At 40.8% G+C, this 103,499-nt stretch overlaps 3 protein-coding genes and 1 long non-coding RNA gene across 4 annotated transcripts in view; 2 read left to right on the plus strand and 2 right to left on the minus strand.

The window, feature by feature from the left end:
* LOC113010828 (uncharacterized) overlaps window positions 1-4,330 on the plus strand; it is a 4,758-nt gene extending 428 nt beyond the window's left edge. Inside the window, exons 1-6 of the mRNA XM_026150052.1 lie at window positions 1-525; window positions 631-836; window positions 1,080-1,250; window positions 1,690-1,842; window positions 2,521-2,587; window positions 2,706-4,330. The exon at window positions 1-525 is cut by the window's left edge and continues 428 nt beyond it. Coding sequence (XP_026005837.1) covers window positions 1-525; window positions 631-836; window positions 1,080-1,250; window positions 1,690-1,842; window positions 2,521-2,587; window positions 2,706-4,261 — 2,678 coding nt within the window. The 3' untranslated portion in view covers window positions 4,262-4,330. The remainder of the gene's footprint in view (window positions 526-630; window positions 837-1,079; window positions 1,251-1,689; window positions 1,843-2,520; window positions 2,588-2,705) is intronic.
* Window positions 4,331-10,991: 6,661 nt separating this feature from the next.
* Window positions 10,992-18,274, minus strand: LOC113011213 (annexin A13-like). The gene is made up of 11 exons (XM_026150654.1): window positions 18,104-18,274; window positions 17,373-17,448; window positions 15,388-15,482; window positions 15,137-15,307; window positions 14,882-14,915; window positions 14,585-14,664; window positions 14,099-14,167; window positions 12,562-12,663; window positions 12,357-12,432; window positions 12,164-12,276; window positions 10,992-12,044 (listed from the first exon to the last, which is right to left on the minus strand). The coding sequence occupies exons 1-11, from the start codon at window positions 18,116-18,118 to the stop codon at window positions 11,925-11,927; spliced, it is 951 nt and encodes a 316-aa protein (XP_026006439.1). The 5' UTR covers window positions 18,119-18,274; the 3' UTR covers window positions 10,992-11,924.
* A 1,671-nt stretch (window positions 18,275-19,945) lies between these two features.
* On the minus strand, window positions 19,946-102,381 carry LOC113009917 (probable G-protein coupled receptor 158). Its single transcript, XM_026148573.1, has 13 exons — window positions 100,924-102,381; window positions 94,240-94,345; window positions 63,047-63,149; window positions 53,990-54,201; window positions 51,455-51,523; window positions 44,189-44,298; window positions 40,641-40,879; window positions 36,299-36,437; window positions 31,942-32,047; window positions 28,143-28,289; window positions 26,872-27,115; window positions 25,839-26,395; window positions 19,946-22,720 (listed from the first exon to the last, which is right to left on the minus strand). Exons 1-13 carry the CDS (start codon window positions 101,778-101,780, stop codon window positions 21,761-21,763), a joined length of 3,849 nt encoding a protein of 1,282 aa, XP_026004358.1. The 5' UTR covers window positions 101,781-102,381; the 3' UTR covers window positions 19,946-21,760.
* On the plus strand, window positions 65,935-68,081 carry LOC113009918 (uncharacterized). The gene is made up of 2 exons (XR_003270263.1): window positions 65,935-66,685; window positions 67,479-68,081. It is a non-coding gene; the product is annotated as an uncharacterized LOC113009918 (long non-coding RNA).
* Window positions 102,382-103,499: the final 1,118 nt, after the last annotated feature.

Genomic DNA, 103,499 nt, shown 5'->3' on the forward strand with positions numbered 1-103,499 from the left:
GGCGCACGGACACATCCGCGTCCCGACGGCAGTTTGACCACTCTGCACAATCCAGGCAAGGACAAACCTATCCGACTTACCAACACGACGCTCATTTCCGTCAGCACAAAGCACAGAGCGCGCCCTTAGCACCGTACACCGTCATCCAGCCTCAGCACGGAGGTTTTACGCAGGCGGCAGGTACGGATGGCACCAGGAGGACGAACCCGAGGACCATCACGGCGGAGGTGTTCCACCCTGGCTGCGCCGGGGGCACCTGTCCGACGACTGTCTCTCATCGCCCCACGAGTGATGACAGCGCAACGCGGGAGTGCAAAGGCATTGGATGTAAACTGCCCTCCCGGATGCGCCAGAGGAACGGTAAGCTTTGCGTTGGAGACGGCTGCAGCACGCAAGGAGACGACGGGAGAGGAAGCGCGTCACCTGTTCATGTGACGGACAGAGCGGCACAATTTCTGGACGAGCTCCCAGACCTTGGGTCGCAACGTGGAGCATGGATTCAGCTGACATGTGACATGAAACCAGGTGGGTATCAGTTTGCAAGCGATTGGTCAGAAAATTCAAAGAGAAATAAACTAAAAATGATAATCACTTCAGTTGCTATGTAACAGGTTTCTTTGTTTACTACAGGGAACAATGACGTTCCCTCAGAGGATGCTCTAGTCCTGCAGTTGCAGCTGTCTAAGAGTCAGGAAAGGTTCGTCGAGGCCCTCAAAGGCCAACAAAACGAGGTCAAGGAGCTACAGAGGCTGCTCAGTGAGCAGCAAGGAACATTGGTCAACCAGCAGAGAGAAATACTTGACCAGCAGAGGAGGATGTATGAGCAGATGGAGCAAGTAAGGCTGCTGTGACTGATAATGAGGGAGATATCAGTAGTCCCATAGTCTTGGGGCAGTATTTAAGTTTGGTTTTTTTTAAAGTGCATAGAAAGCACCTAATCCACTGAAATTATATTCTTTTTCTCAACTCCCTGAAACAGATCAGTTTCATTATGAATCAGATAAGGACAATATTTCCTAGCAAAGTGAAGAAATAAGACAATTTCAAAGTGTTATACAAGTAGTGCTCTCTTCCTCCAGGTAAAGGCTCAGTACAACATACTGATGGACAGCATCAAACAAACATCTTTCCAGAACCTCCAGGGGGAGCTGGACAGTCGCATGGAAACCTTAAGTGGGCAGGTTAGAGCTCACCAAGCACAGCAGGCTCTCTCTTTGCACAAAGTGGACATGGAGGCCACTGTGATGGAGGTGAGCCTTAAGCTAAATTATAAACGTGTTTACAGTAGTGATGAGATGTAAGAGATCTAACTGTCATATAAAGCATAAATTGCACTATAGGAGAATCTTAAATAAGCAAATCTGAGTGTACTTCTATTCATACTTGACAATTTTGGGCTTGTTAAGCTGCTGTAGCCTGCATAGACTTGTGGCTGCCTTTGCAAGCCACTTTGCAACCCATATCAATCTCACCTTCCTGTTTTTATGCTTAAAATATCCCTTGTTATCACTGAATATAAAAAAATAAAATAAAATATTTAAAAAAAATTTTTTGTCAATTTTTAACTTTAGCATCAACATATTTCTTTAACTGGAGTGCATTATGTGAACATTATGTCAAGCATTCTAATATCAAAATATTATATTTGACTACCATGGTTCTAAGTATCATTGTGTTTAATGCCATTAGGTGGGTCGGCCCCTTTTGACCTGTGGCAGTTGTGGGCCTGATGAGTACTGTGGCTACAGCAGTGGCCGTCCTCGCTGTGAGAAGTGCACCGTCTGTCCTGCTGGATTCTTCCTGGTCGCCCAGTGTTCAGTACACGCAGACAGGATCTGCCAGGTTAGCATGTGTTAGCATGTCTTTTAACCACATACAGGAAAGCGGTGACAAATCAGCTTGACAAAAATGTAACATAAGATCAGATCAGTTAGGCCACCAAGTGAAGCTTAGTCTGGAATCCCTGTGCAACAGCTGCTGAAAGTTTATCTAAATCAGACAAAATCAACTGATGGCTATGCTGATGTGTTTTTGTGCATCCACATTGGCAAATTTCATACAGAGTGGGCTAGTTAAGCTGCTTTAGCTTGGCTAAAGTTGCTGCTGCCACTAAAAGCCACTTTGCAAACCATATCAACCCCAGGTCCTTTTTATACTTAAAATGTCCTATCTTATCATACCATATCTGTTGTCACTTGTATCTGAATATAAATGATGGCAGCTGGAAATGGCAGTCTTCTTTTGACTGAAGTTTAGTTTATTCATTTAGAACTTTATGCACTTGCGGAAAAAAGTGTTTTATTGTAGGGTTTATGAGCCTTACAATAAAAGGTTTATCACAAGGTTTGTCAAAGCAAAGGAAAACATTTTTAACCAGTGGACCATATTAGAAGCAGTAGGCCTTTTGGTTCAGTACTTTTTCAGTGCTTGCCTGGAGTTGTTGCAGTATCTGCATGCTACTTTGCAACCCATCTCTTGATCCTACCTTCCAAACTGAAAGTTTCCATTTGTTTGTTACAGGACAGAGATGAATGTCTTGAAATAGCTCATCTGTGCGGAGGTCAACAGAAGTGTCTCAACACTCCAGGTGCTTTGAATTGCTTTAAAAATTTGAATATTTTTGTTATGTCAGTGCTTCTTGATTTGCTAGACATATCCATGTCTGAGAAGAATTGTTTGTTCTTTTCTTAATTTGTGCTTACCAGGTGGATTCAGATGCCAGGACATGAGAGAGGGAGAAGCACACTCAGGAATGTGTGGCCGCGGCTACTTCTTCAACTCAGAGATGGATGAGTGTCAAGCCTGCAATGAGTGTGATGGAGACACGGTGGTCTCTCCTTGCACTTTTACCACAGACACTGTCTGCTCTGGCCATACTGCTGGCCACAGTGCCCTCTCTCAGTCCTGGTCTGGAGATGTGACTCTGCAGGGGGAAAAAGGACACATGCTGGCTCAAGCCTTCCTCGGTGTGCAGCTTCACATACAGGGAAGAGGCGATGATGTGGTGTCCACTGAGAGTGGGCAGCTGGTTCTGAGACAGCATGGTCTCATATGGCTGGATGAGAATCTCTCAGTGACCCATGGTTGCCGCAGCTTCATCCAAGTGTGTCTGCGCATGAACAACACAGCCGGCTCTGAAGGTCGTGACCTCAGTGGGGTTCGTGTGGAGCAGCAGGAGGGTAGATCGCTCCAAGGTGTTAGCATCAGTGGGGTAGCACAGGTCGCCCCAGGTCACATCATATCCCTCTTCCTCCGGAGTGCCACCCACCACTGTAACCAAAGCACTGAAGGTCTGCAGCTGTTCGACCCCTCCGTTGCCCCACTCAGCCTCCTCTGGCTCTCTCATGACACCGGTGCGGTTGCCATGACAGCACAGGCAATGGTCTCTGCACATTACCACACAAACTATCGCCCAGTCTTCCGTACCACCTCCACCTCTGACCCTTATGTAGTAGGACTTACTCACGATGGTCGTGGGATCCGGTTTGCAGAGAGTGGGACTGTGCGCTTTGTATTCCAACAGGCATTGTACTCGATGGGCCAGGCATGCGTGAGTGAGGGCTTCCAAATTTTGGCATACCTCAACCATAATGGAACCAGCATGGAGCTGCTCCGTGCCTTTAAAACAGGTGTCCATTACCGAGACACATCAATAGCACTGTCTGGAGCAGCCCAAGTTGGCCCGGGAGACACACTGGGTTTTGAGATTCTCTCTCCTGCGCAGTGCAACGTTCGCTTCTTTGGTGACGAAACGGGTATCAGTATTCTCAGTTTGGTTTGGGTTCCCGCTGCCATTTCTTCATCTCTTTCTGCCTCTGTGGCTAACACCGGCCTTCTCTCTGGAGCAGTTCGTAACAAGCCATTGTTCTTCCACCAGACCAGTCCTCAAGTGACCCAAATGGAGTTGCTGGCGAAGGGATCCGCAGATCAGAGACGAGATTTTGTATTCAGAGAGAGCGGTACAGTCAGTGTTGCTCTGGATCTCAAACTCATTCACTCCTGCAGTTTGGTCAAGGTGACTCTGCTCAGACGAAGTGATTTAGAGGGTTCAGGAGAGGGATCGAGGCCTATCCCTGTTGCCCAGCAGGTATCTGGCCAGATGTCTGAGGGCAGCCAGTGGGCCAGTGTGAGTCTGCGAGCGTCTTTCCAGGTTCACAACGGCACTGCGGTTTTCTTTTTACTAGACTGTGTGCGTGGACGAGTAAACCAGATCAGCCATCAAACAGGAAGTGGGGTATCTGCACTCTGGGTGGCATCATAATAAAAGCCAGATACTATGACGTTTCTTCTTATGGTCAAAAATCAAAAGAACGATTTGACTTTTTGGAGACTAAGGCTACGTTCACACTGCAGGCGAAAGCGCATCAAATCCGATTTTTTGACCCTATGCGACCCATATCCGATCATGCTATGACAGTGTGAACGGCGCAAATCCGATATTTTCAAATCCGATCTGGGTCACTTTCGTATGTGGTACTGAATCCGATACATATCCGATGTTTTAGAAAGCGACTGCTGTTTGAACGGTCAAGTCGCATTAAATCCGCCTTTTACGTCACCGACACAAGACTGAAGCCAATTATCAGCGCCCGAGAAGACATCGCGAACGCTTCCTAGCCATCCAGTGTAGATGTCAGTGAAACTGTTGGGAAGACAACGTAAACATTTTATTTGTACTGTATAATCTGGAGATTCTGACAGAAATCTGCAGCTATCCTTTGAAGCACCGCTCCTCTCTTAAACAGCAATAAGGATCATTATTAGGTTATTTACATTATTATGTAAATAACAAAATAACTTAAAGCAAAAATTGGGAAACGTAAAGTCCGAAGTCTTTATATTAACGGCCATCAGTCAAACAATACTGTTTGTTCTTGGTCTAAACAGAGCGCGTTGTGTGTGACATCTTCTTTTGCGCATGCGGGCCGCTTTGAGCGTTCACACTAGAGCGCGTTTGCTGTCGCATTTTATTTGTAGTGTGAACGAGGAGACAAAAAAATCGGATTTGATCAAAAAATCGGAATTGAGCATTAAGACCTGCAGTGTGAACGTAGCCTTATTCACTTTCCAGAGAGTTACAAAGAAAGATTGACACCACTTTCATCTGTTTTAACAGAGAAGCATTAACCAGTAGCTTGTTAGCTTAGCCTGACATTGTGAACTAGTGGAAATAGCTTCTAAGATTGTCCACAAGTAATCTGTGAGCACCTTTAAACCTAATACATTTGTTTAATGTAAAAAAATAACCAATTAAAAAAATCAACACTTTGTGATTCTTATGCAGTGTTGTGTAGCTAGACTCCCAGTCTTTGTGCTAAGCTAAGCTAACTGACTTTTACTTAACTCGCAGATGTCAGAGCAGTGCCAGTCTTTTTGTTCATTATTATTTTAGGTCAGAGTTAACCGTGCTTTCTAAACCTGAATTTATCCCTTGATTTTTGTTTGAGTTTAAAAGAAAATGTCTTTTAAAAAATACTAAATGTAGACTGTAGTGTATTTAAATGTAACATTATTCATTAGCTATATTTATATAATATAACTATTAATATGTGTCAATATTTTCTACATATGATAGCACAAAACAACTGTATTCACGTGATCATTTCTCATTCTCCAGTTCTTCTTTTTTTAGTTCCAGTTTTTCACATTTCACATTTGTCTGTTTTTTATTTATATAATTCAGTTTACTCTGTTGACGCCAAAGGAGTTTTAGATCCTGCCAGTGACTACAGCATTTTCTGCTGGCACTGATTCTCATTCAGGAGTTTTTCTCAAGAGCATGTGTTTCATGTTAGCCGCCATTTTCTAAATGTCTGAATATCTACTGCATGCTTTGTTTAATGACCACTTTGTGCATATTATGGACTTAAAGTCACTAAGCCTTGTTGAAACTAAATATTTTAAATAATGTAGTGGCTTTTAATCTTAACTGAACTGTAATGAAGTGTATATTTGATGTTTTCTTGTTAATCCAATAAAATCACCTTTGTTGTACTGGATTTTTCTTTATTGCAAACTTTGTTTGGCATGAAGTAAAGTCATTTAAAGTAAGATAAAGTTTGAAAGAAGAACGTTTTGTTCCTTTAAATTTAAAATTTTTTATTCTTAATAACAAAGGGTTTTTTTTTTTAGCACACTTTGGGATTTACTTTTACAACATCACATGCTAATAGCAATAGCTAATGGTAGCTAATTTTAGCCAGCAAAAAGTTACACAACACAAACACTGGGATATCGGATTGTTACCTAATTGTTACCTAATCAGCCACTCACATGGCACTAACTCATACATTTAGGCCCCTAGACATCCAAGAGATCACAGGAGTGGACCATCAGCTCACAGCATGGATACTGGACTACCTCACCGACCGACCACAGTATGTGAGAACTCAGGGCTGTGTCGGACAGGGTCGTCTGCAGTATGGGGGCCCCACAGGGAACGGTTCTGGCTCCGTTCCTCTTCACCATCTACACTGCAGACTTCTCCCACAACTCCACCCAGTGCTTCCTGCAGAAGTTCTCTGATGACTCTGCAATAATAGGCCTTATCACTGATGGGAACAACAGGGAGCACTGACTGGTGGAGCTGGAGCTGGTGGTAGACGTCCGCAGGCACAAACATCCTCCACTTCAACCACTAAACATCCAATGCATTTACATTGATAGCGGATAGCTACAGGTATCTGTAGCTGATTGTGTCTTATTTTAAGTGTGATGAGATATTTTTGACTAGAAATTAGACAAATATACTTGGTAAAAATTTGAGATTTGCAGTGTATGACTCTGTGGTGGCCTCAGCCATCTTTTACGGTGTGGTCTGCTGGGGTGACAGCATCTCTGCTGGGGACAGGAAGAGACTGAACAGGCTGATCTGGAGGGCCAGCTCTGTTCTAGGATCTCCTCTGGACCCGGTGGAGGTGGTGAGTGACAGGAGAAAGATGGCTAAGCTGTCATCCCTGTTGGACCACATCTCCCACTTCATGCAGGAGACTCTGACAGCACTGAGCAGCTCCTTCAGTGGCAGCCTGCGGCACCCACGATGTGGGACGGAGAGATTTTGCAGGTCTTTCCTTCCAACTGCTGTCAGACTCCATGACATGGTCACTGCAGATGACCACACATGTGCAGACAGACACACACACATCCCATACACAATTGTAACTGTCTCCCTGATGTGCAATACTACCAAGTGCAATTTTTCCTACTATAACAAAGTATTTTATTCTATTTTGTATAGTATTTTATTCTATTGTATATAGTATTTTATTCTTGTTGTATAGTATGTTATTCTATTTGATCTTATCCTGTTCTATTGTGTTTATCTTAACGTTTACTGCGCTTAAACTTTCTGCTGTGACAAAAAATTTCCCACATATGGGACTAATAAGGGCTTATCTTATCTTATCTTATCTTATCTTATCTTATCTTACTTTATCCTCAGGGTGTCCTGCATTAGAGTAAGAATGGTTGGTGGTGAGGGGTAACCCCTAACCCTAACCACAAACTCACGTTTTTTTTGTTTTTCTGTGTGCTTCTCGCCTGAGGAAGGCCAGATCTTGGCCGAAACGTCGCGGCATAAGCACACGCTTCATTGATTTTTTTATTTGAGGAGTTTCATTTTATTTTTTTGTTTTTTCTTGATTTAAATTTTTTCCATTAATAAATAACTAAATACTTGTTTCATTTTATACATACACACAAAAAAAATACACTTATAAATAACATATCTGATAACAAATTCATTTTATTTACCTATAATAACAAAGCCCACAGGGACACAAATTCTACACAAATAAATAGTAACACAAGACAACTATTAACGAATAACCGGGACTCATCGGGAGGAGATGAGTGCCTCACAGTGGACTACGGTCCGCAGGGGGAAGAGCACTTCCCAGAACCTTTTCCGGGGTCGGACGGGGCGACCCGTTGGGGGGATGGACAGTGCCATTCCTGTTTCCGGCTGGAGACAGGCTCAGTCCTCACTTCCTAATAATAATAATAATAATAATGGATTGGATTTATATTGCGCTTTTCAAGGCACCCAAAGCGCTTTACAATGCCACTATTCATTCACTCTCACATTCACACACTGGTGGAGGCAGCTACAGTTGTAGCCACAGCTGCCCTGGGGCAGACTGACAGAAGCAAGGCTGCCATATCGCGCCATCGGCCCCTCTGGCCAACACCAGTAGGTGGTAGGGTAAAGTGTCTTGCCCAAGGACACAACGACCAGCACAGAGAGCCCAGGGATCGAACCGGCGACCTTCCGGTTAGTTTCAATCCCCCCCCCCCAACAAAACATGTCCAGGGTTTACAGAAATAGTTTCAATACAGAGAAAATATCAAGGAAGTTGTAAATCACTGGTGGATATATATATTGAACCTTGAAGGAGGTGAGCTAAAGCAGCAAAGGGCCACGCTGGATGACAGTCCTATCAGGTCAAAACAGAAAACTGAGGCAACAGTTTTCCACAGGTCACCAACATTGGACAATGGAAAACTGGAAAACCATTGCCTGGTCTGATGAGTTTCAATTTCTGCTGAATTATTCAGATGGCAGGGTCAGAATTTTGCATACACAACATGATAGCAGAGATCCATCCTGCCTTGTATCTATGATGTCTGTGAGTCAGGCTGGTGGTGGTGGAATAGTGTGGGGGATACCACAGTGACCACAGTGTAACTATAGTCAGATGTTTACAGCATGATAACACATCATGGCACAAAACTCCAAAAAATCTCAAAGTTGTTGTCAGTGACAATGATTTAAAATCACCTCGACATTTCCCAGAACTCAATGCAAGTGAGCACCTTTGGAATACGGTGGAATCATCAGTGTGCAGTTGACAGTGTGCAGCAACTGTGTGACGCTATCACGCGAATATGGACAAAACTTTTCAGGAATCTTTCCAGCAACTTGTGGAAATTATGTCACAAAGAAATTCGAGGCACTTCTGCAGGGAAAAAACAGTCCAACCGTTGAACAAAGTGTAACTAATAAACTGTCTTGTGAGTGCATATATGGCTCTTTATATTCTTGCATGCACTAGTCTTATCAAGAGCTTTACATGCTTCAGTCTGAGATGTGGAGACTGAATGCAAAACATGTTTGCTCTGAGTGGAAGTTGCCAGGTGTTTTCTATTACACATCTAAGAACAGAGGATCTTTATCATGAATTTAAACAGCTGAAATTATATTAGCCAGGTAGTTAACCTCCTAATGGATTTCCTATTCACTTCCACCAATGACCCTCAGTCCCAGAGTGCTGCACTTCTTTGGCACAACATCAAAAAAGTGCATAACGATCCTGGGCATATGCTCTATAAAATCCGATAGACCGCTTGATGTTATTATTTCGCTCTTTGAAGTCATGACCCTCAGGTTATGTGTGCTATAGATTATTCATTAAATCAAGACTCACAGGGGATCGGTGTTTTCTTCACCAGAAACGAATAAACCTGAAAAATGAAAAGTTTGTGCACAGCTTCTCTCAGAATCCTAGCTGGGAGGCCAAAGAGAAGACGCAGGCAGACATAGGCTAACATAACAGAAGGAGAGTATGTCTTGGGACAAATTGAAACCACCCGCAGGCCAATGGGTGACTGACTGGATGAGTTACGGTGGGCTGAAGAAGATAAAGGTCAGGGCACTGCAGTAGACACTGGAGCTGCGTCTAGCTTGGCTAAGAACATTAGCACTGTGGATAATAGATTACAGATGGATGATCGAGCAAGCAGGAGTGTGGCAGCTAGGTATGGATGTGTCATTGGGCAGTACATGATTTTGCACGGAGACTTTATTATATAACCATAATTTGTTTTGATATTATCAATTTTCTGGGCTTTCAGAATATGAAAGGACAGGAAATAAATGCCATAACACTAACTGACTACACATTTATTTAGGGACTGCACAAATATGAGCAGAGACAGAAGAGAGTGAGAAATTAAAGAGAAAATAAAAACTATAAAGGTTTAATTTTATGGCTAAACTATCAGAAACTTTTAATGTTTCAGTCTACATCCACCCACCATCACACTTCCCCTACCACAACAACCAGCACCAGTAATTTCCCAACAGTCCCTCATTGAAAAATGTTGCAATAGGATCGCTTTCCCTAAAAAAAATACAGTATTTCAAAATGTTTTGCACATCAAGCTTGTGTCTATACATGCATGCATGGAAAACAAACCTTTGTGCTTTTCTGTGGCGAGTACACAAACCTCAGGCAGACAGATAAATGGCCTGCCAGACGCCGAGCGTAGCACGAGGTGGAAGGAAAGTGGTCGACATATGGTGCGCAGACTGCAGACGAAGAGGTAGCAAAAATGTGCACAAAGCAGGTGCACTCTAAACTTTACCCTGATACTATAACAAACTTCACATCAAGACAGGAAAAAGGAGAGCGATACAGAAAGAAAGAAAGTAAAGTTAGGGGAAGACAAGTGAATAATCGTCCCCTCGTTGTGTCCCTGCATCTGGAAGCACTTCTCACTTGTTTTGAAGTTTTTATCCCCACAATCCACTCGCAGTTTCTGTGCTCGGAAGAAGGTCCCGCTGTTTAAAAGGTGTATGCTTTTGTGTGATTTTTTACACACCACACACACATAAACTCTTAAATGATCTCCAAATCAGGATAAACGTTAAAGCCCAAATATGGAAAGTGGATCATTAAAGAACTATTTATTAGATTTGTTATACAAAGCACATTATAATCGGGGGCTAAACATTACCATTAATTTCACTATGATTTCCTCTGATGCCAGTTTCCTGAAAGGAGGCGAATACAAGTGATGCAACACTGCTCTCTGCAGGAAATGAAGAAAATGTCAAATATTTTTGGTGTTACAGTTAAAATTTATTATCACTTCATATTCTGTGTACGCATACCACGTTTAAACTTACATTGCAATAAAATAATGATTACTTACTCCATGTAATGAACTGTTTGCTAGTTAATTTGCTATATGACAACACAACAACAGTATATTCTGTCACTATTTAATCAGTCAGGTTAAATTATATATCTCAATACAGACACTGTGACTATCAAGGGGACTGCACTTCAGGGCTTACAAAACAACATCTCGTTCAATATTTTGACGATCAACTGTCCTTCTGTGTGGTGAGTTTAGTTTACTGAATGAAAACAGAAAGAAGTCCAATGTGTATAAATGTGAGACCAAGGCAACTTGTGAGCTGTGACTGAAAAGAAAAACTGTGAGAGGTTAAAAATCCCATTTAACATTTAGGGATGTGACTACAAAAAACTAGTACTGTATACTTTGAAACATTCAGGCCTTTGGCAATACTGTAACACATGATTAACAGTGCATTCAGATACAAGAGTTCAGATGTGAAGAATCGGCACTTAAGTGGAGGGTGTTGCAGCAGAAAGTAAATTGCATTGCTTTAATATTAAGAAAGGCATCTTTTAGTCAAATAAATAAAGTGACATATCACAGGAAGCCGTATGCTATACATAGCAGCAACAGCAGCAGCTCCTTAAAGTTTGCAGCTTTCAAATATGCTTGAAATTAAGATGCTGCTTGATGATATTATGATATGGATAAAGACATGAGCGTCACTATGTTCCAGTGCACTTGTTGTATGTAAGTTCTATAATGCTGCTATAATTCAGTCAAATAAATATTCAATGCATCTTAACTATATTGGGCTATAATGGTAAGGAAATTCTACGGTTTTAATGATCTTTGCAACAAAGTGTGTATTTAGAGACTATAATATTGTAATGATTGAGTTGTTTTTGGTCCATGCTGTAAAGAGAACTGACAGAGTGAGAAAGAGAGGAAACGGGATGGATTTAGTGAGTGGATGAGAGACACTGGTAAAGAAGGGAAAGTGTGAGTGTGTTATGTTTCACTGTGGTTAACTAAGGAAGGAGCAGGAGGAAAGTGTTTTAGTGCAGGATCTCAATGAGGAGGCGCTTGAAGTCTCCACCGCACTCAGAATCCAGTGCATCTTTCAGGGTTACGTCGTACTTCTCCAGGTACATGTCCTTCACCGTGTCCAGATCAATCTGTGGGTTGGCGAAATAAAGAGGATGTCACACACTTTTAGACTCTCAGACCTTATCGAGGGTATACTTACACTTGCACACTAGGCCATACACTCACACACAGAGAGACACACACTTGCCTCAGAGCGGCCTACGATGATACGAATCAGTGTGTCCTCATCGGTGCCCAGTCCCTTCATGGCAGCGTTAAGACGCCGAGCAAAGTACAGCTGTGGGTTCTTAGCGCACCTTACTAAAAATAACACACAAACACAGAGTTACTGAAAATCAAAGATATTTCACTGACTTCTGAATGCTTGTGGTCTTACGTACCGAGAGTAATGTAGCAGTCCTTAAGTGTCCCCGTGGCCTCCGAGTCAATGGTGTCCAAAATGTCTGTTCCTGAAAGCTGCAAGACAGCTGGTTAACATGAGACCTGATAACAGCAGTAAGGAGTGAGTGAAATGACAAACGAATGAATAAATGAGTTAGAACAGCAAAAAAAAGAAAACGTGCAACGATTGAATGTAGTACATACCGCCTCATAGGCTTTGAACATGGCCTGAAGCTGCAGGTAGTTCCTGTGTGTCAGGATGTAGGTGAAGGTGGACTCGTCTGTGCCAAACCTGCCTTCTCCTGCCTGATGAGAACAAAGAGAAGAAAAAATACAACATTTCAAAGAATATGGATCATCCCTCAGTGTTTTTAAGCAACATAAATTGATCTATTTTCTTCTGCTTATCCAATTCTAGATGTAGGGTATCCCGGCTGTCACAGGGCGAGAGGCGTGGTGCACCCTGGACAGGTCGCCAGTCTGTCGCAGGGCTAACACATAGAGACAGACAACAATTCACATTCACACTTATGGGTAATTTAGAATCACCAGTTAACCTAACCCCACTAACTGCATGTCTTTGGTTCATGTGAGGAAGCGCTGGATTCAAACACAGGGCTGTCTTGCTGTGAGGAAACAGTGCTAGCCACCATGCTAGCATCAACATAAATCCTTGACACTTTCAGTCGTCAGTTACGTAAAAGAAATGATGAGAACATGTGTTAATTTGCTCAGATGGGGGACAAGAGTAAGTTGACAGTGTGTATATTAGAATGACTATAAAAGCTATTTATGTTATTAGACTCTGTAGAGCCACGTTAGTAGCTCTGTGTAACCCAGTATCACGGCAACGCTTGCGTGTAATAAACGCGCCGGTCCACCGTGCGTATGTACGAGGAGAAGGAGAAATTTTATTTCAAGCCAACAAGAAAACAATCGAGGAAAAGTGTTTAAAGAGACATTATTAACACATTTACATGTAAATATATATTAGCCATATAGCTTCATCATTTCTGGTATAGAAGGAGGCTGGAATGTCTTCATACTTTCCTGTTATTATGACTTTTTGGCTTTAAATATATTACCTGCTCGTACTGCAACTTAAGCGTGTAGCTTAACTTATGCTTGTCCATTTCGCGCTTTGGAGAGGCAAAGCAAGACATGCACTGTATTCCTATTGGGCAGATAATTCTAAATATCAATACTATCTAAACCAACGCTGGTATTGGTATTGGATCAATACTAGCGCGATAGGATTGACATTTGTTTCCATAGCCTATAAAACATTTAACCACATTTCCAAGCCTCAAATCATAAAGGGAGGGTGAAAAAGGTCAAGTCTTGATAATGTGACTAACCACTGGTTTTATACTGTCCGTGGCTAAATCCTGCAGCCTAATGCATTAGCATTGTATATTTACTAAGGACATTAAGTTTCCTATTTAATAAGTTATTTAGTCACATTTTTGAGGCATTCCTCTAGAATCTTTACTAAAAAAAAGATGCTTCCGTCTGGGGTGGTGGACTGCTCAACGACAGCTGTAGTCAGCGTCTATTCTTTAAAACACTGCATAAACTTTAACTGAATAATATGTGGGATTCTGTGATGTACATGTGATTCCAGGATTACATGCTTATGCATCTAAATCAGGCATCCGCTTACCGACATCAAACTACATCGGTGTGATTAAAAGGGCAACCTGTGTTATGGGCTTTGAAATGAAAAAAATTCAACACGCACCTCAAACAGAGATGCAGCATCTTGTTCAGCTAAATCCTCGTCCACCTCGTAGCCCTCGTCTCTGCTTGCCTGTAGACAAAGAGATTGGAGGATAGGACAAGAAATTAGGAGGGGTTTAAAATGAAAGATGAGGGACAAGAACTTAATGAGATAACAATGATGTGCTCCAGATTAAGTGGATAAATTGAAAGCCACCGAGCTCTTTGGATTGGCATTGCTGTAGAACTTGAGTCACTTCATGTTTGTCATTTTTTCTGGGGGAAAAGGAAAAGAGAGGGGAAGCAGGAGAGGGTGGGGGCCCTGAAAAAGCTGGAGAGGGAAGCATGCCTAACAATCTAGTGAATGTCTCAGTGGGTGAGTCACAGCATAGAGAACAATTCTTCGAGCTATAACCAAGGACAAAAGCTTCCATTTGTCTGCGAAGCTCAGAGATTCAAGAAACAGTGCAAAAGACAATGCATTTCCTGGTTGGAACCTTTTTTGTACCTGCAGCAGTGAAATTAGGAGGTTCCTCACATCTCCACTGGTATCATCCTCGATATCTGCCTCCAGGTCACGCTCGTTCACTGTAAGGGAAGTGTGCAATGTGAACTTCTATGTCAACAACAGATTTTGTAATGTGATCTAAATGTGGATAAAGTCAGACAGCAGAAAACGTGGAAAACACAAGTCACTACACCCAGATGAAATTATAACATTGGTATTCTGTGCGTTAGTTAACCAGCCACACTTTTCAGTATGAAAGGAAAGGAACACCCTGAGATGACTCAGAGGAAACGTTACCCTGGGCATATGCCTCCCTGTAGCTCAAGATGTCCTGTTGGGTGAAAAAAGACAGCATTAAGATGATGTTTCTGTTTTTCTCACATCTTACAGCATCTGTTTTATCTTCCCCGTGTCACATCTTCTTATGTATTCTGAAGACAAAACGCAGCACTGTTGCCTTTACTTTGTCACCATTGTGATTTAACTGTCAGCTCTAATAAAAACACACTGCGCCAGAACACCGTTTATCCACAGCACCGTCGATCCACAGACCTGATTCGTCGCCGTGCACAAGATCTCGACGAGCACGGCTTCATCCGTGCCCGCCCCCTTCATGGCCTTCCTCAGCTCCTTGGCGAAGTAAAGGTGAGGAGGGTCACACATAGCCATGACGGCTTTCTCAAAACTACCTGTTAGTTCCTTCTTCAGGACCTCCTCTAACTCCTGAGGAAATACATAGGTCACATGATTTGCAGTTATTCTGTGTGTGTGTGTGTAACATCCAGAAAGAGACAGGTACGTACATCATCATATTTTTCAAAGTAGGCCTGTTTGATCTCCACACGCTGAGCTGCAGAGCGATTGGCCAGAATCTGGATAATGGCCTCTTCATCTGTGCCTGGAGAAAATACAGCAGAACAGACCTGAAGGATTGATTCAAATGACTTTATTATCACAGCAACGTTAGACTATTACTGGGCTGATAACGTCACACTGACGGAAGTCACCAGGACAGACCTTTTTGTTTCTGTTAAAGGACTTTCAGATGAATATCCTTCTCTTAAACATTGGGATAAAGAGCAGTGATAAAAGTGCAGATATACACACACAGCAAAGACGCTGTTCTAAGCACTTGCATCAACTCCTGGGGTGGCTGTAGCTCAGGAGGTCAAGCAGGTCATCTACTGATTAGTGGTTCGATCCCTGGCTCCTCCAGTCGGCATGCCAAGTATCCTTGGACAAGATACTAACCCCAAGTTGCTCTCTGATGCATCCATTGGAGTATGAATGTTAGTTAGGAAGCCATAAAAAGCTTAGAAGAAAGTGAATGTGGCATGTTGTATAGAGTGCTTTGTGTACTTTGGGAGAGTAGAAAAGTGCTAAATAAGATTCAGACCATTTAACTCCCAACCAGGAAGTCTGGTTTGCTGCGAGACAACAGTGCTAAGCATCGCGTCACTGTGCTGGCTGCTAACACTATAGAGGACGTAACATGTTGATTAGTACTGAACTCTCCAAGTAGATATTTTATTATCCCTAAATCCGCTTCTGCCACACTTATTAAAATCTGTATTTTCTAGAGAGGGTTTGCTTATTTCAGTTTTAATTAGTTTATCTAGTGTTTTACACATTTGCCTCACACGTAAAGGTTTCCCTGTTTAATCCCAGCAAGAGGCATCTGCTGTTAATATCCAACATGCAGAGCGACCTGCTGGGATGAGCACTTGTGAATAACGGAGCCGCTGAAAACAGCTTTCAGTTTCTTTATTTTCTGTCATATAAATCCTAGTGTTAATGTCATAACAAGTATGGCCAATGTTTCCAATAATGACATGAGAAAATGTCTGCTTTACAAGAGCAAGCCAATCATTAGAGTTGGATAAGGAGGGTGGTCATAAAGGATGAGGCTGCACCAATGCCCAATACGAATAGTAATCAATAAAAATTGAATTGTGAATCATCTGAAGCTACTCTACTAGAGTCCTAGAAAAAAGAATTAAAAAAAAATAGGGATCTGGAAATGACCAAAAGAGGTCGAGTTAAAAAAAGACAACAGTTTGAAGATGTACTCAATCAATGTACCTGAGATATGGATTCTGATATAATTTACCTCAAATACCACATAATCCCTGTAAATGCTGTTTCATGACAGAACCAAACATACACATCAACAGGGGAGGTTATTAGCTGTGCAAATACTCTGATGCATTGTGTAACGTCACTTTGTTCACAACAACAGTTGTAAGCTGTGGGGAACACTGCAGGCTTGGTGAGAAGAACAACAACTCCAGTGAGCAGGTAGCAGATAATGCCAGTGAGGATTTAGTAACACAACCGACTGAAGCTTATGTCCACGCTGTGTGAGAGGCAGGCTTTGAAACCTACACCCACCTATCTTGTGAAAGTACCACTGCATAAAGATCTTTGCAGACTATGACATTTGCCTCTCTGTACCAACACCAGTTCTCAGTGGAGTACGCCTCGTACTGTAGTTACATCAAACTTAGCAAGTGTTGAAATTAACTCTCTGCAACACATAAAATGTAATATTGATTTTTCTGAGTGTTTCTCTGTTATTAGTCTGAAAACTTTTAGGCATAAAAAGACAAATCCCCACTTTTTACAAATGCTTTACTATCAGTTAAATTAGAGGCTCTATTACGACCTTACTAAACTGCAATTATCATAATCATGATCAAACACACAAAGAGAGTCTTCACATGACTACAGCATAACCTAATATATTTCCTGAGAGAGGAGTTAAAACAATAAACTTGTATGTACTTACCTAAACCTTTACAGGCTTTTCGAATAGCTTTTATATCTGCTGTAACATCAAAGTCCTCACATGGGACTATAGTGGGCTGGAGAACACACAATCGCAGAAAATATTGAATATTCTTAGTAATAAATTCAAACAGTTCATTCAAAGCAGCCACAACAGGTAAAGCAAATCAATCAATCAATAAGACTGACTCATAATGTTACATTAGAAAAGTGCCGGCATTTAACTACAACTGTAACCTTGTCCACGCAGATGAAAGGGTGAGGTCGTTGAAAGGAGTTAATATGGTGTTACATTCAGGCTCCTGCGGAGAAAAGGGTGCTGCCTGTGTGTGATCGCTGAGTCATGGGGCAGCAGCAGCAGCAGCCTCCTCTTCTCGCCCACCCTTGGTCTAATACAATGCGGCCTTATTGATCTGATCTTACAGAAATGCCTTTTTCCCTGGGCCTGGCATGGCACACTCCCTTGCTCAAGTTAACTGCGCCAGCTCTGTCTGTCTTTACACACCGCAGGCCACACAAACACAACAAAACTGAAGAAAATAATAAAAGTGACGCTCTCGCGGAGGCTGTCTGCGGTACTCAGTGAGGCTGTAGCTCAGCGTCTCTGCTGTCAGAGTTTGGATCTTCAATATTCATCCTAACACCAAACTTTTAGGCACTTTTATAATACATTTAAATAACTGCGTTTCAACTCAGCTGAGCTTTTGTCATTAGTTATAGATGACCTCTTACCTGCACGTTGCCCATGTCCTCCACACGCACGTCTTCTGGCTATGATCGAGCTGAAGCTGGATGTGGAGCGTCCTGATGTTGTGCTGCTGTGGAGCTGATGTATCGCGTGTCAAAGAGGACTTGCTGTTCCTGCAGGGACTCAACCCTGTCCGGTGCTGCAGCGATGACGTCACCGCGGCTCATTGCATTAGCAGGATGAAACAGGGTGCTGCTGCTGGAGGTAACCTCCCGGTTAACCTTCAACTTACCGCAACGGTTCTTTTCCTTTAATTCTTATCATGTATTTAATCTGTAACCTGTAACTCTTTCAGAGTCTAAAATTGCACTACAACACCACTGCATTTAACAGTAGGCTACATCAAGATATTTTAAAAACTTACTAGCTTATAAAGTGTGATACAATATTAAATACTGTCCCGGTACCAAAGAGCATTAACATGCTCACACCTCAATGGAAATACAGCTCTTATGATACCAAGTTTGTTCTTCTACTCAGATAAATTTGTTAAATCTTAGATTTTTATGTTTTGTACTTTGATGCCACCTTGTGCGAGTTAATCCATAGAATATAACCCCAGTCCATTTAATAAGCGGACACTGGATTAAATTAAATTCTGTTTTATTTACATAGCACCAAATCACAACAATCGACTCGTGGAGCTTTATTTTGTGAGACCCTACAGTTTTAACATTCCTTAAACTGTTTTTTTTAAGAAGAAGAAACTTCCTGCAGAACCAGGCTCAGGGAGGGGCAGCCATCTGCTGCGACCGGCTGAGAGTGATGGAAAGAAGAGAGGACATCGAAACTCTGTAGAAGAGAGTCAGAGATTAATAATAACTAATTATTAAATGTAGAGTGGTGTGTAAACTCATAGTGAGTAAAAAGAGGTGAGAGAAGGAGAAACATTTATGGGAAGCCACCAGCAGTCAAGGAATATTGCTGCATAACTAAGGGAGGATTCAGGGTCCCCTGATCCGGTTCTGACTATAAGCTTTGTCAAAAAGCAAAGTTTTAAGCCTGATCTTAAAAGTAGAGTGAGTGTCTGTCTCCTGAATCCAAACTGGAAGCTGGTTCCACAGAAGAGGGGCCTGAAAGCTGAAGGCTCTCCCTCCCATTCTACTTTTAAATACTCTAGGAACAACAAGTAAACCTGCAGTTTAGAAAACTGCTCTATTGGGGTGGTCTAAGAGGTGTTTAAGATAAGATAGGACCTGATTATTACAGACCTTTTATTTCAGGAGAAAGATTTAAAATTAGATTCTGGATTTAACAGCGAGCCAATGAAAAAAGCTAATATGTGAGAAACATGCTCTCTCTTTCTAGTCCCTGTCAGGACTCTCACTCCAGCATTTTGGATCAACTGAAGGCTTTTCAGGGAACTTTCACAGGGAGCAGGGATTGTCACAGCATAACAGAAAGTCACATAAATCAGAGAGAACAAGGAGAGCTCAGCGGTCTGTGGCCACTGCCTGCTAAGCCATTCTCTCTTTGTGTGTTAAACTTTGTGTCTTTTTTGGCAGTTTTATACATGATTGCTACATGCATTCTTATTTCAACTGATGGGCAAAATAAGTATTATATCTCTCCACAGGGTGGCAGTGTTGAGTGGGATTAGGATAGGATTTACAGGAGGCTAAATTTAGAACTAAAAAGTGGCAAACACAAGGTGTTTTGAAAAGAAAGGAATGCTGATTCTTTTTTAAATTTAAATTGAAAACACTACTTTTAATGAGTAAAGATGAGCAATTATGTGTGATTTTGTTTGGTTTTTGTTTACATTTTGAATAGTAAAAAATCTTCAAACATTCAAATCAGAGTAAAAAACAATAGTCAGGGAGAGCCTGGATTTCATAGAAACATTTAATTCAGAGCTGATAACAGAATATTTACTGTATGTACATGCAACACAATATGGAATGTACAATATAAATAATCCCAGGTGGATGCTACGACAGCTTGCAACTTTGGAGCAACACTAGACAGTATAACGAGCATTAAATACACGTAGGTAACGTTCCGTTTCAAGCTCCCTCAAAACATCTGACAGAAATGTGAAAGTCGGAGTTGTGGGTCATGTTTGTTTATCAAGCTTCTTTTTTTAAAAATATTTTTATTTTATAGAGCCAGACCTCACACAGGGAATTCTTCCCTACGATGCTAGATAAATACAGATTTGAAACAAACCCCACATGCTTTCATAAGAAATGCAAAGGTGAATTCTGGTGCATCACGTTCCCTAAATTTTCACAGTCATGCACACACAACCCTCATGAAGCTGAACTGACTATTTTGTGTGACCGTACTGCTTCTAGGTGCCAATGGTGGGTGGCTGATTACAGGACAGAAAGGCTGGCTGTTGTTGTTGTTGTTATTGTCATTTCTGGACACGATGCTGTGATGGTAAATGACTCATATTCTGTCAGTGAGAAAGTGGCAAAGAAAAAAAACGTTCTGGTCATGCATCGTTGTAGCTTTAGAAATAGAAAATGTGCAAAGATTTAAGGGAAGGTGCATTCAAGCAGATGGTAAATGGGCAACTAAGTGATGGGGTGGTGAGGGGAATGCATTATTCACATCATCCACTCTAGTCTTGGTCCTGGTTCTTGGAGGATCTCGTCACAGTTTCAGTGGATGTGTAGATACTACAGCCTCTGATCCAAGAGTCTTTTTTTTATTGGTTTTAAAAAAAGGGGGCGGGGCATCCTGGGAAAGAATACAACAGTAAACAAATATCAGCAGACAGGAGAGCCTGATGGATATTTTAGTACTCCTCAACTGTAACTGCGACCATTTGAAACACAGTGCACGTCACTTCGAAAGCATCATGTAAGGAGACGAATACCATAGGCACGACATCGAAGGCTCCACTGTCTTATTTGAGAACACGCTGACCCATAAACATTTAGCTACTGGATGCTCGACAGTATGCCACATGCGACGGCTTTTTTTTAGAAAAAAACATATACTGTATATGGAAAGCTTTTACTAAAACACACAGCTTGTCTCATTTGGCTGCGGTACAATCCTCTGTTATTCCCACGTTTCTCTAATCTAACAGATCATCTTGGCGACATGAATTATGCATTTGGCCTAAAGATAAGGCATCGCAGCTGTGTCTGGGGCTTTGGTCTTGCTTCTCAGATCTCATTTTCTGTTTATTTTTTCCTTAGGTCTTTTCTCCCTGCTGCTGATCTGATATAAGTAAGTCTCCACTGGCTCGGTGCGTAACGTAGAACATCGTCGGCATAACACGTGAGACCGACGGCGAGCCCAGGTTAAGAGTCGACGGTGCTTTGTGGTGAACGATTGTCTGCTCTGCTCGTAAATACGGGTATTCTTTTTTTTTTCAAAATGGACTCAGTGTGAAAAAACATACAGAATATGTAACTTTGACAAATGTGCAAGCAAAAGTGTAAAAAACAAACCAAAAAAATCATTTAAAGTGTTTTTAAGGTTGCATTACTGCATATAAGAACAAGATGGTTGCTGTGTAGCAATTAATTATGTCTGGATTGCATCAATAGGCAGCAGAGTAGATGTTCCTTTCCTCACAACATACTTCTCATTAAGGTGACCCACAGGAAACCCTTCTCATGAAATGCAATATCTGTCATCTGGATATGAAAAAAGTACGTTCATTCGTCCCCCGGCAGTCATCACGCCCTCTCCCCAGAGTCCTGAAAGTCCCAGGGGCAAACGTCAATCATTTTCGCCCCGGGTTTATAACTAGTGCTCAAAGAGCCGTCTTTCTTCTTCTCTGATGATTTTCTAGTCTGAGCCAAGCTGCCGTGCGTGAGCTCGGTCTCCCGGGAGAAAACCTCCGCCCTCCTGACCTCCATCACCTCTGGGTCTCTTGTTGAGCTCCTCCGCCGCTCAGAAACCGGCCCGCCGCATTCTGAAGACTGGCTGACCCTTCTCTTCTCCGACGGAGGCTTGCTGGAGGAGCTCCGCCTTTCTCTACTCTTCTCCCTCCCTTTCTCCTTCTCAGCTTTGTGGTTGGATGAGCTGGAGCCTTTCCGTTTCTTCTTGTGTGAAGTGGGGCTGTTGCAGGTCTTCTCCTGCTTAGGTGAAGGTGGGCCGGTGTAGTCCCATGGGCAGATTTCGACCATCAGAGACGGGGGCTGTAAAAGGCTGCCTGTGGACTTGGAGTGGTCTGAGTGAAGCCCTTTGGGTTTCCCATCAGTAGGCGTGACACTCTTCTTACGCCTGATTCTGTCTGGAGAAATGGAATCCGAATCTCCTTTCAGCATGGGTTGCTCATCGAATTCCCAGGGACACACATCCGGCTTGAGAGGAAGAGGTGACCTGGGTGCCCGAGATTTCCGTGTTTCCCTTCCTTCCTCCTTTTCTCCTCCTTTATCTTTGGCGCGGCGTCTGTTGGAAGGAGACTGGCCCGTCTTCTGCCTCTGCTGGGACCGACCACCTTTGGTGACTCCAGAGCTGCTGCTGCTGCCTCTCCGGCCCGAGGTGGTTTCTCCAGGAGCGATGGAAACGTGCTTCTGGGTTTTTGCTTCTGAGGGAGTCTGTGGTTCTTCCATTTCCCAGGAACAAACCTCGGACACATCGTAAAGGTTCCTCCCCGTCTCAGAGCAAATTGATGGCTGGCTCCCACTCACCTGTTGGAGAAAGGAGTAAAAATCAAAATGAATGCCAAATCAGTTAATACTACAAGGGGCTCGAGCAAACACTTTCTTAATGTAAGAATTTTGGGGTTAACTGGTTGATTGTCCCTACCAATGATCAGAGAAATCGCTTTATGTCTGTCTGGCTGTTCTGTACCATCATCATCTCATCTACTTTAAACCTGGTGGGTGTATTGCCTGGCCCTCCAGTGAGTGCAGGGCTGAGTTCAAGACTGTTTTGTTGAGTGGTCCTCATATTTTGGTCAAAAGCTGCTCTCTGTTACCAGTGTTTCCTCTTGAGCGACTTCTGCCTGCTCCACTCTGTGTGGGTGGAGGTGCACACATACACATACATGCATGTTTGTTTGGATATCTGTCAGGACATTCATTCAGATTAATGCATTTTCAAACCTCCCACTGCAAACCTAATTTGAACTTCAACCATAAAAAACAAGTTTTAAACGAAGATAGGTGGACATTTATATTTGGTTCCTATATCACATGACTGCAGTACCTTATTTTTGTTGTTTGGGCATAAGTAAAAATGTAGACTTTTTTTTTTTCCAGTCCTGCTTTGAAGCCTCAAGGTGGGTGTTTTCAGTGTTGCCCACTGGTGTTTTACATTGGATCAGACAGGTTAGAGGTGTGTCTGCACCCACATATGCTTGTTACTTGTCAAAGGCTGAATTAATACATTTGAAAGAGAACATCAAGCAGTAACTGTACCTTGACACTGAATTTAAAAATGTAAGTCACAGTGAAAGAGAGATGAAGGCCATTTTCCCTTAGACTTCCTGTCTGCTTGTTAACTCAGAAATCATTAGCTATTTCCAGGTCCAAAGAGCCTTCTGTTCCCAAATTTAAACAAACACTGAGACACAACTGAGAGTTAAAAACTGTCCAAATTCTTTTGTTTGTGTATGTCTAGGCATCCATGAAAAAGAGGATTTAGAAGATTTAGCAGCATTAGAAGTTAGCAGAAAGCTAGCTAGCTAGTTTCCATTAAAAAGCTGATATATTAGCTATTTCTAAAAAACTAAAATGTTCAAATTTGCTAAAACTTTGGAAGCAAACTATGACAGAAAAATAAATATCTGCAACATTTGAGCGTTGCCATAAAGATATGCTACCTGTTGGCCTGCTACAGAGCTATTGTTAGGCTAAAACAGGGGTAGGGAACGTTAGAGCCGGTGTCCTGCAGGTTTTAGATCTCACCCTGGGTCGCCACACCTGAATCAAATGATTAGTTCATTACCAGGCCTCTGGAGAACTTCAAGACATGTTGAGGAGCTAATTTAGCCATTTAAATCAGCTGTTGGTAAGGTTGATATGTCATCACTTAACAAGCTTTTACAACAAGATGTCTTCTTGCAAACAGATGAGTTTTTGCCTCTTGGCCATTAGAAAGAATGCAGTTTATGGCATTTTTGCACTGGCTTCACTTTTCAGACCCAGCAGCTATATCCACCCTTTATATCCACTCTATGGCAGCAACCTGCAACGTGCCTGTTCTACACAGCCAGGTTCTGAGCAGGTACAATCATTGATTGTCAATCAATGACTGTTACCTCATAGCCATCCTCAGGGATACAATCTTTCAGAATGGAAACTGCACTGCTCTATTAAATGCAACAAAATGATAATAATAACGATAAATGCTCAAATGTCCAAGGTGCTTCATTTGCTTGTCCAGCCAAAAGCAATATAGGAAAAATGTAATGCAAGTTCTAATCACTTTATGGGGAGCATGGAAGCTGTTTCATAATGCTCATGTGCTCCCCACATGTCGTATTTGTAATATTATACACCACTCCAGCTTCCCTCTTGGGGGGCAGGGTGGGCGGGGGGGCTTCCTGTGTTCAGCGTGGACCACCAGACATCCTAATTTGTTAAATGCTTTGTGGTAAGTGCTGGCTTCCTGTAACTTGGTGCTGATATAATCAATATTTTATAGGATCGAGTTCCTAACACTTACATAACAGACTCTGCAGATATACGTACCACCTGAGTCTGTAGTGTTTCTCAACCCGGTAGAAGTTCTTTAGGAGAAGTCTTTTGGTTTTGTGATGTGGGGTGGCAGCCCTGTGGTGCCTGTACAACAGGGACAGACACTTCCCTTCACGCACTTCTTACTGGCGTCCCTGACGTTTGAATTTGACGCAATTTAAAAGATGTAAAAAGAAAAATACACTTGTGACACACACTATAAGAATGTCCTGAATGTGTTGACAGCTCTCTGCCCTGAATGTGGAAGTGTGCAAAACAACCAGCAGTCTCTGACCTACTTCTTTCCCTACCTTGCCATTCATCTATGTGTGCCATCTGTGCCGTCTGATTGACCCAAGAGGCGGTTTTTTAAGGGGGGGACTGTACAAAAGGAAACCCCATGACCAGCAAACATTTTTATAAACTCTGACCCTGCACTTGGCCCAGCACTACTGGACTTGATCTTGCAAGGAAAATTGTTTTTAGGTATCGTTTGAGATCATTTTAAGCCCTGGACTATTTTACAGGAATCCTCAAAACATGACTTCAAATGACTGCTAGTGTAGTCCGTGTCTGCTGCGTGCCATTCACTCCTCTCTGTCCTCCTGTCTTTGCTTATCTCTACTGCTACTGCACAATAAAAAAGTACATCTGGCCAGATGCTTAAAGAATCCAGCAGTGTCAGTCTTTTAGCAGTCAATTTACCAAAGTCCTGGTCTCCAGGCACAGTCCAATTCCAGTAATCCACTCTTTGCATCTCGTGCCCCGAGTAGCCTGCTTGATAAATGTCCCACCTCATTAACAATCATGAGGAAAACCACTGAGATATACTGTAGCTTTAGTCTTAGCAAAGGGTCCCCCAGGCAGACATGGTATTTTCATTCATGTATGCAACTGATAATAATGTTATTCTTATTGTTATTATTAAAAAACATAAAACCTTTATATTCAAGGACGCATAGAAATATTAGGTACTTTTCTTGATAAATGACTTAAACAATTAATCAGTTAATAAAATTAAACCTGAATAAGTTTCTGTCAGTGAGCTAATCGACATTTAAGCACAAGAGCTACACATTAAAGCTGAATCAGTTTCTATTAAGAATGTAATTATGTAAAAAAGAACCTGTTGCTTCATTATGCCCATCTTCAAAGGTGTCTTGGAGTACTCCACCGATTGGCTGACTGGCATCTTGGGGTAATGCTCAGGTGTCTCATCCACCTCTGATAGCGTCCTCCCTTCCAGTCCCTTCACGCACTTCTTACTGGCATCCTCGACGCTCTGAGTCTTGTTAGTGAGTCCCGGCACCTTCTCCTTGGCACTCGCAATCACGCTCAGGGATTTCTGCATAATGGAAGTGCGCAGGTGCACAGGCTTCTTCTCGTGTGTCAGGTTGTGAGCGCTGGCTGATTTCCAGAAGAGCGGCACGGATTCGGTGGACACGGCTGGTTCCAGCCTCGGTGGAGTCGAAGCTGGTTCCAGCTGCTTCTTGGCATGTTTACGGCCAATGAGAGAGCCCAAAAGAGATCCTTCCCCTACAGTCCCAACAGGAGTCGTTTTGTCTCCCGCAGCTGAGCCACTCTGGCTTGCGCCTTCTTCATCCTGGTCGCAGACGTGGTCATAGCTGAGTGACTTTTTCAAGCCCATGACTTTGTTCTTCAGGGAGTCGTCTCGAGGTTTTCCTGATGGGGGACATATCAATAGACCATTGTTTTGTAATGTAACTTCTCATCTTTTGACCTGTAAACTCTGGTCACAGCAGAAGATGAGGTTTGATATTTTTTAATTAAGCCTTCAAAGAGATTAAAGATTATAAAAATAGACCATTTATATTTAAATAAAATATAAGCAAATCTGATCTTTTGCCAGTTTAAGAATTCATATTTAATTTACATTGAGGACGTGAACATGACTTTTTAATCCAGTGTTATCAAACCTTTCTGAAACAATCTTTTATATCAACTATAAAGTGCCATTTAAGCCCCATTTATAGAGCTTCTTAAGCAGGACCCAACCGGCTTTGTAATATTATATATAATACACGTTACATTAAGTTTAGGAAAGCATAGTTGGAAAAAAAGCATGCAGGCTCTCACAATATTTTCCTTTGAAATGACTAATTGGCTCTCTTCATTTCCATGCTACAGCCGGGGCTTACCGTGGTGGCTCGGCTCAAAGGGATTTCTCCTCAAGGTGCTGCGGTTGCTGCCGTGTTCGCTGCCATCATCACGACTGCACTGCCGGTGCAGGTGCATAGTCTCTGGGATCTCTGTTATCCGTTTCATCAGCGAGCGACCCAGACCCTTTTTGGAGTTGCGCTTCTTTTGAAGGTGAGGGTTGTTGGCAAGCATCTTCTTACATTTGTAGACTTCCAGCTGGGCGTACAACTTCTTCAACTCGTCCTAAAATTAAAAAAAAAAAAAGTCTTAAATCATAATTTATTACAACACTCACTTACTTCTGACTTTAGGTAATAGTTGTGTGGTTGCCAAAAATGAACTTGTGGGCCTGAGCAGGTGTACAATGACAGAAAACTCCTTCTTTTTAAACAAAAACATTGAAACGTTGCTGAAAGAGAAACCAGGGCCACCTGGTAATGGCTTTCAACCATATGTTGCCTGTTTCACTCTTCACTGGCAATATCTTAAGGGAATCGCTTAAGGGAAAGTGTACATATTTGGAAGAAACCGTGCTTATGAAAGATGGACAAAGTGTTCAGACCTAAACAAAATGAAGCCATTTCTGAAGTTCTTTAAACCCACATTATTTCAAATGGGGAGACAACTGTGGTCCGACTGTTTTGATGTTGAGAAATATTTTGTTAAGTTAATCAGTTGAACATCACTAAACATTTTATTGATACACTTACAGTCTCAGCAGCTCATTTTAAGTCTTCTTCAATACATCATAGTGCTCATTTTGTAAGTTATGGACCCATTTAATGTCACTCTGATCCAATTACAGTATGTTTAGGCAGCCCCTACCCTTTAACTGACAGCTCCAGTATGTGTATACAGTTTCCTCAAATGTGTGTTTAGTCGTACTCAAAGGGGTACAAGTAGGCTGTTTAGGTTTTCTGCTAAGTACCCTTTAGTATGTTTTTCTTCCAAGTTTCTCAGTTATTGTTGCAGAGAATGATGGTTGCAGTTGTTAACCAGTTTAATCAGGTTGGACTTATGTTAGCTCAACTTGACCTTTTTGTCCAAATGTGGTCTCACCCAGTTTCACAGGCCATGCACCAGGCTTAAGATTGGACATTTACAAACCAAAAGGTAATGTGAGCGTGGTCTAACACATGTGCTGTGATTTCTGACTAAACCGTGGAACACCAGACATGAAGAGTAAGACAGAAGGTGCCCCATTAAAAATATATGTTGCATTCTGACTTAATGGGGAGATATCTGACAATGATCAACAAGGCCGCTTTACCCGTATATCCTCTGGGTCCAAACTGTGCTCGCTCCAGGCCGAGGTGATGCTGTTGTTGAGGTAGGAGCCAGATCTTCCTATGTCTAGCTCCTCCTCGTAAGCTTCGGTGGCTATATCGTCTCTCGCCTGCGTCCCTTTGTACAGGAACTGAAACAGATCAAGAACAAGGTTATAAAACGAAATCAGTGAAACAAAAAGTTATCATGTGACATGCTGGCTATAGAGGTTGTCCACAATATAATGCTCACTAAAGACATTTAGTGAGCATTATATTGCACTAATTTAGTAGATCTTTTACTCGAATTTTAACTTTAATTTTGTTACTGAAGTCAGTTATTTTATAATTGAAATTTCTATCTGTCGACAGCAAAACTATCAAAAGTTTAGATTAAAAACCCCAATAAAGAAAACAACTATAAAAAAAGATAAATAGCTCCAAAAGTACTGCAGTATATTTTATCTTGCTATTGATTATTATTTTAATCTAATGCAACTGTGCAAATTGTGCCTAACCAGTTCAAATGTATACGGTTCAGTGTATGCAGGCAGTAATCTCCTCCTCATATGTGATTCCTTCCTGCAGAAAGCACGTTAGGGCTGCAATATTCCAATGATTCAGTAAATAAATGATAGATTGCACCTTGATTTTCATGCTCAAATTGTTTAACTTTGTTTGAATAACAAATTTAGGGATGGCGAAAGGCCAAATATTTAGCCCAGTTTGAAGAACAGATGCAGTTTGAGATTAACGTCCTCCCATTGTGCTTAATTATCCCGGTGTACTCGACTCACTTGCACTTCTGAGGTGCCTAATTAAGAAAGAACAGAGAGTGTTGATGGTGTATTTCATTTCTCACACTGCAGGAGAATTAAATGTTTTCCATCAGACTTGAGAGATCGCACATAAAGACACCCGTGAGAGCGCTGAGCCAAATTACAATAACCGCTAACGCAGTTTGATTGAGTTTAAGGTAATGGTAGCAAACGTGCCTGTGTACATCTGTGTGTTTGCCCATTGCTAATAACAAAGGAACTTAAGATGATTAATGAAGTGTTTTGTGTACAAGCTACAATGCAGCAGTGGCCACAGTGGAAATCACTCTGTAACGCTGGAATGCTTTCCCAGTAAATAAGTCGCACTTACACCCAAGCTAAGAAACGACACATTCAGCGCACGGCTAATGTTTCAGCTGTACACTGCACAAGTTCATTTGGGTGCCTCAAAATCTATTCTGCGCTCACTGAATATATTAGAGTCTTTACACTTACCCATTTAAGTGCACTAGCTCTCAGCATAATGAGAAAAATGTACAGACCACTGAAGAGATTTTTGTTTTCCCAATTGAAGCTACTCTTGTGTGTCCCACAATACATGCGGTATACAAAACAAAAGTTGGACTTTACTGGATGAATGGTCTGGCTTTGTCCAAAAAATGTTCTGAAATGAGGATCGTTAAAAGTCTATTCATCTGCTGTACAATTTCTTGATCTCTTTGGTTTGCAGAACAACAAACAAGGAAGATAAATCTCCAAAATGCCCTTTACACATTTACTGTTACAGCTGAGGAGCTCAGACCTAAAATCAGTCAAGCAGTCTGTAGTTTTTAGTATTACCAGTGCTAGCATCATGTCATGTATGTGAACACTGCGTTAATTGGAAAATTTCATGTGCATGACAGTGAGCATGGACGGGAGAAAGAAAAGACATTTCTAAAGAGATAAGGAAGGAATTTACTGCCAGGCGTTCATGACTGAGGTAAAGGTTACAGAACTATCTAAAAGCAGCCTGATATTGTTGTGACCCCAACTGCTAATATTATTAAGAAGTTTAAGTGTTGCTGGTGGAGGAAAAAAAGAGAGGAATAAAAAATGTCAAAGCATAAAGCAGCTGACCTCTGGGGTAGAGCCCCGCCAGAGCAGGCATGATAGAAGCTTGATAAAAAAATATGATGGGACGTAACATCCACAGCCTGTATCCACAGGCTGTGAGGCTCCTGAACGCTCTGCCCCCCTCTCACGGACAATAACCATATCCAACTTCTTAATAGCAATGAACTGGTCTGCATTGGTGCATCATATCTTTATTCTCTTCCCCCTCCTGCCCCCCCCCCTCTTTCTTAAAAAGATAACTATCATATCTGATATCATATCTCACAGTACAATAATATTGAATGGGTTGCATTGTTGTATTTTGTCATGTTTCTCAGGTCTTTGTCTGAATTTCTACGAACATTATTGCTAAAGATTGTCTTATTGCATTGGAGTCACACTGGCTTAAATATGTACACTTGGGTTTTAAGGGGTATTTATTATTTTCTTCTTTTTTTTGGGATTGCGCAATTTCATTGTTCTTGACAATGACAATAAATAAATAAATACTAAATACTAAAATACTAACACTGCTTCACATCACACAAAATCTAGTGTGGAAACGCCACAAAGAAACTAGGGGTCATCTGTTGCCATGTCGACAGGCTTATGGCTCGGCTCACAACCACCATAACCTGCCACTAAGGATGTTGTTACACTGTAATTAAATAGAATTTTTATGTGTCTTTTATTTGAAATTACAATGTAATAATTAGGGATGGGTATCGTTTTGGTTCTATCCGATACCAGTACCAAACTGGTACTTTTGAAACGGTGCCGGTGCATAAACGGTGCTCGAACCGGTGCTCGAACCGGTGCTTAAAGAATGGAGAACACACACTTTGTCCAAAAACCTCTCATGTTCAGCTGTTTTTTTGTAAAAAGATAACAATGTTAGCCTTTTCTGCAGCTATAGGGGATTTATGGCATCGCTCTTGGCTGGAAGCAGTGCTTAATCAATGGAAAAAACACAAACTTTGTCCAAAAACCTCTCATTTTTAGCTGTTTTCCACTTTTTCTTTGGTCATTTTAGCCTTTTTGGCCAGGGTGAAGGGAGTATCAAGTACCCATCCCTACATCCCCATCCCTAGTAATAATGTTCACCTACACATATGTAAAGGTAGACTTGCTAGAATAAGAAGGGTCCACTTAATTAGAGGGGAACTACTCCCTTAGTCAAGCTCCATATTACAAAAGTGTTAGTCCATCTTCAGACTCACCCTGTGTTTCTATTTCAGGTACACCTTCATTAAGTTTCTTGACTGCATATTGCACATTTTGGACATTTGCAAACGGACATCTGCCCGACTGCCTTAAATCACCTCTGTGGTAGGTTCTCCTGCAGTAGGGGTCTCCAAGACCATGTTTCACCATGACCAGGGTTTGTGGTTTATCAAGGGAAGCAATAGGAGCTGTGCTGTCAAATTAAGCTTGGAGATAAAACAACATCCGCCCCATTTTAAAACATCGAGGAGGCTCAGCTGTGTTATGGGGCTGTCTTGAATCTGTGCTGGGCCCAGTGAAATGACAAGATTATGAAAGCTCCTGAGGCCAAACATACTGTCCAGCGTCAGGCAGCTCTTTCTCTCTCACGCTGTCATAGAATCATTTGGATAATAGATTTAACTGAAAATAGTCGTGGAAAATGTACCTCGAATTAATCCTGTGATCAGCACATAAGTTAAAAAAGTGCTAATTTTAACTTATGTGCTGACTCCTTCTTCTGTCAGTAAAAATCCCACTGCATATTTAATATGTGAAATACACTTTTTATATGTTTTTAATGAGGAGCTTGGTGCTAAAGCCCTAGATTATTATTAATATTTTTAAAATTTGTATTTATTTGCTGAATGTTTTGTTGATCATTAACACAAAGCCCATGAAACTCATAACTGGTGAGATCTGCAAGTAACAACAATGAAGTATTCACCTTAGGTATCAGCAGCAGGGCCAGAGTCACAGACACAGTCAGGTGAGTGTGAGCAAAGAACAACATGAGCATCCAGTCTGGGTGCAGTCCCGGCACCAGAGAGAACCTGCAGAATAGAAAAAACATCAACGGGAGAAATTCTGCAGACTCACCAGCAGCCAGAGTGCTCGGCGCATCTGTAAAATACGCTCAGACACACGTAAAAAAGCAGCATTTAGTCACTCACTGGACAGCGAGAACAGAATTGAATGTACCACAACCCGAGGCATTCCCCGCACTGTAAACACAGGGATAAACGCACAACTGAGGGAAAATTATAAAAGCGTCTGTTTGCTGGAAAGAAGCTGGCTCTTTTTAAAAGGCGACTTGTGCAGATATGAAAGATCTCTGCAGCCAATACTGCTTTTGAAGGCTTTGGATGCTTCATGCTGGAGATCCACAGGCGACAGGCAATTATAGCCAGCGGGAAAAATTGTCAACTTTGTCTTGGTTGTTAATTAGCATTAATGAGTTAACATAAACCAGTGTAACATAACGGTGACGCTTGTGTGCGTGCATGTTTTTTAATCATTCATTACTGTTTCCAAGTTTTCCCACGCTGCTTTGAGAAGTTTCTCTAAAAGTTCACAGCACAGAGGAGAAACATTGTTTTCTGTCGCCGTCAACAGAACACCAAATCATTTCATTTTACATGAAAGTGCCAAGTCCCATTTTTGTCACCAGTGACAGCACACAGAAACTATGTCAAAGCACACAGAAGCAATTCTGGTAGCTTGTGGTCCCTTTTAAAAGCTTCATGTCATCATTCCCGTTTATTAAGGCCGTTTTAAATCATAGTCAGTATCGTATTCACAAGAACCAGCATGGCTGATTGCTCCCATTATTGTTGGAGAACGTGAATAGTGCACAAAAGCCTAACAAGAGGATCTAAGTAGCAGCATTTTGGCACCAATTTTCCGCAAGCAATCAAAGCTAGACACCATGACAGATAAATCAATGAAATTATTTAAGCGGTATCAAGCTGAGTGCATTGTGAGTAAAAAAAAAGTGTGAAAGGCATTAAATACTTGAACGTGTGTGTTTGACATTGTTTAGAAATCCACCAAGGTGGTTCACAATTCATTGGCTCATTATCTTTTGTCATAATAATCCCAATCATGATTCACATTAGAATTAGTCCAAAAGAATAGCACGTGTCTGTTTTCTGTGTCCCAACTCACACACACACACACACACACACACACACACACACACACACACACACACACACACACACACACACACACACACACACACACTATATCGAACAACTCCAGCCTTATCTCTGGACTGCAGCAGCATATAGACTCAAAAAAAGGAAAAGAAAAAGGGGAAAAAACACTCACAAAAGCTCACAATGTTTTATTCTCCAGCAAATGAGAACAGCTTGATTCATAAGTTTCCCAGAGCTGATGAAGGTGTACCCAGTGGACTTTTCAGTTTCTCAACAGATTAAGAGGATGTGATCTTTTCCTCCTTGTACCACGGAGCACAATAGACTGCCGCCCAAATGAAAGAATATTCAATCAGAAACAGTTTTATCGGAGAATGTGTGACAAATGGAATGTTTTGCCCGAGGCTCCTGCGGGCTCTCTGTAAAAGCAGTTTTATTTCTGCTGCAGCAGGACTGACGAAAATGTTCTTCGCTTTGGAGCCTTGTGAGGTCAAAGCTCCAGCAGCACCTACAGTGTACACAACAGCTTTATTCCTTGACCAACACATTTTGGCCTTCACCGGGTGTCGATGTGATGACCCTGATGGAGGCCACAAGCCAAAACTGGTTGTTAAAGCAACAAAGTGTTAGCTAAATGCTCCAGAAGTAACACAGGAACATGTTCACCGGTGCTTTTTCTGCTGCTTTACAGTGCATCACTTATATTTGAGAAACCAATGAAAAAAGTCAATATTTGATATGAGCACCTTTATTCTATAACACAGCCTGAACTCTCTTAGTCAAGTGTTCCTGTCATTTCTTTCAGTAGACTTAGGTTTAGAGCTTTTTATTGTTCCTTGCACAGTGAAATTGGGTAGCTGGACCACAAAGGTGCAAAAGTAAAGAAGGGAAAACAATATACAACGAGGTGAAAAAAACAAACAGTATATATGTGTACATATATGTGAATGAACTATATACATGGTGTAGGCGTAAGAAACATTGAAAAAGAAACCTTGTGGGGCTGTATACAAGGGCAGTTATATAATAAATAAATAAATAAATAAATAAGGCTGGAGGGGCTATGGTCATTTAGGGTAGGGATGGTAATTCCACTGAGACCAAAATATTGCACAAGACCAAAAATATTGCACAGACATGGAAAGAGTGAGATATTGCACATAGTTGATCAATAGCAGCGTCAGAGTGGATGTGTTGGAGAAGTCTGTTCACACTTTTATTTTGCATTAAAAGTTCTGACAGCCCACGGGAAGAAGCTGTTCTTTAGTCTGTTGGTTTTGCACCTGATGGATCTGAACCTTTTTCCAGAGGGCAGGATGTTGAAGAGGTGGTGGTTAGGATGGAGGTGGTCCTTTATGATTGCCCTGGCTCTGGGGAGACTTCTTGAGCAGGCAATTAAGTCCAGGAAGGAGAGTGGACAGCCGATCACCTTCTCTGCAGTTCTTTGGATGTTCAAGATCGTCCCACACTGCTTCAGTAATGTTGAGCTCTGGACTCTATTGAGGCCACTCCTGCTCCAGTCTGTCTTCCTCCATCCAGTTGTGCTTTTACTGCATTGCAGTGAAAAATGAAGCTCTTGCTATTTTTCTGTGTTCATAATTCTATCAATTTTGATTAAGTGGAGATATCATCTGAATGTCAGGAGCGGTACCACACCTCATTCATGCCCCTTCCGGTTTCAGTCCATAAATGCCTCCTTCGCCAATACCTGCTGTCCTCATTTTCATGCCCCCCATTTCCTCCTTTCCATTCTTCTTCCTTTCATTCACTTCTGGTTAGTACATGGGGATCTGCCCGGCCCGGGAGCCGCTGCCAGTCCCCTTCAAGGCCTTCCCCAAACCGCAGCACCAGTACATGGTCCCTCATCCATCATCGCTCATCGTAACTTAGGATATGGTCCCAGCTAGTGAAATTATTGACAAGAAGCCCAACACCACTGGCTGAAATGCAGTCAAAAACCATGACAGAGCCTCCATCGTGTTTCACAGATGGCTGTAGACACTCACTGCTCTACCTGTCTGTTGTGCCTGGCCCTGTCTGTATGTACTGACAACAATTTGAACCAAAAATTAAACATTCGAATTCATCACTCCCTGAGATCTGTTGCCACTGATTTTAAGCCCAGTTCTTGCCAAATTTGGCATATCTCCATCTTTACTCCCCGTTTCCCTTCTTTAGGAATGGCTTCTTGACAGCCACCCTTCCACTGAGACTATTTCTGATGAGGCTTCAGTGCCTCTCTCGGGTCCTGTGTCAGGTTTTGCTGTATCGTTTCTGAAGGCCATGACCTTAAGAAAGTTTTTTAGGCCTGCTGCTTCTTCTGACCTAGCTGCCTGGTAAATCTGTCATATGAAAGTGGTGAAAATGACACCAATGAATCTGGAACGCCAAAACAATAAATGCTGTAAAACATGCTAAAAGGCTCCATGGAGAGATGGAAAACTTCCACCAGGACAGCCTATTGTAGAATGCATTAAACCTTAGGCTGAGTAACTTCAAGGTATTTTTAAGAAATTATAAGACAACTGCTAAATGAAAGGGAAGATCTAAAATATTCAGAAAATTGAGCCACATCCCACCTCTGTAAGACACAGAAAGAGCGGCAGGCACAGTCAGTGGCGGGGCACAGAGTTTATTTTAGGCACTGGAACAGTACATGTAGGCTGTGTCTCTGCTTGGGGAAGACATTTTTTATTCACCTCCTTTCAACTAGCTTACCCTGCCGTAACACTGTTCATTTCCCTGATGAAGGGGGGCGGCTGAACTCTCATCTGACATGCTCTGCAGTTGTGAAAGGCGCTCTAACAGACAAATATCTCTGTGATTATGATTAAACAGGTTGTGCTGTACAAAGGGGTAAAGTCATTAAGCTCTGTGCCACTGTTTGTGCCATCTCCTTATTACTCTCAGCGAGATTTTCATCAAGTCAGGGTAAGATGCTCGATTGTTCCGCATTCTTAGCTCTGTTTCATGTGTCTCTTGTACCTTCTGTTCCCACATTTTCCTCTTTTCTTTTCTCTCTTTCATTCAGTATACAAGAGAGCATAATTGAGGCATTCACATCAGCATATCTCTTTCTCTCACCCCCCCCCCCCCCTTGATCATGCCCACCCATGCTGGTTCCATCAAATTTTCTCCACCCACCTGATAATGTGGAAGATGGCCGATATGAGGAGCTCATTGTAGATGGCTACGGCCATGTAACGTGGCTCGTGAAAAGCCGAGGGTACGGTGCGGACAGCGTAGCACAGGTACACGCCCCACAGCAGGAACAGGAACTCAGCTGAGCAACAAAAGACACAAAAATGTTTGAATTTTAGTTTCTATTTGCCACCTAAAACAGGAGAGGTCATATATTGTATGAAATTCATCCGCTGTAGCTGACAGTTGTCTTTTGACAGCACAATATACTAAACTTACCCTAAAACCTTTAAGCAATCGTCCAATATTTTGGGAAATGATCTAATTTGCTTTCTTTCTATGAGTGAGGTTAGAGGGTCGATACCTTCCTCACGAAGCTGGAACCAGGAGGCAATTAGCCAACCCAAGCATAAAGACAAAAAGTAGGAAAAGAAAACAACTAAAGTGCCTTCCAGCCCACCCTAAGCTCACCAATCAAACATGAATATTTCAGTTGTGAAATTTATACAAACCCCCCCCCCCAAAAAACTGAAATTTGTGTTGTTTACGTGTGGGTGGGTTATTTTTTTTGATTTGCTCGGCTACACTGAAAAAGTAAGCCCTGATGTTAGACTGTGACAAAAAGGCAGAACACCCACTGAAACCAAAATCGATTGTTATTTTTGCGTCTGTGCATGGTTTAAGCGAAATAAGAAACAACACGTTAAACAAACACCGAGCTCTAAAGGTTGGTTGGACACCACCAGGCTAACCTTTCTACACTTACAGAATTGTACAAGATTTAACTTCCAAAACCTTAATCTTTTTGTCACAGACTCTAAAGTATTAGTGAAAAAAAAGAGAGAGAGAATTTAAAGCTCCCTTCAAACTCCTTTCCATTAATCTGACACCATCTGAATGTGTCAGCTTAATGTCTGAATGAGAACCCTGTGGAGGCTTTGGGCTGACATGCAGAGACTGTAATAAAAGATAAGAGGGCCGTATGAGGGAATGTGAAAAGGCCACGCAGAAGGGAAAGGTGCACAGGAATGCATGGGAGCTTTTTAAGAGTTTTGACCCAGACGTCTCTTTTTACTTCACCACCTCCAACGGCAGCATCTCCCACCATGGGCGACAGCAACACAGAGAGCAGCTAATGAAAAAGAGTAAGTCAGCCCTGAAAAGCTTGCATATATGAGTTTTCACTTTGTTTATTATGCTTTTTTTTGGTCTCACTTCTTCCTCAAGAAGAGAATGAACCACATCATTAGGTCCTCCTTGCTAGTACCAGTGTTGGATCCCATCTTGCCTTAATTTGTTCTGGTATAGATTCAGAAATGCATTGGAAACGTTACTGTTACTCAGAAATTTTAATGCATGATAGCATCACATGGTAGCTGCAGAATTCTCAGCTGCAATTCCATCACATCCCAAAGATGTTGGGATGCTCTGCTGGAGTGGATCTGTTGACTTAGCAACATGTTCCAGTCTACCACTGTCCTATTTCACTCTTACCTGAGATGAGGGATGCCTGGTGTGGTCTTCTGCTGCTGTACTGTGAGATGCTCTTCTGCATACCTTGGTTGTAATAAGTGCTTATTTGAATTACTGTTATCTGATTTACCTTTGCCATCTAATCAGCATAAAGCAGCCATTCTCCTCTCACCCCCTTCATCAGAAAGGCATTTTCACCCAGAGAACTCTGTTTTTTATCATTCTCTGTAAAACCTGCAGATTGTTGAGTGGGAAAATCCCAGCAGATCGGCAGCCATACCACATTCAAAGTCATTTAAATCACCTTTCTTCCCCATTGAACTTTAGCAAGTCATCTTAGTCATATTCTCATGCCTAAATGCACTGTTGCTATGTGATTGGCTGATTGAGTATTCGTATTAGTGAAAAGCTGAACAGGTGTCCCTGATAAAGTTTGAACTATTCTTCTGGGTGTTGATTTAGTTACTATTTTACAGCATTTGTATTGCAAAAACAGAAATCATTTCTCTAGAAAGGTAAATTAGCAGAAGATGATTCTGAACCGTGGTTGGCTCTTGTGTTACTATGGCAATAATGACATTTAAGATGTACAAGTTTTAAATTTTGCACGACTTCCTCATGTTTGCGCTGATTTCCCCCCTCTGTAAAGGAGCTGCTTCTCCGACATCACGGTGACACATTCCTGCTATCACTGAATCTCATCTCATCTCTGATCTCGGGTCGACAGCAGTTTATTGGAAAGATGTATTTAAAACGCCAGCGGTCTCCACCGTCACAGTATCAACACTTTACAGAATATACAGTGCAGTACCTGTGCACGGCTACAGTAGCTCGTTATCATCGAAAGTGTCAGTGTAATTATATTTTAAAGAACATCAGTTACAAAATCAATAGTAATTATTTTGAAATGTGAAGGACGAGATTTCTACAGGGTTGCTGCATTATGAAGGTATGGAATTATGACTGGGAGCAATCTAATATATCTCTGTCTGCAGTAGAACAAAACATTATGCATCTTTTATTGCCAGTAAAAAAAAACAAAAAAACAAAAAACAAGCCAATTTTTCCAAATAAAAAATACTTTTAGTTTTTTATGAGAACTCTAACTGAAAGTCTGTCACAGGTCGTCCTGCTTGTTTGAAAGAGCACCGACACCCATGCCAAAGATCACACTGGGATATGACTCCCTAAAGTCTTTACAGTGATTACAGATCATTAATATTTATGAATAGGTCGCTCTATAAACTGCGTAGTGCTTAGCCTCTGAATCAGGATGCATGGAGATCTGCTTCCAAGACGGAAACGATAACAACTCCAACTATAATACAGATTAATTGAGGATTTACAATAAGCGCGTCTCGGTGACATAATCGATAATGTTTCGCATCAGCTCTGCTTTGCTTCACAATTTAGCGCAAAATATTATGTTATGTTCATTTTTGCGCTGACATGCGTTCTCATGTCGAAATTATGACAGGACAAGGGGAAAAAACACAGAAAAGCAATTAGGCTCATTTTCACGAGCGTGAACCGCACTGTTGTTAAAATCCTCCAAAGCAGCTTTGCAGGATGCGTCCTGTCCTTCAGTGGAGCCTCAGCACACCGCAGCATGTTTATGCCTGCTGTCAGAGCAGACAGCGGGGCTCCCTCATTTCCCTTCTCATCAAGAACGCTCCCCCTAAATACACACCGACACACGCGTGGATGCAAATCATTCCCGCGGTCGGTGCCTGTTCAGAGCAGGGTGTTTGTTAGAGGCTGTCACCGCTAACATACAAACACAGCAGTTCCGCCGTCCTGTCTCTGGAGTATCCTTAACTGTCCTTCCTTTACAGGCTCCCTCCTGTTTCCTTCTCTCAAATTCTCCACTCCTGTGATGGTGCAAAACTCTCTGTGCATCGATGCCCACATCCCTACAAGTTTCATACTTCAGAGGCTCCTTTCTTCTTCTTTCCTGCCACTTCCACTCTCCCTGCCTGCCTGTCTATCAGTCTTCACACACAGGCCGAGCATCTCTCAGGGATCCATCCATTCCCTTCTTTCCAAACAAGATTAGTCTCCCCTGCTGTCAGGCCGGCTTCAGTGAGGTGCACATCACTGCCTCCCGCTTTAAGAATCTGTCTTTAAGAGATTTACTGTAACATACATTCAAGGGCATGTGGGCCTTCACTAACCACGGCTTCCTTCCAATTCATTTACTCAAATATTTTTTATTATAACAAAGGTATACAATCTGGTCATTAACAGACATTTTGACACTATGAGTAAGGCAGAAGATGGGGTCAGAAAAGTTGGGAGACATACCTTTTCTTTACACCACTCCTTTTTGGGTACACGGGCAAGAGGACTGTCTAAATTCAACTAATGAAGATGTGGAAATGCACTGTTGCATATTTAAAAAATAAACTCATCATTTAAATGTATATTTCTTCATGAATTTAGGTTGTGTACAATGTTACAGTGAATCATTAGGATGAACTTTATGTTGCATTGAATACCAAAAAACAGATTTCAGAAACATGCTTGAGTTGAAAATGTTTGAGATCTTTTGCTTTAAGTTACTCTTTAATGTCTAAAAGTCAAACTTAAATTTAGCAAAACATCAGTTCTCCCCTGGACTACTGTTGCCGGGCAAGTTTTATCATCAACATACATGCTGCTTTTTTTTCTTTCTAAAAATAAAGTTTCTAAACTGAACTTAATCTTAAGGCTTATCCAAGCAGCCTGAACTTAAACTGTAAGCTCTAAAGCCCCTTCCAGTTAAGTGGTAAGTAGCACTTTCTTTCTATCTGGAAAACGATGCTGTTTCTTATTTGGGTTTACTTAAAGTCAGACGTGTGTAATTACAGGAAAGCCGTACAAACTTACTCACCGACTGCCATCATGTAGTCCCATCGGTCCAGCAGACACATGCTGAACTGCAGCCCCTCGGGAGTGAGACCCGCAGCGATGAGAGCCTGACTCAGCTCCGGATTCTGGCACACGGAGGACGTCCAGGCCACAAGGAACCACAGCACCACCAACAGAATGACTAGCAGCAGCCGCAGGACCCGCCAGCTGGTCATGTAAGGTGTCCTCTGGGCCGTGCGGGACAGGAACACCTTTAACACCCTGTGTGGAGCAGGGAGAGAGCGTGAGGCACAAGCCTGAATATCAGAAACGACTGAGAGAAATCGTATGTAAGTGCTGCTCACGCCCCTGGCTGCTGATCACGTTAGCATGCTCATTTGAAATAAAATGAGCAGGGAGAAACTGCTAAATCAGTTCAATTCATTCATGCTTGGTAAATATGTTTGGTTTTGATTCATGCTGTAATTTCCTTTGAGTTTCAGGGGGAAGAGCGGACAGCACAGGAAGTGGGGAGGAAGGATCTGTTAAAGGAGGCCCCTGTCATTTTTGAGTTGTGCTTACATGTCCAACAGAAATCATGCATACATAGTTTATTGTGAATTACTTCCTGATGTTACTGCATCTGTAAAAGGAGCTAAAAATGCAGCATATTAGGCTCATCAGTTGCAGCAGTGTAGGGAACAATATACAACAGCATGTTCTTATATCACCATCTGGACATAGAAAAAAGTCTGTTTCAATTTTTTACCCTGCTCATGTGCTATCTTTGGACCAGACTGTGACAAATCTATCTCATCTCTAATATATTCTGTGGGCCTGGACTGGAAGATCTTGCCCCCGGGGCACACTTCCCACTCAGCGAGCTCGGAAAAAAATCAAATTGGTAATTTTGCCAAGGGAACACTCTGGCCGGCCTTTGACCTCCTTCTCCCATCTCGGTAACACAGCCCGGAGCCGAAGAGCAGGAAGCTAAAGCACATGCGTGCCAAGATGGCACACGTGTGTGCATACTAAGAGATGGCTGAATTATTGAAATTAAGACTAACTCATGAGCAAGTTAATAGAAGGAGAGGAGACAGGATGTAAGGGAGAGGAGGGGACCAGGAGAGGCTCGAAGAAAAGAAGGGACAGGAGAAGAAAACGTATGAGGTGAGTTAACAACACAGGCAGAGGCTTTTTAACTTTTATTTTTTGCTTTCAGTTTAGTGTTTTAAAGTAAAATCATATTATAATGATCCAAGAGTATTTGTATGTTCCCTATCTCCTCCTACATAAGAACCAATCATAATAAAACTTTGCATAAACATTGCATAGAGCACTGTGAGTTCCAGCATCTATAAGGCACGTGCAAATATTTTATACAAATCTCACAATTTTATATATTTGCTTCTTTGACAGTTCAACTGAGCACTGAATTGAATTTGAGATTAGAATTGTGTGTCATAATATAATGTATCATAGTGTGATTGTAGCAAAAGTGTGTGTATTTGTATGTTCCATATCGCCCATGTGTTGCGCAGGGGTTTGCTATTTAATCATAATCCTTCATAGAACAGTCACAAAGCAAACAGCAAATGTCATCTCAAATGGTGATTTTGGTTTTAGTTTACTGGAAGCAGGATTGAAATATTAAGCCAACACAGAAGTGCTAAAAACAGCATTTCCTTCAAATGGGCGGATGGCTCCAAAAATGAGTCATTTCCCACAGACGTCCATGTTAAACTTCCCAAATTCAATCATAAAAATAATACTTTTTCTGCCTGGTACAAAAAATGGATTTGGTCTCTCTAGATAATCCGCCCTTCAGAAAAACTGCTACATGTCCAGCCTACAGTATTTTTTCCTCTGTGATTTTAGTCCATCATCAGGTGGTTGCTAGACAACATAATGATGTCATTATATATGTGGTGTAATTCGTTTTTTGTGGATGTAAATTTGATGTAAAATTAAATTAAAATTTAAAGGACACAGTTAAGTGCCTTGTAAAGCGACTGTTGTTGTGATTTGGCACTGTATAAATAAAACTGAATTGAATTGAACAATGCTGTTATTAAATGTGCGATGTTTATAAAATGACGTGGAAAATGTCAGGGACATATGGACACAGTTCCCATTTCATGTCAATAAAAATAAGATGTTTCGTAAATCATTTCGTGATAACATGACAAACGTTTATGTTTTAACCTCATGATGCTTGGAAATTCAGAGCCTTTATCAGGACGTCACGGTCCTGAATCTGTTGACTCAGTGGTTTTTATTCTTATTACTATTATTTTATGTTTCAGGTTGATTCTTAAGATTTTCTGGTTCTTAGGGTTTGGTTTCTGTTCTGTGTCTCTGTTTCGCCCTGGTACCTCGCCTATGTTTCCTCCCTGTTGCCATGTCTGATGTCTGTGTTAAGCTTACGTGTCTTGAGTTTAGTCTGTGTTGCTTCCTGTTCCTGTTGTGTTATCATCTGTTCCCCATCCTTTCGTTGTCAGTTTGTGTATTTAAGCCTTGTGGTGTTTTTGTGTGTTTCCCACCGTGCTCCTCGTCCCTAGTCTCTTGTCTCCAGGTTTCCTAGTGTTTTGTATTCGTTTCTATTTTCGGTTTATTGTTTATTGTTAAGTTTATTGTTTGTGGAGTTTTTTCTGCAGCCTCTTTGAGTTTATTCCTTTGAGTGTCCTGCATTTGTGTCCTGCGTCCTGCCTGCCACAGACTTATCATGACAAGGACATTTAATGACCACTTTCTGAGACGCTAACAATTAGCCACATCACAGGAACCTGTTTCCAACATAACATTCAGACGGGCATAACATTGTTAAGAGCACATTAACACTAACACTCTCCAACAGTTTACACTACAGTTAACTGAATTAACCTTAGCTTTGGTCTATGACAATTATTATGATATTTAGTCAACTAAAACTAAAAGAACTTAGATAGCTATATTATGGCCAAAGCTAAAAAAAAAAAAAACTAAAGCAAAATTTGCTGTCAAAATTAACACTGATTGTGGGACAATCACTAATTGTGGTTAAGCACTAGCGGGGTGGACAGCCTATCCATCCGGTGAGGCTTAAAAGACATAAGGCGATCGTGGTTCAGGGGGTTGGGAAGCTCATCTGGTAACCAGAAGGTTGCCTGTTCGATCCCCAGCTTTGTCTGTCTTGGTCGTTGTGTCCTTGGGCAAGACACCCTAGCAACCAGAGCCGATGGCGCGATATGGCAGCCTCGCTTCTGTCAGTCTGCCCCAGGGCAGCTGTGGCTACAGCTGTAGCTTGCCTCCACCAGTGTATGAACGTGAGAGTGAATGAATAGTGGAATTGTAATGTAAAGCGCTTTGAGGGTCTCGAAAAGCGCTATATAAATGCAATCCATTATTATTATGTACAACTGAATGTCATCGGCATAGAAATGCCAGAAAGGGTTGACTATACTTGTGTTATTTCGTGCTCTTTGGACTGATAAGTGGTGTCTGTGGTTGTGCTTTACATGTGCACCTTATTGAAAAAGCAGCTTCAAATTGTGGAGTCTAGAAACTAATGGGCTGCTATGTCCACCGTTTATGGCCTGTTATTTACGGTACCTGTAGAGTTTCAGGATGACGGTCCCGTACATGATGGCAAAGCCCAGCAAGCGAACCCACCTCAGGAGGATACATCGAAACACACTGGGATTGAAGTACAGGATCATCACCTACAAAAATGCAGAGCAGAGTTAACTTTCACACATCTCATAAACACATCTTAGGACTCTGATTGTTTTTGGTATTTACAGGAAGGAAGTCAGAGACACAAATGTGGTAAGCACACGAGAAGCAGAGTTGGAGGTGGATTTGACCTCACGAATATCTAACGCCTCCACAGTTCCCTCATCTGTTAGCTTTATGCGGCTCATATGTCAACTTCCAGAGCACGTTTGATGTGAGGAATTTGAGAGCTTATTCCTTTATAGGTCTAGGAGCGCGTTTAGTGATGTTTATCTGCACATTGATTTGCATGTATAAACACACTTGTGTTTCTAAATGTGTGCGGTCCAACCTGTCACGATTTGTCTCTCTGAGCGGTTTCAACAAAGCAATAAAGAATTTGCCGATGGCTGATAAAATGTCAGCCTATCATTTTCTGCGTGATGTGAAGTTAATTCACACCTATTACCGCTGCAGAAGAGATTGTAACAGCAGAAGCTGCAGAGACAAGGCTCATGCTGTAAGGATCCAAGCTTTCATTTGCACTTCTCTTTCTACGGTTGCATTTCATTTCATTAGTGTGCAACACAGCGGGAAGCCACATGTTACATTTTCGGTGACCCGAATCCCAGCTTCTGCTCTGAAGATTCAGTGCTGTGACTCTGGCAACGTTCCCACTGAAGCAAGGAAAATACTATCGAAGCGTGACACCTTTCCAACTTGGGGTAATCTCTCCATTCAGTGTGATCTGAATGAATACACAAACTTTTTTTGTAAGGGAAGGAAGTTTGTGTGATCTTTTGTGAGATCGTGCTACGATTGCCAAACTGTTTTGTGACTTTGTGTTGAGGTAAACGCTGACCTTAACTCCACCTATCCGCTAAAACTATATAGATACATGAACAGTAATTAATCAGTAACTACCACTTCCCACAGAGCATCTTTTTGATTACAGGTTTCTTTTCAGTCTAGCATACGGACTAAAAATGTTAAATGTGGTTTGAAAAGCAAACACAAGTGAGAGTGAAAGACCTGCATCACACTTAGTATCTGTTTCAACAAAATTTCAGTGTCTTTTTTTATGTTTTGCATCTGTTGCATATGTTAACATTGCACATGTGGTGTTATATGTTATAGCTTAAAACTGGCTAATATGTAGATTTATATACATATTGTGCTGTATATAGTAACCATTTATACATAGTATAGTATTTGGAAATATAGTAATATAATATAACATATTATATTGTAATATAGTATTTGGACAAGTGAATTACATCATTGAGGGATTAAATAAATTGTACGTCTGTGTCTTTATCATAGCCATGCCATGTTTCTATCTACCCAGCTGTGTCACACTGAGTAATCTATCCTCTGTTTATATCCAATCCTAGTTCATCCCCTTTATTCCTTTGTCAGATCTTCCTGTTGAACTCGCCCCCTCGTTCTGTTTTCTTTCCCTTTTCTGAATTTGGTATTTGCTGAACTTTTGCTTTAGCCAACAAACGCTCATCCTACTTTTATTTTCAACCTGCATGCGTGTTTTGCAGTTGGATTCTCTCCACTACACACCTTGACAATAACTGCTCGAGCAGAAAGAAGACTATACAATTACTCCTTTTTATAAGATGATGCTTTTTTAAAAACATATATGTGAGCCCTATGCTAGACCAGGTCTTTAGGTACTTTGTATGCTGTGGCTGGATTGAACTCAGTGTAATCAGAACAGGATAGGGAGCTGAAGTGACAGTTTTTCAGTCTGTGATATAGCACAGCAGAGTAAACAGTGTACAGGTCGGGGAGCTTGTTTGGGGATAACAATGTTATAGCACAAAAATACTTTCTGAATTATATGCTTGGGTTTTTTATATGTAAGTTGTTTTACAATAACCAAAAACAGAAGGTTATAGCTTTCCAGCTTTTTGTAATCACCACATAATCTCAGACTTATTGTGGTACAACATAATAAGCAGCATAAATGCATCTCTGAGGCGTAAGGCGAGTGATTTATTCCAGCTCTTACAATGCTTTGGCATTCAAAAGACACCAGCCATTTGCTTTAATTAAGCTTAAGTAACAACAACACCTGTAACCTCTTTTCCTTTTTAGAAAAGAAACAGAACATCTGTGGCAAACCCAGCTGAGCAACAAGCCAACCCCGAGGCTGTAACCATCTGGCTGTGAGATGCGTTAACAGAGAAGAGAAGCTAAAGTGTAGTGGGGAATATGAATCACAGTGTACATCATTTTACCCACGGAAATGAAGAACAAAGACTATGGTGCAAAGACAGAAAGATGAAAGGACAGAAATATTCAATCTCACAGCATCTTATGCAGGTATTCAGGAAGTTGAAAGCAGAGCCAAGTCTCAACGTGACTCATAACAAATGTCACAGGAACTAATCTGCAGCTTATTACCTCCTCATCACTGATAATGTTGCTGTGATTGTTTCATAATCAAATACAGTCTTAAAGGAGGCAAGATGAATTTCAGAAATGTGGTTCAGCGAGCGGTTAAACTCCCTATTTTCAGCCTTCGCTCTGTTCACACTCACTTCAGCTCCGGTATATAGACATTTCTCTCACCTCTTGATTAAAAATGTGACACACTGAGTCAAAGCATGGAGCATGGCACTCACAGGCTTTTCCTTCCATCCGCAATCATCACAACCTCGCGGAGTCTGTTATTGGTATGCCCGTCATGAGACACTGGGGAGCAGAGTCCATCTCAGACCCAAGAAAAGGAATTATTGCTCTTCCTCTTTAATACTGCAGCTGATAAATTAATTGATATTGGAAGGCAGGCAGGTGTGTGTCAGAATTGGGTCAATTTAATGAACAGCCTGAACATGACTCACTTATCGATAAGAGGCTTGAAGGAAATTTGTTATTTAATAGCTAAAAGTTGCGAACTACATGTGCTAAAGTAAATTTTAATTTTAATTGAAATTAATAACAAGTAACATAACAGCATAGGCACAATACATGTATAAATAATCCATATATTAAATAAATACACTTGAATAGTACTATTGCTGAAAATAAACATTAATTAATCCCCAGAGAGGAATCCAAAGCAGTACATGCGATGTTGATGTTAATGTATTATTAAATAGAAAAATTAGAAAATTTTCTAACAATGTATCAAGTGAATAATGATTGCTTTTTGTCAGCATTCTGTTAAAATAGGAATCTGACGTCTATCAGTTGCCAGATTTATATATTTGTTTAAATACAGACTTGGTGTCCATGGTTACATTTGCAGAAACGGTCCTGCATGGGTTTGCATTAACCTAATCCTAATGCAAACCCATCAGTTTCAACTGCAGCTCCACCGTGGAAGCATTTAGCTGGCGAACCACAAGTTCCCAGTGAGCTTAGCACTAACCAGCCACTGCTCATTAAAATGTTCCTGAAAAAGAAGACATTGGTCATTTTTTCTTTCTTTTTTTGACAGTTTGAAATATTGTATGGAGCAATTTATTTTGAAGACACAGCTACAGTGAGCTGTTATGAAGAACAGCAGCTTCCCCAGCTTCTCAGCAAGGTAACCAACTCCTTTTGCTCCTTTTACTGCACCCTACTGTTAGCAGACTAATGCCACATGGAGCATCAACTCAAATCACTCACAGCTGCTCAATGATGGAAAAAGGCCAGTTGCCTGACTTCCTATAGCAGTGTGTTTTTGCCATCCCAAGATTTCTGACACATAAAGTATGAAACTACAGTTACAGTTACCAGCGCTAACTAAAATTAACTGGGAATCTTCAGTTCCACTTTAAGTATACTGTATGCAGTCCTGTAAAAACTAAGTATACCCATAAGAATGGACGTAACAGCCAGAATCTGCTAATCAAAGGCACTCGCTTAACTGATCATCAGCAAGTGTGAACACCTAAAAGCAGAAATCTTGGCAGTTTTCTGGTCTGACACATTCAGATGTGTGTTAACAAAATGACACGATCTTCCCAGCAAATTCTCGGGAGACGAAAGTGCAGATGTCTGACGATGAAGTGCACGTCGCATTTAGAGAGAACCAAACAGCATATCACCACAAACACCTCATTCCAACAGTTAAGCACGGTGGTGGAGGGATTATGATCTGGATCATCTTGCAGTGATATCCTCTGTATACCAAAGTGTTATTCACTCAAATGCGAGGCCATCTTTGTGACAACAAAAGCTTGGCTAAAATTGATGTACGAAAGCAAATCTGCAACCGAATGGCTGAAAAAGACAAGAATCATCGTGTCAAAGTTCAGACCTCAGTCTAATTGAAATTCTGTGGTGGGATCTTGGAAGAGCTGGATAAACAAATGCCTGCAAACCTCAACAAACTGAAACAACGTTGTAAAGAAGAGGAGATGAGACGAAGATGATTACTTTAAGTTAATACTGCTAAAGGTGGTTCGATAGGTTACACAATAATGGGGTGCACTTAGTTTTTCATGAGTGTACCGTGAAAATGTTCCTTTTCGTGCTTCACAGTATTTTGATGGTGATATTAACAATTTGAAAGCATGACTTTTAAATGTAGCATAACATATAAAATCTGAGCACGTTCTCCAGCGCCGACGTTAGTAAAATGGTTTTGAGCGCTTGAGAATCAAAGTTTAAGAGTATAAGAATGCTGGAGCCAGTAACACAGCAGAAAAATACACAAAGAAAAACTAGTTTTTGGAACGGATTGAAACAGACAGAAGTAAAGACGGAGCAAACGTGAACAACATCTTAACTACTCAACAGGTTGTTATTTTTCCCTCCTGTTTCAGTGTCTCTCCTCCTTATGTCCATCTGTCTCTCCTGCCTCAGTCTCAGTATAGTCTGTTTTCAGGATTTGCATCCTACTTGGCATCTTCACCTCATCACTTCTTCCAGCTTTCTGCTTCACATGACAGCAAAACAATAAATCTGAACGGCACATAAGAGCTAAAAGTAGCTCTTATGTGCTGCTCCTTCCACCTACATACTGTGCAAAACAAAAACATGCAAATGGCAAATCCATGCACATGACCACAGGAAAATATGAGGCTTTGAAGCTACCTAAACACACTCATGATCCATCCATCACTCTGCCTACACACACACACACACACAATACAGGCAGACAGACAGCGTCACAACCTTCTGCAGTACCACTCATGTGGATTACAAAATCACTGGGGACTGCGATAAAAAGCCATATTTTTATATTGCCTAGAAGAGAAGGTGGCCCTCCTGGTTTGCGTCCAACCTCCCAAGCGTCCTCCATCAATTAATCAGTAGAAGTATTTTTAAAACAAGTTGTGCTAGAACTTGATGGACTGTTTAAAAATGCATTGAGCACCAGAGCAGAGCAGCTGCAGCTGAAGAGGTCTGTGGTGGCAGCAAAAAAAAATAGGCAACAGCAACAAACGTTAAGGCTGGGAGAGGGAGGCAGACACAGAGGTGAGAGAGAACATGCAGAGGAGGTAATCAAAGGAAAACATGAAGGGAGGAGGGGGGTGGGGGACAAGGAGGTAAGGTGGAGGAAAGGAGACCTTCATGTGTGTGAGGATGACAGAACGGCAGAGTGTTTTGCGGGTGGGGGATATTTTTGGAACTGGATTATCCTTGGGGTAAACTGGAGTGGATGGATGAATGCAAAAGCAAGAAAGGTGTGGTCACATAAGGATGCAATACCTGCAGCTCTTTGTCTGCTGCAACAAAAAACAGCTTCAGGTTTTTGTTTTTTTTCATTCTGGGGGAAATGTCGTGCATACGGTTACACTCCAGTAACTTTAGAATAAGAACAAAATCTTTATCCCCGGACTTAGCCGAGCGATTGGAACTTCTTTCTTTCTGGCTGATTTTTTTCGGCCATCAGGCTTTGTGTTTGAGAAGAGCAGTGGCTCCACTGTTGGCAGTCTGTGCGAGGATTTGAAAGGAGTGAATTCCCTGGCTACATCAGATCTCTGTGTTATACGGCGCGCAGGTTTCTTCCATCTGCCTCCCTTCTAAAGATGGGCTCCTGACGCAGCACTCCAGGTGCAATGTGGGCTGAGTCCAAAAGTGTAAATACACACATATAGAACGCACGCTGTCACCCGAGCACACGTACTGGCTGGCACATACAGCCGACGCAGACAGGCAAAGGCACACGTGGAAGAGAACGCACTTATTCTATAAGTACGCACCAACTGTGATGTCCAGCTCTCTGTTGTTGTAATGATCCTAACTATAGTACTACAACATCTAGCTACAACTGAGGAAATGGGCTTTTTTTTAATGGGATATTTTCACATTACTCCAGTATTCCAGTCCTGGGTTGTTGACCCCCCGCCTTGTTTATGAACTTTCCAGTTTTGTTCTGTTTTTGATATTTTCTGGTGATTCTTAGTTTCCCTTGCTATTTGCCTCGTCACATCTTCCCTGTACCTTTTTGCACTCACCTTCTTTTGAATTATTTCCATGGACTATCAATAAAACCGAGCTTTGACTGCCTAAACCTGCGTGTGGGATCCACATCCACACACTACATGACAAATATTGGACACTGAAAAATGATTTTCTTTCTTGAAAAGGTTTTTTTTTCTCAGCCAAAGCAGACCTTGACCACTCCTTCCCTCTTTTTAAACCTGTAATGCTTAGGATTTGACCATCACACCTCTCTTTTGATATCTACTTTATGGCCAATAACTGCATTAGAAGAGCTTCATAGATGGTGAAATCACATCTCAAACCTATTTCCATCTGTTTGGATATATGTGCGGTTTGTGTTTGTTCTCTAGTTTTCTTTTATAACACCATGAATGTCAGGAGAGACTTTTACCAATGCCCATCACTATTTCTTCTCCATCTCAGTGACAAGAGGCTGTTTGTGGTGCTCTAAAGAGTGGCCTTTAAGCTCAGGTGCAAAATTGTGCCTGCAATGTGCAGACAAAAGCATGCATGCCTCATGGTAATTCATGCAAGCCCACTGGTCCATCAGTTATTTATCAAATAAAACCTTAAAACTAGTCATTATAATGAACACATGCTTTTGTTTGCAAGTTTGTTTGAGCGCACTCTGTCTCTCTCCTGACAAAGCATATCCAGACGTACCCAGCTGCTTGTTTCCCTGAGACTTCTGAGAACTTTTATATTTAAAAAAATGAAGTAGCAGTAAACTGGTGGGTGGCATGCAAGATCAATATGGACACTTACTGGGAAGTAGAGTAGTAGCGCACCAAACAAGATGGCTTCCAGCAGAATGAGACCAGATGTACGAATGCTCTGTTAACAAGGAGAGAGAAAGACAAAATCTCATGAATCAATGACAGCGAGAGCTTGGTTATTTATGGATTGCTGAAGGATACTGAAAAAGAATGATTGGCCTGATGGTATCAGACGCTGAGGCTGCTGACGGGCATGCAAAAGTACCTATAATGTTGCTGCTGCTTGTATTGATATTTGTTCTGGATTTGCAGTGAGCCTTTCTTCACATTCATTTTCTCTCTTGTATCTGCTTTGTCCTTTGGGGCCACCATAGTTTACCTTTCAGATTCTGCTGCTGCAAGTCAGACATAACAGCCACGACTTGCATGCAACTGCACGAAAATGCAAATGATACATCGCACAAATATATAAAATATATGTCTCTTAGTGACGACAGAACTTTTCTGGGTTGTATTTAATTACCACATTACCACATATAAGATTTTTTTATGTTCATCCAAAGGCCTCCAGGGACATCTCTTGTGAAGTGAAGAAATATGGGAAGTTCTGAGGCAACAACACGATTGTCTATAAATAGATCACCAGGAAAGATTTAAATGCCAGAGGAGTGATTGTAAATATTAATTATTATCCTAGACTGCAAGAATGTCACACTGAAATGAAGGAGGGCTGGGTACGGTTGATGGTAATGATGTCAGTGTAATAAGACAATAAAAATTACATAAAAATTTAAATAAAATAAGATAAAATCAACTGGTCTGTCTTTATTTGGCTTTATTCTTGATAGAATACGATGGAAATTTGTGTGAATTCGCAATGCTTTAAGAAGCAGCTGTATGTCGTAAATAAAGCAATATTTTTTTTTCCAGTTTCTACGTTGCATACTGAAATTATTTGAGGACAAAATCTCAAATGTCCTCTTTTAATCTGGGCATGTAATTCGTTGAACTGCATGCGGCCAGGGAGGCCAGGGAGGATCTTTTGCTACTCTGATGGCTTAGTACTGTGAAGGCATGATCAGCTGTAACACAGCGGTTCCTATTTTCAAAACATTCGTGAGTTTGTCATAATCACTCAGTTTGAATTTAATCCCTGAAACCTTCGTCTTTATTTAATTTAAAATAATTTTCCATGACATTTCACTGACATTTCCAGTTAATCTTCGCTATGGAGGTTGTTTCAAATTAGGCAAAAAATACCAAAATTGAAGAGTAGGGGAGACTGTCAGTGTGTAGTTTGGGATAAGCTCTAAAACTGTTAGGCCGTACAATTTCAGCATCCATCCACTTATTACCATATGCAGCATAGCGTCATTGTGGACCAAATATCCAGGTACACTCCGGACAGGTCGCCATTCCATGGCGGGGACAGTTTAATGACACAGTTTAGTATTATCTTCCTTGTGCGAGTGTGGTCCCTTTAGTCTTTAGGTGAAAAAAAAAGTATAATGTAATCTTGCAATCTTCAGGTATTCTTTGGGTATTCTTCGCCAAGGAGGTTATGCTTTTAGTAGTGTTTGCGTATGTGCGTAGTGTCATTTTTAATGTTTGTACCACAGCTTGAAAGTTTTTGAATGAATTCTGATGAAACTTATACGGGTGTAGAGTCAGGTCATGAAAATGTGCCTTAGTTTCAAAAGCTGACAAAAATTTTATAGCTTCCACATTATGATTCTTATAAGTGTGGTGTGTATTGTTAACATAAAGAAAGTACCTTATAGAGTAAAATAGCCTGTCACATGTGACCTCTGACCTCTCCTTCAAGGTCAATAGACTGATCTATAGGTCAAAGTGATTTACAGAGCTATTTTTAAAAAAAGTAAAAACTATGTGTATTACTGCCGTTGTTTTTATTGACAACACATAGGATTATAGGGAATATATATGTGGATTCTAATATGTTACTTTAACCTCTTCTTTAAGATCAAATAAGCTCAAACCTTCATAAAATGTATCTTATCTTTAAATCGTTGCTTGAAATTCTGCTGCCTTTCTTTGTATTTTCAGCATTTAGGAAATGATTCTGGTATATGGGGATTCTAAATATCACTTTTTTTAGTTTGCATCCAAATAGCATGTCTTATTTGACCTCTAACCTCACTTTTACACTTAAAATCTGCCAATTATGTCAAGTATATATTAAAATGGGTTTCAACAAAGCCTTTGCACTTGTTTTTATTGTGCTACAAATGTCTTAAACTACATTTAAAAAGAACAAAGAAAGCAAAATGAATGTATACAAAACACAAAATGATTCCCTCAAATGTAAATCCTGCCCACAGAGCTGCCTTGGTGGAGGTTTCCTCTCTCAGAGTGCTTCTAGGTTTTTGACTATTTCAAATTCTCTCTAAACTTTGCACTGAAAAAAAATGAGGTTATGAGTGCAGGCCGGCGTAAGCTCTACTGACATCACCACACATGCCAAACTCCCTCCAAAGTCTAAACTAAGTAGTAGAATAAGCTGTTAAGCATGTCCCTATCCACATTAGAAAAGCATGCAACCGATAATTTGCATTCTCCTTACCTTGTTTCTCCTGAAGTGGTAGACCACCACCATACTGGCCAAGTCCAGCATCATGCAGAGACCCTGGAAGGAGGCCACAGAGAGCCTCAGAGCACCGTCCTCCTGCACCAGGCAGGGCGTGTCATCCCGGCAGTAGGGACAGCCCTCGCGGCACGGCAGGCACTTGCTGGACACGTCGGAGGATTCGTCTCTGTGAGAGCCCTGCTCCTTACCTGAAGATGTGAATACACTTTAGATTTGTTTCATTATCACTTATCTTATGTTGTTCAAGTTCAAAGAAAGAAAGCCTTTGCAAATTCAAATCTAATCACATCTCGGGACACAGGTCTGATTAGCACTGCAATTAATTTGCATTTAGCTGTCACAGGCTGACTCCTTATTAAATGCTCAGTTAATCAATTTCAAGGCAAAGAAAGCATCAAGCCAATGAATCAAAAAGCCTTGGGGAGATAATTACAAGAATGCAGCCTGTAATTAAGCAAATGATGGATAATGAAGGCGAGGAAGATACAATATTGTGTCACTGCTCTCTTCCTCAGTCTTGCGTAATTGTAGTAATATCAGCATGTGACACACATGGATTTGGATGGGGTTTATCAATTCTATCCATGATTTTTTTTTTTTTTTTTCCCGTTGAGAACGTTCATTTTTAGCATGAACTGGTTCCTTTGAAACCTAAATTTTATCAATTACGTGTAAAGACACGACAGATGATGCAAGAAATATAATTCTTAATTCCAGGATGTCAGCTGCAATGGGATTTGCAGTCAATCTGTAGCTGAAATCCTTCATTTTTTTTCAAACACACAGACATGCAGCTCCTCGAGCAAATGATGTTTGATAAGCATGTAATTCCTCTGTAGGTCCCAGAGCTCATACGGTATGCAAATGCGGCGCAGTTGCACAATGCTTCAGCAGAGCGTGATTGTAAGAGAATGTGCTGAAATTTCTTTGATAGTGGTTAAAAACAATTTTAAGCAAGAAGTGAATTTAAGTAGCCACTGAAGTCGTTTCATTCGGCTGAGAAAAGAATGCATGGTGGTAACTGTGATCTGAGACTCTGTATTTTTGCTGTGAATCACAGAGAAGCTGAATTTCAGCTAATATGTGTTTAGATACGCACAATAAGTGTTCACCATGACAGGATGTTATTTTCTGTGTTTGCATCCTTATGCAAATTCATAATGAATGTGAGCGTGATTCATGCTGCAACTGGCACAGACTGTCTCATCAATGTCTGCCCTTTAAACTCCTCATACATAGATACGCTCTATTATGTACATTTGTTAAACTGGCCATTAATGCAGATACCTAATCAGCCACTCACATGGCAAAAACTCAACAACAATTTATGCCTGCAGATATGGTCAAAATGAGCTACATCAAACTGAAGCAGAATGGGGAAGAAAGGTGATTTAAATGACTTTGAATGTGGTTGTAGGGCTGGACTGAGGATCCCAGAAGCTGCTGATTTACTGGGATTTTTCCACACAACAATCTCTAGAGTTTACAGAGCCACCAAGATATGCAGAAGAGCATCTCTGCACAACACTTGGAACCTTGAAGCAGATGGGCTAAAGCAGCAGAAGACCACACATGCTGTCAGCTGAGAACAGGAAACTGAGGTTCACCAAAACTGGACAATTAAAGACTGGAAAAACATTGCCTGGTCTGAGAAGTCCCCAATTCTGCTGCAGCATTCAGATGGAAGGATCAGAGTAAAGAATGGATCCATTCTGCCCTTTCTCAGTATTTCAGGCTGGCATTGGTGTAGTAATGATGCAGGGGATTTATTTCTTTGCATACTTTGTGTTATTTGAATACCAGCACCTACCTGACAATTGTTGATGACCATGTCCAGCCCTTTATGAACACAGTGTACCCCTGTTCTGATGGCTGCTTCCAGCAGAATAGCGCACCATGGCTCAAAGCGCAAACGACCTCAAACTGGTTTCTTGAACATGACAATGAGTTCATTGTACACAAATGGCCTCCACAGTCAGCAGATCTCAGTCCAATAGAGCGTGACTGTTAATAAAGGTCTGGGTGGAAATCAATAGTGTCAAAAAAACAAGCAAGAAATGTCTAAAAGTGTTGAAATAGAGTATTGTGTTTACAAAGAGACTAAGTCCAGATAGGAAAAATGTTTTAATATTTAAAAAAAGATGAGAAGATGTCTAAAAAACACTCCGGAGGCCCATGCTGCGTGTACTTTTGACAGTCCCTAACCTCAGCTTGTCAATTTCCATCTACTTTCAAATGCCAGATGTCAATAAATAAGCACCAACTGTGGCGCATGAGTCAAGCTGAGTCAAACCGGACCTTGTTTTAGCCCACAGCCCATTTGTTGAGTTGTTGTTGTCAAACTACTGAGCTTACTCCATTACTGAAGAAAAATGTCCTCGACCGACTTGCTGTAAAGACTGAATTTCTCCGAGTGTTATAAGGTGTGTGTGGCAGGTTTACATTCGACAACCAGAGCACGTTGGGGATTTTTGGCAGTGTTGGTTTAAACAAATAGCAAATAACTTCTGGCCCAGCTGTGGCTCACACCGCACACATTATTCTGGTCTACATACTGAACCAAATGGCACAACTGTGACATCTCAACCTGAGGATCACATGCACAGTCAATTTAGTCTAAAGTATTCACATTACTTTATTACTGCTTTATTTGAAAGATGAGAATATAAACAGCTCAAAGATGAAGTATGTAGTTAGATCCTTCAACAAAGCCCTAATAACCAAAATCAGATGAATGCTGAAATTAATACAATACAGCCACCAGCCTCTCTCCTCTGTATCCCAGGGGCTATACAGAAAAACAGCATATTACCTTGTGCTGGCACAAGTGCAGTCTTTGTTCCATTTCTGTAATACCCATTCTGCCTCAATTGTAATAATAGACAAAATACAAATTAGTTTTGAAAAATCCAATTAAAAATAATACATAAGTACATCAAATGCAAAGGTTTTAAAGTGGGTACTTATTGCAAGCTATTACTCAGATTATGGTGAACTATTTTTTCTTCTTTCAGATGCTCAAGTTAGAGGTTAGCCAAGTAGATCATGTGTTTTCATCTCCTTCCGTCCCGTGCATCCTTCTCTGCCACACCACATTTTGTGTGCATGTCCTCCTTCACCACATCCTATTTCCTCTCTCCCAGCAGCATCATTTTCCCGACACACCGGGCATCTTTCCGCCGCACAGCTCAGTCTCAGTCTTTTCCCTTGAACCCTCCAATCTAAGCTGTTCTTACACTCATTCCTGAGTAACAACGGAAATTAGCATCATCTACATCTGTGTTTGTGTGTGTGTTACGGCTGCCATGATTACACTATCAAAATCATCAACGACTAATTTAATAGTCAAACTCGTTGTTTGAAGCTGTGTAAGGTCCTGAAAGACGCAGGAATAAGTAGCAGAATTTAAGAGTGTAATAATGGACTGAAACAGAAGATGGCAGCAATGCATCTACAAGGATGCCAGCTGCCGTTAAATGCTGAAGAAGAAGAAGCAGTCTCTGCTATAGTAGCTGTGTCCAAATTCGGAGGCTGCATTTGTAGGCTGATTACGTTACAGCGACACGACGAAGGCTGTCCAAATTTGAAGGCTCCTCCAAATGCGGCCGACAAATGTGTCCTCCTTTTCCCCAGATTTAAAGGATGGGTCGGGTGTATCCTTCGTGGCCCAATCTATCGCAGAATTCAGAGCGCGGCTCAGCCAATTCCAGTTTCCAACAATTGCGGCAGCTACTTAGTTTTAATATTACTCTTTCTGGGTCACAATATAAACTTTTAATTTTAAGGCGAGAATACAGCTGTGTAAACTTTAAATATCTGCTCGGTTTATCAAGACATCACATATTCGCAAAAATGCTCTGACGTTTTCAGAGACGTCTGTTACCCCGCTAGCTCGATAGCTGACCAAGAGGTCAAGGCTCACTGGAGCCGGCGAGAACAGCGAACTCCCGGCACATCGTTGTCAAACCTCCCGCATTCTTTCGCTACTCAGGTTAAACATGATATATAAGTCACTTGTATAACTTATATAGTTATAGTTTTTACACAGCTGAATAAACGTCAAACAGAAAACTGATTAAACACAAGTGTGATGGTAGAGAATTTACTCCAGTGTCCTGTTATATTTTAGGAGCAAAGAGCAGACGGCTAATTTTATTAAACTCCACCGAGACAATCTGCAATCAGCTAGCACATACCTTAAACACTTCAAGCTGTAAGCTAATGATTGTTATATGAAAGCAAATGCATGCTGGTGCAATAAGCTGTAGGTTTTACGTCCAATGGGTGCATGATCTGATTAGTCGACTAATTGCAAAAATAATCGGTGACTAGTCGACTATCAAAATAATGGTTTGTGGCAGCACTAGTGTGTGCGTGTTATCTAAAATTTTTGTATCATAAATTTGTGTTTGCATTGTCTTTTGTTTGATTTGAAGATCGAATCATTCTCACAGTGGCTTGAAGGCAGACAGAAGAAAGCTTGGTTCATTTTTCACACATCTGTCACAGGGGCCAGATGTTCACAGTGATACCACGGCTCTCAGTTTGAGCACAGGCGGTCCTTCCAAACCACTTAAACTACTGCAAGTAAAAAGTGCTTTTCAGTTTGTACATTCTTCACAACTGTTGGTTTTTCTCCCTAACGTTGTTTGTTTTTTGTAATTTTATTTATTTATTTATTAATTTTGCAAAACTGTACTTGCACAGCTTCTTCAGTTCATTGAGGCTGCTGCAAAGCTCACTGCACGCTTTAGGCATTTGCATTTGTAGTGCATAAATTGTATACTCAAATTTCTTGCTTTGGGTCTCTTTGTGTGTAGCTGCACAAAGACTAAGACTGATGTTCCACGAGTGGAAATCAGGGTTGCAACTGCAATGCAATCTGAGTCACAGCGATTTTTAAAGAGGTGATCTGCATGGGGTTTGGAAGATGAGTCTCTTCACAGACTGAGCATTTTGACTACATCCTTCATCACACTGCATTATAATAAAGCTCCAGCTTAGCATATCAACCCCCCTGGGGTGCTGCATTGTTGGAGTCGGGGATGAGAACCACCGCAGTTGAATGATTATATTGCTCATCAGGGCCAGGCTTTCTGTCCGAGGACACTGCAGCGCTTTCAGTCAAGAAAACCGACATTCAAACCCAAAGCACGATCGGGGGGGCTAAAGTTAACGATATAGTTGAAAAGTGCAAGTCTGAAAAGCAGAACATCAGCAGAGAAATGATCCAAGGCCAAGAGGGTGTGCAAATTTAGTTTTTCTTTTCTTGTTTCTCGCACCTGAATGAAAAATAAGGAATATTGGGAAAATAAGATCGATTGCCAGAGCTGTAGGACAGGCAATAACAGCTTACTGTTCTCTAAACTGCTCTCCTGAACGTCAATTGTCCATATGCAGCGTAGCAAACGCCCCATAAAGCTTAAGATTTCCTCATATATCTCAGAAATGTGCATAGTGTTCTGTTAGGAGATATACTTTAGTGTGCAAGGAATGCAGAAGGTTGTGTCCTGTGTCCTGATTAGTTGGAAAACCAGACACTAGACTTAAAAGGAATGAAGTAAATGAAACAGTGTGTTTATGTGCTCTGAGGCTGGAAACTTACCTGGCTAACTAGTGCTTCTTGCTGTCTTTCGCTGTGTAATGCTTCCATTACGAGTTGAGCTTTATGATGACATTTTTGGTGCTCCTTATTTTTGTTCTTATTGCATGCACATTGTTACAGTCCTAATATGTATATATGTGTTAATCTTTGTGATTGCATTAGAATAAAATAAAATAATTCATCTATCAAATCTTCCCCTTCTCTTTCCCCCTTTTTCTGTGTTTTTATTCACTTGTTTTGTCTTTTACTTTGAGAAACTCGTCTCTCTTGTTTTTCAGTCTTCCTGCCTTTGTGTGTTTTACCTACAATATGTTGTTCCCTGAACTGTGTTACCTGGACCTTGTTTTCACCTTTTCGTATTTGCTCCATATGTTACTTTTCCTCTATGCCAGTTTTCCTTTGTAGATTGTTGCAGGGAATTCATTCTCTGCCTTTTGCTCATTCTCTCTGTAAAACCTAAAATTTGCTGGTTTTCTAGGCTGACCCTTGCTTGCCTGCTCCTAACATACTCTGACGTCTGATTGCTTGGACTGGGAATTTGTGCAGTGAAACTTGTAAAGACTGATTTTTGCTCATAAGTTGTGCTTTTGAGGTCTCATTTGCCTTCATCGGGTGTTACATAATCTTTTGTTAATCTCAGATTTTGGGGGTTATTGAATTATCGCAGCTCTCTCCTCCTATTTATTGAACCCAGCACATTACAAATTCCACCCAAAGCAGAGCTGGACAGTGTTACATTAACAAAACTCCTTTCTCATTATATCTCAACTCTTATTTGCAAGCATCCTTTTAAATGCATCTTTAGTTTGTTAAATGTTGAATGTTTTCAACAAGAAGCAACAAGAGCACACTAAAAAAGAAGAAATATTGGCATCGCTATCAGGTAAAAGACAAATGTGTTTTTAGCAAACTTTTTATTTTAAGCATCTTTATTGAAATTTACAAGACAGTTTTTTATAATTTTACTGTCTCTGAATCTCTATTATTAGAAGTCTGGATGTGCTGAGTGACTGCATGAGCAACTGGTGAGACCCTTTTTTCCTGGTCCACAAGCACCGGTCATAATCTTTCAGCATCATATCAGGTAGGTAACTGTTAGCTATGTCCTTTCAGCTACATAAAACAGACGTCATGCTTTTCCTTATTTTCTGTCATTCTGTAACAATGATGGATGCACATATTAAACATGACCAAAATGCCAAATAATGTGATCACAGCCAGAAGCTCAGACTTCAGACTGTTCTAAGCGCTCTAATCTTGGCTCTGTATCATGTCAGTGAGATTGGATATCTTTAAAGTGATCATCTCAGGCACACAACACAGTAGCCCACCCCTCCTGCTGTTCAAACCTTTTGTTTTAAAAAGGGCAGCTGATTCAAAGAAAGCGTGATTGAAGCGAGCTGAAACAAATAGTTTCAGACACAGGATAAACTAAGGCTCAGTATATGATATATGATTATTTTGAGCTTAGAATCAATAGAAAACAAAATAAATATGTTCCCTGTAATATGCTTATACAGCTTTCTTATTTCATTTACGGCCATCTGAGGTCAAAGATGCTGTTTCAGAGGAGCTAAACTGTCAAACTGCCAGGGTTTGCTCTGAATTTGAGTTTCTGTCTCAAGCTTGGGTTTCTGTTTTGCTGTTAGAGTTTAAAGTTTGATTTGTGTTTTCGTTGGATTTCCCTTCTCTGTTTCTGCCTTGGTTCCTGTTTGTTCCCTAGTTTGACGTCTCATTAAGAGTTAGTATTTACATCTGTATTAGTTCTCTTATTTGCTGTTTTACTATGAAGGTTTTTTTTCCCATGTCTAGGTTAGATGTTTCCTGTCTGTCTGATTGCCTTGATTACGTTCACCTGTGGTGATTATGCACACCTGTGGCTTTCCCATTTTATGTCTATTGCCTAATCAGACCTCTGTGTATACTCACTTGTCACTTTATTAGGTCAAACCTGCTAGCACCTGATTGGATCCCTTTTGACTTCAGAACTTTCCTAATTCTTTGTGGCACAGATTCAACAAGGAGCTGAAAACATCACTCAAAGATCTGGGTCCATATTGACATGATAGCGTCACACAGTTGCTGCAGATTTACGTCAGATTGACACCACACCCCAGAGGTGCTCTACTAGATTAAGATCTGTCATTTGAGTGCAGTGAACTCACTGCCCTGTTCAAAAAGTCAGTTTAAGATCATCGGAGCTTTGCGATTTGTGCAGATGGGGACACTGTGTTCATAAAGGGATCTATGTGGTCAGCAACAATGCTCAGGTGGTGTTTAAATAATGCTCAGTTGCTATTAAGGGGCCAAAAGCGTGCTGATAAACATCCCTGCACACAATTACACCACCAGCAGCAGCTTGAACCATGGATAGATACAGGGCAAAATGAATCACTGGTTTCACGTCGTTTACTCAAAATTCCAACCAAGTTGCATCAGTAACTGAGAATCATGAAGCCAGACAATAATTTTCCAGTCTCCCATTTTGGCGATCCTGTTTGAATTCGTATTTGTGGCATCTGGTGTGGTCTTCTTCTGCATGTGCTTCAAGGTTTGAATGTGCTGTGCATTTAGAGATGCTCTTCTGCATGCACTGTTGTAAGAGGTGGTTATTTATGATACTTTTCCTAGAGACAACTATGCAGGAAAATCCCAGTAGATCAGCAGTTTGTGAAATGCTACTTTAACCAGCTCGTCTTGATTGTGTCTACATGCCTAAATGCATTGAGTTGCTCTGGTCAGTTGATTAAATATTTGTGAAGGAGCAGTTGAACAGTTGTACTTAATAAAGTTTTGTTCTTTGTGAAAACATCTGTTAGGTTTCCTCCTATTTTTGCACCTTGGTTTCTGGTTTTGGTTGCATGTTCATGTTTCATATGGCACTTTTCATCGGCCACAAAGGCTTGCCTCAGTGTGCAGAGTCTTGCATTAGGTCCTCTCTACTCCACACTGTGACACTGCCACCGTACGCCCTTTAAGAACAAAAAAACCTGACAGGCATAGCAACAGTAACCGTCTGGCAAATGGTCAAATAAAATGTAACTAAACATTTATTCTAATTTATTCCACCTTGTGTTCTACATCTACGCAGCCGTCACACAATCCAACAGGTCTGTGATTCGAATGCCACCTGTGGCTCCCACTGGAGCTCAGAATAGAAACGTAGTAGACATTTCAACATAAGAGCAGTCAAACTCCCTTGACTGGAGCTTGAGGTTTCATAACCTCACAAACCCCAGGATACCCCTTCAAAGCTGTAACAAGAATTTCAAACAAAATGTGTGACTGTCAGCTCAAAAAAGGTGGTTGTTTTCCTCTTTTTTCCATAATTCCCAGAAGCTTGCTTTTGCAAGACTCAAAGTTTTGATCTGACAGCTCACTGCAATATGCATTTTTTTATTATTATTACAGAGAGCTTTGTAACCTACTTTTAAAGCCATTGAGCGCCACTCGGCTCGGATGGTAAAATCCTCTCCTGCACTGGCACTTGTACTTGTCCAACACAAATCCATGGCCAACAATGGGAGTGCACTGGAGGAAAAAGAACAGACAGAGACAGGTGGAGATTAGTTTAGAACAAAAAAGAAAAATCACTTTCCTCTGGTTGTAATCAACAGGATTATCACAGGAAGGAGTTGCATGACTAAGAGCGAGGAGCTGGTGGAGGAAATTACGTGAACATAAAACAATAGGATGGAGGAGGATGAAGATGATCGCTCAGCCAACTCAGCTCTGTTTGCTTCTTGAATCCAAAAGCAAGTGGGCGTAAAATCATAAATTCTCTCTGGTATTTTCGATGTCAGAACCATAACAAAACACACACACACTGCAATAATAAAAACAGATGCAAGTATGAATCTATTTTTCCCCTGAAGCTGAAATGATTAGTTAGAGAATAGATTATCTGATCAGCAAACATCAGCAACGCTTTTAGGCAATAAAAGATCCAAATTCACTAGTTCCAGCTAAAGTTATACAATAAGATTGTTTATTAACTTCTAGAAAAATTATCTGCAAAGTTATCAAGTCAGTGGTGCAGCAAGGAGGTCCTGGGTTCAGATGTGCCAGCTGGGGCCTTTCTGTGTGGAGCTGACACGTTCTTCCTGTGCCTGCATCCGGCCTTTAAGTCTGATGTCCCTAAGTCACACAATCACTGCGGCATCACTGAGAGTTAAAAACTGTCTAAATTCTTTCATCTGTAATAAAATGATCAGTGTGGCTGCTTTACCAGGTGTAACAATTAGGTTTAACATCCAGGCATCCATGAAAACTGAATTTATGAAATTTAACAGCGTTAGAAGTTAGCAGGGAGTTAGCTCGCTAGCTTCATCTATATATAATATTGTATGTTGTATACGGTTGCCAACGGTCCCTTAAAAAACGGAATTGTCCCATATTTAGAAACAAAAGTACACGTCCCGTACTGAGCTAATAAGGGACGCACTTTGTCCCGTAATACAGTGAGAATCAAAAGTAGTCTATAAATGTTAATGGAATTAACGCTTTGTTTGAAAACATAATTCCCAGCCCCTCTCCTGCTTTGTGACCAATGAGCTGACAGCACACTTATGACAATTCGAGTATGACAATTCAGATTACCGCTTATCTCATTGGTCGAGGAAAAGTCACTTGCGGAGAAAATACCGGAAGACAACAGATGACCACAAAAAGAAGCATGGCCAACAGGGAAACAAACGCCGACACTGCGGTGCAAGTCTCGGATGACAGTCACCTAAAGCTGGGCAGACACTGTGCGATTTTTTCAGTCACGTTATTCAGCTCCTGCTCAAACTGCACGATTGACTCACAGGGGTTAGAAGTTGGTAGGTCACGATGCAGGGTCTCACACTATACGGCCCGATGCTCTGATGCGACCTGAGTGCGCACACTGTGCCTCCATAAAATGAAGGTTATAACCAGTGTTGGGTAAGTTACTTTAAAATAGTAACTTAGTTAGATTACTAGTTACTTCTCTCAAAAGTAACTCAGTTACTTCAAGTTACTCGTTACTTTCAAAGTAACTAGTTACTAGGGAAAGTAACTTTGGTTTTACTCAGAATTCTCTTGTTAATGTGTTTCTTCCATAACTTTGCCAGTCTTCTAGCTTGCTTACTTGCCACAAGTGCACTGTGCCACCTACCAATAGAAAGGAAAATATAATGTATAATGTATAATGCATATTTCCACGAGAGAAATCCCACGCCTTTCCCACGTCATGTGCGCCTTTTACATCCAACACAAAAACTGCAGTCGTGGTGCTTTCGATTGTACTCAGAACTCAGAAATTCTGTCTTCTGAATAGGAAGATGTAGGTAACACCAGACTGCAGATGAGCTGCATACAGGGCTGGACTGGGACAGAAAATTGGCCCGGGCATTTTGACTAGAGACTGGCCCACCATTATAGGAAAAATCATAAAGCCTTTGAATGAAAACAAACACTGTTGTGACAGTGATGTTCACTGTTCTGATGGTATATATGCATCAATCTATCAATCGTTTGTCGTAAGATTCAGATAATTATTTTTTAAAAGCGAGACACTTTAAATGAGAATAAGAAAGAAAAGTATTTCTTTGTGCCCCCCTTTCCCTTTTAATGCCCTACATGGACCCCTGGCAACACTTTGCTAGACCCGCCCCTGCACAGTTACCAGCTGTCAGCTACCTAAAAAAGGATCCTGGTGTTATTTGTCTCTCAGAAACAGTTCATAACTTCCCTTCAACTCATTCATGTCACCTAAAAGGTAAACCTGTTTCTCCATCACCTGCTCAGCTCTGATGATTCAGTAAGGACATCTCCTGGTTTCATCTTCATGTTTCCCTCTCACCAGATAACCAAACCATATCATGACCAGCAGCTTTTTTGCAGCTGTGGCTCCAGCAAACATCAGCTGATACTAGAAATTAATATTAAATAAATTCTAACAACAGCTGATCAAGCTTAAACGTGCTGCTGTTGTTTAGCGCCACATCCGCTGGTTTCCTCTTTCTGGCACAAAGTGAGCGATAAACAAACAAGAGAGAAAAGCTGATCATTGATCAGTTTTCATGATTGAAGTAGAAACGGGAGAGGGTATGGAACTCCAAAGTGTTCAAAATTAAATAAATAAATAGGTCAAGATGAAATAAATAACTATGTGAATAAATAAGACACAGATATGTAATGTGAGAATGATATTGTGAAATAATGGAACACATTTTGAAAAAAATGCTCATTATTGTGAAATATATTGCATACTGCTATATAAATTTACTTATTATTGTGAAATATTATTTCATGGTCATTATTTTTCACAATAACAGAGATTATTCCTGAGGCATTTTATTTATTTCCAGCCGTTTTTAGTCCAAAATGACCTTTTTTCAAAGTCAGTCTTTATTTCAAAATCCCGTTTTTCCCGATGGTCTATTTATTTCATAATGCGACTTTTCAGCAGAATGACTTTGTCTGTCAATCAAGAAAGACAGGGCGGAGCCAGTTGTGTGATTGGTTGCTCCTTTACTCAGACATATAGCACATTGTCGATTTAGGTTTAATGGTGCAATGCATCTCCTATGCAGCTGTCTGTCAATCAATGTAAGTGGGCTGGACCTTTGCACCTATTGGCTTATCGTTTACCATCGACTAGTTTTCCTGGATAGCGGCTCCGCGGACGGCTACTGCAGCTAGCAACAGCGTGCTAGGTCAAAAGTCACGGAGGATGGCGGACTGGTGTGAACTTCAGCCAGTTCTGCTCATTTAAGCAAATCAGATAGAGAGGGATCATTTACCTGTAGATACTGTTTTGAGTCGTTTAGATGTTTCTGAAATGCTTGGGATGATAATTGCTCTTCAAGATGTTCGCATCGATGACAGCATTGTCAAAGGTTTAAGATCAAATCAGCACCGTGTTCGTTTGGAATACGCCGAGGAAGAACAGTCTTCAAATGTTGGCCGTCCACGTCTAGAAATCCCGGTGCAGCACTCAGGACTTTAGTGCTGTCCGGGATAACCGTCGGGGTAATTGCCGATACGTTTTCTGTGTCTCCGAGCACAATTAGGAGGAAAATGACGGAGGATGGTCTAAGGTAAGTTTATGCTGTAATTGAGCACCTGTGTGATTCTGTACACAGCATTGTTTAGGTGTTGACCTTAATTATGACGTTTGACAATGAATTATTATCGCTTACTTTTTTTTGTTACTGTCTAAACTAAGTGGGGCAGCTACGGCTAAAGCTATCGGCGCCATCTCGGCGTTGAGACACGTTTAGCAGTGTTAGCTGTTAGTGTGTTAACTCGGAGACTGGGGTCAGTGGAGCCTGTAGGAACCTTTTACACAGAGAGTAGACCCACCAGCTTTCCACAGTCTACTTACTTATCACATCTTGTTAGACAACAGGGTCATTAGTGCTTTAAATAGTACATAGTTGAATGTTTCATTGCTGTTTGCAGTTGATTGTTCTCTGATAACGCATAACAAGGTTGATGTTAAATAGCGAGTTTATTGAAATGGTTTTGTCTATTTCAGCAGCATTATAGATATACTTTCTCTGGTGTCTTCGGTAAAGCTAAAACAAGAATACATTTACATCCTTGGTTCTTTCAGCATTAATTGGAAAACTTTGAGATTTGCTGTGCGCCTCCCAAGCCATTCTCTTTTATCCCACCTGTCAGGTATAGATGGCAATACTTTAAACAAAGTTAAATTTGTTATACCTGAAGAGAACCAATCCTGACCTAGAATGGGTGAATGAATAATTAGTTGGTAGCCAATGCCTAAGCAACTCACATAGGCCCTGGCAGACTCAATAAGTCCATCTAGGAACAGCTGCAGGAAACACCTCTTCAGTTTAGATTTAAAACATGTGCATGCTCTTTCAGGTTGATGAGGATTATGGTGTGGACTGGACAGGACAACATAATCGCTGCCCATCAAATGAGATCACCATTCCTGAGATTCAGCTCCCAGATGCACTGAATGAACAAGACCCTGCTGTGCTACCAATACTTCAAAATCACTTGTAGAAAGACATTATTACATTTAATCAGTTTCTATGTCAGGAGGATTTTTATTTTTTTTTTTAATTTCTACAGCTTTGTAGCTAATACTGACTCAAAACAGCATAACCAATTTCATTTTCAACAAAACAGTGAGTGGCTATAAAACAGGATTTGTTTTATACAGCTGTCACTTTAATGATATTCATTTCTTGGTTGGATATACAGTACATGTCAACTCTGAGCAGATTTAATACAATGAACACAGTAGAGTAGTGTAACATCTTAATTCAAATAATTTTTTCTAGAAATTTTTTTTGTATCAGTAGCGAGTATAAACAAAACATATTGTGTAATTTATAATGTACAGTGAACAACTGATTTTGATATCTGAACTCTTCATCAGTTTATATTAAAAAAGCCATAAATGCACACCTGTACTCTGTATTTTTCACTGTCAAGTGTATTAAAAAGAACTAGAACTCACTAGATTGTCCGTTTCTTTGAACACCGAGTACAGTAATGTGATGCAAGAAAGAAGAAATGGTCTAATTTTACCATGTGGTTATGGAATCAATCGTAAACCAGACCAAAACCTGAGTCAGTAGAGTTGAGACACACCTGAATGTCCATTAGAAATGACTCATAGGTACAGTAGTGTGCAGGAAGACGTAGTACTTCAAAACCGGTGGAAGACTTTGGAAGATTGCTGTTGACCACTTCCACAGTCATTTCTCAGCAAGACTTCCCATCCTGTCCAAAACTTGATGAGGGCTTTTTGTTGTGCACAAGATGCTGCAACAGAAGATTGTTTTAAACTATAATGACATCCTATATTCATTATTTTGAATCTTTTATGGAGAAATACCATAAAAGATGACCACTTACATACAGGGCACCAGACATTTTTGCCCCACTCAAATTGCTGTTGTAGCTTTTATAGATATTTTTATGTTAACAAAGCTAAAAGTAGTCTACATACAATTCTAGTGCAACTGATAATGCCACCACTCTTATGTATTGCATGGAGCAAATAACAAAACAAAATTATACTATAGCGTAGAGCTGGGCGATAGAACGATAACGATATGTATTGCGAAATAACTTTTTCTCAATAGAAAAATTAAACTATTGCGATAGACCTCACCGCTCTTGTCCTTTTTATAAAAAAATAAATAAAAATAAATATCGTGATATGAAAAAATCTCATATCGCCCAGCTCTACTATAGTGTACTTTGTTAATGACCCAAGATCACTGGACTGTATGTAATTTACCAAAGTATAATCAGAGAAAACCAATGGCAAAATACCTATCGCAGCAGACTTACCATTTTCAATGAAGGACCGAAGGTAACCTGCCACTCTGCATTTATCCTCGGGAGCATTCCTCTTCTTCCTCATCTTCATCTTCTGTGGCAGGCCACAGTCATTTTATAGCTTTACTTATCTTGTAGTCTTAAGAGCATCAGCAACATTAGGTGTATTTTTATTAAATGTAACCCAGCTGTTCAACTAACCCACGCATACAAAACAGTATATTGGTGTTTTGTGTCAACAATTAATGTTCATCCTTCATAAATTAACCAAATAGCTTTACTATTCAGATGTTAAAAGATGTGACCTGACCTTACCTCACAACAGGGAGCAGTCTCTGACTCCCTTGGTAAGAAAGGAGGAATGATGTCTGATCTTTCTGTCAGAAGCGGCCATACCATGGTTTCCTTAAGCCCTTTCCTCAGCTGCTTGACTTGACGACTTGTTTGTGTTATGACCTACAACGGTGAGACCAAACCAAAACTGAAGTTGGAGTCTGTAAAGTGACACACACTTTAAATGTTAAATATTTAAAGAACATCCACTATATTAGTAAAAGCATTTTCAAATTATACCCACTTACAAAATCACTACGTTGAACTAAAATTGCTTTCTTTTCTTTCACATAGATTACTTGTCTTCCATATTAGCACAGAAGATAAGCCACTTTAAAACAGTCATGAATAACTATTACCTACAACAATGTAAATAGTAATACAGACATTAACCCAGAAGACAATTATTTTCTCTTACCTAATTTATAGAATTCTTTGCTATGATAAAAAACAGTATTAAAAAAAATCTGTGACTAAACTGATTAAAAAGCTCATTTTTGCCAGACAGACTAACCAAGCAATAATAACATATCGTTACTTACCCTAAACAGCGTTTCGTGGAGTGGAGCTAGCTGTGATAGCGTTAGCATTTGCTAACGTTAACACTGTGCGGTTGTGATGAGAACTTGGACCAGGGACCACTTCATCTCCAGTACACTGCTGCAATACGCAGACTTAGGTGAAGACGTTCAATCTAAGCGGTTAGCAAGTTCTCTGAGTAACTCAGAAACGGACTTGTTTCCTGCAGCCATGCCCTTCACAAGAATTGATACACCTGTAACGTTATTCGCGCCCAGTGTTTTGCATTTGTCGGTGCCTTAAGTTTATTTTGAGCTGCATACTGCCGCCAGCTGCATAGGAGATGCATTGCACCATTAAACCTAAATCGACAATTCATGTGCTATTACTTATGTCTGAGTAAAGGAGCAACCAATCATACAACTGGCTCCGCCCTGTCTTTCTTGATTGACAGACAAAGTCATTCTGCTGAAAAGTCGCATTATGAAATAAATAGACCATCGGGAAAAACGGGATTTTGAAATAAAGACTGACTTTGAAAAAAGGTCATTTTGGAATATAAACGGCTGGAAATAAATAAAATGCCTCAGGAATAATCTCTGTTATTGTGAAAAATAATGACCATGAAATAATATTTCACAATAATAAGAAAATATATATAGCAGAATGTAATATGTTTCACAATAATGAGCATTGTTTTCAAAATGTGTTCCATTATTTCACAATATCATTCTCACATTACATATCTGTGTCTTATTTATTCACATAGTTATTTATTTCATCTTGACCTATTTATTTATTTAATTTTGAACACTTTGGAGTTCCATAAGAGGGAGGGGGAGAGGATGAGAGAAGAAGAGGCAGCTGTGCAGCGTAAACACAGAATAACTCCAGCTTTGTGCCTTTTTCATTGTAGCTGAATTACGGGACAAACTGTTCCTTTTCACCTCAATAAGAAACGCGTAATATTTTCTCTGAATACCAGAAGGGACGGTTGGCAACTCTAATAACTTATGAACAAAATAAAGTTCAACATCATTAGCTTCATAGCACCCACCCAGCTGTATAGAAACTCCGTCATGCTAGCTAGCACGCAGTACGGAAAAAGTCAGAATAACGAAAATAAACTCCACCTAAACTTGGTTCATATCTGACCCAGAGAGACTGCAGGTCATAACTTCTTACCTGAAGTTCAGTTCACACTTGGACCGGCGGCCGCCTCGGGTCTCTTTTCCTTCTGCCTCCCCTTTCCTTCATCCACCTGCGGGCCTCCACCACTTGCTAATGTTACTGAATCTGTGGAAGCTCCGCGATAGCCACCACACGAAGTAACGAGTAACGACCCTATCTAAATCACAGTAACGAGTAACGCGTTCCTGATTTTAGCATAATAACTAGTTACCGTGCTCGTTACCACAATAATAACGTAGTTACTGTAACGCGTTACTTAATAACGCGTTAGTCCCAACACTGGTTATAACAGAAAATCTGTCGCTTGCTCGCTCTCTCTCTCCGTCTTTCACTCACACAGACACACCACCACCATCAACTTTGCTAAATTGCTAATGAAAAACATTGATCAGGCAGCTGTGATTGAGCAGCAGTGTAAATTCAACTATTTTCACGGTTGTTGTGGTCGTGATAATTTTGTGATGCCACATCGAAAAGGCTCGGATGAGCTTTCCAAAGTTCTACAAGTTGTGCCTCCATCGCTTGTGTCCAGATCACACGCTGCACAGCCGTGCTGCTCCATCTTTTTCACAGACGTTTACGTGTTTGCGCGTGAGCAGTGTGAGCAGCTGCGGTGACACCCTCACGAGCGATTGATGATCGGGAGCTGGTCGTGAGGTGTTAATCGCTTCTCGTTACCCCACGTATACTACACGATGCACGATGAAGGCCAAAATCGGGCCGATCGCCAAATCGGTCGCACGACTCAAAAATCGGCTCAAAATGGGCCAAAAATCGCACAGTGTAAGCCCAGCATTAGAGCAGCAATGTTTGATCACTCAGAGAAAGAAAAAAAAAAGGCTGCAAAAGTACAGGGAGGAATGGGAAAAGGAAAACACCTGGCTGGAAAAGTGCACGATAACACCTATAAAGCGTACTGCACTGTGTGCCGGCGCACTTTTTCCATAGGCATGCTTCTAATGGTGGGCACATGAAGAACATGAGGGGCGTGAAAGCTCGGGGAACCCTTAACCAATTTTTTGTCCACCAGGCCACGGCAGAAGCAGATATGGTATGTAAACACTGGTTTGTTTTTTTTTAAACCCTCTGGTTAAGGTTAATATGGGCATGTGCAGTGAATATCAGCGCTATGTGGCCAGAACTGTGATAATATAATTTATTTTGTGTAATAAACAACTGCAAGGATAGATGATTACAACAAATAGATGACTAATACATAAAAGTAATACATAGATGAATAATGATGATGAGTTAAGATGCGTAATCATGGGAACAAGCGGGTTTACAAACAGGAGCAGCTGATTAGCGTTAGAAAAGCTGAAATAATACCTCAACTGAAGCCAATTGTACTAAATGCACTACATGTGCACTGTTACAAGAATGTTTTTCGTTCTATTGCATTCTATTAATTTATATAATTTTAAGTTAAGCGGGACAGAGTTCTTTTAAAGAAAGATTTACTTATATTCTCAAAAGCTAAGCATGACAGGCTTCTGTTTAAGAGAGAGTCCTGTTTTATTGTATTAATGTTGTCATTTTGAGCTAAAAATAAATGGCTAAATGATCATTTGTTTCCCATATGGTCATATCACAAAGAACATGCATCTGCTTAAATCAAATTCAAGTCAAATGATTAAAAAATAATTTCACACACAAAAAAAGAGCTACCACACTGGGAAGGGTGAAGACAACTGGGTTGCCCGGCCCTGGCCACGAGGTGTCCCTTATTTATTTTTCAGGGAGTAGGCAACCCTAATGTTGTATGTTCTGTATGTATGTTCTGACTGTGGGATTTACAAAACAAATTAAGACATACAGCTCTGTTATCACTTCTGACATAAATGAAGACAGGAAAATAAACAGCAGTGACGTTTGTAGGGTAACTGAAGTTTGGCTAGCTGGTATATAACGATGTGCTACGTGATCACTAGCGACACAGCTATGTTAGCATAACATAAACACAGTGAAATTGGAGGATGAACGCTAACTTTTTTTCCACTCGATAAAAGTTAATGTGAGGGTTCCCGATGGTTAGGGACAAATGCAATCGCATGGCAGGATGCTGTAAACGGACCGATCTTCAGTCAGGAGAACAACTGAGATAATCCATCCACAATACAAGGTTAGTCATTAATAAAGTGCTGCATGGGCTGAGCTGTACTTATATTTTAAGGTTTTAAAAACTGAGCTTTAAAATGAATAGAGGTAATAAAACCTGAGAGAGGCCGACAGTGATCACTGACTGTTTGTAGGGGCTTGTTGGATTAAATAGAAGAAGATACAACGCATCAAAACATGTTAAGCACACAACAGCCTTATTAAATGCTGAGTACTTTGGGCCCGAAAGCAGGATTCATCACGTCATCACTTAAAGACGGGATTGGTTCTCTCCTGGTACTCGAGCTTCCTCCCACAATCCAAAGACATGCACATTAAATTAACTAGTGATTCTAAATTGGCCATAGGTGGTTGTCCTGTCCATCACAGGCTTGGATTGGTGTATCCACCTTTTACGCTAAAACAGGTGGGATAGGCTCCACTTGCCCTGCCAACCTGAACTGGACCAGCGGAAGAACTGAATGGGGGATAGTTAGTAATTACATGCCATCTCTTTCTGATAATAAAGCACTTAACTTTGATAACTAATCGAAAATCATGTATCTGTTGCCATCTACATGGACAGAAAATTTAATTATTACATTTATACTTGGGAACCTTACTGTTGTATAGGAATATAATCAGAATACAACTGGCAGCCAGCTGTGTTCAGTGACAAAGACTCATTCAGACTGAAGGCAAAATGTTGGCAGTCATCTGCATTTATAAGTTAGACAGCAATTATTTGCAAGCTGTCAACAAGCAAGTCAAATTGTAACTATTTTGGTTGCCTCTCATTAGGCGACCTGTGCACTTGCCTTGCGATTAAAAGTGGTTGTGAGCATGCAACATCCTCGAGCTCTGGGCAACTATTAAATCACCACAAGTTGCAATCAGTCGCAGAATGTGAAATAAATTCAGTGCAATCACCAACCAGTTAAGCCGATGTTATCTAAAAATGGCGATGCATGAAATCGGCCCTCTTCTTCATGTATTCCCAGACTGTTTTAGTTTATTTAATAAAAAGTTATTTGGTGTCCCTGTATCAACACGACATCGTACAACATTGTCACATAAAATATATGTGACCCAACCCCATTATTTACATAGTCGGTCTTATGATGCATTAAACACAAGAATTTACACTAAGTAACAAACACCCCCAGGGGACAATTGTAACAGTGGCACTAAAAATATTAGAATAAAAACATGCTTTAAAGTAAACATGTAATCATGTGTTTTCTCTTAATGTATATACTGTTAGTTTAAATTCTTTTAGATATCTGGCATCAAGTTGTGTGCTTTTTTTAAATTTTGTTTTTATAGAAGCTTTTTAGTTCAGATGAGTCTTATGCAATCACCTACAGGTATATATGTCATCAGACTTTCTATCAAAGTTGTTTCAACTCAAATAGATTTTATACTATAAAGTATTCAGTGATCAGCTGCTTTATTTTAATGGACGCATTTGAGATAACACAGCTTTCTTTCTAAAATGTTAGTAGAGTACAAGGTGCTTACATTGTGCCCATGTGGCTCAGGGGTAATTGCAGCCCTGTGTTACCACAGCAGATCTACCATCCCAGATCAAATCTTGTATGTTACCTAGCAACAGACTATATTTGGATAAGTTGCTCAAGTTATTGTTTAACCAAGAACCTAAAGATTAACTTGCTGCAGTCACCTTTAACTTTCGACAGCAGAAGAAAAATACTGTGTATTCAAAAATTAGATTTTATACCTCAGTGTAGTTTTTTTGTCTTTCTTTCTTTTTTGTTCAAAACTTCTGCCATAGTAAAATGAGCCTGCGGCAGAGACACACAGACTGAGAATCCTGCCGAGCATGTGCAGGTATAATTTCATCTTGTTTCTGCTTGGAGAGGGAATTGCTCCAGGTCTTTCCTAATATGAAATCAAAATTAGAGGCACTTTTATTGTGTTGAAAGTATTCTTCAAACATTAAGGCTTTTAGCAATTCTGGCTTCAAAATAAGCATTAGCTTCCCATTGTAGTAAAGCTATGTAGAGCTTCCGAAATATTTGCACTTATAGCAAAATATATTTAAGCTCTGGCTCAGTTCTAGCATGAGAAAAGGGTGCACAATTTATAATGCTGAAGACTGCGCATGGGTTTCAGTGCTTCACTGAGTTTTCATCCATCACTGAAACGAAAAATCAAAGAATCTGAATCATATAATGGGTCCCAGGAGTTATCACAGATGGCACTATCTGAATAAAGTAGTTTACAGTTCCTACTGTATGTGTTTCTTCTCATGGCCGCTGCGTTTGGTCTCATCCCCCCGTGGGACTGCTGCTGTGGAGAACAGTCAGATTGTATTCACAGCCCATGAATCAGCCACTGACAAATTCATTTTATATTCATATTATTCAAAACTCAACTCCTGCTTGAAGTGTGTTTTTGAGAACAATACTTATTTGTCTTTTGGTTGTAAGTTGCTGTTTTCACTTTATTTAGTGGAACCAGGAGAAAAAAACTAGCATAGCTATCTAAAGTTCACTTTTTTAACATCACTGGTTAACTATGCAAGTTAAAGGTAAAATAAAACACGATGTGTCTTTGATATTATCTGTTTTAAATGATGATTGTAGGTATATCTTTTAAAAACAAGGACACAGTAGCTCTTTTTAGCCCTCTTTTACTATTTATGCTAAGCTAAGCTAAGCTAAGCTAACTGCCCCCTGAATGTAGCCATACACGTATTAGAAAGGTTTCAGCTTTCTAATACGTGCTTAACAATTCAAAAATAATTATATTTTTTTAAACTAATTTTGACTACAAAATGCATCATTAGATTTGCAACCTTGCAACTTCAACATTTAACCTGATCAAGGTAACGGCGATTTGGTAATTTGTTTGCACAAAGCCACGCTTCAGAGAAATGCATTTCTGATTAAAGGTTATATAAATCTAGTATAAAAATATTAAAATGTGGCAGTTTAGCTGAACTCTACTTTAACAACATGTCATTTTGGATAATGTTTTGTTTATTTTTTTCTAAAGTAAGGATAGTAACTATATGCCAAGGCTTTCTTCTCAACTAACCCACTGATCAGTTTTATAAAGCTGACAAATAGCCCCAAATCTCCAAACTGGGGAGCAGCAAGCAGCAGGGATGATCTGCAGAGGATATAAATGTCTGAACTGAAGTTCACTGGTTGAGAGAATAAACAGGTACAGTAAATCATTGCTTCCACAGTGCATCGGTGTAGACAAACAGACCTGGGAGTTACGATGCTTCCATGTTTTCTGTTTTTGGAAAACAGTATGTGAGCTTTACACCTCAGAGACTTCACCTCTTTCTGGCATTTCTCCTATGAGCTACAGACTGAGTGACTGATAGAACTTAGCAGGTACTGCTTCAAAATGTGAACTGTGCCAGATGGGTATACTTACAAGTTATTTTTTGGGTTTAGTGATGGAAACCAAGGACATCTGTGCCATGTCCTGGTAGCATGTTATGTGTTTTCAGTCCTTTTTCTTTTCCCTCTCAAACTTTTCTACCATCTTTATTTTTATTTCATCACAACTTATATCATATACATGTTACGTTCTTTTTTCTTTCTTTTTTTTACATATATAACGCTAGTTAACAACAGTCATCTCATTTCATATAGTTAAGTAAAGATCCTGCAGTGAAGAATCTGATGATTCGTTACAAGCAGGTGCTTGTGAGAAGACCTCTCTTTTAACAGGAACCAGCCATCTGCTTGGTGAGTGAGAGCAAAGGATCACAGAGAGACAACTAAACAACAAACAGGACAAAACACAAACAGAGACAAAAGTAGACAAAAGTTAACAAAATAAAATGTGGCATATAAACGCATGGGGAAGGAAAAGAGATGAGTGCAAAAGAAATGTTCATGGCATCAGAATCCTTCAGCAGTTTTAGACGATAGTATGGTACAGTAATTCATGACACTGTTTCCATGTTTATCATGTATATTGGTCAGTCTGTTTATGTCATGAAATTCAAGGTTGCAGGATCCAAATGCAGATTCAGGACTCAAAGGGACAACATTTTATCTTAAAGATGTCATAATCCCATATCATTCCAAATGAGCCCTTTGCTCTTAGAATCCTGGTTTACTTGTGGTTCCTGAAATATTTAAAAGTAGAATGAGAGGCAGAGCCTTCAGCTTTCAGGCTGCTCGTCTGTAGAAGAGCCTGACCCTGAATCCTCTCTTTGTAACACTGCAATAGGCCTAGACTGCTGGGAGTTTCCCAAGATGCTGTGTTTCTTGTTCACTCCCCTTTTTCACTCACTATGTGTTTATACACCACTCTGCATCTTATCATTAGTTATTAATTTCCATCTCTCTTGTACAGAGTTTCTTTTGTCCTGTCTTCTTACCATCATCCCCAACCAGTCGCAGCAGATGGCTGCCCCTCCCTGAGCCTGGTTCTTCGGTTTTTTTTCCCTTAAAAGTTGTTAAAAGAGTTTAAAGTTGGAGTTTTTCCTTCCCACTGTTGCTAAGTGCTTGCTCAGATGTGGTCATTTGATTGTTGCTCTTGTCTTCACCTTACAATATAAAAGCACCTTGAGGTCATAAACTGGTAGTTCCTGTCCAAAGAAGGCAGCAAACAAAAGGTAGTCCAAGAATATAATGTTGATTTCCACAAGGCAAAAGCAGACGATCTGACAAAAACTGAAATGCAGACAAGGCTGTTTATACACATGAAGGCAATCAGGAATTGGGTACAGGAGAGTAATGAGATGCAGATGTAGACAATAAATAAATAAAACTAAACACATCCCACCAAAGACACATCTCATTTTGATAGAAATCATCTTCAGATATTTCAGCAATCTAAAGATTTTAAGTGTTTATGCTCAAAATATTTTCAGCATAACAGCTCAACAAGCAAGATGCACAAAATATCTAGTAAAATATTCGTAGCATAGTGTAATACATATTACACATTTTACTTGCGTTACTGTTTTGTAAGACATAACAGTGCTATTGTTGACTAAATGAATGTGATTTCAGTTGCACAATTTATGTTTGTCAAATCCTTTTATGGTCATGCTGAAATGATTCATTCTGTGTGGATCATGAGTGCCTGTTAAAATGTTCATGGCAATGCATCCGGTGCTGCTGAGACATTTCAGTTTGGACCAACGTGGTGGAGCAAACAACCAACTGGCCAGCGCTGTCACCCCTCGTGCCATACTGCTCGAGCTAAAAATAGGTTTGCAATAGAGGATAGTGTCTCATTCTCTCTCTAAAAGTGGCAAAGCTGATTCACTATATCTATGCAAATAAAGTAAATTTAGTGGCAAACACATGGTGCAAAGAAAGCCTGGGCATGCACACACACACACACACGCACACGTAGCATTAAAGGTGTTTGACTTCTCTACATCCCCGTGGGTAGATGAATCATCTTTCATGGTCTGGGGGTTTCTAACTTCAAATGTCCCAGCAATTGTGTTGTTGCTGCTTGAGTGACTAAATCCTTCAACAGTATTAGGGTGCTTTCTCAAAATATGCCATTTGCATGCAAACCCCTTCCTTTGTTTTATCAGGTTTTCCATACACAACAGCAATGGGAGCCCAGCACGTATTAAAACTGCAAACTGAGGCAGAGAAAGCTACAGTTCATCTACTGCTGGAGTAAATCTGTGAGCGTTTATTTGCCTGTCTTCTCTCTCAGGAGATAAGCATACCTGTGGAATTAAAGTCTACAAAACACAGGAAGAGGCACTTTTTTTTATTCCTCCAAAAAGGAATTAATCTGGATCATGGCCAAAATGTTTGGATGGGTGGATATCAGCCACAGAAGCAGACTAGGCATGTATTATGAACTTCTTTTTTTTTTTTTTTGCTTATTCCAAAGGAATTGAAGACTCATTAAGATAAAATATACCCCGGGACACTGAGGTAGGCAAGGATGAAATATGATGCTTTTTTTTAGATCTTTATTGGGCTCCCAGCATCCAAATCGTTGCATTTATTAAATTCGACTGTGCTTTCACAGCAGAAGCCGTCTCTGGTTCCCCAGTGGATTGTAAGACACAGCAAACAAGCCTGTAAAATATGTTAATTGCACATGTTTTAGGCCTTGTATGAAAGGTATAGTATTGCTGTTTTGTGAGAAGAAAAAGCAACGTTTGAAATGTTCGATGGGTGAATTTAAAATTTCACAAGTGGAACAACCTGCCGCAGTTATTATCCCGTGCACAGAAGATTGAACGAAATCACTCTACGGGACTTCAGGGGTTCTGTGCATTTGCCTATAAATCTCTCAGAACTAGTTCCCAGGACTATAATACAGAAAACACGCATGTCGTGCAGAAGATTGACATGGACCATCAAAACTAGATTAATGTCACCAAGGACTTCTAAACTGCCTCACAAGCACACAGCTCCATATGTCTCCCATCACCAGAGCTGCTCCTGCAAAATTATATACCCCCATGCACACACACACACACAGCTAAAGCCAGAGAATTTAATGGGGCCAAGGCCAGCCTGCCTTTTTTTTTTCCTCAGCCACTATTAAAGGGCTGTGAAATGGTCGCTTGACGTGTCTCACTTTGATGGATTACCTTGATCAGACTGCGTGCTCAAAGTGAGAAAGTATTTTATAATTGCATCTTACTTTCGGCAAAATGTGTGTGTGCGTGGGTGTGTGTGTCGAAAGTGGGGGGCTCAATTTGACCTTAATATTTTCCTGGAAAACTTGGCTTAAATTCAAGGTTGCATTGCCAATCACAGAAAGCCCAAAAGCTTTATTTATCATGTGGAAACACCTGATCTTTGGATTTTCTCAGATCAATGTGAGCTGCTCAAATATAAATTACGACAAACTATTTTACACTACAAATGAACTATTGCTAACATAGGCTTTGGAAAAAAGAACCCTTTGAATATTTGAGCTCGGTTAGTTTTTCAAGAAATATACTTCTCATGCCACCGCTCTAATAAGACTGTATCCATTCGTCTTTTTCTGATCCAATACAGGTTTACAGGGTGAGGGTGACATCCAGGGCACTGAACAGGCTGATAGTCTAACACACAGAGAATGACAACCGTTCACACATACAAGCAATGTAGAATTACCAAGTAGCCTCATAACCCCATCCATGTCTTTGGACTGTGTGAAGAAACAAGAGTACCCAGAGACAAATGACGAAGACACTGGGACTAGATTCAAACCCAGGCTCTTCTAACTGGGAGGTGACGGTGCTAACCATTAGCCACATCTAACATCCTAACATTCAGTACATCAAGCCTGCTTGCAAATGTTCTTCATTTTTCGTGCGTGTGCAACATAATGACATCTGTTTGCATTCCTGAACGAGCTGCCAAACATCTGAGTTCAGTGTGATTATCACAATGTTGGCAAGCTCCAAAAAAATAACAGAAAAATCTGTATAACTGATTTACTGTGAAAATTCTATTACAGGCAAAGTACTTTATTTTCACACGACATGTAGTTCAACTACAGTGATGCATCATTTTCACTTTAGTGGATTTATGTGATTATTTGCAATTTTCTACTGGAACAAAATAATAATAATAATAATAATAATTATAAAAAACAACAACAACTGATGGGATGCAGTGAGAAGGTCTGAGGGTCCTTTCAGTGTGGAGTTTGCATGTTCTGTCTCTGCCTGTGTGAGCTCTCCACAGGTGCTCTTCCTCCCACAGTTAAAGACATGCAGGTTAGGTTAAACAGTAATTCTAAATTAGCCAGAGCTGTGAATGTGAGTGTCAGTGTCTCTATGTGTAGAGTTTATACCCCACTTCTCGCCCCATGACACCTGTGACAGGCTGCAGCCCGACCACGACCCAGAATTTAATAAGCGGAGAAAAATGGATTGATGGATGGAAAAATAACAATGTTTTTATTCTTTGTTTTTGTGTGCTAATCTGTAAACATGTTGATTTTATCATGAATTTGGACGTTTATGAGTCTATGGGGACTAATTCCCTTTTGTCCTGTTTCCTTACCCTCACCCAAAAGCCCATCGCAGCAGATGGCCCCGCCCCTCCCTGAGCCTGGTTCTACTGAAGGTTTCTTCCTGTTAAAAGGGAGTTTTTCCTTCCCACGGTCACCAAATGCTTGCTCGTAGGTGGTCGTCTGGCTGTTGGGATTTTCTCTGTGTTATTGTAGGGTCTTTATCTTATAATACAAAGTGCCTTGAAGTGTCTGCTGTTGTGATTTGGTGTTATATAAATAAAACTGAATTCAATTGAACTTTCTGAACCAGTTTTTGGCAAGCTCTAATCACTAGAATCAAACAGAGCAGCAGCATTTTCTTTGATCAGTTAATGTATTTTTCCCAGTAACTACCAAAAAATGCTAATGTGGCAGTCTTCACCAGCTGTACAGTAACATCTCTCCCATCCAGCCTTCTTTTTGTTTTTGCAGATATTGCAACACTTAACAGCTAGCTAGATAGCTAAAGATGATGTCCTCTACCTGTCCCAAACATATAAATCCTCATACAAATTGTTAACATAGAGGGGTGATTCAAAGGTATGGGTAGAAAAAAGTCAGATGAGAATTGATTGCATAATGCTGGCCTTACATGAGGACAAAAACAGGGCCCTAGGAAGGGAAACTGTGCCTGCAGCTGTCATTCGATAACAGCAAATCTGTCGTCTTTAATTCCAGGAAACTAACTAATGTTTAAATCTTAGTCTTCTAAGTACCACAAAAATACACGTTAAGGTTGCTTTTGCTTTAAAAATGTTTGTGAGACGAATGTCCAAACTCAGAAAATACTGTTACATTCATAACAACCCACTATCACCTGGTGAGTGCAGTGCATGCCACTCTTTCCAACAAACAAAACCACAAGTCGTAGTGCCAACCTGAGAAAAATACCACACGACGTTATCACACGATAGACTAGGTATCAAATGCAAAACATACAACATGGAGGTGAATACAGTTTTTTTCCTTGCTGAAGTACTGAAACCTGAGAATAAGTTATCTGTCACTTTCACATACAGGCCCCCCATGTTTGGACTGCAGCCTGTGGTACCTGTTTCACATTTCTCACTGTGCAATTTGATAAAAAGCTGTGAACACGACACCAAGATGGGAGTTGGCAAGAGAGGAAAAGAGGCAGAGAGAAAGAGACAGAGAGAGAGCACTCAGCGTCCCTCAGAGATCTATAAATACCCTGAAAGCATTAAACCCTAAAAGCATTACAATCACTCTGTCCCCTGGGCAGAGAAGCTGCCTGCTGTTGTTTCACAAGACTACCAGCTACTGAAATACTGGATGTCTGAGGAGAGGAGACCTTGGACTTAAGCCTGTCTGGAATTTCTCCACCAATTTCAGAGGCAAAAACTGAGATATATAGCCAGTTATTGATTGGTGGCTTGTTGCTGTTACAGACAGTGCTATGACTGTGGAGAGTGTCACCGGGAGGACTGAGCTGAGTGACACTTAAAGAACATTAAGAGGGACAGAAACGATAGGTCTGTAAATTCAGAATTTAAGGGCTGTGATCTATATTAAGAGCAAGAAATTCACAATGTCACCACAGATTTTCTGAGCAGCCTTAGGAAATGTATCAGGAATGGAACGAAAGTCTCGCTTGGCATTTTAAGACTTATGAGATGAACCCTCATGTTTTCCCGCACAGACATCTGGGTGGGTGGTCTCCAGCTCCCCACATGGGCTCGTCTGGGAGGCCTCACTCAATTAAGATCCAACTGCTGTTGCCGACTTGACAGGCTCTTGAGTTTTGCCGTGGCAGCCGCCGAGCTGCGGGCAGCAGATTAGAGAGTGAATGGTGTTTCTCTGTGGAGGATGAATCCTCCCTGACGACTGTCCCTCTCTGCTGTCATTCTTAATTCCTCTCTCCCCTTCTCATCCTCTTCTTATTCCTATAAGCATTTGTGTCTTCACCATCCCTACTCGCATCACACCACGCATCATCAACCTAATTAAGGATTAAAGAAAATTATTTAAGATGATTTTGTAATAATAATATGGAGGGAAAACTGGTATTAAAGAGCTACAAAGATCTGCTACAGAGTTTATTTCAAGTTTCAAACACTACAAAACAAGCCTTGAAAATTCTAAATATAGGAGAACAACATCAAGCCCACTAAAATCTATCAGAATAGGACTGATACACTGCAAAATGTATGCCGAAATCATAAGGCAAAAAACACAAAGTTACAGTATGTAAATTTTCCCCACTAGATGTCAGCATCCTTCCCAATTCAAGTGCAAATTCCTAGCTACGGTGGCTGCTGGAGGACAAACAACTCTTACCCCTGTAGTGAGTGTGGGTTGAAAGGTCACTGTTTACCTCAGTACAATATGTATCCACGGTGTTAGTGAAACTTTCTCTAAAGTGGTTCTGAACTCTGTGCACTGACGCTTAGTGAATAAACTCTCATACAGCGTGATTAAGTATTAAAACTGTTTATCAGAGGGAAAGTGTCATTTTTAAGACACTCGAGCTGACACTAGCTGTCATAACATTAACTTATAACCAGCTGTTGTTGTTGTTTAGCTGGCTTGTCGCCAGCTGTCGGGAGATGGGAGGGTGGTATGTCTACTCTGCTGATAACAAGTAACTGCAACAATATTGGGAATCTTCTTTGATGAAGGGGATCATTTCTCAGATGACAAAACATAGGTATGATCCTTCATATCTTGAGTCTGAGGGTGCAGACATGAACTGTCTCTACGGCAGGCAAACGTCTCCGAGTTCTCGTCTCCTCCGCCTTTGGTGTAGTACGTATATAGCCACAGACAACATCTCAACCACTGTATTCAAGGTGGCATGGTGGCTTACACAAACTGGCGAAACAAACAGTTTTCCTTTTTTTCTATTAAATAAATTCACAAAACAACTGACTGTCCCTTTAAGACATATGCTACTGCAATTGATAGACCCTGGGTCCTGAACTCACACAGCTCCCACTTGCATAGCTGTCAAGCGAAAATAATATGACAGTAAATGTTTGTTTGTTTGTTTTACAGAATTGGAAAAAATAAAAAAATAACCAGTTATAGAACGCTGACGCATGACGTCTGCAAAGCAGCTCATTACGACTTCCTGGATTCAGTGCTAAAGTCCAGAAACACTGGATTCTAAGTTCTCAGTCCAACTTCATAAAACCTTTTCCTTTTTTAAAAAAATTTCTGGTCCCACATTTGTAATGTTTAGTCTCTTCATTTACTTCAATTAACATGAAATGAGCTGAGCACAACGTCTTGTAGTGAATATTGAACAGCTGTTATATTTACTGAAATTAAAATAAAGAGAGAAGACTGATACTCACACTGGCATCGATGGCATCTTTAAAAACACAGCAGTTTGTTATTAACTAATAATTAGCTACTGCATTAGCGTTACGAGGAAGCTGAAGCTGAAGAATTACAGCCTATTACATATCACATTTTTTTATATCCAGTTATCCACCCATTCACACACACATCCAGTGTGTGAATGTGTGTGTGAATGGGTGGATGACTGGATATGTAAAGCGCTTTGGGGTCCTTAGGGACTAGTAAAGCGCTATATAAATACAGGCCATTTACCATTTATGTTCTCTATTTATGAAGTTGATTTTTTGTTCAGATCAGTAACATGTCTCTTGGGACACATGATTACAGAAAAGAATAATTTTACTGTTAAGCTTTAAAGAAGTCAAATACTGTAAATCCTGTTAACTGCACAGAGCAGCAACAGCTACTTATTAAAACTTTGTATTGAGCTGGCATGCCTGTTACTTTCTGACATCTGTAAAATGACATACTTGTCTCTGTGCTCCATATTATTTTCACTGAAATGTTAAATTGTAAAGCTTTTTATTGGTGACCTTGAATCTGCCCTTAGTTATGTTGCTATAGGCTCAGGCTGCTGGAGAACTTCCCATAATGCAATAAGCACTTCTCTTTCACAACCCTCTTTTAACTCTGCAGTGGATTAACTTTCATCTATTCTCTCCTGTAGTTTAGATTTTGTCCTGTTTGTTGTTTGTGGAATCACTATTTTCCTTTTCAATCTTTTTTTTTTACATTCGCCCACTAATAAGTTGAAGTTGGGGTTAATTTAAAGATGGCTGCCCCTCCCTGAGCCAGCTTCTGCTGCAGCTCTCTTCCTGTTAGAAGAGGGTTTTTCTTCCCTGCCATCTCATCATCAGATTGATTGGGTTCTCTGTAATATTGCAGGGTCTTTGCCTTACACTATAAACCGTTTTGTGATTGTAATATAAATAAAACTGAATTGAAATCTGTTATTTTAAACAACCGAAATACGTAACATTTCGAAGCCCTGTGATACCGTGGCAACATGCACTCTAGCTGGAAGAGAAACTAACTCCCATACCAATGTGAACTGGATAAACAGTTAGCAAAAAATGGATGATTGGCTTTACATTTTCATGTGAAGTGGGTTACTAATAAACATAACTTCCAATTCAGAGCCCACAACAAATAAATGCTGTCCTCGGTTTTTTTTTAAGTATTTCCACATTATTATCTCAAAAGTCTCTGCAAGCTAGTTCAGTTGAATTTAATAAAAGCTGCTGATCATTTTTCATCAAAGCTTCTTCTAAAGTTTGTTTCCCGCTGTAATATTTTCTTCAAATCATGCATTTGGTAATCTGGACTGTGTCAGTCAGACACAGCCATCGATGCTATATAACATACCTAATTCAATAAGATACGTCTCTACTGTATGAGAGGGCTCATTTGGAAAGAAACCGTTAACTTTACACAGTCATGAATGTTTATAGGATCACCCAAAGTGGCAATACTCTGTGATGATATGGTTCAGTCCATTAATGTGAATTTATGCTTATTATATTGCCTTCAGGGCTCTGCAGGAGGAAAAAGATTTTCTACTATAAAGCAAAATTTAGCTTAGCTCCACAGCAAAGCTTGCTTCATTAAATTGAGGAATTATTTACCTTAGCTTGAACTTCCTTAATGCAGTTTTGAATTTTACTCCTTATGGTCTCTTTGATGATGAAAAAAGCAAAATGAAATAAATGTAAACACATGCATGGATTGCCGAATGGTGTACAGATGCACTAAGTCTTCAAACACTTCATCACAACTTAGGCTGTGGAGCTTCACACTTCCCTGAGGAGAGATGAAGAGCCTCTGGCTGAACAAAACAGAAAAAGGACTGCAAAACAGGAAAAGACTGAGCAGAGCAGGTTACATTTTGTCTTCTCTGCTCCCAGAATCACCCTTTTTTTTTCAACTACTACTGTTAAAGCAGGTAAAAGGCAGTCAGGCGTCTTCTTTTTCTGACAAATAAAGTACTTCGTATTGTAGAAAAATTTGCATAATCTTTACACCTGAACATCCTTCAGTGGTAACATCTGCACAGGCTGTTGCCGTTTCCCATTTAGCTGGGTATCCTTTTCCTTACATACAGTATTTATACTGAGTTTAAGACTTGTGAAGCTTCAATCCTCTTCTTCCGCAGCAATGTGCCGGGGTTGATAAGGACACCAAATTCCACACAGTGAGGCAAAAGCAAACATTTATGTTCATGTCCCTTTTTTCTCACCCTATACGGTCTGATTGTATTGCAGAATGGCCACATGTGTACAGATAATTAATTTTTTTAAGAACAGAAGGACTCAAACCTCATTATAAAAGGTAGCTGAGCTGCAGCCAGAAATAATGGTGCTCCTCTGTCCAGCAAGGTTGCTGAGAATGGTGATTTCCATGTCGCTCCCTGGAGGTAAACCCACAAATTAGGGTCTGCAGAGAGTAAGTGTGAGTACTAGAAGAAGTTTCAACAACTGCCACAGCATTTAAAGCAGCGGATGAAGAATGGTGAATTCAGCTGGCCACTTCATACAGTTATTTCATGTGCAGGGCTAACAAAAGCAAGAGAATCACATGGTTTTTTTTGCAGTTTTTTTTTAGCCTGTCTTTTTGCCCTCCTCTGAGAAATTGGCAAGAAAAGGGAAACATGGATAAGCGGTACAGCTGTTAGAGTAAGAAAAATGGAAACAAGAGTGGGCTACACGGCAGATGAGTGGGGCGTAATAGAGAAATTTGGGAGAAAGTGAAAAGCCACGGAAGAAGAGAGTGTGGAAAAGAGGAAGAAAGGGAGAGGAGGAAGCATGGCTGATTGAGGAGAGAAAGCCAGAAGAGAGACAGAGGGGGTAACCCTCTTTGGCTGTCACAGCAGTTTACACTCATTAGTAGAGCTCTGCCTTTGAAGCGCCTTATCTCCAGTGGCACAATTCACAGGATGGGCAGAGAAAACGCACACACCGACAGGCAGAAATGCAAACATCCCGCACACACATTAACATCGACTTAGATTAAAAAATAGTACACACAAAACAAAATGCATAAACCTACTTATCTGCATCCAGTCACAAATCACCCACACTAATCATCCTCTAGTCTTCATCTAATTATATAAGCAGTGGCTCCTTATGTAAGATGCTTCCCCTACGACTGACTATCCATAATGCATGAAGTCTTGTATTTGGTTCATGGTGACACATCCTACCTTCCTCCTCAGCTGCTGTATCTGGGCAGACCGGGAAAGAGACCAAGGAGAAGGAGGGGAAGAACAAAGCTTAACTATATAAAGGAAAGAAAATTATGACTGCCAGCAAAAAGTTGCCATAAGGATAAAAAATTCATTGGTGAGATAATGTACACTTACAATCTTCTTTTGAGTATATTGTTTGGCATTTTTACATTTTGATTATAGGAAATATAATAATAATAATGACTTAAAATTACTTTAAAATAAATACGTTTAAAGTACAAAATATGATGCTGCTATTATAAACAACAGCAATAGAATTATTATAACATGCACTTTGTTTTTTAAGACATACACTGGTTAAATGCATCTCTTACTATAAGTATCATAGCATATGTAAGTATATCTGTTCCTTTACTCCTCCTCAATCTGGCTAAACTTTCAATTTAAACGGCCAACGGCACCAGGATAGTCAACACCTATAAAGCTTTTGTGTTTGCTTTTTAAAAAAATAATTATAACACTCAAATCCTTACGAATCATATATACTGTGTGTAGTAGCTGATCTGAAAATGAACACCAGCATTACGTATACGGTACATGTGTATTTTGTTGATATTACATGTACCTTGTGTGTAGCTTGCTTGTAAATATTTTTTATTTAAGTAGTTTTAGTGCAGGGACAATTTAGGATAACTGTACCTATATACATATATATTTATCATGTAATTAAGCAGTTAATAAGCCTTCCTTAAACGGTGCTAATAGTGCCTGCAATTGATTACTTTGTCTTATACATTGAGTATGCAGCTTGCAAAGAAGAAGAATAAATATGTTTTTATTATAAATTTGATGTTTATTAACAGTCATTTTTGCTATTTAACTATATGCAGCTATCTAATGAACATCAGAAGAATAAGATGATAAATTAACATAAATATGTCTGTCTTTTAAGGCAGGTTTTTAGTAGTGGAAATAATATAAAACTGTATATGATTAAAATTTTAGTCATATAGAGTTTTTCACTCCAACTGAAATTTTTGAACAGGTAACACGGAACAGGAAGGTTTTTAGTGCAACACCATACACTGCTTTACAGTCAGTTTCACCCAGCAGCTTCCAGCAACCACACACGAAATATACATTTTTGCTGAGCGACCTGCCATTACTGGTCTTTAGGCCTCGGTGACTGGGGCACTCTTTTTTTAAAACTGTATATTCAACTAGCACACTTTAATAATTAATCATTTAAAGCATTTTATCTACCTCATATCCACAAGCAAATTTAGAATCGCCAATTAATCACGTGTTAGTTTTTATATTTTATATGTAACATAAAAGATCTCCACACAGAAAAAGTGGGGTTCAAACCAGGAACCTTCTTGCAGTGAGGTGACACAGTTTACCACTGCACCAATTGCAACTCGTAGGCTAACATGAATACTTTTTACAGCTTGGCTGGTGATAATTACAGTCCAAATGATGCATCATGACATAACATTTTACAATTTGCAACTCAGATGAAGTTCAAAGCTGCAGTAGCAAAGGTCAGATAATCAAACTGATAACCACCCCCTAATTCTAGGGGCTACTCAAAGTTAATTCTATTGTTGGAAGATACAGTAGTACTATGGCAAGCAAAAAGGGGAAAAAAACTTAAAAAGTGCCAAAATGGTTCTCAGAATTGCAATTTGGCGATAGAGTTCATAAAAAAGCAATCAAGCTCAGTTTATTAGATATACCATTTGGATAAATTACAGAAAATAAACCTGCCCAAACCTGTTTTGCAAAACTGCCTCTAAACAAGAAAAAGGCATTCCACTGAAAAGGCTTTTTCTCCAGTATGCAAAACAAAGAGAGGAGGAAAAGCTGCAGTGTTAACATAAAAGTTGATCATCTACAAACTGACTGAACCATTACATCACAGCAACAGTGAGAAAGTGGGTGTTGTGCTATTACTTTCCAAACATTCTGGAGGAGACACGATGCTCCATCACATTACAAGAGACTGTTTCATTATTATGGTTTCACTGTGAGACAAAGCCTCGGGGTATGTTTGTACTGGATGGGGGAAAGCAATGAGCCTCACATCAACTTTCCACAGCCCATTTCCCACAAAAATGTATTTAGCAGGATTTAGAAATGAACTGTTGTTTAATAGGGACACTGGGACAAAGAAGCACTTTCCCCTTGCTTGGTCCTTATTGTGATTGTGGTATAGCTGCTCAGACACTATATTAGCAGCCAGATCATTTTTGTTAAGGCTTAAGCCTGCACTCTTTTCGGGCTTTGATTTGAGCAAGAAAATTGAGGTAAAGTCCCCAAAGAACTACACCCAAATAGGAGTAATGGGCTGGCTGAATTGTGCTCGGCAATAAGCAATTAATTACATCAGGCAGGAGAAAAGAATGAAATGAAGAAATGAAATGAACGAGACACTGAGAAAGAAAGAAAAGGGCAGGGGTGAGAGTGAAACAAGAAACTGGACATGTCGCGTTGGAAATTGAAAACCGTAAGAAATTGCTATGAAATAGACACAAATGCACTGTTTGTAGTCATGTGCTGCCTCGCAGAGTGTTAAGTCAAAGACAAGCAACTTATATTCCCTAAGTGCTCAGTAGCGTTTAAAGACCAGCTAACAGCGTGCCGTTGGGTTATATTTACTGCAGAGTCCCTTTCCTTTGCTACCATGACAGCTCTATATCACAGTTTCACATGGTTCTCACGTCTCTTTATTTATCCTCAGCTATCTTTATTTATCTGACAGTCTGTGCATCGAACACCTTCAGGGGAAATCAAAATGCCACTGAGCATTTCTACATCAAAGATACATTAAGAAATATCTACAAAATGCTATAGAGGCATGCTAAAATGCTAAGCTTATAGCGTGCAGATTAAATATTAGTTTCTCTCTGAATATGCAGATAAAAGTGTGCAAGAGTCAAGATTTGTTGTACCAGATACACTATATTGCCAAAAGTATTCCCATGCCTGCCTTCACACGCATATGAGTGACATCCGATTCTTAATCCATAGCGTGTGTGGCTATAACACCTGAAAGTGTTCTGGGAAGGCACGAGGTTTAGGAGTGTGTTTATGGAAATGTTTGACTATTCTTCCAGACGTACATTTGAGGTCAGACAATGATCAGGACTCTGTGCAGGCCAGTCATGATCTTCTAGACATCCATGTCTTTATGGACCTTGCAATGTGCGCAGCCATGTTGGAAGAGGAAGGGGCCATTCCCAAACTGTTCCCACAAAGCTGGGAACATGAAATTGTCCAAAAATGTCTTAGTTTGAAGCATTAAGAGTTCCTTTGACTAGAACTAAGGGGTGAGCCCAGCTCCTAAAAATCAACCCCACACCATAAGCCCCACTCCACCAAGCTTTATACTTGGCACAACGCAGTCAGACCGTACCTTTCTCCTGGCAACCGCCACACTGCACTTGTCCATCAGATTGCCAGAGAAGCATAACCACTGCTCTAGGGTCCAGTGGTAGAGTGCTTTACATCACTGCATCCAACATTTGCATTGTGCTTGATGATGTAAAACTTGGATGTGGCTGCTTGGCCATGGAAACCTATTCCATGAAGCTCTCTACACACTGTTTTTGAGCTAAACTGAAGGCCGCGTGAAGTCTGGAGGTCTGTCACGATTGACTCTGCAGAAAGTTGGCAACCTCTATGTGTGTTAGCATTCCTAGCCACCGCTCTGTGATTTTTCCATGGGCTGCCACTTCGCAGCTGAGTTGCTGTTGTTTCCAATCAGCTTTACTTTGTTATACCAACACTAACAGTTGACTGTGGAATATTTAGTAGTGAGGATATTTCACGACTGGACTTGGTGCACAGGTTGCGTCCTATCACTGTACCAAGCTGGAATTCACTGAGCTCCTGAGAGCGACCCATTCTTTCACAAATGTTTGTAGAAGCAGTCTGCATGTCTAGGTGCTGGATTTTATACACCTGTGGCCATGGAAGTGATCGAATGCATGAATTCAGTGGTTTGGATGGGTGAGTGAATACTTGTGACAATATAGTGTAATTTATGCTATACTCATTGGCTCCACACTGCCCTCCTTTTTAAAGTTCTCAGAGAGCAATCAGCTGTAGCGTGTCTAAATAAATGCTGTAAGAAAAGTCTGTTCCAATTGTGGATTTCATTACTCTATGAAATCATCCGTGGACAAGATGGATGATATTGTTTCTTGGTCAATATTTGCTCTCTCTATGAAAACATTTGCAATATAAAGTTTTAACTCTGTGCTGTTTGCCAGTGTCTTAATTTCTGCTCTCTAAGCTCCTCATTACATTTCAAACAACAAGAGAAAAACAGCACTGCGGATTCAAGATGGCACTGAATCACTGGCTGCCGCTCGGCCAAAAATATAGTGTGTGAAGGAAATTAATCATAGAAGCTGTGAGCTCTTCGATGGCCGTCTCAAACTGTCCCTCCATGACGTTTTAAGTCCAACTGTAGTGACAGCATTTTGAAAGAAAATGTTCTGAGCAAAAAAGTAAAAGTTTACAAGTGTGCAATGGCACTGTGACTTATTTTAACACAAACCAAAGCCACATGTGCACATATAAACAGGGCACACACCTAGCGTAATTCAAAGCATTTTGATGACAGTGATCAGACTCGGACAGCTTAGCCTTGTTATCCTTGGCAATTAAAAGGCTGCCAAACCTAAAGTCACAGCCACAAAACATATATAAAATATATAAAATATTAGAAGAATGCAAACATAGAGATCTGTCTCATCTGTATATCCCCCCCACCTACCCGCTCTAATGCTCCATGACAGACTGGTGATGAGTTGGGAGAGAAGCGCACGCAAACAAAGAGCATGGTCAATAATTCATCTCATCTTGCTGCAATCCATTACACTGCATTTATTATACATCATATGGGCAGCAACATGCCATGCACGCCCGAGCAGTCACTCTCCCATGTTGGAGTCAGACAGGCTCCCTGCAAAACATCACACGTTGGCACTGACACAAGCGAGATGGCAATTACAGAGGCAGGCCGCTCACGCGCACGCCGCACCCGGATGCTCAGACAGACACAAATACAAAACTACCTCATCGTTCTCTGTCTTTCTGACGCTTCAGAAAGAGACAAATGTGATGAATGTCTGCCGCCGGTTCTGTCACACCGGTCACACAGATGAGAATGCTTTAAATGTGTGGAGTGTGAAGAAGGCGCACACATCGCAGACAGTCCTACAGAACTCTTAAGTCAGTAGGCGACAAGCTACTTTGTAAAATAATCAGTTTTGTTCCACTTATCCCCTTATCTTGCCTCTACCATGAGGTTCATTTTTGTTTGTTTGTTTATCCCTCAGCCTCCTAGTACAGCGGTCCCCAACCCCTGGGCCTCGGACCGGTACCGGTCCGTGACTCGTTTGGTACCGGGCCGCGAGAGTTGAGGCTCCGGTGTGAAATGTATGGTTTTCAGGGTTTTTATCGGTTTTCAGCGTTATTTTGTTATCGTTTTTATCATTAACACGGTTTTCCTGGGTCTTTTCACGTGTGTTATGAATAAATCTTGTTTTTTTCGGTACCGGTACTAGTTTTATTTTGTTGTATTTGTTGTATTTGTATTTCACAGACCTTAAAGGCCAGTCTGTGAAAATATTGTCGGGCATAAACCGGTCCGTGGCGCAAAAAAGGTTGGGGACCGCTGTCCTAGTAGATACACCTATGGTATCAATTTCAAAATCCTAGATGACTTCCTTGTCAAGTTATCCCAGTCAAGGTTTTAAGAAAACATGACCTCTGACCCATGACCTTGATGCTGAGGTCACTCAGATTTGGACTTGTCTGGGATTTTTAGCAGATGCACCTGTGGTGACAGTGTGAAAGTCCTGCATCCCTTTGTTGTCAAGTTCTTACACTGACAACTTGGGTGTCCATATTGCCGCCTGCCAACTATCCACCCAGCTGACAGGGTGACAACAATACTCCATCAGCCTGTTACTGCAGAAAGATGAAAAGGGATGTGCATCAAAGACAGTGTTTTTGCAAGTGCTGTACTCAAAATGTTTGGGCTCAATTAGGAACATGGTAGTGTGTAAAATCAGCCTTTTACTTATTGCTGTACGACGGCCAAGTATCATTCCCTTCAGCCTTATCTGCATCTTTTGGGTGGTGCAAACCTTCCTCTGCATCACTCTGATGTAGTTTGTTTGCACCTCATGGTGAATAATCGAATGATGTCAGTACTTATACTTATGGAGAGGTATTAAACTGCAGTTAAAAACCTTTTTTAAAACATATAAATAGAAATATAGTATGCATGTTGCCTTGTTCATATTTCTCGTGTCCGAGAGAAGTTTCAAAGGAGGGCCAGCACAGAGCAGCATAAAACATCCATTCTGTACCACTCCTCACAGACAGTTTCACACATTTACAGGAACTGTGGCTGAGTGAATGGAGAACATTACTCTTCGGGTTTTGGTCAGTTATCTGATGCTCATACTGAGGACACATGATCAAAGGCAACCTGCGATGAGAGGAAAGGCAGCGAAGGCTCTGTGAAACAGCTCATTCAGGTCTATTATTAAATGGAACAGTTGAGTTATAAATAAATAAATAACTCAACTGTTGCATTCAAATTCAATGCAAGTACTTAGAAAAACAAATAGATTAACAAATAGGTGAATGTAACTCCAAGATTAAGAGAAGTAGCAGCAGACTCACCTCCATGCTGGTAAGATTACAGCGATGGGTCCCGCCGAACCAGCCACTGTTGGAGCACTGGTCAATGTCCACATCCTGCAGGTTCACGTCCACGCGGACAACGCCCCTGTCAGAGAGAAGGAAGCGGGGAAAGAGTCAGGACAAGAGTGCAGAAGAAAAGAGGGAAAGAGGGAGGTAGAAATATTGAGAGGAGTAAATAAAAGAAACAAATGAAATTGAAGAATCAAATGTGTTCAGCAGGAATGGAAGAAAAGTGAAACAGAACAGGAGGGAAGATGAAAACAAGCAGAAAGGAGGCACGTGGACTACACAGATGCAGGTGAGGTCAGAATGAAAGGGAAGAAAATTAAAAACAGGAAAGAAGAGCAATGCTCGGGGGAAGTGAGGTTAAAAGTTCAACAAGCAGGAGAAGGGAGGTGTAGCCAAACGGGAGGAATAGGAATAAATTGAAAGGGAGAAGAATTAAGAGTGATGGAGGTAAGTAATGAAAAAGAAGAGAGAGACAGAGGTAAGGAAAAAGAAGCAGGGTCAGATTCATAATGTGCCACTTTTCCTTCCAGACACTGAGAAATTAAAAAGTAACGCTTTTAGTGTCAAGACTGCATTGCCTGTTGCCTCCAATTTGAGAACGCTAGCTTTCATATTTTCTGAATTCGGTTTCTTTGTTCTTGTTGTGCGTTGAACACTTTCACAGATTTGTGTGGACCTTTTGGGTTGCTGGGAATCCTGTGCAGGATGCTGACTCCCTCGCTGCAGTTTAGCTAGAATCTGGTTGTCAGGCCATTTCACCTTGACTGATGGGCCTCATCATGTGCCTCATCAGCTCGGCTCACTACAAATACTGTATCCTGTCGCTTTATTTTCTGCTTGTTGAGCCGCAGACAAGTCAAAGACAAACAACTTTTGTTCCAGAAGATCATGGCTTCTCTTTCCTGTCAACAAATGCAACACGATGACTAATGCGATGAGTCGGCTGAAGCACGTTTGTGCCTAATAAGCGCATAAATCTGAATCGCAAAGTTGCCATGACAACATACTGATGTTTAAGAAGTTAACTAAGAATCATTAACACTAAACACAGTAGTTTAGGCTAATGGAAATATCAGCAGTTTTCTCATTTTGAGAACATTTTTCACCTGATGGTGACTCGAAATTAAAAATAAGAGGTCACCCAAGCTGCTATAAACAGCTTCTAGTTCCACGACAGCTGAGTGCTATAGTTTTTAAGCACATTTGTTGGACGGCTTTCAGCGGTGGATTATTGCACATTTGGTGCTGTAGTGAGCTTTGAGGAAGCAGGCTGGTATGTTATGAATAAAAGTAAACTACAATCTGATCCCATGCTTCCCTGTGCAAATGCCAGTGTAAAGTTTTTAAAGGCAGTATTTATGTGGGGTGTGTTCTCTGCTCCCGGCCATGTTCACTATCAGATTCTGAGGATTTTCACACCAAAGGTGAGAAATACTCTTGTTTTCTTGCTGCGCCTGAGACCCGAACAAGTTCAATACACGGAGACTGCTGGCCTGTGCAGCAGTGAGCCACTACAGAGTCAGACTGTGGAGTGAAGAAGGTTAAATAAACTGGTGAGGGATGTGACTGAAATACAGCACAGCCCGAGACTTCAGCTAAGTCAGTGTAGCCCACAGTGAATAGATATCTTTGTTTATGACTCTCTATCTCCCTTTTATCATGCACACTTATAAATAATGCCTGGTTTTCTTTTATTAAACCTTTTATTAAACCTCGCTGTCAATTCCTCCACTCCTTTGTGGTGAAGTGGTGCCTGACACCTGTTACCTCCCTCCCCCATCTGCCTGGTGGGAAGTGGAACAAACAACCGCAGAGAGAGGCTTTGGCTACCACCTCTACTCGAGTACACAAGAAAGAAAAAGAAGCAAATGTGTTTACGCCTGTATGTGTTTGTGTGCACTCGAGTCCTTTACGCAGGTCAAGGCTTGGTGGAAAGCAGAAGTAAAAACTGAGAGATGTGAAAGAGCTTGGATCTGTGTTAACATGAGGCACAAATTTCTTAGAGTGAAAGAAACATCAGGACAAGCACTGCATGGGGGTACAATTTGATCATTTCTGCTACAACATAACAAATGATTGTGAAGACAAATGTACGCCTCGGCCTGAGTACCACTAAAAGAGTGATTCTTTACATTTACACAGCACAGATGGTCCTTTATTTCTCTGGGATGATTTATTCTTCCTCCTCTCACTAGCAATCCATCAAAACCATTTAGCCACCCATTAAGGCTTCATGATAACCATCAGTCACTTCCAAGCTATTTACAAAGTGCTGCTCTATACTGCTTAAATTCTGATTTCATAAATCCAGCTTCACAGCGACCCTTCCAATGAAATTATTTCAGATTAGGCTTAGGTGAGCAATAGATGGATAAGCTGCTCTCAGGTCCTGTGTCAGGTCTTTGACGGACTTTTTCCTGTTTCTTGTGGAGATGACTTGCAGATTCTGTCTGCTGTAGACAGTTTTTTAGGCCTGCCACATCTTCTTTTCTCCTCCACTTGTCTGGTTTCCTCAATTTTTTTAAAAACACACCGCACACAATGTGGAGATATGCCAATTTTCCAGCTATTAGTGCTGCAGGAATCATCGTTTTGGTGCCAAAGGTATGATTTTATGTCCATCAAAATGTGTTATCTTTGCTATTTTCTGTAGATTCAGGTAAAGAAGCTGGAAAATGTATGTGTTTGTCATAGTCAGTGGAAGCAGACTGTGTGGAGTGTGAATAGTGGACCCAAACGCAGACACAACATGTCTGGAACATGGAACGTAACTTGATTTAACAAAAGGTGAGCTGTTTAATAAGGCTGATGAAAAGGTACAAACGAAGGGCAAGGCAAACTGATGCAAAACTAAACATTAACCTAAACTGAGTAAACTGAAATAGAACATGAAAAACCCTGACATGAACATGAATACATGAAACCTGGAAGCATGGCGTGAAACAACAGACGACCTGACAATGAAACATGACAGCAGAACACGAAACACAGGGGAACACAGCTTATACAAATGAACATGACGCCACAGGGGAAGCAAAACTAAACACACTGAACATGGAACACATGACTTTCAAAATAAAACAGGAAACATAATGGGATGTAGACATGAAACACAGGGTGAGTGAGACATAAACACAAGGGGCAAAGACACGAGGGGAATCTGATAAACACTGAACTATAACAGGGCAACCAAGGCAAAACAGAAAGAGCTTAAGATAACTAAATGAACTTAAACATAAACCATAAACCGTCAAAATACACTGAAACTCAAAGCGCCGAGTTAAAAGACCCAGGATCGTGACAGTGTTGCAACAGGCTACGGGTAAGAAAGTGCCTAAAGACAAAATTTAAAATAGGTGCTTTGCTAAGTTGTCTGCTGTGTGTGGTTCATTCCTTGAGTTAGGTGCCTTTTCTATGCTTGAATTAATTTTTGCTTGAAAAAGTGGTCAGGTACGAGGGCTGAAAAAAGAAGCTAATGTCCAGCGAAAAACAAAAAGACCTTCAAAAGCACGAAGAGCTACGCTCAAGGCCACTTTGGAAAATTACAAGAACATCTGGCTCATTGGAAGCAAAATATAAACAAAGGAAAGGCGTCACAAGACTTTTGCACAGTACTACAAGCTAGAGACGGTGGTTATGCAATGACATTATCTGTGCTGTTGTGTTGATGACAAATAGCGAAAGTGAAAACTGAGAGAAAGTCTTTATTTTTGTTTTTCTGACAGATTTGCACATGATCATTTATATCTATGTGAGCTACAATTCAGTGCCGCTCTTTTCTGAAGCGAAACAACTTCGGTTATGGTTTCTATAAAAGAAAGAAAAACATGAAATGCTTCCAGAGGTATAGTATCTTATAGCATTTCCTTATAATGACACAATATCTTTTTTACCATCCTATATAAAAGTGCTGGAGGTGAGGCTGCTGGATTCTTGTCGGGATTGAATTATTTTATTCTGGTTTTCATTTACACATGTCAAACTTTTGCTTCTTCCATTCCTTGTGAAAGGCAGAGCTGGAGCTTAGTCTGAAAGACAGACAAAAATCATTGGAAAGAGCCTCTCTCCTCCCCTCATTACCTCACAAATTTACATCAGACTCAAATAATAATAATAATAAGAAAGAGCAACAAGGTTTCTTTGACACAGAAAGTAGAAGACATGGAGGCTCTGGCTTATCATCTCCACTACTTTATGCATTTCTGTCCAGAGCCAACAAACTTTCTATTTTTAGAAATGTCATCGCAGGAGTGAGATGAGTCGAAGAAACAGCATAGCAGAACTCGCATTACAGAACATAGAGGGAGGAGAAAAACATCATGAATCTGGTTGTGTACTTGCAGCCAATATTTATCCTCAGTTACAGACTGTATTTCTCTGAGATACACACTCAGGTTTTAAACATCCACTTTATTATTTTCCCTCTTAACTTGACATTTCCCTTGGCTCCCTTTGCTGACTCCACAGTCAATTTTGACAAATGCCAAACTATATTACTAAAAGTACGGCAGTTATTTCTTGATCTTGGAAACTGGAAAGCTCTGGGGGTAAAAATACTAAGTGGACCCTGAGTTTTGACTTTTTCAAAATCGCTATTTCTGAGGTCTTGACTAATTTTAATCCTTACCTTTACATCAACCCCCCCTAACAGTGCATACCTCATAGTTTCCATCTCTATTCATTAAAGAGTTTCTCTATAATCCAGCATCCCCTCTATATTCATATGAAACATCACAAATGGGATTCAGTATCTGACTTGCCTTCTTCTAAATGTCACAAATCACAGTGACTTGTAAAATGTCACAATCATTTAAACTCACTCAAAACCCTCTTGGCTGGGCTGGAATAGGCAATTGATTTAATTATGAATTCATTCACTGAACTGATTTAATCACACTTAACATTTTCCAGACGCCTTAGGCCACTGACACAAGCACATCTCCCATCTTTCTCAACTAGTTAAACATCCTCATCATGACAAGTTGATGGTTTAAAACGGGCAATATCCCGGACATGACTCGAATCCTTTTTTGGAGATGAACAAGCCAACGCAGGCAGACTGAGTCATTACAGCAAGCTGAAGCTACCCTATAAGACAGATGCTTAACTTTCAAGCAGCTCTAACAAACATCTCTGGAAATTTGAGGTAATCTGAAAGTGTGGACCATGTTGATGCTGATAGAAATTCATTGTGTAATAAGAATCAGCCATCTTCAGATCCTGCACAGAGATGATAGCTGTACAATTCTCTAAAAAGCCAGAAGAAGCCCTCATCACATCGTAACACTGTCCCTGGAGCAGGTAGTGATGCAGCATTTTGCTCAGGGACACATCACCGGGGTGGATGCATGCCAGGGTGAGGGCCGAATCACAAACACAACACTGCTGCCTATAAACCACGAGCACTGTGCATCACAGTGTCATTCCAATTTAATTAGTCTTGCTTATTATGTAGTGACAGTGTAGGGGTATTTTACATGTGTAGGTGAATCTGTGTCTGTGCATATACACTTGTGGATCTTTATATTGAAGATGGCAGAAGTTTCATGTGATGATGTCAGCGGATATAACACCAATGCCTGTGAGCCAAAAGCTCAGGCTTCAGGTCGACTGAACACCTTTTTGGGGAGTTTTTCTCCCTACTCTTCACCTTGAATGACATCAGTCCAAGACGATGTCCTTAACACGGGCATCTCAGGGACAAAGATCTTGCTAAGTTACAGCAACCATCCACCTGGTTTTCAAACCTTCTCTTCATGAGGGAAAACCTATCAGAAGAAAGGAAGCAGATGAACTAAAGGGCTTCACCAAAGCCCAGAACAGGATAAATAAGGATTATTTTGAACTGTGAATCATGGAAAGCTAGAGTCCAAAATAAAAATGCAAAGCTAGAGTTAGTACAAAACTAAGTAAGTAAGTAAGAGTAAGAGTTGGATGTGTGTGTGTTTACCCCAAGCTTACCCTTGTTGTAAACGTTCTTTTTTTCCTCTCTTAAAAGATATTTATCATCTTTAATTGTATTTTTTTCTCACATGTTATCTCACATTAGCGACACTGAGTGTGTGAGTGATACACTGACTTATGCACTGCAACTTAGACTGATGTAAGGGTGAAGTGCACCTGGACCTCTGAGTGGTTTCATCTTGTAGTAGAGATTTCATTGTTTATTCATGGCTTCATTGATCTTCTCAGGACACTCTTGGACCGCAGCCTTGAAATACGAGAGCTTTAGGTGTTTTGATGCACCTAAATGTTACCCACAAACACGCACGCGTGCACACTTCTATAGATATCCTCACTTACGAGCACTGCGTAAAGCCTGCAGAATTCATTAGAGTGCTGGCTGCAGCAGGGCTGCATGCCTGTGCCTTGACAGGTGAGTGAAATGTCTAGATAGATCTGTCAAGGTTCTTTTTAACTGTCTGCTTCTATTACAGCAGTAGGTGGATCCATATTTACATGAAGTCTCACAGAGGTTATTGTCAATTAAATGCTGTTAAAGCATTTCAATAGCTGACGCTGATTATCTGATTAAATTTAATTATTAATAAAATATAAAGAAATAGATACTTTAACATGTGTGAGCTGTAATAGAACATTAAAACATATTTTTCTACATTTTAAGGACAAAAAAGTGACACTTTTCAGTCTCACCTGAACTCTGGCGCTGAGTTGCTCTTAAGTCCATAGAAGGCTGCAGACAGGGTGAGCAGCCAATAGGGCACAAACGTTCCGTGTTCACACTCCAGGTATGGCGCAGACCACTTAATTTGGTTTTTGTCCAGGAGATAAGTGCCACTCTTGGAGCCCGATGCCTCCGTGATTCTTCTGTGCATGTGTGGTCTCCTGCCGTCCCTGAACTCATTAAACCAGTCAGTCTCCGGACTCCTGCCCTTGAGGTGACGGTGCGCAGAGCCGGATAGGTCCTGTAGTACCACTTCATTCTCGGTTCTCGTCGCCTGGAGGAAAACGTGGGGCCCTGGCGTCAGCGCATCCGTGTGCAAGGTCACCACTGCCCTGTGGATTTTAGGATCCCCTTCGAGGATGCTTTGAACCAGCGCGTGGTACCAGTGGATGTCCCTCCGCAGGGTTTGCTCCCGGGACCTGTTGGCTTGCAGGATCATATTCAGGAAGTTTGTGGCGTGCGCTACAGTGTCCAGAATGCTGTGGAGGGAATAGTGGGAGGCGACGTGGAGGCCGCCTCGCAGGCTGCTCAGCTCGTACCTCCGCGAACAGTTGACCTGTCTAAGCGCCGAAGAGTCCCCGGTGTGCAAGAAAGCGGTCACCACCCTGGGCAGGTCCTCCTCGATTTTGTGCGCCACCACCGTGCGCTCGGTGGCTGGTACTGGGTAATAGGTCGGATGGTGGGGTGGCTCCCTGTTGATATTTTGGGTGCTGAAGACTGGTGGGCTCTTATCGTCGCGGTCATTGTCAGACCACTCCACATAACCGTAGTTTGAACCCCAAACGAGCCCTGTTTGCAGGAGCAACGGGACGACTAGGAGAGCCATGGTTCGTTGTCACAGGCACAGAGCAGACACCGCGTGGACTTGGCAAAGTGTGGCGAGCATCACCAAAGCCACTCTATATCTTCTGCCGCTTCAGGAGATCAGAAACACTTTCAAACACACGCCCGAGGATGTCCTGGATTTCATACCTACGACCAAGCATAAAACGGCAAACGATTTCCTCTTGTCATCTTTGCATCTTTCAGAGAGAGCACACTTTTCCTCTCTTCTGTTAAAAAAACACACAGTGTGATCTAAACAGCTGCACAGACACGAACCAGCTTCCTAACTCATGAGAAAACCACACGGACTCCTCACCAGCCCGCAATCCAGGGGAGTGCTCGGGTTCTCCTTCTGTTTTTACTCCCGCTCGGAGAAATCCAGGAGAAGAATGACAAGGGAGAGAGCAAATTGTACTCGAAGTTCCGTCCCTCCCAATAAAACCCTAATAGGCCACCTCGAGAGTCGCCCACCGGCGTGTGTGCTGGTTTCTCATTGCCGGTCTGTCTGAGGTGGGCGGAGCGTGGGAACGACGAGAGTTGTCCGGTGCTGAAAGTAGCGCCCGTAGGAAGAAAAGCGAGGGAGGCTGTGGTGATGAAGAGGAGCCCTGAGTAATGAAGACGAAGGAGCAATCTGGCAACTAGATTTACTTTGCAAATGAAAAAAAGAAAGAAAAACGACTGCGTGAGTGAGTGAGAGAAAGAGGGGCGGGGGAGGGGGGCTCACATATAGTTTCAACTGTGATTAATTATATATAGACAAAATGTCCAAAACTGTGTATAAAGTAGAACATCACACACATTACAGCCACATTTTTTCTCAAGGGTTACATTTCTAATCATCAACCCAAGCAGCATCATGTATATTAGCCAGGTGTGTTCTAATATACTGTGTGTGCGGCTGGGAATCGCAGATCCACGCTTTCTTGGGTCCGAGTCACGTAAATTTCGTGAAGAGAGGGCAAACGACACGGTGTGTCTGCAGATGTCCAGATGCCTGCCAATTTTTTTTACTTTTTTTCGAGCCTTAGAGGCACTGAGACATTACAGTATAGCCTAATGCGCTAATTTCAAATCCTTCAGGGGGACTTGATAGAACTATAATAGGCCCGAGTGCGCATCTGTGCGCGTCCAAGCGCGCATAATCCGGGCCTCACTCACGATTCTGTCACGGTACATTACCCACAATGACAGTGGTACCACCACACAGTGATTCTGCCATGTGATACATTGCAAGACAATTTGTAACTGAAGGAGACTTTAGCATGTCTACCCGTTAAAACAGAGGGTAAAGTCTGGGATGATCTGCTTATCCTCTGGATTGTTGTGTCGGTTTTTGTGTGTTACTGTTTTTGTTATTACGGATAAATAATGTAACAGTGCAATTATTTACCCCTATGGCTTGGTCCCTTCCTTACGAGTTCTCCTTCATCAACTTATTTAACTCCCACACGTTTTAATTCAAGGGTTTATATTTGGAACCAGTGCTGATAACATATTGCAAGAGGAAGCCGGTGTGATACATCGCTGCATCATATTTTGTCCCACGCAGCAGTGAGTAAATAAGAGAGTGGGCATTCCTCTTTGTGCTACTTTCCTGTGTTTAGACACTTTATGAGTCCATCTGGGGACACGTTTATGTTCACGAGTGCGTGCGCACGTGTCCACGGGGCTGATCGGGAGTCATCCCGGGACTGTAAATGGGTGGTGCAGAGTACACCTC

The sequence above is a fragment of the Astatotilapia calliptera genome, chromosome 18 (genome assembly GCF_900246225.1).
Source record: "Astatotilapia calliptera chromosome 18, fAstCal1.2, whole genome shotgun sequence".
NCBI classification, from domain to species: domain Eukaryota; kingdom Metazoa; phylum Chordata; class Actinopteri; order Cichliformes; family Cichlidae; genus Astatotilapia; species Astatotilapia calliptera.

Excerpts from the sequence above, each read along its gene's own strand:
- LOC113011213 (XM_026150654.1), bottom strand. Across the intron at positions 15,308-15,387 it reads ACTTTGAAAAATATGATGAT|GAGTTAGAGGAGGTCCTGAA; the intron begins GTACGTACCTGT and ends GTATTTCCTCAG. Across the intron at positions 14,916-15,136 it reads TGTGCACGGCGACGAATCAG|GACATCTTGAGCTACAGGGA; the intron begins GTCTGTGGATCG and ends TTCACCCAACAG.
- LOC113009917 (XM_026148573.1), bottom strand. The coding sequence starts at position 101,780 with ATGGCTCTCCTAGTCGTCCCGTTGCTCCTGCAAACAGGGCTCGTTTGG. Across the intron at positions 32,048-36,298 it reads GCCATCTTCCACATTATCAG|GTTCTCTCTGGTGCCGGGAC; the intron begins GTGGGTGGAGAA and ends TCTATTCTGCAG. Across the intron at positions 26,396-26,871 it reads CTTTGAGCCGAGCCACCACG|GAAAACCTCGAGACGACTCC; the intron begins GTAAGCCCCGGC and ends GTCCCCCATCAG.